This window comes from Protopterus annectens, chromosome 2.part0 (genome assembly GCF_019279795.1).
Source record: "Protopterus annectens isolate FY-2018-M chromosome 2.part0, PAN1.0, whole genome shotgun sequence".
Lineage (NCBI taxonomy): Eukaryota > Metazoa > Chordata > Ceratodontiformes > Protopteridae > Protopterus > Protopterus annectens.
In genome coordinates, this window is record NC_056728.1 from 499702585 (window position 1) to 499846763 (window position 144179).

The following is a 144179-nucleotide window of genomic DNA, read 5'->3' on the forward strand; positions in this document are numbered from 1 at the left end:
ACAGAATAATGATGACATTTGTACTAAGAGCTTTCTACTATTATTTGACAGGATATACATGACATTTTTAAAGCATACTTTAACTGAAGAAGGCATTAGTCTCCATGACAGCATTTATTTTCAAAACACTCTATTGTTACTGCTATTATATATGATATTCATTTGTTACATTTGAGTTTGAACTCTGATGAATGGTACCTTGTTGAATTAGTTAATTAATTACTTAAATTATTATAAGTAAAATTGATGAAAAATGAACAAGATAAGTATTCATTAAGTTCAAGTAGGGGAATAGAAACTTCTATGTTTGTATTATATGCTGCTTTGTTTGGCTTATATATAATGTAAATAGTAACCCATCTTGACCTATATTTGTTTGTGAAGAATTATTGGACTCTTTGATCATTCTGCATAAATCATTACTCTTTCTCAGTTGTTTAAGAATTCCTCCTTTTTTAATAAAAACAGATGACAAGTTATGTACCATATCAGTTGATACTTTGAGAGATGTAGCTGTAAGAGTTATTTTTTTGGGACAGCTGTCTTGGAATCAGTTTTTTGCTTCTTCTTTCTAGCATCAGTCCAAGGATTTGTTTCTTTTATTCTTTTAAGAGTAGAGGCCATCCATTCCATTTCTTCTGGGATATACACTATGTTGTTGTTTTTGATGAATATAGTAGCTTCTTCTAAGTCATTAAAGGTTCTCATCTCATTTGCAAAAAGTATTTTTATCTTGGCTGGAAAGGCCAGCTGTGCTTTAATGTTGTTTTGTTTCAACAGTTTTATTATTGGCCTGACTTTTTTTCTTTGTTCTAGTATTCTGGAAGAATAATCATTGTCAAACCTTATCAGGCTTTGATTGTATTTTAAGGGTGATATTCTCGAAGCAGACTTTAATATTTGTTCCTTGTCCAGAAACGAAATACATTTTATAACTATGGACCTAGGTGGAGTATTTGTTGAGTTAGAAGCAGGTTTCCTCAGTGCTTTACGCACCCTTTCAATTCCAAATTAAAGCCCCTCTTTCAAGTCTAAAAATTCAGGAATCCAGGTTGTTAAGAATGAAATAATGTCTTCTCCTTCAGTGTTTTCAGGCAGACCAAAGATCCTTATGTTGTTTCTCCTTTCCCTTTTTCTAAGTCATCTCTTTTGTTAAGCAGTCATGTATTCTGTTTAAGCAGAAATTCTTTTTAGAATTTTTCCACTTTCAGTCTCCCTTCAATGTCATTTAGAGAAGTCTCTATATTTGATATTTTTGTATGGTGTTGCTGTAATAGTTCCTTAAGAGTATCAGTATGTTTTTGAAAATTTAATTTGAGGTTTTCTAAGTCATTTTTAAAGCCATCCATCTTCAAAGATAGCTCCTGCAAGGTAGATGTCATCAATTGCAGTTCTTTTTTCAAAGCAGCATCTGGATGAGAATTCCTTGAGTTGTTCATATTCAGTGACTCAATATATCTCCAAGTTACTTAACAGGAAGATTTTTGTATATCTCCACCAAAATTGATATTTATGTAGTTTAGTAATTTATCTATAGATTTCTGATCTTTTAAACTTGAAAATAATAAAATGTTCCTATATTATTATACTAGTTTATGGAGCTCTCAAATTCACTGCTCTCAGTTGGCCATCTAGGCTCTGCCCCTCTGAAAAGTACACCATTTCTCATGCCAAGTGCACTGATATACCTTTGTGATTGTAAAAGACAAAACTAGTTGCAGAGATGTAATCAAAACACTCTTATACTGAACCTCACACCATATTTATATTAAGTGATTAACCTTAAATGTGAACCTAAGGTAACAACCTGCAATTGATATCTGCCTTTGTCAATTTGTTGCATAACCACAGCGACTCAGAGTCACAATCTATGATATTAACACAGAAGGGCCTCATCACCTCCAAAATTACTGCATATATATATATATATATATATATATATATATATATATATATATATATATATATATATACTGTAAATCATTAATGTAGCTCTGAGTCGCAGGGACATATACATATTTATCAGATATCTAATTCTTACACATATCCAAATTACTTCAACATTTTTGTAGCTTAGGTTGAAATCACTCTCAAGAAAACAAATGTTTACTTTATTTGGAATTGCAGGTCCCCCTCCCTGTCCCCATTGGAACATACTGAATAGCTAAACATGCTTTGCCAGCTGGAAATCAAACTAAATATGCGTGTTTAGGAAACTTTAATTACCAAATATCAGATGGTCCTCCTGCACTTCCAATAACAGTTAATGTCAATCTTTTCTTGATGCCGTTAACTCTAGATCTCTCGACCAAACAGTTATTTTCACTACTAGAGATCTAAACATTTCTGACTATGTCTTAATTAACTTCCTTCGGCTATGCTCATCCACACAAGTATTCCATAGTTAAATTAAACTGGTTTATCCATAACTGTTTGGCTCAAAACTAGCCTCCCTAGTTCCAACAATCCAGCTACATTCAATGACTCCAGCAAAAATACTGTATTAAACTTTTATTGATCTTTTTGAAAAACATAAATTGTCTAATCACCCATGATCCCTGAACACTGAGAGCACAGCCCTAGCCAAGGAGATTTATGACTATGAAACCACTGTATGGAGAAAACTGTCTCCTTCCGTCATAAGCAAAACAATAAATAAGTCTAATGTTCTGGCGGGATAATAGAATCAAGAAATTATGCAAAAGGAAAGGTAAGGTCCAAGCCTGACATAAATATTGCCTCCTCATAGTGCATAAAAGAAAAACTTAAACAAATCTGTAAGGAACTCAAGAACACCATCAAAAGTACCAAGACTACATATAAACATATGATAGTTGCCATAACCAAAGACAACCATAAGAATTTTTTTAGCTAGGTACATAAACTCTATAATGAAATCCTACCATTCTTTGAACTTGTTGTAAATGGTATTATATATACTGACTCAAAATCCATAGTTAACATCCCTGGCTAATAAATTCAGCTTTAATTTCACTCCTGTTACTTAACCTTTGGTCTTTCCAGTACTAGTTTAGGCCAGCCCTCTTCCCATCACCATCATCAATACTGATTGACTCTCAACCACTCTTTCTGAGACAAAAAAAATGATACCACCTTGAGGCCAGCTGGCATACCCATATACTTTCTGATAAGTTTAAAATCTCAACAGACTTATGTCTATAGCCATGGAATAAGTTACTGCAGAACTAATTGATAAGGCTCATAGGTAGCTACTAGGCATGCAATCCTAGAGGCCATTAATGAGCCCACCCCAGATTCCCAATTCTTTTGCAGTACTATCTGGTTAAGTGACTTGCTCCAGATAATACAGCAGGCAAATTATAGTGGAAAGATTCAAACCATGTATATTTGGAACAGGAAGCAGCTCATTAACAAGTTATCTGCACTTACTGCCAAACACTACAAACTGAGGATATACAAGATATGCAGAGTCTAGAGTCTTTGCAGCTCAGCTTTGTCAAGAGTAGGTAATGCCTTCTTAATTGTGTTAGCTTCTTCAAAAAAGTTTTCAAACTCCTAGATGAAAGACTTTCTATCTACACTACTTATCAGGGCTTAGCCAAAACAGCTAATACTATTCACCACACTGGCATATAAAATGAGCATGCCCACATAAACTGCAATCCTTTTGTAGCTTGCTGGATTGCCACCTTGCTATCAAGTAGAACATATTCAGAATATATAGTACCCTGTACAAAAAGCAAACTTTAACTGTCACCCTCAATGTTTTGTTATAATCCCTTCCATTTTTTAATCTATTTCTCTAAAGTGTAGGCAGATGCTATTAATCTTTGGCTAACTAAATTTGAAGATAACTGTAAGCTTGGAGTTATTCTAACATCACATTTAGGTTCAGTAATACTCCAACAAGGATTTAACTCCATCTAGTTATTCATGATCTAATAATAGTCTCACCCTAAATGCAAAGAGGTTTAGTAGAGCACCTCTGGTTAAACTAGTGTATCTGCATAGTATTTATAAATGGAATTCATCTTAAGGCTGACACCATTAGCTATGATTTAGGAGTTTATATAAGCAGTGGCCTCTTCTTAAATTAATGTATCAGCATTATTGTCAGAAAATCCTTCTACTTGTCTCAGCTCATTTATCATGGGATTCAACAAGATCCCAGTCCATCCTAATTCCACTTAACTCTGCTTATGTCCCATCATAGACTACTGTTTTCCATGTTGCATGTGTATGTCTATAAACTACAATTCCAGCTAGAAAGCTTCTAGTATTTTATAACCAAAAGTATCCAATGTTTAAAGAACTAGTCCTATTTGGACAGACTACAAAATGTGTCCTAATTTTCTGTGCACTACAGTCTCATGAGCCAATATATGTGCCATGCTTAACAAGTTAGGTCAAAAACTGTTTTCTGCAAACTTCTTTTCAGTGAAAGAAGACATACCCAGCAAACGTTTGTTCCCAAGACCTGATGTGAATATTAACTGGTTAGACACCATACATTATCACCCGACAAACAGTATCAACCTATTTAAGTACACCCAACTCATTACTACCATAACCAGACCCAACAAAAACAACATCTCAGTATTAGACTGGGTCCTTGTATTTGACCCTAGTAAAATCTCCTCCACTGGCACTCTACCTAACAGCATTAGTGATCAGCTACCGGCATGCATAATTCGCAAATCAACTCCAGTGCTTAATATACACTATAAGCATACCAGAGACCTATCCCACTTCTGACCAACTACCTTTAACAATACCCTATGAAATATCAACTGGCATCCACTTAAAGTCCTACCATTGAATGATGCTGTTGAATTATTTAACTCAACATTCCTCCTTGTACTAGACAATCTTGCTCCTCTCTGACATAGGAGAGTGAAAGCAAACCAGGCCAGTTGGCTTGCCAAATCCACCAAATAACTTATGAAAGCTAGGGATAAGGCCTGGAAATTATGGCATACAAGTAATAAACTTGCAGACTTCACTTAAAACAAGCAACTGTGTAATCAAGTAAAGTGACTTGTCATAAAAAAACAAACAAGACTACTACATTACTCTGAAAAATGACCATATGCAAAAGCATAAAACGTTCTGGAGGTCCATAAACTCTCTGTTATACCCAGGCAAAAGTGATAATCCCTCCCCTGATCCAGACATGGCCCCAGCTGAAACTGCCTCACTTTGTAATTTATTCTTTAAAAACAGTATAGTCAACCTCACTGCCAACTTCCCACTAATCAACCCACTATCCCCAGACCCATCTGCTACAATACCAAACTTCTCTCATACACATACCTACCTCCACCATAAAAAAACTCCTGCTTACACTTAAACCTGGATCAAATGCCTCAGATAATCTAACACCAGAATTCCTCCAAAAATCAGCAGATGCTATAGCCTATCCCATTAGTATACTACTAAACAGATCCATTCAATAGTCCTTCATTCCCACCATCTGGAAAGAGACATTTATCCTCCCTCTCCACAAAGGTGGAAACAATAATGATATATCGAACTTCTGTCCAATTGTCATCCTCTCTCCCATCTCCAAAATTCTGGAAAAATATATCTATAGCCAACTACTTAATTACCTACTACACCACAACCTCCTCTCCCCAACCCAACATGGGTTTAGGCCTAGTCATAGCACCACCACTGCTCTTATATCTTTCTTGGACACAGTCAACCATGCTTGAGACTTGGGATACCTTGTCTCCTCACTATTTATTGACCTTTCCAAGGCATTGGATACTGTCTACCACCAATTTCATCTGACCATACTCTCCAGTTTAGGCATATCTTCTTCTACCCTTGGTTGGTTTTCCAACTACCTTACAGATAGGTAAAAAGCAACAAGATGGCACCAACCCCTCTTTCCCTTTCTCAACATCAATACTGGAGTCCCACAAGGGTCCATACTAGGTCCACTGCTCTTCAGCATTTTCATTAATGATTTCCATACCAGCATACCCATGCTAATGTTATCCAATATGCAGATGACTCCATCATCATCTGCATGGCCAAGTCTACTTCAGAACTACTTACACTCACCCAGACTGCCTTCACCTCAACTGAAACCTGGATGTATAATAACCATTTAGCCCTAAAAGCTAATAAAACCAAACACATGTTATTCACCCCCCCAAAAAAAACAACACCCCTAACCAAAAATGAATTTACCATCAACTCACTCAACAACACTTGCCTCTACGTAGTCCCATATACCAAACTTCTAGGGGTCATCATAGATGAAAACCTAACTTTCAACCAGCATATTAACACAAACATAAAAGAAAAAAAATCAGAAAATAGGCATTCTGTACAGGCACAAACACTTCCTCACCTATGCAGCAAGACTATTCCTTGCCTCTTCCTTTCTACCTCCATCCTTGCTCTATGGTGCACCTCTCCTTACTAATATACAGCCACCTCTTAAATCCAAATGGGACTCATGCTACAATAAAATTGCAAACTTTGTAACCAGCTCAAAACACTCCTCCCACCACTGCATATCACTCCAACATCTAAACTGGCTAGAACTTCCCCAACATCTAACATACCTGCAACTAACCACAGCTCATAAGCTAATCTATAAGCCTTCTAGGTGTCCTGCTCTCTCCTGTCTGTTCACCATGTATCCCCAAATAGATCTCTGCGATCAGTCCATCAGATGCGACTTAATGTAACAAAACCTAACCTTTCTTCCAGTGAAATGCATTACCCACATGCTATAGCAAAACTATGGAATGTTCTCCCTGCTTCAATTAGGTCTACTAGCAACTCTGACTTCACTAAAGCAACACCTGTTCTCCCATTGGCTATGTACATGTGCCACCACTGACTAAAAAACAATATTCTTAGTCTTCCTACTTTTCCTCCCCATCTCACTTATGGCTCACACTCCTCATATATACATTCACTGCTTCCAACTTACTAAGTCCAACCTGTACCACCCAGCCGCCCACACATAATCTACTATATTAGCTACCTACCATATATTCTATTCATTCTTGATGCCTGTATCACAGTAGCTCTAAGGCTATACCTTACTTTCAGTATCTTTAATCTGCTGCTTCCCATCTTTCCCTCTCTACTGCAAATCTGCAATACTGTATTGTTCACACATTCGCTATTATCCATGTCCTCAACTGTATTCTTGTTTGGCTTGTATATTTATAATCTAGCATCTGTATATGTAGTATTATCTATTTTATTGTATCACCTATTCTGTAATGTAGTGTTCTATACCATCGCTGCTTGATTTCTATATTTTGATTCTGTAGCTTTATTATGTTGTTTGTTTTTGGAGCTTTTCTTTCTGGGCTTCTACTGAAAATGGGCTCACCCTGGCCCAGTACACCTCCCGGTAAACAAATGCAAATAAATAAATAAATAAATGGTTCTGCACTGGACTATTAACATGTTTTTATTTAGGGATAAATTCATTACCCAGCACCCACCTCACCTATGTAACAAGCTTCTCCTGTACATTCAAGGACTGCAACTGAGATCTGCTGAAACGGAAGAATTTAAGTGCAATTAGAATGAAGTGTGTACTAATGTTGAAATTGTTGTAATAAAGAGTATGCCCTTGTCTCCAAGGTTCAACACTCTTGGAGTTTGGTTATATCAATATTTTTATCTATAAATCTATTTATCTTAGTGAGTGTGTGTGTGTGTGTGTGTGTGTGTGTGTGTGTGTGTGTGTGTGTGTGTGTGTGTGCGCGTGCGTATTTGTGTATGTTTGAGGGATTCTTGCAAAGAAATATTTTAAATATGCAATAGCAGCTTTCAAAGATAAGGGTTATTTTTATTACATCAAAATTTTCATAGTTTTAAGACTAGTATTATCAAGTCATGAACGTCTGATAGGGAGCCTTCTCATATATTAGACAGTGCATTTCAATTGCAACATTCAAACTTCCATTAGATTAATTGATGATATAGTAAATTCATCCCAGGAATCCCTGGCTATAACCATATCCATGAGATTTTAACTATGAAAACTTAATCATAATATAGCCTCCATATTCCTGTCTTTTTATCAGCTTCTCCCTATATTCATTCCCTGCAGTACAACCCAAGATGAAAATATTTTGTCTATATCAAACTCCTACTATTATTATCTTGTGAAATTGTAGCTCACTTCAGGGATTCTTCTTTTATGGCATTGATGGCTAAGCCAGCAATGGCTGATATACTGCTAGACTAATATAAAATTATGATTATATCATTCAGAATTATAACAAACTGCACTGTATTCATTACTCATTCTTGCATATATGTTAATGCTCATTTTGTTTCATCTGAACTTCATGCTCTGTGAGTGACATCTCAGGGATATGAAGTCCTGTCAAGTTATGGGCCCAGGCTGGCCTGAACGTCTCAAAGTCCAGCCCATTTGTCCCATTCGGGATGGATATTATGTACAATGGCAGTTTTACACTGTAGACATGATGGGACATCTTTGCATATGTGTGCGTGTGTGTCTGATTGTGTTTTGGAAGTGTGGCTGGGGGTACTGCCATCATAGAGCCCTGGACTACCTCCTGATAGTAGGAATCAGCAATGCCTTTGTGACACCATTGATGTATGCAGCTCATGGTTTCTCACTTGCTGTAGTGGTCCTGTTTATATCTGGCAACTTTTTTGCATATTACTGTCCAAGCTGTGTACTGGGTACAGAGTTTAGTATATCTTCTACAGCACATTTGTCTCTGAATCAGAAGATGGCCTTTCTATGTGTTTATCTATAAAGCATCCAAACGCATGTGTGCTGTCTTTCAGAATGTCATCCTTAGTCTCAAAAATACAGCTGTCAGCACTGCTTTGGTAGTGGCATTTGACAGCAGCAACAGCACCTGTGTTTATACAGCTCGGTAAGTCTCTACTTTGAAAAGGCAGCTGGATGTGTGTCAAGATAAACACAACTTGCCAAGCTCCACTGTTTGCTCTTGCACTAACACAAACCTGACTTTGATGCTAAGACTGCATTTTCTTTAATGAGGAACACTATGTCTTCTGGCATATGAAAGATGTTAGTGTCAGTCTGGATTAATTACATGAATCAGGAAGCTTTGCCAGTCCTTGCACGAGATTCAACAATTTCCATATTGCTAATTCATCAAGGACAACAGGTTCTGAGGCGGCATCTTTTCCAGTGGTTCACTCAAATTTTTTAAAGTTTATGCAAAACATTTAGAAACAAACTACTACCTTAATAATATAATTAGAGTCATGTTCTGTCTACAATTGTGTTTTCTTTTCAGTTTTTGCTTCATAAAAGGGAATAAACAGAGTTTTTTTTCAGTTTCCACTCCAGTTAAGAAGTTGTTCTTTTAATCTGTTGCAGTTTCTGAGTCTATTTAAAAGATATTAGCTGTAAGAGTAAGACTGAATACATTCTTGCAATAATCCTTTGGATCACTGCTTGACAGAAATCATTCTTGACAGATGCATTTCTGAAAAGAAATGGGTAATTCTTCAACCGAGGATAACAAATGTGTGAAGACTGAAAACGTCAGACTACAATTAGTTTTACAAGCAAAAAATTGATTACTTCACTCTCCAGTACATAAAGAAAAACAAGCATTTACTTTGGTTGCAGAACTTTACTTGTGGCCTAGAGTACACCCACTTCTAATCTCTTGTTTTCTGTTTAATGCAGTTAATAATTTAAAAATAGACTGGTGTCTGATCTTTTTTCTTTGTCTCTAACATGAACAACACACATGTGAGTGCACATCAGCAAACATGCACACACACACACACACACACACACACACACACACACACACACACACACACACACACACACACACACGTGTGCACACACGCACACACGCACACACAGACACGCACACACACACACGCACACGCACACACGCACACACACAGAAACTAAATAAAATATTGCCAATACTGATCTTTGAATAGCACTGGAGTTTAATTAAAAATGAATTATGGGAGAAGTAGGGCAAGAAAGAAGTGTGGGGAAGCAAACTATTCATGTGAGCTGACCTTTCCTGTTACTGTTTTTTTCACACTTACTTCATTTTCTTTTGTGGTTTTGTCTTTGTCTTTCTGTTTCCATGCTTCCCTCTCTCTTTTCAAAGGGCCACAGATGTAATCAATTATTGCAATGTACATACTATAGATATATAATAGTTGATGTCTAGCATATTTATAAAATGAGTACATCACAGCAAACATAAAATAATAAGCATGCATGTGCACAAACATACACACACACACACACATACACACACACACACACACACACACACACACACGCAAACACACACATTAGGGGTAGAATTCATCATACTCCCTATGATGGCATTGTGTCTCCTCTCACCCATTAGCATAAATAGCAAACTCTAACATAGTTTATTTCAGAGAAAAGTGCTATTTCCCAGAAGTCAACCTTCGATATAAAATGCTGCTTTCCACTGTGAACAGCAATTTCTCCTCCACTCATGTAACACACTCACATTCAGTGAATAATCCTTTTTATTCCTTTATTAAAGTATAGCAAGAAAAATGCTTCACAAAGCAGATTAGTTTGATAACTAGAGGTACTACATCTATAATTGTAACTCTTGGATACACAGAAATCGTAAACTACATTTATTAGCAAAATGATGCTGATGCTCTGTCCATTATATACCAAACTCCTTATCCACAGAGCAGGATGAAGTACAAGCATTTCATTTAGTAAAGCCTTGGCAGGTGCTGTGGAAGCATTGCATTGTGGTAACTTTGGTTTTTCTAAGACACTGCTTTTGTTAATGCATGCATCCATCCCCTTATGAAAGGCTTTACATATTCATCCAATGCCTCTTTCTATACCATATCTAGAGTTATTGGACAAAACCCACACTTAGAAAATGTTAATTTTCAATATGATGAGGACTCACAGTTCTATTCCTAACAATTCTGAGGGTAGCCCTAGCCAGGTATACTCCAAGAAAACCATAACATGCACGTTTTTGTCATTATTGATTAACTTTACATCACAAACAGCACCAATAATGCACTTACAAAAAGGAGAAGGAGAGAGAGACAGAGAGCATGCCACTTAAGTAAACTGCAGAGAGGTATCACGTAACTAAACTGATTGGCTCAGTGGTTTGTAGTGAGGTTTTTAGTTGCTGACTTCTTGCATTTTCATTTCTGCACCATGACACATTACTGAAAAAGGTCACATGGTCACCTAACTCTGAAGTTCTGTGTTTTTAAACTTTGTAATATGCAGTCTGTCATCCTTACCCCTGGGCTTCACTCTCTGACGGTTGTACACTATTATGCTTATGCATTTGATTGAATCTTGAACATGTAACATTTTGCACTGCTGTCATGACAACAATGAAGGGGAACTGAACTTTAATTTGCAATGGCTGAAAATCCAACTATAAATGTAACAGCATGGACTTTCCATTATGTGTAAAGAATCTGATTTATAGTAATCTAAAAAAATGGAATAAATAAAAAAGGACGATACGTCATTATCCTCAAGCATCTTTAAAAAAGAAGCCTTATTTTTCTAAACAGAAGTATAATATTGCACAATTTATAAGCAGGCTTCAGTCACTAGAAACTTGTATACCTAATTATTATTTACATCTGTAAGCTTTCTATGCAAATGGCTGTGAATTTAACATTATCAGGTTATACAAAAATGAGTGATTTAAGAAACAATGTAAAGTAATATATTTTAATCTGGACCCAGAAGGACACAGCAGACTGGAGGGTACTGTCATGGTCACTTATTGCATCCTCAGTATTCTGTCATGTGGAAATTGGAGTGGACATCTTGGGAATGTGTGTACATTATGTTATGATATTCATTCCTTGGTAGTTATATAACAGATCTGTGCTTATCTGATAAGGAATAACTTATTACCAACTTGTCTCTCCGAGGAAACTTGAAAGCACAAGTATTATTGGAACAAATGTCATAGGGCAGACACACAGAATTAACAAAATTCCCATTTAATATTAAATTAGTGTTCATACTTGTAAAGTAGCTATGCTGTTTGAAGGGAAAGATATAACAAATATTGAGCTGACCCTACAGATAACTTGATAAGATGCAAAACCTGCAGAAATTAAAAGGATTGTTTTCATTTTAAATTGCCATGAGCCAGTATTTCAAGTCAGATGTCCAGGTGTTAATATTCAGTGACTTTACAGACACTTCGTTTTTTACTTTTTTGTTTGCAATACAGGTTAATAATTTTTATTAAAGGGAAAGGGTATGGGAGATAATGTCTGCCCCCCCCACACACACACACACACACACACACACACACACACACATGCTCTCCTGAAAGTATATTATTTGCTCCATAAGAATAAATCACTAAAGAAAGTATATTATTCAAAGACCCCCCCATTAATATTCCAAAACATGCACGCTGATTGGTCAGTGTGCACATTGTAAATCAGACTTCTACTAATGGAAAAAGGTCTGGTCACCTGGACTTTTTCCATTAGTATAAGTATTTTTTTACAGCAACGGAGAACACAAGATCTCTGTTGCTTTTTAGACACTGTCTCGCTATGTTAAAGGAGTTTAACATAGCGAGACAGCTTTAAAAAAAGTAACTGTGATCTTCTTTTCTCCGTTGCTTTTTTTAAAGCTGTCTCGCTATGTTAAACTCCTTTAACATAGCGAGACACTGTAAAAAGCAACGGAGATCTTGCTTTCTCCGTTGCTTCCATCCACAGCTCTGATGTTCTGCGTAAGCATACGCATGCGCAGTACATCAGAACTGCCGCAGAATACCAGACAGCTGTGGAAGGGCAGCAAGGAGGCATTATACAAGCCATTATTTAAGAAAAGTAAGTATTTTTTTCTTAAATAATGTAATTGTATAATAGCAATAACCTACTTCTGGGTGTGGGTAATGCTGGATTTACCCACGGTTGTTTTTGTTTGGCCACTCGGGCTTCATCCTCATGACCAAACCACACCAACCATGGGTAAATCTAGCATTGCCCACACCCAGGCATGGGTTATTGCTATAATAATGACTACTGATGTACTGATGAATTGTTTCAGTGATATGCTGCTGATGAAGATCTTCATGGATAAAATATGAAAACTAATCAGATGAATAACCATTTCAAACATTGCGAGGCCCATATCACATTACTTTAGTAACAGTAATGTCAGATTTTTGTCTAATTCAGATAGTTTTGAGAGGTTGTTACATTTACTGGGAAAACCATGTCTGTTTATTTTGTTAAAACTATAAAACAAGTTGCATTTATATATTATTATTATTGTATATAATGTTGAATGTATTTACTTATTCTTGATGTTATTGGTGTATTAATCTGTTAACTCTACTGGAACAGTGAACTTATTTTATTTATTTATTTATTTGCAGTTGTTTAACCAGGATAGTCCATTGGGCGTAAAGAACCCATTTTCAATGGAGTCCTGGGGAGAAAAGCTCCACATACAGATTATACAAAGATTAAATTCCACACATAGATTACATGAAGATTACAGAGATTAACATTGTACAATTTCTGGTTATAAGACAGATCAAACATATTTCAATCAAAAGTAATAAATGCAAAAATATTAAAAATAGAATGTGTTTTTTTTTTTTTTGTAACAACTTTAATTAGAAATCTGTGGTTTGCTATGAAATGACTGAAATGCATGTTATAAATGTAACGACTTGTTCTTTACAGTGCTTAAGGATGATCTGATTTGTTCTAACCTCTAAACAAAAGACATTGTGACTCACTGCAAGTGCCTTTTAACAGAGCTCTCAGTCTGATATATAGTACAGATAGAGTTCAAGATGATGGTGACTGTCTCACTGAGAATTCTACTCATTTTTCCCTAAATGTCTCCCTCCCTTGAAACAGATTTTAGTGCTAATGTGAATAATTCAATGTGCTTATAGAATAATTTAAATAACTTCTTCAGGTGGTTCTAGTGTTACAAATATTCTTTTTTAACAGCACGGGGTTGCACTTCTATAACACGATTGCTGATACTTTTGATACTGATATGTTTGAGTGTTAAACGAGCAGGAAAAAATACTGTGTGGTTGGCTGTACTGCAGTACAGAACTAACTTTGATTAACAGATAGCTTGTTACATTTATCTCTTTCAGCTTGATGTTTGTATTTATATCAGCTCCCAGGCTTTAAATGCTGTTGTACTAGTATCTAAGGCTAAATAGCTTAGGAACAGGGTATTGTTGCCTTTTGGGTGAGAACTAAGAACTTCATTTTATTTGTTCTCATTTCCACTGTCATCATCTGCTTGTAGACTGCATAGCACAAGAGTTTTTCTCTGGACTACATCATTCGTTGCTACCATTTCTGCTGTTGATATCAGCCTATAGACCACCTAGTACAATGTTATTTCAATACTGCTAGATAGTATATGCTTGTAGCACCTGTACTGTACTTTAATTAGAGACTGCCTTATTGTCTGCTTGCTGAAAAATCTATTACTTTATTCACTTTTTAGTACCTTATTTGATCTGAAGTAGAAAATGCAACTGCAGCTATAGCTATTTCTGTTGCAAACTACAACATTATGTGCTTTACCTTTGTAATGTAGTTATATTGTGTCACGTGTGCTGATTATGAGTGCACTCAAACTGGTAAAGCTATAGCATCTGGTTAAAAGCTGCTACCTGCACTTCTCCAGTATTTAGGCTGGTCACTTTGAGTTTTTAAATCTCTAAACTATTTTCAAGGTATTCTAATGTTTTTTTATTTACATTTGTTTACCGGGAAAGTCTGACTAGGTCATAAAACATTTTCAGCAGAAGCCTAGGGTGAAAAGCTCCAGCTTGATAAACAAAGCATTTACAACACAAATTGTCAAAGTATATAATAGTGAATATAACTTTTTATCAATAAAGACAAAATAAAATCATTCAGAACAGCACTAGGAAAATAAGGATGATATTACATTTACAATTTCAAGTCAGAAAACTGGAAAAAGTCAATTATTCCCTGTACATTCAGAAAAAAATTACAAATAATTGGAACATTCATGCCAGCAAAATTTCAATCCATTTTTAGAAGGCTGAAGCCAATTATTGAAAAACACATTTATTTAACATTAAAGCTGTTAAAATAAGAATTTGCTTCATGTTCACAGTTAGCAAACTTCTTAAATCTCATATAAACTCTGTGAAGGTTTCTTTGGTTTTACTGATGTCTTTAAGCTTTAAACTTATGTTGCTATCATAAACAGTTGGCTCACTGCTTGGTTATCTCTTTGATAATACCTTTTTGGTATAAGTGTCATCTCATTCATTTGTGCAGGATTTTGAGCTGACATCTGAGCATCCCTGGTATACTTTGTTTCTATAACTTTAGTGCTTTTTATCTAGTATATTTAAAATAATAAATTCTTATGTAAATCTTAAGACAAATCCTGGCCTCTTTAATTAACAACATGGGTTGAAATATAGACTATCATAAGGGTTCTCACTGTGGCTTGTAAATATTTTGCCACCCCTTCCCCCAAACTACATTATACTGTGTACATAATGTGATCTTTGAACACTTTAATAAGAGTTCAGGAGCAGAGAGTCATGATCATTATAGATTAATAGGTAATAAACTAGGACTTCCTGTACTTATGGTGATGGTAGTGGTAATTGATAAGTATGGTGGGCAAAATCCTCATATGAATGCATCATCTTCTGAAATTGTAAACAGTTTTCTGCAAAGCAAGACAATGTGGTATGAAATAGATTCAGAAGTGTTCAATAACTAAATCTGGCCTTTGAAGCCAACAAACTCCTTGAGGTTACTTCACACCTTTTTACAGCATACATTTTCAGAACAGCTTCTCATGCAAACCATGACAGACTTCAAGCCTGTTTAATAATTGCTTGGTACACAAGTCAAAACAGGAAAACAAAATGCTTTATTTGAATTTGTTCTGTTCTGCAAGCTGGGTAGAAAAATATTCCTCAAGTCCATACCTTCTTATTGTTTGCTAGTGAGCTAAATATCTAACAGCCAGCATTTTAGACAACTTGTATAGCAGGTGAAATTGAAACAAAAATAAATATAAGGAAACCTTTACTTCCTCTCTGAATCTTAAATTCTGAAAAACACATCTACTACAGGATAAAAAAATCCAAAAATGTCTTTTCAATGCATAGTCTTCTGAATGGTACCGAACTTTCTGCAAAGGAAGATGTTATGATATGAGATACAATCTCATAACATTGTTGTTAAATACTTTAACACCTGCAGACCCCAAAGAGTTAATTCACACCTTTTGTAGAACATTCAGTTTCAGCATAACTTGTCATGCAAACCCATAGTGAAATGCTGTACAGGTCATATACTAAACAAGAATGCCTTCCAACATATTAGCAAAGCAAAGGTGCAATGATAGGAAATAACTAATACAGTAACAATAACTAATACAGTGGAGCTGGTTCTTGAATGTAGTGTCCTCTGAAACTGAGGACAATTATTTGCAAAGGAAAATATTAATATTTGTTTATACTATTATCCTGTTAGTGTAGGATTTCACTGGATATTATTGACATATGTAGAACATAATTGTTGCTGTAACTACAGCATGCAATCATGCTATCAACATAGCCAAAATGGAAAAGTGTTCGCAGTATATTTAAGTGGGGACTGTTACACAATACTTCTTATTTAACATTTGTTTACCGGGAAAGTCTGACTTTAAACAAAGCCAATTTTCAGTGGAGGCCCGGGGAGAAACACTCCAGATGCATGTCTTTGTGATGTGGAAGGAAACCTGAGCACCTGGAAGAAACCCACACGAATGCAGGGACTACATGCAGACTCCACACAGAAGGCACTCCGGTCAGGAATTGAACTGGAGAACCTCTTGCTGTGAGGTGACAGTGCTACTGCTGCACCACTGCACCTTCCACATTCGTCTTCACATTAATTCTCAGCTGGGGTGTTCTGTGTAGAGTTTGCAAGTCATTCCTGTATCTCCATGGGTTTCCTACATAATCTAGCTCCATGTCAGATCTCATTGATGAATGAACCTGCAATCCTATAAAATACTGATAGGTGTGTGTGTGTGTGTGTGTGTGTGTGTGTGTGTGTGTGTGTGTGTGTGTGTGTGTGTGTGTGTGTGTGCGTGTGTGTGTGTGTGTGTGTGTGTGTGCACGTGTGCACATGTATATGTTCACATAGATGTGTGCATACTGTGTGTTTGGGTGTGCATGTGTCTGTGTTTCTGTTATGTGTGTGTGGTGTGTGTGTATAAGTGTACATGTGATTGTATACCTGCATGTGTACTTGTGCTCATGAATGTGTGTATGCATGTGTGTGCATCAGTGTGCATGTGATTATGTACCTGTGTTTGTGCTTGTGTTCATAGTTTTGTGTGTGTGTGTGTGTGTGTGTGTGTGTGTGTGTGTGTGTGTGTGTGTGTGTGTGTGTGTGTGTGGGCATGGATGCATGCATTGGTATGCACATTTTTTTTTGTTGTGTACCTGTGTGTGTACTTGTGTTCATAAATGTACCTGTGCATGTGTGTGTGCGCATCTGCGCTTGTGTTTATCAGTGTTCATATGATTGTATTTGTATACCTGCCTTTTTAATTTCTCCAAGTGTTTTGGGTTTCTCATACCATGATGGAAATGGACCCCATTCCTATATCAAAGTATGATTAAAGTACATGAAATTAGTATTGTTTCAATCTTTGATGTCAGCCAGTAGTGCTCTTCGCAGCACCCCCAATGTGCCCTGTAATGACTCCTTCTGGAGTTCATATGGAGTTACATGTATTGGTAACATATCCAAATATGATTGTAATTTTTTTATAAGACCCATTGCTCCTACTACTATTGGAACTGTCTGGGTACCTTTCTTCCACAGTGCTCTCATTTCTGCCTGCAGATCCTGATATTTTATGACATTGTGTCTCTCTGTACACTAGACACTGAGCAATGCTACTTTTGTCTTCTTTTCTTGGATCACTATATCCGGTTTTCTAGCATCTATCTTTTGGACTGTTAGTAATGGGTGATCCCATGTGATATAAACTTCCATCATTTTCTATGATGCTTTGTGGCTTCAATACTTTACTTCAATACCATAATGTTTGCACAATCTCCAGTGCAACAGTCTCGCCACATTATTATGCCTTTCAGTATATAGTCCTTCTGCCAAGAGTGTGTCACAACCAGCAACAAGGTGAGTGACTGTTACCAATTCGGGTTTACAAAACCCACATTTGTCAGTTTCTCCCACATGTTCAATGGACTTTGTAAACCAGCATGTATGTAGCCCACTACCTTGGGCTGCCAATATTAACCTTTCATTTCTTGGATTGAATTTGCATCTCCTTAACCATTCCTGCATTCTTTCCTGATCAACATGAGGTTCTTCTAGAAGTTTTCTATACTTGCAACTATATTTATGTTTTTTCCACGTTTCTTGCCTTCTTATCATTCACCTTATATTCTTTCTTTTATTTTTGGCACATTCATTTGCTGCCTGGTTTTTATCTGCTTCTGATTTGATTTCCATTCCTGCTTGATGTCGATATGCTTTTGCTAAATTAAGCAGAGAAGTCATCTTAGATTTATTCTCCTCATGTTTAAAAACTTTCACTACATTTGGATTTTGTGAGGTCAGTAGATATGTGCAGAGTCCCATGATTGCAGATCTATATGTGTAATCAATTCCATCCCTCCTTCAGAACGGGGAATATATAATCTTGGTATACACTGATTTTTATAAATCATTTGGTGAGCATGAAGCATCCTTGTTTTAATACCTAATCTATCCAACACTTTTTGGGGCCAGTCAATCACTCCAAAACTATAAGTTAGGACAGGAAGAACAAATTGATTTATAGCTTGGATCTTGTTCCTAGATGTCAATGCTGTTCTCAGGATTAATTTAAGTCTTCTAAGGTATTCCTTACTGAGTTTTATTCTAATCTGTTCATGTTTTATTGCTGATCCTTCATCAATTCCCAAGAATTTATACACTCCCACTTGCTCAAGTTCTTTTATATCACATTCTTGTCTCAAACTGATGTTTTCCTGATGCTGCAGTTGTCCTGCTTTAAAGGTTGTTTTTGCACATTTATCAAGACCAAATGACATTCTAACATCATCTGAAAAAGTTTTGATAACCTGCAGCTCTGCTTTCAGTTCCTCATCTGATGAGCTATACAGTTTTAAATCATCAACAAAGAGAAGATGAGGTCATTAGACTTTATTGTTTTCTAGGAGCCAAATTATAGCCATGACCTAAACTGTTAAGTAAACAGCTTAATGGATTAATAGCAAGGCAGAATAGCAACAGTGAGAGAGAGTCACCCTCGAATATCCCCCTTTGAATTTTTATCCCTGTAATAATCTGTCCTTTATCATGGCTTAATTGGAAAGTGGCCTGCCATTGTTTCATGGTTACTGTAATGTAGTCAATCAGTGTAGGGTGTATCATACATTTTTAAGTACTCTTTTATCTACAAATGTGGGATACTATCAAATGCTTTTTTGTAGTCAATCCATGCCATACTTAGATTCTTCCCGTTTTTACAGTTCTCCACTATAACTTTATTTAACAACAAATGATCCTTTGTTCCATAGCACTTTCTTTTATTGCCCTTTTGTTCTACTGCCATAATTGAGTTTTCTTCTAAATGACTATAAATTATGTTGGCGTCAATTCCCATGTATAGTTTATACGTCTTTGAAAGGCAAGTTATTGGTCTATAATTTTTAGGGTAGCTTGCAGGTTCACTCTTAAGTAAGAGCATTGTTTTGCCTGTTGTTAGCCAGTGTGGTGTCTGTTTGGAGTGTGCATATAAATAGTTCTTACTCATGGCTAAATCCTCGTGCAACGATGTTAATACTTTTAACCAGAAGTTAGGTACTGCATCTGGACGTGGGGTTTTCCAGTTAGAGGCTTTTCTTAACTATGTTTCAATCTCTCTGGCTGTTACTTCACCCCATTTCATATCCTGTACTTTAAACTTCTTATTCTTTCTTTTACTTCTTCTATCCATTTAGCATCTTTGTTATGTTCCACAGGATCTTCATAAATACTTCTCCAAAATGTATCTATTTCACCTTTATTTAGCTGTCTTTCAATTCCTTTTATCTTATTTCCCAATTCTCTGTAAAACTTTTTTGGGTCATCAATAAAGTTCTTATTTTGTACTTTTCCCCATATATTTATCTGTGTATCTTCCACGTTTTTCTGCCTGTGATGAAATTTTTAGTTTGTTATTTGTGATAGTGCATGACAGATCTTGTTCTGTTCTAATACTGTGCATTGCTTTAATCACATCTATCTTTCTTAGTATTTTTATTGATCTATTCCCTCTTCTATAATCTTCTAACAGTGACATTTCTTGTCTTAATTGCTTTATCGTTTTCTCTATTTGATACTTCCATGATGGTATTCGATTTCTCCCCATCCTTTCCCTTACTACCCTGTGTTCTTGTGGTAGAACTTTATTAGTTATTAATTTAGCAGCACAGTAGTATATCCTGTTTACTTCTGTTGTATCACAGGGATTTCTATGGACAGTCCTAATTACCGTATTCATTTGTTTTATCAGACTTCTTACTTTTTGGGTTTTATTGACCTTCTGCAGTCTATTTCTCTCATTGATATTAATATATCTATCCATGTCCATTAAATCAAGCAACTCTTCTCTTAGCTCATTTTCTTCCAAACTGAGGGCACATCCCTTACTTTTTGTTTCCTGTGGGCATTCTATAGAAAGTTCTATGGCATCTTCTTGTAGCACATTCTCTTCAATTTCATCCTGTGTCATCTGTTGCTCTGAAATTTGGGAACTCGCTGGGCTATTACTTCACAACATTGACTGCATCAGAGTTTCCACATTTTCCTGTTCCTTTCCTTGCTGTCTAGCTTCAAGTGAATGTTTATACTGGTTTCCTGTGGAAGGCTCCAAAATATCTTGAGATGGCACCTGAGAAATTGCTTCATGTTCCACTGGTTTCCCCTTAATTTGGATATCCATTGCTCTATCCTGTTGTGGTGCTTTCTGAATTTGATTTTCTGCACTGAATCCTTCTCTTTGCAGCTGCTCCATAACCTCAGTTTTTATTTCTTTGACTTCTCCATTACTAATCTCTTTTCCTACTTTTCCTCTTAGTCTTCTTATTTTTTGTATTGTAAAGTTTTCCATATATGGATTCCTTTGCCTGTATTTCTCTTCAAATATTTTTGGTGCTGCTCATTTTGTATTGGTTAGTTTTGCTTTCTCCTTTGCATAAATATTACACCATGTTAAATCTATTTTCCTTTCCCATGTCTATATTTCTTCTTCACATCTCCTGATCTTCTTGCTTTTCCTTATTCTGGGGACTCACTCCATCATGCTGTAATGTAGTCTATGTTAGACCTTTTGCATTAAATCCTTCACTTCGCTGGCTTTCCATAACTTTAACTTCTGTTTCTTTAACTTCTGCTTTACTAATCTTCTTTTCCACATTACATCTTTGTGATATTAATTTTTTATTGTAAAATTTTCCATATCTGAATGCTTTTGCCAATATTTCTCTTTGAATATCTTTTAGACTGCCTTCTCTATATTAGTTAACTTGGCTTTCTCCTTTGCATAAATATTGCACCATATCAAATCTTTCTTTCCCATGTCCATATTTCTTTTTTATATTTTTTCAAATATCTCTAGGTTTTGTTGTTTATATTTTCACACTTCCTCAGATGCTTCGTTTTCCAAACATATCAAAGTTTCTTGATCTATATACTGTTTTTCAAAAATCTGTTGTATTAATGAATGCAAATTTTTATTTGAACCTTCGGACAGTTTTTCTTGTGGAAGTATTTTTCTTTCCTCTAATTTCTCTCTTAATCATTTTGTATATCTTGTGTCTGGAAATTCTAGGCTTTTTACATAATAGTCGCAACACATAATTTCTTTCTTATCCTCAATAGTCCACTCTATTGTCTTTATGGCTCTTCTTTGGCCAATCAATTTTTGTGATTTTTGTGGACTGCTACTTCCTTCTACAACAGGAGGGCCATCTTCCCCCTGGGACTGGCATGGCCCCACTATAAGAATGCTTCCAAATTTTGAGGATTCTACACTGTCATTTTTTTCCAGTCCTGGCACCAGTGCACCTACCAGGATTGGGCACTTTTTTATCCTGGGTCTTGTGCACCCAGCTATCTTTTTTGTTTTTGAATAACTTCTGTCAATGATATATGCTATATAAATACAATCTACATATTAGTGTCGCCTTGGTGAGTTTTGTGAAAAACAGGGTCTACCTCACGAAAGTACTCACCAAGACTTGAGGATGAATTCAATTTCAGTCTTACTACTGTCTTTTGCTTGCTGACTTTTCATCTCTTCATTAGGACCCCAGTATACCTGCATGTGTGCTTGTGTTCATGGCTCTGTATGCGTGTGTAAATTAGAGTGCATCTAATTGTTTTTTCTGTACATGTGTGTGTGTGTGTGTGTGTGTGTGTGTGTGTGTGTGTGTGTGTGTGTGTGTTTATCCCCTGTAAGACTACCATACTTTCTTTTCCCTGTCCCACTGCACACTAAGGTAGTTTCCAGTGAATGTTCAACTTGTGTTCAATTCAATACATTCAAACTTTGTGCAAAGCAAAGAATTACACTTTGGTACATATAAATGTTAAGAAAGCAGTATAGGCATTTTGTTAACTGCTCAATGTAATTGTATCGAACTCTAAGCCATGTGGAGGCCTTCTAGGAGTCTGTAACAATTTATATTGGGCCATATGCCCTTTTCTCCTCCCAGTCATCCATCATTTTTTAAAGGATAAGAGATTATTAGCTCTTCTAATACTCAAAGGTAATACATTCCACAGTCTTCCAGCCCTACAGTGAAATGAACTGCTTCATAATGCTGTCCTAACAGCTCAGATGTCAAACTAAAAAATAATTATTCTTAGGGTCAAAGTTATAATCTATCATCTCAACACCCAATGCCACAGCCAAAGTAGCATTATTAAAACACTTATGGTTATGACTTATGGATAAGAATTAAGTCACCCCAGCCAATCTATAATTTATGGACATAGGGATAATAGTTAAACTGTTTCTTACATGCTGTACCCTACAGATTTGTCTTCTAAAATGCCATTCAATCCTTTCAAACCTTGTTATCAGTTTGCAGTTATACAAAGAGACTACAGCTGCTGCTAGCACTGTAAATACAAATATTCTCACTGCAGAAGTTTAGACAAAGTCTGTTACTGTACCATGACTATGAATGGTCAATGCAGGAAATACTATTACATTTTAGTGACAGTCATTGCTTGAAAAGCACAGACATTCTAAACTTCCAGAAGTACAAAAACAACTTACATAAAGGAGAAGTTATCTGTGTATTTCACTGTGCAAAGTGAATCATATTTAGGGATAACAACTTCAAATGTAGTTTATTTTTTTTTACTCATAAATACACTAACCCTGCTAATTGTCAGTTAGTTTATTTAAAACAAGCTAAATTCCATTAGAAACAAAAAAATCACAGATGAAATATTTTCTGCCTCTCTCACATCATGTGGTAGTATTGGGCATATACTGCCTACCCCCTATACTATACATAACCATTTCTGAGAAAATCTCACCTCAGAGAAAACAAATATTTAGAGTTATGGTGGTCTTGGGAAAAAGGCAGAACTCCTGAAAGCTAAAACTTACTTTGACAAAGTAATTTTGGACAAGTATATGCAATCTAAAAAAATGAGTGAGAAGGTCACAGAAAAAACAATCAGCAAAAAAAAAAATGAAAACTCCAGCAAAGCTATAACTTCCACTGAGTGACCTCCCAAACCTCTTGTATCACAGACACATGGGATATATACAAATGATCCTTATGAACATCAAGTGTTTCAGCTAACTGGCGATTTGGAATGCGCATGACATGTTTCAACATTTTAATGGACAATTTCAGGCCAATAAAGCCAAACACCACTAGCTGTGGATATGCATATTTTGGCCTTGTTATGACCTCATCAGCACAGCACAAGCAGAGTATTTGACTAAGCATAAGAAATACAGGGCTGTGATACCCAACTGATGTCCATTATCATTAGGGTCACTGCAAAAATATCCCAAACAACAAACTAAAACAATGAGTGAGAAGGTCACTGCAAAAAACAATCATTAAAACAAAATGAGAACTCTAACAAAGCTAGAACTTCTACTGAGTGACCTCCTAAACATTTTGTAACATGGGATATATGAAAATTATCCCTATGAACATCAAGTGTTTCAGCTAATTGGCAATTCTGAATGCCCATGACTTATTTCATTGCTTTAATGGACAATTTCAGGCCAACAAAGCCAAACACCACTAGCTGTTGATATAAATATGTCCGCCTTGTTATGACCTCATCAGCAGAACACAAGCAGAGTGTTTGACTAAGCATACGAAACACATGGCTGTTATACCCAACTGATGTCCATTATCATTAGAGTCACTGCAAAAATATCCCAAACAACAAACTAAAACAATGAGTGAGAAAGTCACTGAAAAACCAATCAGTAAAAACAAAATGAAAACTCCAGCAACTCTAGAACTTCCACTGAGTGACCTCCCAAACCTCTTGTATCAGAGGCACATGGGATAGAGGGTCTATAGTCGAACACCGAACTTTCAAAATTTCGAGTGTTCTAATATTGTCCCGTTTTCAGAGAATGCTGAAAATATCGAAGAAACAGAAAACCAAATTTTTTCCTAGGGAAAGAATTCAGTTGTCAGTTTCTGTTCCTTCGGTATTTTCAGCGCTATGGTGGAAAGTTATGGGTCAGGTTCAGGTAAGTGTGCGATTGTGTGGACGTGAGGGTTAGGGCAGGTTAGGTGAGTTAGGGTTAGGGCTTGGGTCAGGTAAGTGTAGGATTGTGTGGACGTGAGGGTTAGGGCGGTGTAGGTGAGTTAGGGTTAGGGCGCAGGTGAGGTGACTGTGCGATAGTGATGGACCTTAGGGTTAGGGTTTGGGTTAAGGTAAGTGGATAGTTAGTGGTGCAAGTATAGTTTTGTGTAGGGTTAGGTATAATAGTTTAGGTGTATGTGTGTGGTTTGCTGTTTGTTTGGTTTGCTTATGTTGTGTGTATGTGTTTTGGAACAGCAAATTTTTTCCCTAAGAAAAAAATTGCTGTTTTGTATGTTTGACGTTTTAAATTTTCGTTGAATAGGGTTTGATATTGGAACACTCAAAATTTTGAAAGTTCGATGTTCTAATATAGACCTGGTTAGATGCAAATGATCCTTATGAACATCAAGTGTTTCAGCTAATTGGCAATTCTGAATGCCCGTGACTTGTTTCATTATTTTAATGGACAATTTCAGGCCAATAAAGCCAAACCCCACTAGCTGTGGGTATAAATATTTCAGCCTTGTTATGATGTGATCAGCACAGCACAAGCAGAGTGTTTGATGTAGTATAAGAAACACAGGGCTGTTATACCCAAGTGATGTCCATTATCATTAGGGTTACTGCAAAAATATCCCAAACAACAAACTAAAACAACGAGTGAGAATGTCAATGAAAAACCAATCAGTAAAAACAAAATGAAAACTCCAGCACTGCTAGAACTTCCACTGAGTGACCTCCCAAACCTCTTCTATCAGAGGCACATGGGATATTTGCAAATGATCCTTATGAACATCAAGTGTTTCAGCTAATTGACGATTCTGAATGCCCATGACTTGTTTCATTGTTTTAATGGACAATTTCAGACCAATAAAGCCAAACCACAAAAGTTGTTGATATGCATATTTCAGCCTTGTTATGACCACTTCAGGACAAGCTGAGTGTTTCACTAAGCATAACAAACATAGGGCTGTTACACCCAACTAATGCCCATTATCATTAGGGTCACTGCAAAAATATCCCAAACAACAAACTAAAACAATGAGTGAGAAGATCACTGAAAAACCAACCAGTAAAAACAAAATGAAAACTCCAGCAATGCTAGAACTTCCACTGAGTGACTTTCCAACCCTCTTGTATTAGAGGCACATGGGATATATGCAAATGATCCTTACAGACATCAACTGTTTCAGCTAATTGGTGATAATGAATGCCCATGACTTGTTTTGTCATTTTAATAGACAATTTCAGGCAAATAAACCCAAAACCCACTAGCTGTGGATATAAATGTTTTGGCCTTGTTATGAGCACAGCACAAGCAGAGTGTTTGACTAAATATAAGAACACAGGCCTGTTATACCCAACTGATGTCCATTATCATTAGTGTCACTGCAAAAATATCCCAAATAACCAACTAAAATAATGAGTGAGAAGTTCCCTGAAAAAAACAATCATTAACATGAAATTAAAACTCCAGCAAAGCTAGGACGTCCCCTGAGTGACCTCCCAAACCTTTTGTATCAGAGCCACATGGGATATATGCAAATGATCCTTATGAACATCAAGGGTTTCAGCTAGTCGGAAATTCTAAATGCCCATGACTTGTTTTGTCGTTTTAATGGACAATTTCAGGCCAATAAAGCCAAACCCCACTAGCTGTGGATATGCATATTTTGGCCTTATTATGACCTCATCAGCATAGCACAAGCAGAGTGTTTGACTAAGCATAAGAAACACAGGACTGTTATACCCAACTGATGTCAATTATCATTAGGATCACTGCAAAAATATCCCAAGCAATAAACTAAAACAATAAGTGAGAAGGTCACTGAAAAACCAATCAGTAAAAACAAAATGAAAACTCCAGCAAAGCTTGTACTTCAACTGAGTGACCTCCCACACCTCTGGTATCAGACGCATGTGGGATATATGCAAATGATGCTCATGATCAACAAGTGTTTCAACTAACTGGCAATTCTGATTGCCCATGAATTGTTTTATCATTTTACTGGGCAATTTCAGGCCAATAATGCCAAACCCCACTAACGGTGACTATAAATATGTAGGCCCTTTTATGACCTCATCAGTACAAGCAGAGTGTTTGAATAAGCATGACAAACACAGGGCTGTTAAAACCAACTGATGTCCATTATAATTAGGGTCACTGCAAAAATATCCCAAACAACAAACTAAAACAATGATTGAGAAGGTCACTGAAAAACCAATCAGTAAAAAAAAAAAGAAATGAAAACTCCAGCAAAGCTAAAACTTCCACTGAGTGACCTCCCAAATCACTTGTGTCAGAGGCACATGGGATATATGCAAATTATCCTTATGAACATCAGTGTTTCAGCTAATTGGTGATTCTGAATGCCCATGACTTGTTTCATCATTTTAAGAGACAATTTCAGGCCAATAAAGCCAAACCCCACTAGCTGTGGATGTGCATATTTCGGCCTTGTTATGACCGCATTAGCACAGCACAAGCAGCTTGTGCTGTGCTGATGAGGTCATAACAAGGCTGAAATAATCATATCCACAGCTAGTGGGGTTGGGCTTTATTGGCCTGAAATTGTCTCTTAAAATGACGTAACAAGTCATGGGCATTCAGAATCGCCAATTAGCTAAAACGCTTGATGTTCATAAGGATCATTTGCATATATGCCATGTGCCTCTGATAAAGAGGTTTGGGAAGTCACTCAGTGGAAGTTCTAGCTTTACTGGAGTTTTTATTTTATTTTAACTGATTGGTTTTTCAGTGACCTTCTCACTCATTGTTTTGTTTTGTTGTTTGGGATATTTTTGCAGTGACCCTAATGATAATGGACATCAGTTGGGTATAACCACCCTGCGTTTTTATGCCTTGTTAAACATTCTGCTTTGCTGATGAGGTCAAAACAAGGCTGAAATATACATAACCATAGCTTGTGGGATTTGGCTCTTGCTGTATTCAACTGGACGTATAAGAGAATTTAAGTACCTTTATCTGCACTTTTTTTTCAAAAAAATACAGTATTTAAATTGATTTTAACTGTGTTGCAGGAATATTAACTGAACTGGAAGTTAGTCAGTGTTTGCTGAATTTTGTTATTTGCTAGTAATTACAGGTGTGGGGTAGCCACATTCTTTGATTTCCTGTCCTTGCCTATTTAAGTGGTACAGTGTGAAATATTTTCTGCTTAAAAACCTCAGCTTTGGCCGGCTAAGAACTTGTTGTATTCAACTGGACGTATAAGAGAATTTAAGTACCTTTATCTGCACTTTTTTTTCAAAAAATACAGTATTTAAATTGATTTTAACTGTGTTGCAGGAATATTAACTGAACTGGAAGTTAGTCAGTGTTTGCTGAATTTTGTTATTTGCTAGTAATTACAGGTGTGGGGGTAGCCACATTCTTTGATTTCCTGTCCTTGCCTATTTAAGTGGTACAGTGTGAAATATTTTCTGCTTAAAACCTCAGCTTTGGCCGGCTAAGAACTTGTTGTATTCAACTGGACGTATAAGAGAATTTAAGTACCTTTATCTGCACTTTTTTTTCAAAAAATACAGTATTTAAATTGATTTTAACTGTGTTGCAGGAATATTAACTGAACTGGAAGTTAGTCAGTGTTTGCTGAATTTTGTTATTTGCTAGTAATTACAGGTGTGGGGGTAGCCACATTCTTTGATTTCCTGTCCTTGCCTATTTAAGTGGTACAGTGTGAAATATTTTCTGCTTAAAACCTCAGCTTTGGCCGGCTAAGAACTTGTTGTATTCAACTGGACATATAAGAGAATTTAAGTACCTTTATCTGCACTTTTTTTCAAAAAATATAGTATTTAAATTGATTTTAACTGTGTTGCAGGAATATTAACTGAACTGGAAGTTAGTCAGTGTTTGCTGAATTTTGTTATTTGCTAGTAATTACAGGTGTGGAGGTAGCCACATTCTTTGATTTCCTGTCCTTGCCTATTTAAGTGGTACAGTGTGAAATATTTTCTGCTTAAAAACCTCAGCTTTGGCCGGCTAAGAACTTGTTGTATTCAACTGGACATATAAGAGAATTTAAGTACCTTTATCTGCACTTTTTTTAAAAAAAAATACAGTATTTAAATTGATTTTAACTGTGTTGCAGGAATATTAACTGAACTGGAAGTTAGTCAGTGTTTGCTGAATTTTGTTATTTGCTAGTAATTACAGGTGTGGGGGTAGCCACATTCTTTGATTTCCTGTCCTTGCCTATTTAAGTGGTACAGTGTGAAATATTTTCTGCTTAAAACCTCAGCTTTGGCCAGCTAAGAACTTGTTGTATTCAACTGGACGTATAAGAGAATTTAAGTACCTTTATCTGCACTTTTTTTCAAAAAATACAGTATTTAAATTGATTTTAACTGTGTTGCAGGAATATTAACTGAACTGGAAGTTAGTCAGTGTTTGCTGAATTTTGTTATTTGCTAGTAATTACAGGTGTAGGGGTAGCCACATTCTTTGATTTCCTGTCCTTGCCTATTTAAGTGGTACAGTGTGAAATATTTTCTGCTTAAAAACCTCAGCTTTGGCCAGCTAAGAACGTGCTGTATTCAACTGGACATATAAGAGAATTTAAGTACCTTTATCTGCACTTTTTTTTTCAAAAATACAGTATTTAAATTGATTTTAACTGTGTTGCAGGAATATTAACTGAACTGGAAGTTAGTCAGTGTTTGCTGAATTTTGTTATTTGCTAGTAATTACAGGTGTGGGGTAGCCACATTCTTTGATTTCCTGTCCTTGCCTATTTAAGTGGTACAGTGTGAAATATATTCTGCTTAAAAACCTCAGCTTTGGCCGGCTAAGAACTTGCTGTATTCAACTGGACATATAAGAGAATTTAAGTACCTTTATCTGCACTTTTTTTTCAAAAAATACAGTATTTAAATTGATTTTAACTGTGTTGCAGGAATATTAACTGAACTGGAAGTTAGTCAGTGTTTGCTGAATTTTGTTATTTGCTAGTAATTACAGGTGTGGGGGTAGCCACATTCTTTGATTTCCTGTCCTTGCCTATTTAAGTGGTACAGTGTGAAATATTTTCTGCTTAAAACCTCAGCTTTGGCCGGCTAAGAACTTGTTGTATTCAACTGGACGTATAAGAGAATTTAAGTACCTTTATCTGCACTTTTTTTTCAAAAAATACAGTATTTAAATTGATTTTAACTGTGTTGCAGGAATATTAACTGAACTGGAAGTTTTGACTCTGCTCTTCAGTTAGTCACACTCACCCTCCCTGTTTTTGTTTTGGTGTTAATCTTAGTGGCCTTGAAACTGCCCGCCCCTCTTGTAAATTTGTGTTTGGATACTCCTTCTGGGAACATCTCATTTGCTCACTCAACTGAGTGCAGTGAGATCATATTCTGATTTCAGGCACTCCTACTGTGTACAAAGAGAGCATCTGGGAAACAGAAAAAAAAATGTAAGCTTGTTTCCTGCCTTTCCTGTTAAGTGGTATAGACTATTTGTAGGCTTCTGAGCCCCCAAGCCCTTCTGTGTTGGAGGGAAGCCTTCTAGCTTAGTTTTTTTCTTATAACTAGCCAGTTTTCTAGTTTCAGCACTCAAATCTGTTTCTTTGATCTCAGCACTTGTTCAGAAAAAAAAAATAATCTGCTTTTACTGTACTTGTGTTTCTACCTACTTTATTTTACTTTTGCATCATCTTAAAAGTACTCAATTGTATTTATTACTGCTTGGTGTAACTCATTCTAAGCCTTTTGGTTTAAACACTTGGGCTTCGGACCAGTTGTTTTGCACTGAGAGGGTTTGTGGTCTGCACTGTAGTGACAGAACAGGTAGCTTACATCCTTCTAGGTTGGGAACTGCTGATTGAGGGCTCAGTGTCTGTTATTTTAAAAGTGTATTAATTCTGGTTTAAGCACTTGGGCTTTCAGGCCAGTTATTTTACATTAAGAGGGTTTGTGGTCTGCACTCTTGTGGGAGGAGAGGCTGGACTCTGCCCTTCTGAGCTGGGAATTTCTGGTTAAAGGCTTATAGTGCATGCATATCTGAACTGCTTCTTACTGAAGTTGGTGCGCCTTGTTTGCTGTGGCATAGACTGGATTCGGACCTGCTGGATCTAGCTTTGTTTGTGTAACTTGAGCACTAATCCAGGCATTCTCTAAAGTATTCAATTGTATTTATTACTGCTTGGTAGTAACTTGATTAAAGTGTAGCTATCATTCTAAGTCTTTTGGATTAAGCACTTGGGCTTCAGACCAGTTGTTTTACATTAGGAAGGTTTGTGGCATGCACTGTGGTGGTAGGACAGGTAGCTTTCATCCTTCTAAGTTGGGAACTGCTGATTGAGAGCCCAGTGTCTGTTATTCTTAAAGTGTATTAGTTCTGGTTTAAGCACTTGGGCTTCAGGCCAGTTATTTTACATTAAGAAGGTTCGTGGTCTGCACTCTTGTGGGAGAAGAGGCTGGACTCTGCCCTTCTGAGCTGGGAATTTCTGGTTAAAGGTTTATAGTGCCTGAATATTTGAACTGTATCTTATTGAAATTGGTACACCTTGTTTGCTGTAGCATAGACTAGATCCAGGCCTGCTGAATCTAGCTTTGTTTATATGCTTGTTGTTTGTTTGCTTGTTATTTCCCTGGAACGCTAATTCCAACTAATATGTGGCTTCTCAGTGCTTCTGTGGATCACTAGTGATATCTGCATTGCTTACTGTACTTATTTCCTTGTTTCACTTGATAGAAAATTACTGTTTGTCGTTTTTGCATTTAAGTTACCTGTAACACATTGCACTTAAGTTACCTGGCACTTGCTCACTAAAGCAATTATATAAGTCAGCACTAAAAATTAAAAGCACTACACCCTCACTCCCCACTGGCCCTTGTTTTCAATTATTAAGGAATTCCCAATATTATTCTAGCATGTCCAAAGGTCAGTTGTCAATCTCCTCTCCGGTCCAGCTGGTGAATCTGGGAATCTTGAGGCAATGTTACAACTGCCTCATGTACACAGACAACCCTCTCCTCCTCCCAACAAATTCCAACACATGTGAGAGATGCAACCATATAGCTAAACTGGAGGCTAAGCTTTCTCAACTCAGTACTGGCATAACCAGTCAGGAGGAGAAGGAAACCACACTCACTACAATTCCAGTCTCACATAGACCTACCACGACAGCAAACCAAACACATAATCACACAAGAACATACTCGGAGGATCTAAATAAAGATCTGCCTAAGCAGCAGAGACATCCAAAGCAGACACCCAAGCAACCGCTACCCGAAAACAAAACACATGCAACACATATCTCACAAAGCCAGTGTGCCGAACAGTCACAGCCCTTAAGACTAAACAACACACCTGATACACTTGTAATAGGTGACTCTATCGTCAGGCACACTGACGTCCCGCTCACCAGGCTGAACAAGGAGAGGGTCACGGTGAGCAGCCTGTCTGGCGCTAGGATCTGCCACATAACACAAGCACTCAGGTCACTCCAAGGCAAGTACAAATATGACTCAGTCATTGTCCATGCTGGTGTGAATGACCTGAGACGTACCTCCCTGGACTACATGAAAAGAGACATAAAGGAGCTCTCTGAGCATGTAGCCCAGGCGGGTATGACCCTGACCTTGAATAGCATCTTACCCTCACCAAGAATGATGCCACAATATGAAGACAAGATGATTAATTTCAACAATTGGCTTAAGTACTGGTGTCATTCAAAGGGGATCCAATGCCTGTCAGCTTGGGATGATATGCTCGACAAGCCACGATGCTTCGCTAGGGATGGCTTGCACCTGTCACCCCTGGGCTTTTCGGATATTGGCAAAGGCTCTTGCTACCCCCATAGTGCCTTTTTTAGGCAAGGCTCAAAAGACAAACCCACCTCCATAGGTATCACAAGGGATAAGAAACTAAGAGTAATGCTGGTTCAGGGCTCCCGAGAGCACCCCAGCACTACCAGGTTATACCTCATACCATGCTTTTCAGCCTCAAAACTTGGACCGAACCACAAAAGGAGGAGGAGTATCGATATTCATCAAAGATACCCACACCTCCAGGTTGGTGGCAAAGCACGAAGCATCAGAGACTATCCATGTGCAACTAACAGTGGGTAAAACTGCCTTCCAGTTTATAGCCTGCTACAGACCACCCTCCCAAACTCAGGAACCCCACTCGGCCTTCCTGAGAACACTGGAAAATATGAAGGTCTCTCCAAACACCATTATATTGGGCGACTTCAACCACCCAAACATAGACTGGGAGCATTACTCTAGCTCCAACACCATAGCCCAAAGGTTCCTAGAATTTATAAACTCAAATACTATGGAACAACTTGTTACCACTCCCACAAGAGGGGAAAACATATTGGACCTGATCATCACCAACATCGGGACTGTATGCTCCAGACCAGAAGTGTATCCCTCACTGGTAAGATCAGACCATAAACTAATTTCACTGGATATTCACATCCCGACCCCACCCCCTGCCCAGAAAACCACAGTGAAAAACTTCTCTAAAGCAAATTTCACACTCCTGAAAACCGAGGTGGAATCCTTCAAAGCCCCCGGGCCTGTGGAAAATACGGCCCAGACCGCAGAATCCTTTATAAACGCATTCTATGAACACCTTCAGGAATGCATGGATCATGCGATCCCAAATAAAACCAAGACCCAATCCTCCAAAGGCAGACGTCCTGTCTGGTGGACCCCAGCCATAAACAAACTATACAATAGAAGGAGGACGCTACTAAATGATAGAGCAAAATCCCAAAAAGGGAAGGCATCACTGATCAGTATTAGCAAAAAACTACGGGCACTCATAAAATTGTCTAAGCCAGCTTCGAGAGAAAAATTGCACAGGACACTAAGGATAATCACAAGGCTTTCTTTAGTTATGTTAGGAACCTGGGTGGTAATTCCCAGATATGCTCAGAATTAGTCCAAAATGACAAAAAATACACTGAACCCACAGACATTGTCAACATCCTAGCTGACAGGTTCACCGCAAACTCCCCCCCTCCCCACCAAAAGGGCAAATATCTATCCCAGCAGAGTGCTGCACCCCTGACATCTCAGATGCTCAGGTAAGAGCCACCCTCTCCAAAGCAAAAAACACAGCATCAATGGGACCAGACGGTGTCCCGGGCTGCGTCCTACATGAACTCCAAGAAGAGCTAAACCCAAACATAAAACTACTGTTCAATCTCAGCCTTACTACAGGATATGTGTCAAAGAGTGGCGTACAGCAACAGTGGTCCCTCTCCATAAAGGTGGTGCCTCAACGGATCCTGGAAACTATCGCCCCATAAGCCTGACTAGCTTGGTCTGCAAAGCTATAGAAGTATCATCATGGACCTCATAAATAAAGATATTGGGGACCTACAAACACTGGATCCTACCCAGTTCGGCTTTGTTAAGGGCAGATCCTGCCTCTTAAACCTAGTTGATTTCTTTGAAACAGTCACCAAGGCCATTGACGAGGGGAAGGTGGTCCACACAGCCTACCTGGACCTCGCAAAAGCCTTCGATACAATACCCCACTCGGACATTATAGATAAGCTCACCAGCTTAAATATAAACCCCTATGTCACTAGATGGAATGCAAACTGGCTCAAGGACAGAACCCACATGGTTAGAATTGCTGGAGCCATGTCAGACTCCAAACCAGTTACAAGTGGTGTCCCACAAGGCTCAGTCCTGGGACCTCTCTTGTTCGGTATATATTTCTCGGAGGTACAGGCCAACACGGAAGGACTGTGGCTGACCAAGTTCGCAGATGACTGCAAACTGGGCGCCATAATCGACTCTCCAGCCGACACAAGCATCCTCCAAAAGGGCCTCATAGAAACAGATAACTGGTGCCAGAGCCATGGCCTCAAGCTAAATGCCAAAAAGTGTATAGTCATCCCCTTTGGTAAAAACAAAGTGCCCACAAATTACCATATAGGTGGTAATCCATTAAGTACAGAAGAAGTAATTAGGGACCTGGGGACCCAAGTTGATAGCAATCTCTCATTTGACAACCATGTGGCCAAAGTGGTTAGAAAAACATTTTATATAGCCCACCTAATCATGAAGGGATTCACATCTAGATCAGGGGAGGTCATCGTGCCTCTTTACTCATCCCTCATCAGGCCCATAATTGAGTACAATGCCCCTTTTGGGATGTACCTTACCAGACACCTGCAGCAACTGGAAAGACCCCAAAAGTACCTCACCAAGAGGATCAAAGGGCTCAAACAGATGCCATATGCTGCCCGGTTAAAGAAACTCCAGCTCTACTCAGTGGCATACCGCCTGTTCAGAGGTGATCTGTGCCTGACGTATAAAGCCATGTCCACCCGGAATTAATGGACATGCTGCACCTCAGAAAATCCAAATCCCATCAAGCTACGTGCTCGAGAGACTTGAACCTCAGCACTGAAATAAATAGGACATGCTGGAGGGACAGATTCATAACCCAGAGGCTCCCTTCACTCTGGAATAAAATCCCAGTCCAGGTTAGGCAGAGTCCCTCATTGACTCTATTCAAGAGGAATCTTGATGAGTGGATGAGAGATTGTAGGTTTACCCCGGGTATCACTTCTGTGTCACTGTTAAACAGAGGCACAGTATACTAACCTCGAAAAAGGGCATAGCAAAATAAATTTAAAATGGGTGGCGAAAGCCAAACACATTTTGGCTAGGCTTATAAATGCCCTAGGGCAGATAGCCTAGTATGAACTCATGAACCTATGAACCTATTAAAATGACAAAACAAGTCATGGGCATTCCGAATCGCCAATTAGCTGAAACACTTGATGTTTATAAGGTTCATTTGCATATATGCCATGATTCTCTGATACAAGAGGTTTGGGAGGTCACTCAATGGAATTTCTAGCTTTGCTGGAGATTTCATTTTGTTTTTACTGATTAGTTTTTTAGTGACCTTCTCATTAATTTTTTTAGTTTGTTGTTTGGGATATTTTTGCATTTACCCTAATGATAATGGACATTAATAGAGTATAACAGCCCTATGCTTAGTCAAACACTCTGTTTGTGCTGTGCTGATGAGGTCATAACAAGGCCGAAATATGCATATCGACAGGAAGTGGGGTTTGGATTTATTGGCTTGAAATTGTCCCTTAAAATGACAAAACAAGTCATGGACATTCAGAATCGCCAATTAGCTGAAACACTTGATGTTCATAAGTATCATTTGCATATATTTCATGTGCCTCTGATACAAGAGGTTTGTGAGGTCACTTAGTCGAAGTTCTGGCTTTACTGGAGTTTTCATTTTATTTTAACTGATTGGTTTTTCAGTGACCTTCTTACTCATTGTTTTGGTTTGTTGTTTGGGATATTTTTGCAGTGACCCTAATGATAATGGACATCAGTTGGGTATAACAGCCCTGTGTTTCTTATGCTTCTTCAAACACTGTACTTGTGTTGTGCTGATGAAGTCATAACAAGTCTGAAATATGCATATCTACAGCTAGTGTGGTTTGGCTTTATTGGCCTGAAATTTTCCATTAAACCAATTTAAAAAGTCATGGACATTCAGAATCGCCAGTTAGCTGAAACACTTGATGTTCATAAGGATCATTTGCATATATCCCATGTGCCTCTGAAACAGTAGGTTTGAGAGGTCACTTACTGGAAGTTCTAGCTTTGCTGAAGTTTTCATTTTGGTTTTACTGGCAAGTATATGCAATGGAATTTTAGTCTGAATATCTGGTCTGAATGCTAATGGATCTCTGTTGCACTCGCAAAAAGGCAATCACTGTGGCCTTCATGTTCTAGAAAGTACAACTGTATAAGCTATGCTTGTCTGTAATAGTAAATGTTCAAATTCTTCACTCCTGCAATAGCTTTAGACTGTATGGATTATGTTCTGCAGATGACATAGAATCACATGCTCATAGGAAGTTACTAGGCTATTGACCCTGAGGCCCTTAGAAGCCTAGCCAAGAATTTAGCCCATGTTTCAACAAGTCAGCATCCTATGCCACTGTCCAGCAGGGATATAGATGGAATCTCAGGGGTGTATTTTCTGTTCCCCATCCAGTTATCCTGGATGAGCTTAAAAAGGTTTAATTAGGTGCTCTGCTTTACATGGAGAGGAAGTCTATTCCACAAAAGTGTGAGTCTCTGGGACACAAATCTGTCCTACCAACAAGTCCTATTGATGTCACAGACCAGGCTGAGGTCTCGCTTGTGGGGGCGGGGTCTGAGATTGCTTTGTATGCCAGACAGAGGTTACCTCTGAGGAGTCTTTAGGAGACTGAGTAGATGGACATGGCTTTTAGCCTATCTGTGTAGGGTAGATGTCTGAGGCCCTGGATTCTCCGGGTGAGGGATCTCTGTTTTCTCTCCAGCTGCTGCATGTGCTTTGTGAGGTACATGCTGAAAGGGGCATTGTATTCAATAATCGGTCTTATAAGGGAAGAATACAGGAATGTTATGATCACCTTGTCCCTGAATGAGATACACTTACTAATGAGGTGGACCATGTTAAAGCTTTCCATACAATGGAGGCAATATGGTGGTTAAAAGTCAGTTTGCTATCAACCTGGGTTCCCAAGTCCCTCATGACTGATTGTGTGTTTAGTGCCTCATTATTAATGTGATAATTTGTGGGGATGCCATTCTTCCCAAAAGGGATGATGATGCATTTTTTGGCATTCAGTTTGAGGCCATATTTCTGGCACCACTCATTTGTTTGGGTGAGACCCTCTTGAAGGATGTCCACATCACTAGGGGAATTGATGACAGAACCCAGCTTGCAGTCATCTGCAAACTTGGTCAGCCATAGCCCACTAGATTTGGCGTACACCTCTGTGAAGTATATCCCAAACAGCAGAGGCCCCAAGACCAATCTTTACCTTTGGGTACACCGCTTGTTATGAGTCTACTACTTGAGGTGGCTTCCCCTATTTTGGCTAGGTGGGTTCTATCAGTGAGCCAGTTTGCTACTCATCTGGTAACATATGGATTTATGCCTAGTTGACACAACAACTGGTCCACTTCATAAAGGTCTGTCTTCCCACACCTTCATTCTCACTGCTGACTGGTCAGACCTTTGGAGGGAAACAGCAGTTAGAGCAAAGATTTCTTATAGATTCATAGGTTCATAGGTGTGTACTAGGCCAATGGTCCTGGAGCCTTTACAAACCTAACCCACAGAAGTGCCTTGGCATCATGCCACTGTTAGATCCCAGTGTCACTATCAAGTAGAGCCACTGGAGTGATCCCCGGGGTGAACTTTCTATTTCCAAACCACTCATCAAGATTTCTCTTGAAAAGGGCCAGTGAGGTTCTTTGCTTGACATGTATGGGAAGTCTATTCCAGAGCACGGGCAATCTCTGGGTTATGAACCTGTCCCTCCAGCATGTTCTGCTGATTGTGGTAATGAGGTTAGGTCCCTAGAGCATGTAGTGTGTAGGGATTGTGATTTCTTTAGGTGTAACATTTCAAACAGGGCTGGGTCAGACATGACTTTGTAAGTCAAGCAAAGATCGCCTCTTAATAGATGATATGAGACAGAGAAAAGCTGGAGTATTTTGAGTCTGTCCATGTAGGACATGTGTTTAAAGCCTAGGATCCTCTTCATGAGGTACTTTTGTGGCCTTTCCAGCTGTTGTAGGTGTTTAGTGAGGTACATGCCAAATGGGGCATTATACTCGATGATTGGTCTAATGAGGGAAGAGTAAAGAGAGATGATGACCTGTTTCTTCCTGGATGCAAAACCCTTGGTAATGAGATGTGCCACTTAGAAGAACTTTTGGACCACAGTGGCAATGTGGTGGTCGAAGGAGAGGTTGCTGTTAACCTGTGTCCCCACATCTCTTATAATGCCTTCAGTGCTCAGTGGGCTACCATCAATGTGGTAATTAGTGGGAACTGAGTTTTTCCAAAGGGAATGACGGCGTATTTTTTGGCATTAAGCTTAAAGCCATGGTTTCAACACAAGTGGTTGGTCTCAGTGACGCCTTTCTGTAGGATGTCTACATTATCTGGAGAGTTAATAATGGCTCGCCGCTTGCAATTGTTGGTGAACTTGGTCAGCCAGAGTCCCTCCATGTTGGCCTGGACTTCTGAGAAGTAGATGCCAAAAAGGAGAGGACCCTAGACCGATCCCTGTGGGACTCCACTCATGACTGGTTGGCAGTCTGACTTGGAGTCTGCTACTTTCACACTGTGGGTTCTATCTGCGAGCCACCCCACCTAGTGATATAGGGGTTGATGCCAAGTTTGGTAAGCCTATCAATAATTCCTGAGTGGGGAATGGTATCAAAGGCCTTGGCCAGATCAAGGTAGTCTGTATGAACTGCCTTGCACTCACCCACAGCTCTGGTGACTGACTCAAGGATGCCAACCAGGTTGAGCAGGCATGATCTACCCTTCACAAAACCAAATTGCGTGGGATCCAGAGTTTGGAGATTCCCTATATCCTTGTTAATTAGGTCTATGATGATGCACTCCATAGCCATTTTCAAAAAAAGTCTTCAGGACTTTTTTGCCCATAAAGGGAGAAGGAACATGCTCATCCTGAAATTCAGAAAGATATAATACCACCATAATACCATCAAAATAGTTTATTTCTCAACCAGTAACTATACACCCAAGAAGGCAGATGGAGGGAGATCACGGCCACCACAGCACTGAGGAATTTAAACATCTACTGTTATGGATAAGTACTTAAGTACTAAATACTTACACAACTGTACTATGTTCATTATTCTCACTGCCACAGTAGCTTTTAGGCTATATTGTTTGATTACCAAATCCTATCCAGCCTAGTAGGAGGAGGAGGTAAAATATGGATCCACTAGCCCCAGGTTTAAACAAAGCTTGCTCTGGACCTGGAAAAAGAACCAAGTTTATAATCTTTTGTAAAGTATATACAGAATATAATGAGCTGCCTCTATGATAATTCTAAAACCCACCCCCATTCCAATATGCCATTGAAAAAGCCAGGGCTCAATTAGAATGTACTTTGAGTCTGCCTGGAACTGACTTAACATAGTGAACATACCACAAGGCAATAGCTGAAGGCATCCATCTCATAGTCTGTTTTGACATGGGTCCATACCTCTCAACTGTACAGATTTCCCCAGAATGTCCAGATTTTTGCCTCATATTTTTGGTCTGCTTTTCCTAAAATTGTGGTATTCTGGCAAAATAGCAGCGAATCTTTAAAGACTGAAGTTAGAAAATAATGACAGACATATGAGTTACAGATTTCATACCCTTCAGAAAATTCATGCTAATGCAAAACATATTCTGTCAACTTTCTAAGTTTGTAAGGGCAATATTTAAACATTGTCCATATTTTTGGGTCTTTGTCCCACTTTTATTGATGGCTTTGTCTAGATTTCTTAGTGTAAGAGGTTGACAGGTATACATGGGTCATCCTTTTTTTTATCCCATCATAGAAAGCAAATAGCTGATTTGCATTTCTAAATGACTTGGTTCTGTCAAGATAGTTCTTGCCTATACATTTCCAGAGTATGTAGAATCCTTTCATCCTGGTTCTTAACATCTTGATAAAAGACTGTGAGAGCGATGGCTTAATTCAAAGTAAACCATGAAACAACCTTGGGCATGAATGAGGGATTTGTTCTTAATTAAACGCTATACCTACAAAAAACAGATACAGCTCACCCACCATGTGAGCCTGCAGCTCAGATACTGTTTTTGCAGATGTCAGAACAATGAGAAGTACAGTTTTCTGTGTCATGAACCTTAAATTTTCCTGATGAGCAGGTTCAAATGCAAACAACGTTAACTTTTCCATCACAAAGTGAAGCTCCAAGAAGGATCAACCTGTTTATGAGGAGGTCTCAGGTGTAAAACTCCCATCAGAAACTGTTTACTAAAAACAAAGAAGAAAGAGGAGGATCCAGGTGTAGACATGCTGAAATGGCTGCAAAATGTACCTTAAAATAGGAATAAGAGAGGCCAGAGGATAGTAACTCACACAAATATTTAAGAACCAGTGGAAGATAATCCCTGATAGGCCCCTGGTTATTAGCTAGGCACCAACTAGAAAACATTTTCCACTTACCAGTATAAGATTTCCTAGTAACAGGTGTTCTTGTCTCCTTTAGTACCTGCTACACATCCTCATGAAGGAGGTGCTGAAAAGGTTTCAGAATTTAATCATCCAGGCAGTTAGTCAAAGTTGTTTGAGATTTGGTTATATTAAACTCACCTTGTCTTGTGTGAGTAGGTTGAATCTGTACGGAAGTTTGTGGTAACTGCCCATTGCCAATTCCCTAAGAAGGGAGAAACAATGTTGTGTGGGCCAAAAGGGAGTCACTACAATTATTTTCGAAGATTCCTTCTGAATTTTCAGAATTACTCTGGACTCATACCTCTCAACTGTACAGATTTTCCCAGAATGGCCACATTTTTGCCTGAGTTGTTTGGACTGTTTCTCATAAAATTGTGGTTTACTGGCAAATCACTGGGAAATCATTGAGGGTTGAAGTCAGAAAATAATGACAGACACTTGAGTTTTAGACTTCATACCCTTCAGAAAATTCATGCTAATGCAAAACCTGTTATTCTATCAACTTTCTAAGTTTGTAAGAGCAATATTTAAAATGTAGCCCTATTTTGGGGTCTTTTTCCCTCCAATATGTCTTTTTCCAGATTTCTTGCTCTAAGAGGTTGAGAGGTATGCTCTGGATATAAGTGGAAAGGGAAAGGTGATAGGAACATTCCTGACTTCTTCTTCTTCTTCTTCTTCTTTCGGCTTTTTTTCCTTAGGGGGGTCCACACGATCACCACCTTTGTCCGCGAATTGAATGGCAGTGTTTTTTTCGGTGTCGAAGCTGCCCAGCCCGGCCCAACCTTCCACAGAACCACACACACACCACACACCTAGGGCCAATTTAGATGTCCCATCCACCTGCAGCATGTCTTTGGGATGTGGGAGCGAACGGAGAGCCCCGGAGCCAGAAACCCACACACATGGAGACCACATGCAGACAGGCACCAGAGAAAGCCACAGCCGGAGGCCAACCGAACCTGTCTTTGCGGCAATGCTGCTACTGCACCCACCACCGCAGCACATAGGAACATTCCTGACTACAGGAATGAAAATACAACTGTTATCCAGGCTTGCTTGCAAAGAGGTTCTGGAACAGAATTTGTTTAGTTTTCTATTTTGAAAGGAGGCAAACAAATCTGTTTCAGGGGTTCTCCACAACTGGAACAATTCCTGGAAGACCCCCCCATTCAGTTTCCATTAGTGAGGGTCTGTCCTGGTCCGGTTCAGCTTGTCTGCCACTACATTTTGCTCTGACAATATGTAAGACATTTGGAGAGTTAACGAATGCTATAGAGTTAACTTCCAAGCCATCATAGCTGACCTGCCCAAGGGGTAAGACCTTCTTCCCCCAGGTTTGTTAATGTACCACATTAGAGTGGTGCTGTGTGGAATTACTTGTAGAGATTCCAGGGACCACAGGTGGTAGAGAAAAGTCAAAGCATGTATCACAACGAACATCTCTTTGATATTTATGTGCTTTGGTCTGTCTGAAGAATTATGCAGGTCTTGCACCTTTACCTCCATCATAACTGCCCCACAAGTAAAATCTGAGGCATCTGTTGTTACAGGTCTTGTAAGAAGAAAAGGAAAGACCTAAGTTTGCTTCTGTCTGATGTTTCCACCAGTGCAGTTCCATTTTAACAAATCCCAAAACTGGAATCTGAAAGTCCAGCAGATGCAAATGTTGCATCAATGTTTTTTAGACACCACTGAATTTTTTCATATGTAACCTTGTGGGAGGAATCATGAGAACCATAAAAGCCATGAACCCCAAGATCCTGATAAAGTCTTTTGCAGAAGTCTGAGATAGATTGGAGAATCTCTGGAAAATTTCCAGATAAAAATCCACCTTCTCCTATGTCAAAAAAGCTATTTGCTGAGAGGAGTGCAGAAGACAACTCAAAACAACAATCTGGAGTGATGGGGTCAAGGAAGATTTCTTAATATTTATCTGTAACACTAGGTAGGTCAGAAGAAATGAAACACATTCTAAGTACTCTTGACATATAGGAAAAGACTATGCAAAGGCAAGTAAGTAATCTAAATGAGGAAATATGTGACCCGCATGCAGTCTGCAAGGAGCAATGACTGGCACTAGACACTTTGTAAACATCCTTGGAGCTACAGATAACACAATGGGTAATGCAGAGAACTGATAATTTGACCCAGACACAGAAAATCTGAGAAATGTCCTGAAACCTGAAGCTATGGAAATGTGATGATAAGCATTATTTAGATCTAATATTAAGATAAAATGCCCATGAGGGATGAGAGGTGATAAAGGTCAACGTCTTGAATTTTGGCATTTTTACATAACGATTTAGAAAGGAAAGATGTAGAAATGGTCTTTGATACAGCTCTTTCTTTAGTACCAGAAACATTCTGGATTAGAAGCATTTGTCCCTTTGGTATAAAGGCAGTGGATCTTTGATTCTTAAGGTGAGGAAGTGATGAAGAAATGAGGGAAAAACCTCTGTTTGGTGGAGGGGATGGGGAGGGATTCCCATGAGATAAGGTATCTGAATCCAGTGCCACCTGTAACAGATTTGGTTTTAGTACCCAAGTCTGAAACAATATGTTGCCAAAGGGGAACATAAAATGCCAGTTTCTGGGATAGATTTAGAGAGATAGGGGCTGGAGTGGAGGGCATGGGGGATAGAATGCTGGCAAAGTCATTCTGAAGTAGAGATAATTTTGAAGATTTATAAAGGGGAAGGGGCATGTAAAATGATTCCCTGAATTAATTTCTCTCTTTCAACCAGTTGTTTGGGGAGCTGAGTAGCAGATAGGCCAAACAACCCAAGCGTATCTCCTCAACACTGTGGTGGTAGCAGTGGCCCAAGACACAGTACCTGTATTATAGACACTCTTCAAGGCATGTTTTAACACTTGAGACAGATTAGAAACAATGGGATTCAGATAGGAACTACCTTCCATTTCTCTTAACTTCATTCCACACAAAATCTGGACAGAGCCATGAATAATGGGGGGGGTACATATGTCCAAAAATAGGGACAATTTTTAAATACTGTTCTTATAAACTAGATGATAGAATAACATGTTTTGCATTAGCATGTATTTTCTGAAGAGTATGAAGTCTGAAACTCAAAATGTCTGTCATTATTTCTGACTTCATTCCTCAATGATTTGCTAGAAAACCAAAAATGTTATGAGGAAGACATTAAAATATGTAGCAAAGATCTAGACATTCTGTGAAAATCAGGACAGTTGAGAGTTGTATTACCTTCTGACGGGAGTACGACAGACAATTCCATCAATATGTCAACACAAAATAGAATAAACTTCCACATGTGTGCCTAATAATTAAGAATTCTGTACACCAAAGTAGAAAAAGAAAACATTCTCTTACCAAATATATGTAATACCTTGTCTTTTTTGATCACAGTTGAAGGGCTGGTAGAAATCTATTCCCAGCCAATAAAGATGTAGAAATAATCACTTGGTCTGACCTAAGGTGAGAGAACAAATATCTGTTAGTTTGAGAAGCTTTAAAAAGTCCACATGCCGTTTTTGGGAACTGACGGTTGAGAATCTAAGTCTAAGAAAATAAATATGACTCCAAGGGGGATGGTGTGGACCAAGTTTTCTCAGAATCAGAGAATTGGGACTGGGAATCTGCAGAGAAGAAGCCCTGTCTCTGTTTAAGTCAGAATCTTCTAACACATTTTCTTCAGGAATTTTGTTACTGACATTAACCTTATATAAGGATTTCTGAACACCAGGGTATGATGGTGGGTGAGCCTATAATAATTTCCTGACTAAAGTAGGAAAGTCATCTTTTCTAACAGACACCATTTCATATATTGCAAATGTCCATATTTTTGCCTCATATTTTTTTCTTTCTCATAAAATTTCTGTTTTTCTGGCAAATCACTAAGGATTGAAGTCACTAAATAATGACAGACATTTGAGTTTCAGACTTCATATCCTTCAGAAAATCAAATGGTAATGCAAAATCTGCTATTCTAACAACTTTTGAAGTTTATAAGAACAATATTTAAAATCTGTCCCTGTTTTGAGCTTTTGTCCCTCCAGTATTTTTGGCTTTGTCCAGATGTTTTGCACTAAAATGTTGAGAGGTATTCATCATATCATCATATTAACAGTGTTTTTCCTTTTGTTTTTTTTTTTTTTTTGCATGAAAGATTTTGTCTAAGGATTGATTTGGAGTAAGCACTTCTGCCTGTCTAGAGTTATCTTTCCCTTGCTAGCCTGAGAAGGATCTCCTGGAATATCTCCGTGACCTAAAGAAGGTGGTTCTGTCATGTCCAGATCAAACACTGGAACAGCTAAAGAGGACATGCCTGACCCCCTGGTTCTTGGTTCATAGTTATATACTACGCTAACTTGGGCCTTTATAAGCCTAGTTGTGCAATCCAACCCATTTATGTCCCTATGTATTATGGCCATTTATTAGGAGGAGGTATGTTAGGAAGTTTCTAGAGGTTATGTGTGTGACAGTATGTTTGTTTGGGCATTACAGTCTGCCTCTGCCTATCAAGGATATGGGTCCAGACCCATGATGAATTTCTCATTTCCCATCCATTGGTCAAGGTTATGCTTAAATAGGGTTATGGATGTCCTCTGCTTCACATGGATAGGGAGCCTGTCCAGAGCAAGGGGATCCTTTGATACACATATCTGTCTCAACAACATATCTGATTTATGTCACAAGCAAAACTTAGGTCCTTGGATATAGTAGTTCTGAAGGTGCAAAAGGTCCATTAGGGCTGCATCCAAAAATGCCTTGTATGCCAGGCATAGATCACCTGTCAATAACCTGTAGGAGTCAGAATATAGAGATAGAGCTTTAAGGTGCTCCATATAGGACAATGTTTTTATACCCTGGATTCTAATGATAAAGAAACTTTGTGGGCATTTCAACTGCTGCATATGTCTGGTCAGATGCATGCTGAAGGCAGCATTATACTCAATGATGGGTCTGATAAGGCCTGAATAAAGTAGCACTATGAATTTCTTGGACATGGATGCCATAACCTTACTTATAAGTTGGGTAACATAGGATTTTCTTACTACCTTGGCCACATGTTGCTCAAAAGCAAGATTACTTGCTACATTGTGGCTGAAAGGACTACCTCGAGGAAGATGGAGAGGTAAGTAAGTAATCTGAGGAACAACAAATGGCTACTATAGGTTCATCCACCATTGGCTGAGGCACTGAGTGAACTCATTGAGTTGGCAAGGGTTCTCTGGTCAGTCATGTTTTCTTTCTAGGTATAGTAGGAAAAGAAGCTGCAGGACTGGGGTAAATACCCATGCTATAACTGAAGAGGAGGTCTCAAAGATGGTGAATATTGCTGGAATCTGTTGGTCAGAAAGTAAGTTGATAAAAAGAGTCTACAAGCAGCACACTCACACTCACACTTATACTTACCTACATAGTCCCCCTTCAAAGTAATGCACAAGTAGCACACTAAAATCATCTCAGAAACCCTTGGAGAACAAAGGCACACTGGCAGAAAAAATAGCAGGTATGTTGTCATGAAGTGTACACAAGCACTGACACACAGTACTGTCTCCTGCCCAGTCAAAGCACTTCACCACACTTTATTTTCTCAAAAATAGTAAAGTATACATATGCAGTATATCTTTGCACCAGAATAGCCCCAATACATAAATAAGTTCAGTGTTAAAACAGCAGTGCCTGACAGGAAACTTCCAATATTCATAAAGAATACTGGGTTTCTTAAAGGGGAAGTACTAAGTCCAAAATAAAAAATACATTTTAAGGGCAACAATTCTATGTGGAAAGTGTCCCCACTAAGGACTTGGAAGCCAATTGCTACACCTGTGAAGTCTCTGATCTGTTTCTAATTGAGGTAGCAAGAAAGTACTAAAGAAATTTTCACTCTGACTCCTGTTTTCTCTCCACAGGACTGACCAGTCAGAGTGACAGCATGGGAGAGAGCCAGAACTTTGTAAAGTGGGTCAACTGTGTCCCTGGCAGAACACAATGCATGTAGCCTAAAGGCTACTGCAGCAGTGAGAAGCCTAAAGGCTACTTCAGCAGTGAGAATAATGATCATCAATAGTATGTAAGCAAAAGACTGCACAGTCTGGAGTTGTGGGTAAATAAATAAACCTATTGTTGTATGAGTAACACTATATATTAGATGTGTGCAGTGCAACCAAAAAAAAAAGTAAAATGGCTTCTGAAATGATCAGTCTAGGGATCTAATCAACTTCTGAAAAATTAACAGAATGGTTTGGAGGGATAGGTATATCTTGCAGAGGATATTACTGTTGTGGAACAGACTCTTCATCCACATAAATCAAAGTTAATCTCTGTCCATATTCAAGTACAATTTACATCTGTGGATGGGAAACAGAAAATTTACCCCAGGACTACCTCCCATACTACTAATGGACAGAGGCAGCTCCTAAATGCTTTATCCATGCATGGGTCCCCTCCAATTATCTATAGTATGATCCCAGTTATACTCATTAGGGTTAATGTATAATTATGAGCCGCAAGATGGTTAAGGCCAGTCTATAAATAAATGGGACTGGTTATTTTGAGAACAAAAAGGCAAACCGACTAGGCTTTAAAATGGCCCACAAAGCCTAGTACTTATCTATGAACCTACAAACCTGTAAAAAATAACAGTAGGGAAGTCAAAGGCAACATGTGACACAGAGCTGTACAGTATTAGTGGCAAGCGTGGTAAAGACATTATTTTATAGTAAAAATGTTCAAACAACCAAATATGTAGCAGGTACAAGACATCACACACAACACACACACACACACATACACACACACACACACACACACACACACACACACACACACACACACACACACACACACACACACAGATATATGTATGTCTACAGGTTAAAATAGTGAATGGTCATGTGGGCAAAGTACTTTTAGAACCTGTAAAGAAGAGTGAATGCTCATATGGTGAACACTCTTTTCAACGGAGTTTTTGCTGGCAGCTTTTTGTATGAGATCATGGTTCAACAGGGTCAGGGATTTGCCCTTACCCTGATGTTGTGCAATCTCAGAGTTGGTATGTATAGCTACAAGGGAGTGTGGGGGTTGCATGGGGGCTTGCCCCCTACAACTAAATATATATATTTTTTTTAGTTTAAAAATGATTGTTCTCTCTGTGTTTACTCTATTGAGCATTCATGGTTTGCTAAGCAGGTAAAGTCACTGTACAATATCAGACAGTCAGCAAAATGTGGATATATGGGCAATGTTGTATGTGGACATTTGCAACCTCTGTGATCCCATGCAAAGACCTCTACAGTATATATTTAGTTAATTATGTATGCAGAATTCACATTAAGTCACTCCTCCCCAAAAAACATAGCATCCTAAGCCAAGTCATAATTACAACACTGCACGCAAGAATGTTACTACTACTGCCTTTTCCTGGTTAGGGGTTGTCACAGTGGAACTCCGGTCCACTAATGATTAGCAATGAATTTTATAGTGTTAATTGTCAGCCTGGTGCCCAACCTTCAAAGAAGGCACACCCACACCTACCTACATGCATTTTTAAATTCCCTTGACCACAGGGAGGACATGCAGACTCCAGACAGAATGCACTACAGCTAAGAATTGAACTGGAGACCCTCTTGCTGTGAGGCAACAATGCTAACCGTTGCACCACCATGGCCCAGTTAGAATTCTGACAATTGGAAAAAGCCCAATACAATTGTACCATTACAAAGATGTAGATAAGAAATGCTACAAATGTATTAACTAAACAGCAGTTGACACACTCTGTGTGAGTTTAATAACATACAGGGAAATGGGCAAGCACTTAAAGTGTGCACATTGGTGTCCAGGAGTCACATAAATCATTAGTGGATGCAGGCATAGTGTCTAGCAAAGGACTCACCCTGCATTCCCACCCAAAGAGTAGACAGTGTCCACTATGAGTTGATGAAAGTGAATGCATCAACGTTCAGGATCCCTGAACTGCACTGACCAAAAAAATTATGTTGCTTGCCCTCTTGCCCCCCCTATGTGGGAGCAAGCCCCCCACACCTTACAAACTTATATGCACCAACTTCATGATCACGGAAGGTTGAAGAAGGGGGAAATTCCCCCAAAAGGGGAATCACTTCCAGCACAATTCACTGACAGTGATTTAATATAGAGGGACTCTGATCATCAGCAGGTTGAACTTCAAGCAAATGGATCTCAAGCTTTCAGTCTTTGTCCTGTAGTAGGTTACCCAGACGGGGGTGGGGGGGACTGTGCTGTGTGTGCAAACACCGAAAGTAGCAGACGGCATACAATGACTAGTAAAGTAAAGTTAGTACATGACAAGGTGCCTGGAGAGAATCTGTTGTATCACATGCATGAGAGAAGTCAGCAAAGGCAGGCCATTTAAGAAGCAAGCTGATCGATGAATACATATATATAGACTGTCAGAGTAACTGGAGGACAGCATCACTGATCCAAGACTGAGCATACTGGCAAATCATTCCAGCAGGGAGTCAGAAAGGAAAGGTGAACCAGTGGTCTAAAGACGTTGTGCATCTGTTTCCTATAAGATTAGTTTTTTTAATTAATTCATCAATTCATTAATTAATTGATTAATGAATGAATGAATGAATTAATTAATTAATTAGGTTACGATCATTTTACTTGTGTTTTCTAAATAAATTAATTATTCGTTGATTTACAGTTTAGATTTGGTATTTTGCAACCATTGCTTTACACTTTTAGTGTGCAGTTCTTATCTCAGCAGTCTTGGCTAGTAGTTGATAGTAGAGTAATTCAGATCCTTGGGGTCTGCAGAATTATTTCTGATATATACTGCATACGGTATTTTCCTCTTGCTTTTCATTCTATTGATTGCAGCACCTTGTCATTTAGTAGTTTACATTTTCTGAAATTTATCAGAGCACAGTTTATTTTTGTTTCATATCTCTGTGTTTTAGCCATATTTTCATTTTTACTTGCTTAGTTTTGTAATTCTTGCATAAGGTATAAAAACATTTTTTTATTTATAAGTTGATATATGCTATATTTTGTTTCACATTTTCTTATTTCAGTATTATTTTTGTTTTACTTCTTTGACTTCTAATGTTGAGGTTATGGTTAAAACAACCTTGTTTTCTCCATTTTTAGGTTAAGTAATAATTGTTTATACTGCCACGGTGGTGCAGCGGTAGCGTTGTTATCTCACAGCAAGAGGTTCTCCTGTTCAATTCTTGGCTGGAGAGCCTTCTGTGTGGAGTCTGCATGTCCTTCCTGCAGTCGAGTGGCATTCGATAGATGTGTGAATGGGTGTGCCTTCATTGAAGGTTGGGTGTTGAGCTGGAACCATAAAACTCTGCTGCCATTCATTAGCAGACCGGAGTTCTGCTGTGGTGAACCCTAACTGGGAAAAGACAAACAACAAGTGTACCTTTCACAGATTATAAGCCATGACTTTACTTAACAAAAAAATATTAAATTGTGTCCAAATGAAGCAAGTAACTATTTCTTTCTTACCTTGAAACTAGGATTTCAGTCTTGACATCTTCTTAAGGTGAAACAGAGGGCAACAGTTGGCAGGTTATATAGAAAAAAGTTACCCTGTCTATAATTTCCTAACTGTATATAAAACAAGAGACTTATCAGGAATTTTAGCAACTTATCTCTGTGATGGTAATACCACCTGAATTCACATGCTTTGCTGAACATCAGCAGTATTTTAACACATAACAACGACAGAAAATGAGCAAACAAGAAAGAAGGAATGAAGAAGAAACAACTGCACATTAGCAGGAATACCTCTATGCACATAAATAAGTACTTAATTCATTACTGACTCATTTTGCATGCCTCAGGTTTGTCAGGTTCTGGCTACCTGATTTAATATAAGAGAGCTGAAAGGTCAAAGTTCTAGTTTCAGTGCAACAAATAAACATTTGTTTCATTCAGGCAGGTTATTATTACTGTGAAGCTGGTTATTGTTACTTAAAGACCTATTTACCTAGGGAGAAGTGTACAAACGGGCACCTGGTTTAGTGTATGTGTGTGTGTGTGTGTGTGTGTGTGTGTGTGTGTGTGTGTGTGTGTGTGTGTATCAAGTGTTTGTTAGAGTAAACTTGAATTTAATTGCATGCTTGCTGCATAAGCAACTGTTAATGTATCTGATATTCCTTATATTTTTGAAGCAGATCAGTGAAAATACTAAGGGTAGATAGTCCTAGCAAGTACTAAAAATCCCATCTAACTGATTGTTAATAGCAAAATCTTTGGCTGAGTAGGAATATAGTAGATGTGAGATCATTTAGGGGTAGAATGTGCAGACTGCCCAATGATCAGGAAGCAAAACTAGCTGATGTGAGGGGCAAAATAGAATAGGAATGTTTATAGCTACATGGACACATAGGGAGGACAGCAATGTCTTCACGATCTGCTGTTTGATCATCAATAATATTTAATACAGAGGAAGTGACTACTGATTAAATGCCTTATAGTAAAGTCCATATAGATTCATAAGTTCATAGGTGTGTACTAGGCTTTTAAACACTGGGGCCTTTTTAAGCGTAGCCATACATGCCCAAATTTCTGATAACTTTTGGTTTCCTTGGTAGAGTAAGCAGTTGTTTACTAGCAGAGACCTGGAAATAGACCATGTACAGGCTTCCTCTGTCCAGAAGAGACACATGTACCAAACCAGGGGTCATCTTCCAGTTTCCCATACAGTTGTCCAAGTTACATTTGAATTGGGATAAGGAGGACTCTGCTTCACATGGTTGGGGAACCTGTTCCAGAGAATGTGGTTGTCTCTGGGATACATACCTCTCTTTCCAGCATGTCCTATTTGAATAACAGGCAATGTTTACATCTTTAGAATGATTAATTCTGGGGCTGTTTGTTTTGCAGATATACAGGAGGACCATCACAGTGGGGTCTGAAGATGCCTTGAATGCCAGGCTTAGATCTCCTCTAGACAGCCCGTAAGAGACAGAATACAAGGATAGGGTGGCAGAATACAAGGATAGGGAAAGAGAAGACAGAAATATCTGGGTTGCAGCTGCATAAGGCCAGTCTAGCAGTGAAGAAAATCAGTAAAAGAAAACATGCTCACATGTAGTTATACATGTGGGTACATATGACCTTTCTAAGGAGTTAGTTGAGGTAGCCCAGTATAGGGCTAAAGAGGGGGTAACAAAAAATTGCCCGAAGTTTGAATGTGAGGTCACATTCTCATACATGTTACAAGCACCAGCCATTACTGTGTCTAGCAGGAATAGAATTTCTGAATCTAGCTGCTTGATGGAGGAATGGACAGTGCAGAAGAATGTGGTGATAGAAGGAAATTTATTGACACCATAGAGTGCAGAGGAGGTCTGTATTACTAAAATACTCCATCTGTCACTATTCAGGTCAGTATTATTTATTTAAGTTTAACCTATAAAAGTATCTAAAACCTGCTATATCTTTGAACAAGACTGAAAAGAGACAACAGAAAAGAGTATCAGCAGTGATGAGAACCCAAAAAGAGAAGCATGTACAGCAGACGGAAACACAGGAAAGCAATTGTCCACAAAACCAGAATTCTAGGAAAGAAAATGGAGGAACTGGATGCTCGAATAAATGACAATGTGGTCAGCTTAACAGTAATATTTGAAATCATGAACATGTGATAAATGGGGAATAAATATGGAATTCTTGGGATACTATCTGCTCTATTTGACAGGAAGGCTAGAACTGCTAATGGAGCTTGAACTTATCTGAAACAGACTAAGCTGTGAAATGGTAGAGGAAATTGTTCACGTCTTAGCAGCAGGAGATCAGTTAACACAGTGGAAGATTAGTAGCCTGGCCATCAGACTAAATGGGAGGAAGGGGAAATGATGGTGGCTTGAGCTGCTGGACTCAGAGGAGGATTGCAAGCATAAAATCAAGAGAGGGGAACAGGGCTGGAATAGCAGGACAAATGTAATGCCTTTGGGAGAGCTCACCTCACTGGAGAAGGCTGGAGGTCTCTGGGGTACAAAGTAGCCAGAGAAACTGCACTCTAATCACATCATTGGACCCAGTTGGTACAAGAAGAAACGAGTGACCAGAGGAATCTGCACAATGCCCACTCCAAATGAGGACAGAAGCAGAGTTTTGTGATTTGAGCACTCAGAAATAGTAGTGACCCTTTCACTATATGATTTACTGAAGGGGAAGTTGTTACCAGAGAAAAAATCCAAATCAAGATCTGGAATTACAAGAATTAGTAATATGTAAGAATATTAGCTGGGAAGATGATGGGGTGGGAGAAAACTGAAAAAGGCAACTTATTGTGAGAGAAATCAAATTAATTGATTTGGTCAAGTCTAACTCAGACTACACACAATTAAAACAACTAAAAAAGCACACCTGTCTAATTACTAAATAATAACATAAATACTGGAAACAAACAGTAGCAGTTAGCAATAAATAGCACTTTTCCTTAATCTAGACATTATAATTTTTAATTTTAATAGAAATTTATCACCATCACATAAACAAATTCTGAATTGTTAAGAATAAGAGCTAAAATGGGCCTTGGAAAAAAGGCCTTATGAAATAGTAGGTTTTAAAGGGAACACCTCAAGTGTTCCATACTGGGTCCAAATCGTAGCATTAGATTTTGAATTCCCCAGGGAAGTAGCTTAATAAGGAAAGCTGTTTTTTATAGAATGTACTAATTGTTACATGGAAGTCACCAGCAGCGCTTTCCTGCTGAATGAAGATTTTGACAAGTCTGCCAGGTCACCAGCAGTTGTTTCATGTGGGACAGAACCATGACATGTAAGACATTATAGCTTAAAGCAAATACCTCATACTCACTCTTAATGGCACCAATAGTCAGTGCACATTTATGCAGTACAAGTATAATATCAGTATACAGGGAATTCATTATTACTAACTGTGCTGCAACATTCTGTACCACTTGGATACAGTCCACATCATCTGTATTAATCCCAGGGTAGAGATAATTGTGATCGTGGAAAAACTGAGTATGAACTAATAAGGAAATGTTCTCTGATGGATGCAAATGTTTTATTTGGCTGGCATCCCCAAGATGAATAAAGGAAAACCTCATAGTAGACATCATCTGCTACCAAAGTGACTGCTTATCATCAAGAATAACATGTTCTTTTCACAAATTAGACTTGATTTCCACTGTAAATAATAATAGGAAAAAAAGGCATGGAACTGTGTAGGGACGTAACCTGGAATTGCCATACACTTAGTCTAGCTAAGACTTTTTTTCCAGCTTTGTTAGCAGCAGTACAAATTCCTGAAGGAAGGAGAGATATAAATGAATATCACTAGCATAAATATGAAAACTCAAAGTCTTTCCTTGAATGAGTTATCCCAGAGGAAGTATATGTATCATGAGTAACAAAGTACCAAATACACAGCCATGGAAAGCCTCACACTGACTATAACCTCACCAATCTCCTCCTTTTACCCTGTCTACTCCATCTTCACCCACACCCATTTTGTGATATAAATCAGTAAATCAAGGAGGAGGCAAAATGTCTTCTTTTCATGGTCTTGGATCTGAATGTATCACATTAACACTTTAAGTGAAACAAAGCAGAGTTAGAGATTTAACACATTCTGGCATTCTGTCTGTTTTGATTTACAAAATCGTAAAGTTTAGATGGTGTTCTCTTCACTAGTGGACAATTGTTCTGATTTTTGAATAGTCCAGAAAAAAAATGGATAGGTGTCAGTCTTAAGTAACATTTATCTCTTTCTGTCATTAATAACATATGAGAGTTGCCCCATTACTTAGTCACTGCTTGAACCTAAGTTAAATGAATGATTGAGATAAGAGAGCTAAGATCAGAGTCAAGGTACAATGGAATCAGTCTTTTAATAACTTTAATAACAAAATCAAGGTTAGAGATAGGGAGGAAATTTTAAAGACTAGTAAGAAAGATTACATAGTGCAGAGGCATGAAGCCTAGTGTAATTCGATACAGGGAGCAAAATGGGTGACCATGTGGACCCACTCCTGGTCTCTCAAGAGAAGCCAATGTGCCAGTTAGTTTCATTCATTCACCGGTAATTACTAGGGAGCCAGTCTATAGGCCTAGCCTACAATCCATATTCCAAGTTCCCTCTAGCCTCAGTGAGGGAAACACCAGACTGGGGATGAATTTGAAGTTGCACATCCAATTATTTAGGTATATATTTAAAGAAGCAAGAGTGTCACTCAACTTGACATGCAGTGGATGTTTGTTCCAGAGGTGGATGGTAAGCTGGGATATGAATCTATCATGCTGACATTTCTTATTAGTATGTTAATGATGATTTATACCCTTTAATCAGGTATTTTTGGAATCATTTGAATTGCAAAGGAATAGGAGATCACAGAACATTAGACAATAAGGGAGTTACTGGGTTAATTAAGTGGATGAATTAAAGAACAATAATAAGGTGCAGAAAAAGTTTTATAAAAAGTGAAATTATAAAAGCCTGTTTTAGCGTCAAAATAATTACTCGCATCTTTTTAATATTTTTGGATAGCTGGTTCTAGGACTTTCAGGGAACTTAAATGGTTGGACCTGGTCAGTTCTGTAAGTTTACTGTTAATCATTCTTCATACAAACTGTAGTTGATTTCCCCTGCTCAAAAAGCAAACTCATAAATACTGAGTAATCATTGAAAGTAGTCCCAGATAAAACAAAAATCAAGCGGCTGTCATTAGGACTCCTGGAAAATGTGCTATTGCTCCCAACCTATAAAGAAAGCAAACTTGATATTTTGACTCCATTTTACATCCACTGAAGAGAACAGTATATATATTCTACTGCACTTAAAGTTGCTCAACTATTTCAAACAATTTTAAGTGGTTTCTCTCATTTTTTTTCCTGCATGTTAGCATATTTTCTCTGAATGTAAAGTTACAGCTAATATTCAAAGTTGTTTGCAGTTTGCACTGCTTTCTAAGTGCTTCATGTACTGTCAAGTGGATAAATCAGTACTGCTGCATTTATTTGTTATATTCTAATCATTTTTAACTCATTGCTTCCTACAAGATTATAGTTGCCAGAAAAGCAAGAGTTTATACTTCTGAAATGAGTACAGTCATCACTGATTTCAAACTCTAATTTCTGAAGACCGGGTAAAAGTACATACATAAAAGTAAGGCAATAAGGTGACATCTACAATCTGACATGATTTGCTAAGCATGACAGTGAGATGGTTAGCATACGATATGCAGAGTTGCAGTTATGGAATGTTTGCAAAATATATGAAAAAAATACCTTTTCATGTTTGCATTAATCAATCAAAAATTGAATGTGATACTGCCATGTTGGGGGTGGTGTATTCAGACAGTGGGTAGTAAAAAGTACATTAAAACAGAGGGTAATGTGAAGACATTCCCAGTTATAAATGCTCTTTTGATAAAGCAGTTATGACTATTACCTATATTTTCATAACTGCATTAATTTCATAAAAGCTGTATGACCTACAGATGAAAAAAATGTGCTACCTTATACAAAATATTAAGACACAGTACTGACACTGATATATCTAACGTAGATTGTTTTATAGATTAATATTGTTTTGAAATATTGTGAAATTATTATATACATACTTTGCATAGATCCGTCAATATCATAAAACATCAGTATACTTTGTCCTCTTGTCATACATCATTTGAAAGCTCTTAAACAGGTGAACATTTCCCCACTGATATCTTGGCTCTGTCTTGCACACTTACAGAGCTAAATTTGTGTTTAACCATAACACTAGTATTTTTTGGCAGACAAAATACATTTTTTTCTTTCATAAATCTGCAATATAAAATCAGCATCTACTGACACACCATCAGTACTAACACCCAAAGAGATATCATATTTCACATTTTTTGTAATTCACACCATTTATCAGATATTATAAATAGAATGAAATGTGTTTTCACTAGAGGATTTTGCAGAAAAGCACTCAGGAAGCAAGTGCTTTCCTGGTTCAGAATATCCCAGGAAGAAAAGTTGTTAGTTGACCACCTCTTACTCATATTAAATGAGTTAAAATTCCAGCAAAGAGACATTTTTGCCTGATATCTAGAGCTTGTAGTGGTCATTTTAGTAGTATGAGGGTAACTGCTGCAATTCTAAGAAGATAAATACTTTTGTTTACATCTTTAGCTTTTTTCTTCTTTAATATTTCTTGCTTATTTTATATCACACAGAGCTGTGCTTAAGTAACAGAGCTGAAATGTAAAGTACATAACTGCAAGCCCTTCCAGTTGTAATTTTACCAAATAAAACCTAACTTACCCAAATCTTATTAGTAAATAGGATCCTGCATTGCACAGATGGGTTCCCTTCATTTGATAAATGAACCAAATTGTCAAACCCCATATGGTCAGCCTCATATGGTTAACAATTTAGTTAATCAATCTGTTCTTACAGAGATCACAGTGCAGTGGGGATCTGTCCTTCCTACTGTAGAAGGATCTCAGAGTTGGTATATATAATTAGTAAAGAGGGGTGTGGGTGGTGCAGGGTGCTCGCATGCCCTGCAACAAACATTGTTTATGTTGTTTGTCTTCTTTTAGTTGATTGATGAACTAAATAGTTGACCATATTGTCTCAACCATATCAATTTTGACAATCTGGTTCATTAGTCAAATTAACTATTTCTGTACAGGTGCAGCTAGTTGCATGTAGCTGTATAACAAGCAGAGCTGTGCTCCTAGTGCCCAAAAGTAGGTCACAGCAGCCCAAATGTGTTACTGGATTGCTCAACTTAGCTCACAGCTGCTTTAAGTAGTTTGAATAGCTCAGCATTATTGCCACACAAGGCTCCCAAACTGGGCATGTCATATTTGCATATATACTTAAGTTATGTATATATTTATACATATCAACACACATAACTACACTATCCACACCTTAACCAATAACAATCTTAAAAGATTGCAAATCTCTCTCTCTCTCTTGCTTAAGCTCTTTGATTGTCTTTGACTCAAGCAGTACAATATGAAATGCCAGCCTACTTGTTTCCCTTCTGTTACATTGCGTATTCTAAAACAATGTAGCAATTACCTTAAAGCTCTCAACTAACTTTTACTAAACACAAATAACTCTGTTTGTGAGAGGTGCAAATATTTAAGAGACACGGAAACCTCACTCTCACAAAAAATATATATACTCTGAGCATCACACTAATATACCGCATGCTATGCACCAAACTCTGACATGTTATATCATATGCTGGTACTGTAAAGAAATCCTCACCTAAGCATTCTAGACCCACAAGGATTAAGTCTCATCAAGAATCAAAATCAAACATCTGATCATGCAATGTCTTGCCTTTAACAGATAGTTATCCAAATGCAATGGGTCTCACTTCCTATGTAACTGATCACTCCACAAACAAAAATGTTTTAATAAATGGTGACTGCATAGTGAGATACACAGATTCCCAACTTACTAGGCTGGGTAAAGATAGGGTAAGAGTGAGTTGTCTTTCAACTGGCAGGACCCCAGACATCTCAAGGGCCCTTAGGGCCCTTAAACCAATCAAATACAGCTATGACATGGTAGTTATCTATGTTTGTAACCATACATACGTTTGGGATGAACGACTTAGGGTGAAAAGTCCAAATGGAGATGCAGATACAGACATGTCTGAACTCTCTACATGTGTTACAAATGTAGGCAGGATTCTGAAATTGAACAAAATCTTCCTTCCTCACAAAATGGTACCTGAATACAAAGAAAAAATGATTGGCTTCATTAACTTGTACTTTTTTGTCATTCTGGTGATGGGGTGGGATCCAATATTTGTTTACACAGAATGGGAAATTTGACAGTCCCACTTGCTTTGCAAAGGGTGGTCTGCACCTCTCATTCAAAGGCATTTATATTCTGACTATTGCCTATGCTGCCCCCATAGTGCCTTTTTTGGCCAAAGTTCAGTGAATGAACTTTCCAACTTGTCAAATGTAGTCACATGAAAAAGTCAAATTAAGGAGGCTTTACTTAATGTCAGTCACCTAAACAACCAACCTCTTGACTTTGAGGCACTGCTACATTTGGAAGACATCCATATATGCATGCAATCACTGAAACCTGGTTTAAATGTCCAGAAAGTACTCCCTGCATACCTAGGCTTAGTGTTTACCATGCCTTCAGACACAGTGGTAATGCTGGTGGCATATTTATATTTGTTAGGAATCATATCACTTCTAGATAGATTCCCAGAGATGCATAAATTCAATTGCATGAACTCTAGATTACACTAAAGAAATCAGCTATAAGTTTACTGCCTGTTGTAGGACCACTTTCCATGACCCTGGAATCCACAGGCTTTTTCACCCTTTGAGTTGCTGTATGGGCATATGGGGGGACCTCTACATTTGCTTCATGATAAGTAGGAGGGTGAGTGTGAATCCCACAAGATGTCTGTCATGGTATATGTCCTAAACCTCAGGACTCTGCATCAAGCACAGTCAAGCACAATTTCCCTTAAGAGCACGTGGAGAGCACAGTCAGTCTGTTCCCTATTAAATCAGTGAACTCTTAATATAGCGGATGCTGTTTAATCGAACATTTTTAATCAAAAATGGCAAAATCCTGAATGCATGGAACAGCAATTTTTTCCCAGGGAAAAAAAAATCACAGGGCCATTTTTGGGACTTTGCCATTTCCTCCACTGTGGTGTGATCTCAGAGTTGGTATACTTAAGTAGGGGGGATGTGGGGGGAAAAGTCTCCCACTTTATTTTGTGTTTGGATTTTTTATTTGTTGTCTTTTTTTTTTTTTTACAAGCAGTGATTTTTTTCCCTGGGAAAAAAAAAATCGCTGTTCCATGTGCTTGGCATTTTGCCGATGCGATATTTAAGGGTCAATTATACAGCGTTCGGTATTTTAAGCATTTGCTGTTATAATATAGACCCCAGTCAGTCAGTGGATGGTTTCTCCCTCTTTCTTCAGATCCCCAGTATGACTCCCCAATGGCACAGCTATAGAGTTGAGATCTCAGCTGACTGTCCAAGCCAAGACCTCCAGCTTCCTCTCTGTCCAACCAGTGCTTTGTGTTCCTGCCCAAGTAGCTGACACATAGATTGTTGGAGATTTGATTTACACACACACACACACACACACACACACACACACACACACACACTTGGCAAAGGCTGACAAATGTTTACTAGCTATGCCCCCTTCTGCCTAGACTATAAGGTAGTTATGATTGACACCAGACACTCCTGCCAGCTACCTTAAGGCTCTTCCAAGGCTACCCTGTATACAGAATGAAATCAATATTAATATAAATGGTAGTTTGACCAAGAGCAATGCAGTTAGGAGTGGCCCACACAGTGTCACCAAATAAATATGCAAATACTCTCAAAACTTAAATATCTTTAGAAATATCAGCCACAATGAAAGGTTTAAATATATTTAATAATAAAAAATAAAATAACAAGACAAAACAAAATATATATTCACAGTGACACCATAGTTCAAATCACAGGAAATATTTAAAATATCATGAAAGAACAGGCTCAGACAAATAAAGAAAAAATAATATCTAAACTAAGCTTTACTATATTCCTGACTGAATGTAAGAGAATTATACTATTCCCTACTTACTTAATAGATTATGGCAGATGATGTGGTGAATGGTCCTTCTTGCTGTCAGGCCCAAGACAGAATAAGGAATGTTCAGTCTCAGTAAGAAGCTTCTCAAAATAATATCTAAACTATTACTTCTGAGATAGTTTGCTGAATGACATCACATCTGCTTATCTGAATTCTACTTCCCATGCAACCCCCATTTTTGGAAGCTGGCAGGATTTAGCACGTACCTGTAAAAGTGCACACACAATGTTTTTTGCTCAGATATGTGGCAGGTGCTGGAAGTCATAAAACATTTTCACACCCTCACACTTCTGGAGTAGTAATTCCTTCACCCCAAAGACAATACAGAAAGCTTCCTGGTACAGACTTTGTGTCTCTGGCTGCATTGAAACCTGTGAAATAGCATTTTATGACCTAGCCAGTAAAGTGATTTAATTTCAGATATATTTTAAAGTTTGCTGGACTGAGGTTAACCTTCCAGTTTCCTCTGTTAAAACATATATATTTAAACAGAATAGTGCATGTACATTTCTGTTCTCTCCAGTAGGGCACACTATGGATACATTTCAAACTCAAGCACTTTATAAATACCTTTTCAACACAAACGTCTGTACAAATCAGTTTGATATACACATGACATACAGTTCTAATACATTTGTAACACAAGTATCTTGTATAAATCAGCTTCATATTTACAAAACCAGCAGCTTTATTCCCTCCCCACTCTGTAACCAGTCTAATCCACTTTTTTCACCATTTAAAGACACTCGTAACCACTACTCCTTTTCTTGCATTAGGAACCTAAACTCCCTCCTTTTTACCCTGCTTACAATAAATTAATTTGGGCCACCAGGTGGCAGACTTATCCCTTCCAGGCCTTGATGCCTTCTCCTGACCTGTACTACACCTTTGTTATATACTGCTTATCCACAGGCTTGCTATTAAACTGTAGCCCATAACATCTATTTATTTTATGGCTAGCTTTCACACACCCTCCAAATAGCTCTATTATCTACTTTTTTAACTTTATTCCAGGATTTAGGATTACCTACCTACTGTAATCCCTGCTTCAACTGATTGTTCTTTTCAGCTCCTTACCTCTCTTGTCTCTACCCGCTCCGTTCACCCTGTGGGCTCACTCCGCTCCCCTACCCTACCCCCAATTCCCACCCACCCCTACTGCTCCTAAGCATATACATCCTCACCACACCTTCTTCCTCTCCAATACAATCACAATAGTCATTTTGTTAACATTCTACATACACCTCTTTCTAATCACCCCTAGTATAACTCCTCCCATTTAAAGAACACCAGTAAGCTTATTAGTCACTATGTAAATACGGCCTTTCCAAATCCAACTAATGCTGCTAATCATTGTCTTTCTCCTACTTTCTCTAACAGCAGCCTACCTGCTAACCTCATATGAACAGTCAAAATATTTACAGCTGAACTTCCCTAATGCACAAACAAGTACTATACCTCTAATTAACTCCCCAGAACACATAAATATAACATCTTTACCTAGCTATTTACCTGCTAAATATCACAGACTGACCCATATCAAATACAACTATCTAAAACCTAAAAAACCTCTTCACCATTACTTTAACCTCCACAATCCCTTAAACAAACTATTACACCTCTCCTTACTAGATGGGGACATTCATCCTAATCCAGGATCAGGGCATAAAACAAGCACAGAACCACAAATTCATGTTCCCTCTACCCCACATATCCCATCTAAATCTCCCAACTCACTCTATATAGCTCACTTCAATATTTGCAGCATAAATAATAAAATTGCCCACCTTCATGCTCTCCGGGATGTTCATTCCTTTGATATACTTTGTTTAACAGAAACATGGCTAAAACCCACTACACAAGATGTTGAAATTATTCAACCTGGGTAAAACATCTTGAGACAAGACCGCAAAGTAAAAAAAGGAGGGGGTGTTGCTATCATCTATAAAGAAGGGCTACAAATATCTATACTAGATCTTGGTTCCTCTTCTGAAAACAATGCAGAAATCATTAGCACCAGACTTCAACTTAATCTCAGCAAATCCCTAAAATAATATGTATCTACTTGCCCCCTGGTAACAAAATCACCACTCTGGAAGGTATCCTTGCTGAACTCTCCATAAAATTTCCCCAAGAGACAATAATTCTTGGAGACTTTAATATAGACTGGAAGGACTGCTCTACTGAATCACCAACCTCCCATATTAACCTTAATGGCTTCTCACAAACAATTAACTCCCCAACCAGAATTAATAAACCCGATAACAAAGAATCCATTCTAGACTGGATTCTAATAAATAATCACCAACAACTCTATAATGTACGGAACCTCCCTGATGATGTAAGTGATCATTCTCTCACTTACACAATCAGACAAAGGTTGAGCTCACACAACCCAACCATATATAAAACAATAAGAAGCAACAGAAACTTTAACCCCAATAACTTCCAAGCTGAACTAAAAGAATGTGATTGGTCACCTATAAAATACCTCCCACTTGACGAAGCAACAAACTACTTTAACTCAAAATTCTTAACAATCCTTAACCACCATGCACCAAAGTGTTCCATCAAAATTAAATCTAAACCCACCCCATGGCTTACAAAGAAAACCAGACAGAAAATTCAAAGGAGAAATAATGTTTGGGCACTATGGAGAACAACTAAAAACCCATAGACCACCAACAATTCAGGCAAAAAAGAAATGAGATGAAGAAAGCTATACTGGAAGATAAAAAAAAAACTTTTACTTCCACCTCCAACAGACCAACCAAAATAATCCACAAAATTTCTGGGCTAACATAAACAGACTACTTCAACCAGGCCAATCTGCAACACCACCCCCTATAGGATCAAATTCCGACAATCCAAAGCAAACTGCTAATGCTTTTAATACTGTCTTCTCTGAGACCATCCAAACACTTGCTAATCAACTAACAGCTGATAGCTCTGCCCTTCCAATCAATAATACTTACTCTTTCCCAACTCTAAACCTGCAACCTGTCCCAACTTCCCTCATCTGCAACCTCTTAAGTAAACTAAAACCTACTACTCCCCCAGCTGACCAGCTACCTGCTGAATACCTGCAAAAGGCAGCCAAAGTCATAGCTTATCCTGTATCATTGCTGATAAATAGAACCATACAAGAAAGCACTATTCCCACCATCTGGAAAATCTCCTACATTATCCCCCTACACAAGGGTGGAAACTCCAGAGAATATTCTAACTATCGTCCCATAGCACTACTTTCCCCATTAGCTAAAATAATGGAAAAGTGCATCCACAGACAGTTATTAGATCACCTACTCCAGAACAATTTACTGACCAAATCTCAACATGGCTTCAGGCCTTTCCACAGTACAACAACTGCACTCCTATCCTTCACTGACTGAATCAATAAAAACCATAATAGCGATCTTCTCTCTTCAGCACTTTTCATCGACCTTTCAAAAGCATTCAACATGGTCAACCACCACTTACTTCTCAATATTCTAAAATCCTTCTCTCTGGACACAAAGGCTATAAAATGGTTCCAGTCCTACCTTGATAATAGACAGCAGGCAGTGATATGGGACAACAACCTCTCATCCCATCTCCCAGTTACCCTAGGTGTTCCTCAGGGCTCTATATTGGGCCCCCTCCTTTTCTCAATATTTATCAATGACCTTAACCTAGCTATTCCTTTAACTAACTGTATACAATATGCAGATGATTCGACAATAATCTGCTCAGCTAAATCTCAATCCCAACTACAGACTCTCAGTCAATAGTCAATAAAACAGAAAATTGGTTTCTACAATGCTGCCTCCTCTTGAACCCCCCCCAAAAAACAAACTCCTCCTCTTTACTCCTACCCATAAATCTCTCCCAATGAACTTTTCAGTCTTATCCAATAATGGTACACTCATATCTCCCGATCCAACAACTAAACTTCTAGGGGTAAACCATTGATAACAACCTGAACTTTGAAACCCATATCAACAATACCATAAAAACTGTCAACAGGAAACTAGGCTCCCTCTATAGGATAAAACCCTTTCTCTCCCCACTAGCCAGAACCACTATTGCCTATTCCCACCTTATCTCCACACTTCTCTATGCTTCTTTCATATATACTAACTTGTCAAAAAATATCCTTAACAAGCTATCCAACGCTTACAATAGCATTGCCAGATTTGCTACTGCTTCCTCCTTTAAGACCCATCACTGCCATAACCTGAAACAATTAGGCTGGTTAGAGCTTCTGAATCAAATTCACTTTAAACAACCCACCATTGCGCACAAAACCCTTTTCCATCCTACCAATACCCCAATACTTGCTAGTCTCATTACCCAATATAAGAACCTTTCAACTTTATGCTCATCTAATAAACTACTAGTATCAACATGTAAATCTAATAACATGGCAGGAGATGCTCTGTTCTCAAATGCAGTTGGAAAGTATTGGAACCAACTCCCCTATGGACTTACATCACTGTCTTCATTTACACTTTTTAAACACAATCTGAAACTCTATTTTAAAACCCATTGGTTATGTCCCTTTACAAATCCAGACTAATCTCATACTATATCCCAAATACCCTCTCTTAAGACCTAATTCCTGCTCTATCTGTGTCTTTTTAGATCAAGGCCTATCATTGGCAAAAACATATCTTATCCTAATAGAGATAATTTAAAATACCTAGTTAAATTCTTCTGCATATAATTAGAAAGCATCCTACCTAATGGCAGGCAACAAGTATTGTTTAAACTGTGAGCATTGCTGAACTGTTAAAACTTGAAGTATGTATTTGTTTAACAATTACTAGTTACTAATGCAGTCTTGTAAATAAAGTCTAAAATATCTTATCTAATGCTTGTAACATGTTTTTTGTATAAACTGTGAAGATTCCTGAGCTGTTTAAAATTTGTAGTATTTAACTGTATAACAACTAGTACCTGCATGTTAGTAGTCTACTAATCTCATGGAGCTTATCTCCCTGGGACTTTACTGAAAATGGACATAAATCCAGTTAGACTATCCTGGTCAACAAATGTAAAATAAATAAAATGACATATTATTATTTACAAAATTCCAGCTAGCTGTGCTTGCAGCAGTACCTCCTAGCATCACATCTCTTCCCCCTTCTAATACTCAACCTAGTTTTTCAAGTTCCCCTTCAGAAATATTGCTTGAGAGGAGTGAGTCTATCTAGGAAAACATTACCCGATACCCTGTCTTGAGAGACCATATGCATTGGCATTGCTAACTACACTGCAGTGCTGCACTGTCATATCATATGCCTGCAACCCTAGGCTCCACCATAGTAACTTGGGATTTTGCTGGCTGGCTTTCTGTACCCATAGATCCTCCTCAGACTCCTCCTGCCTTCTACTGCAAATACTTAGAACCAGGTCCTCCTTGTCATGGTAAGGTTTCATGGTGTTAACATGGTACAATTTTTGCCCCTCACTCCTGCATAGCAGTTCTCCATATAGATAACAGCACTGACCTTCCTTACCACTTTGAAAGGTCCCTCCCAAGTTGCCTGCAACTTATTGTGTCTGGCAGGAATGAGAACCATAACCTGCTCCCCACAGCATACTCTCTGGCTCAGGCATTCATCTCATACCAAACTTTTTTTTGCTGTTGGGCTTCTGCCAGGTTCTCCTGGGGTAAGCCCATGAGTTTCCTGAGCCTTGTCCTGAGGTTTAGGACATATACCATGACAGACTTCTTGTGGGATTCACAGTCACCCTCCTACTTATCATGAATCAAATCTAGAGGTCCCCCATATGCCCATACAGCCTCTCAAAGGGTGAAAAACCTGTGGATTCCTGGGGTACCTCTCTGTACACAAGCAGCAGATGGGGAAATATTTGTCCCACTCTCAAACTGGTCTGAAAATGCCTGTAGCATGGTCTTTAGTGTAGAGAATAACCTCTTCACAAGACCATTTGTCTGGGGATGGTAGGGGTGGTTTTTAGGTGCTTCACCCCACAGTGCTTCCACAGACAAGCCAGCAGGTCTGACATGAAATTGGCACCTCTGCCAGTCAATATTTCTCTTTGGAAGTCTACCCTGCTGAGAATATCTCAGAAAGCATTTGCCACCTTTTCTGCCTCAATGGAGGACAGGGTCACTGCTTCAGGGTATCCAGTAACATAATCTACTACCCCTAGGATATACTTCTTCCCTGTAGAACTTAGGGTACTCAGAGGCCCCACAATATCTATAGCTACCCTCTGAAATGGCTCCTCAGTCACAGACAAAGACACCAAAGGAGCTTTGACCTTGTATCCTGCCTTGCCTACATTTTGACACTGCTCACCGGTCTTGCAGTACCCTGTTACATCCCTTGCAATCCCAGGCCAATAAAAGTTCTGACTAATATGTCTCTTAGTATGCTTTATGCCTATATGACCTGCAAAAGGAATGTCATGTGTATGGCTGGACGTGCCAGATGCTAAGCTCTGGGCAGTAACAACTGCTGTATTCTCTCATCCTCTGTCCCTCCCTTAGGGGTCCATTCTCTATACAGTAACCTTTTGTTTCAGTACACAGAATCCCCTTTTGGTTGAGAATCAGGTGCTTCCCTAGCTACCTCCCTCAAGCCTTGTAATGAACAGTCTGAGATCTGAGCCTTTCTCAACTCACTTTTTGTAACCCTTCCCAGTTCACCATCCACAAGAAATCCGGTATCCTCTGACAGAGATGCCTCACTGTCAGCCTGGGTACTACTACTCACATCTGCCCTTGCAGTCACTCTGTCCAAGGGAGCATCAGAACCTAGCAGCAACTGTGCCTCACCTTCAGACTCAAAAACAAATATCTAAATTAAACTTTACTATATTCTTGACTGAATCTGAAAGAATTATACTATTCCTACTTACTTAATAGAGCAAGTTAGATGATGTGGTGAATTTTCCTTTTTGTTGTCAATGGTCTTTTTTGTTGTCAGGCCCAAGACAGAATACAGAATGCTCAGTGTCACTAAGAGACTTCTCAAAATAATATCTAAAATATTACTTCTGGGATAGCTTGTAGAATTACATCACATCTGCCCATCTGACTTCTAGTTCCCATGCAAACCCCCATTGTTGGAAGCCGGCAGAATTTAGCACCTACTTGTAAAAATACACACACAAGGGCTTTTGCTCAGATCTGTGGCAGGTGCTGGAAGTCATAAAACAATTTCATACCTCCACGCTTCCAGAGTTGTAATTAGTTCACCCCAAAGGCAATACAGAAAGCTTCCTGGTAGAGACTTTGTGTCTCAGGCTGCATAGAAACCTGTGAGATAAGATCTTTATGGCCTAGCCCGTAAACTGATTTAATTTCAGATATATTTTAAAGTTTGCTGGAATGAGGTTAAACTTCCAGTTTCCTCTGCTAAAACAAATACATTTAAACAGTTATAATGCTGCATGTACATTTCTGTTCTTTCCAGTAGGGCACACTGTGGGTACATTTCAAACTCAAGCACTTTACAAATACATTTTCAACACAAATATCTGTACAAATCAGTTTGATATGCACATGATATACGATTCTAATATATTTGTAACACAAACATCTTGTATAAACCAGTTTGATATTCACAAATGATATATAATCATTTGCAAAATTTCAGCTAGCTCTGCTAGCAGTACCTCCTATCACCTTTGCTTGCCTGCTGATAGAGGCTCAGGGATTCTGACATTAACTCATGCAGTGGAACATTTGTGTTTACAACTGAAGATAAAATTAGTGTAAAGACAGCTATAGAAATACTTCACATATAAAAGCAGTAAACAGGGTCCAGCCATGCAGAAAATGCTAGCCTAAATATGTGTTGGAAACTGCTATCTCCAAAAAATTAAGCTGTAAAACTCGGAACATACATGTTTCAAAATGAACCGCCTGTGAGATGTTTTCTAGAACCTCCTGTCTTGATTCTTTAACTTATATTTATGGGATGGCATGTGGATAAAAGCAGTATTCAGTGATGTGCTTGATCTAAAAATTTTTTTTATTGATAGCATACAAGAATATTCAGGTCTTGCTAATTTATTTTCTACATCCCCCTGGAAGTGGGAGTGTTCCTCTTATAGCATCATTGCACAACCCAACATTAGGAGACAGGCAGATCTTAAGTAATAGCAACAGCAAAAATGACCACAGTATGATAATCCCAACTTCTTTGCTCATCTCTCCAGTCATGAGAGAAATCATAGATCACTCAGCTATAGAGGATCTTCTTATCCAGAGGGAGGTGACCCATACAGTGAAAGGGCACACTTGGTTGTTGCCCATTGTGGCAGCTCCAGGATGAAAGAAGCCATAAGTGAAATCCAGTGAACTGAAGTCAGAAATAAGTTGGCTCCCAAAAACTTCTCTTATCCAAACTGGAATATGCAGTAGCAGTAGCTGCCCTAAATTCAGACAGCAGTACTTCTTCTTTCAGATTTTCCCAGTTAGGGATCGCCACAGTGGATTACCTATCCACTCATGATTGGCATGTGGAGTTTTACAGTATTGAGTTGCCAGCCCAGCACCCAACCTTTCACAGAAGGCACATACACGCACTCATGCCTAGGGCCAATTTAGTGTGTCCAATCCACCAACAGCATGTCTTTGGGAGGAAACCGGAGCACCTGGAGGAAACCCACGTGACCACAGGGAGGACATGCAGACTCTGCACAGAAGACACCCCAGCCAAGGATCAAACTGGAGAACCTCTTGCTGTGAGGTGGCAACGCTAACCACTGCACCACCGTGGCCACCCAAATTCAGACAACAATACTGACTTTTTAAACAGCAGTAACTGAGATTTGCAAATTTATGTTCCAGGCAGAAAACAGAATCATTGTTGTCACCTCAGATGGAAAGCAGATTTGTTACTTGAGATAGAGAGTGCCCCTTCCTTGGATGCCTGGTACCCTCATTTACAAGCTCTCTAGCCTTAAATATTATCCTTCCCTAGTAACCTAAGTCACTTAGAACACTGAGCCACTCTATCAGGAACAGCACCAAAGGCTCCCTCATCCTGACATGGCTACCCTTTTTACCTATTCATAGGTTCATTGTCAGTGGAGAAGAGGCTTTTTCCATAGTAGCTCCTTCATGCTGGAGTAAACAACCAGAAGAAATTAGCCACTAGTAAACCCTTTCAAGTTTCTAAAAGGTTACTTATATACTATATATGAATGCAATTACTTCAGAGCCTCTGGATAATTTGTAAAGACATAACATTACCACAGAAACTAATGTCATTGATTCAGAAATATGAATTCTTACTTTATAGACATACATTGAAGTGCTGAGTTCATAGCACTGTCTAAAATAGTTTTTTTCCAAATTGTCATATTGTCATATTTTATACTCATTTGAAATGTAACTTATTGAACAGAATTAGCTTTTCAGTTGTATAAAGTGCACTGCAACTAACTGTCTAAATAAACATTGCCTGTTCTCCACTCTATAAATGTACATTTTCTCTATTTCTATAGGTTTAGGGTGTAGATGAAAATGGTCTTTGATTCATCTGACTTATCCAGTTATGAAACAAATATTGAAATAAATAAAATAATAAGGTGGTCTGATCCACTGTGTGCTGACATCTACTGGCAAGATGTGCCATAGTTGTGTGCTTGTCAATGCCAAGCTATGACCTCTGGTAGTCTGTATGTAAACACATGCAGGAATCAGTGGTGTAGCTGGATGGGGTTGATACAATCTGCAGATGCCAATCAGGTCATAGTGCATGCAGTGCCAGCCTTCAGAAATTTGAAGAGGTTATGGTATTGGTTGTTTTAATGAATATAAGGTTATGAGGGGATGAGCTGGTTAGTTCTGAAGAAGTTTCTATGTTATGAAATGAAAGTGGTTAACTGTTGCATTTATTAAAGGAATTTTGAATTTTCCATCTTGGTATTTTGACTTTTCCTTCCAGGCTGCTACAACAAGTATTTGTATTCATTCAAGTCAATGTAGAATATTATATTTCCTTTCATAATTCTTCAAACTGTTTACATGTAACAACAGAAAGCTCCAGTTTTTGTTCACCTCTTACTTCTAGAATTTATATTGTTTTTTTTTTCATTTGCCTTTCTCTTGTTGCAGCTCTGCTATACCATTTGAGCCACTTCCTGTCTCCACCTCAGTGTGTTCTATATCTTTCTCAAATATATCTCCTTCTGCAGTTAACACAGCATATTTATTTTTAAATGCATTCTTTCAAATGCAATCAATTTAGTGATTGCATTCCCCACACAATTACTTTTATTAGCCTTGTATACTTTTTAATTTCATCCATCTTTGAACATGATAGAATGTTTTCATTCTTTTTATTAATCATTGTGCAGTTCCTCATATTTTGCTCAGCATTTGATCTGTTGACAACAGGGACTTGAATGGAACTAACAGTATCATTTTTTATTTTTTTGCAATCGAGCCATAGATGTTGTTTTTCTAACATTTTGAATGTTCTGTAGAACATTTCTTACATGTATGGCAGAAAGGACTGTTACCTCTGCAAGCTTGTCATATCATAGGTCCCATATACACCTAGATGAATTCTAGGCTAACTGCCCTGAAGAGCCACTTTAAGCCTAGACAATAATCCAAGGTCAGAATCAAACCCTGTACCTTGTGTTTATGAGATGAAGACCTTGACCATTATGCCAAAGCCAACTATCTCCTTCCCTGACATTGTTTTATTAAGCAAATATGTAAGCTAGAAAAATTAATACGTATAAGATGGCTAGAGTAAAACATAGTGCTACTGCAACCATTTACTCTCAAAATATTTGGGATATGTATTACACTTCCCTCTTCCGTTTTCAAATCTAAACCTACAAGTTCATCTACTAGTCCAAAAGCCATCTGAGTCTTTGATTTTATTTATCAAATGCATTTTTTGGCAAAAAGTGTCTAAGGTTTCTCTAATCATAAGTTTATTGATTGCAATGGGAAAAAATGTGTATTAACCCTATTTTATGGACATCCCGTATATCTGCAATTTAAATGTGTCCCAATTTGTCATTTCTTTCAGTTTCTGGAATTTTTCATTTTTTGCCCTGTCAAAGGTTCATTTAGGAGATTCCATGTTGTACAAAATATATAAAGCTTACAAATATCACTACATCTAGCAGAACGTTCTATTTTGTGAAACCAAGTCTAATAGCTAAATGCCCAGAAGTCTAAACACTAGGAATCTAAACACAAAACTCCACTCATTGAAAGCATTCTTAATCCTGGAAAATGCTGCCATTTGTGCACTCAAAGAAACCTAGTTTAAAGCTGCGGACGGCACCCCAGCTACACTAGGTTACTCATCCTATCATACATTCAGACCCCAAACAGTGGGCAGTAAAGCAAAAGGAGGTGGAGTTGCAATATATATTAAAGACATGCACACCTCCAGGCTGGTCAGACAGTATGAAGCATAGGAGACACTCCAGGTGCAGTTAACCATTAGCAAGAACCATATTCAAGTCATAGCTAGCTACAGGCCCCGAACTTTGACTCAAGATGTCCACTCCACCTATCTGGACCTTTTCAAATCTATCAAGATTCAACTCTTTACCCTGATCTTGGGCAACTTTAACTATCCAACCATAGAGTGGAAGAACTATTCATGCCAAAACACAAATGCCCATTGAATCCTTGATTTTGTCAATGCAAATGCCTTGGACCAGCTGAATGACAGCCCCACAAGAGGTGAAAATATCTTAAACTTGATATTAACCAACAGGAATAACCACTGCAGCATCCCTGCAGTGTCATCCTCCATGGTAAGATCCAACCACAAACTGGTCACTTTCGAAATCACCATCTCCCCCAAACCCCCTCCCACCCATCTAGGGTCAAACAAAAAGACTTCTCCAGAGCTGATTACAACATCCTGAAGGAAGGTATGAACAGTTTTACAGCCCCCTCCCCCTCCATAGGAACTGGCATATATGTCCAAACCTACACCAAAGTGCTGTACGAACATTTATATAACTGCATGGAATCAGGAATACCCGACAGGAAAAAATCCTCTTCCTGAAGGAAGAATAAACCTGTCTGGTGGGCATCTGCAATACATAAACTCTATAATAAAAGGAAAAAAAATGCTATCAAGGACCAAGAAGGAGCAGGTGCCTAATTGGAAGCAATCTCTCCTTAACCTGAATAAGCAAATAAAAGCACTAGTGAAATCCTTCAAAGCAAACTTCAAGTCCAAACTGGCTACATCTACTGAAGACAATCATAAGGCCTTCTTCACATATGACTGCAATCTCAAAGGATGCACTTAGATCTGCTCAGGACTGGTGGTCAAGGACACCGCATACACAAACGCCGTAGATATAGTCAACCTGCCGCAGATAGGTTCAGTGAAAACTTCACCCGTCTCTCTCTCTCCATCAGTAAATCAGTATATCCCCAGCACCTGACCTCTCAAAGCCAAAAAATACAGTCTCCATGGGATCTGATAGCATCCCAGGTTGCATCCTACATGAACTCAGGCAGAAACATGCAGCACCATTAGGCACTCTATTCAACAAAACCTGAGTACTGGCTTCATCCCAGCAAAGTGGAGGACAGCCACTGTCATCCCTTTGCACAAAGGTGGAGTGTCCACCAATCCAGAAATTATAGACCCATCAGCGTAACTAGCCTGATCAGTAAAATTTCCAAAGAAAAAACTATCTCCAGTATCTGAATGTTTAAAACAGTCATTTTAACAAACATAACAACAGTATACACCAGATCCACTGCAGAATGTACCTTTTGTGTTAATAGGCTTAACTACAGCAGAGTCTGTATTATGTACCAAGATCTCACTTAAATGTATATTTTATGTATGGACCCAGGTTTTTCTGAGATCATATTTCACTGTTTAGTCTAGTAAATGGTATTTTATCACCTGCTGTATTTATTATAACCATTAAATATTGGCTTCTAGGATTTTAAAAGTAAGTCATGGTAGTATGATCTATTACTCACAGCTGCATGTTTGTGAAAATATTAATGCTTCCATCTATCCCTAAATTAATATCCCCAAACTGATTTAATCTTTAGAAATAAAAACATCTGTATTAAATGAAGAATATTTGTAATGAGATGCACTGAAAATGCCTTCTGTTTCTGCCATACCTCACAACCTGCAGGTAATAAAAATAGGAACAAAGGCCCATGAAAAATAGGAACATCTGGCTAAAAATCTGGTCATTTAATTAGCATAAAATCTAACTACCAACTTGCCACGAGTCTTCCCATTTTCAGTAGGAATCTGGGATACATACCTCTCAACTTTGTGCAAGAAATCTGGACAATGCCAAAAATAATGAGGGGACAAAGGCCCAACATCAGGGACAGAGTTTTATTTATTGTTTCTGTAAACTTACAGTTACTAGATCAACAGGATTTATTTTAGCAATATCTGAAGGATATGAAGTTTAAAGGTCTGTCATTATTTAATGACTTCAGTCCTCAATTATTTGTCAGAACACCACAGGTTTCATGAGGAACAGACTCAAAATATGGGACAAACATTTAGACTTTCTGTAAACATCTGGACCTTTCAGAGGTATGCTGAGATACTATTTATAAACACATGTTTAAAAAAAGAGAGAGAATGACAAAATAATATAAAAATATAAAAGAGAAGATGTAAAATTTGCAGACTTTAATGAACTCTATTGCAAAACTCTATCACACAAGGTCATTTATTTTAGTTCCACAAACGGGAGTTAGTTGTAAGATGTTTGTCCTCATTCTTAAATTATTGTTGCCACAAGTATGTTGGCCACATAGTATGGTTTTCTATGCCCTACATAGCTTCAAAAATTAACTGAGATCAGGGTGAATTAGAAAAACTGTGTGAAGGGGTAAAAATTGGAACATGCCTCTGAAAATAGGGACATCCTGTGCAGGAGTAAATAAGGCCTGAAAATAGGGATAGTTGAGCAGTCTGGTTTCTCTATCTCTAATGCTTTCTATAAATATGGGTGAAGCAAATCACATTCCTCTCTTCAGGTTTCAGATTACTGAAAAGCAATATGAAAATAAGTGTGGGGAGAAGGAGCTTCACAAGTGCTTTGTTATTATTGAAAAAAAAAAAAATAGATGGCAGAGTCAACTAAAAGTTAAAGTGATTTGTTTTTAAGTGAGGTATTTTCTCTGAAGCCGTACTTAAAAAGAAGGTGGTATTGGAAAATTTAATTAGTTCCTCATTCACTTGTTTGTTTTAAAAATGTTTCCCAATTGTATATGTTCTATATTTGCTTAGTAATATCAAATCATGCATTTAAAAAAAAGATTGCATATTGCATTTTATTTTATTCACTTCAATGAGGCCAGTAATTGGTCTGCACATCTGTCTGAATGTTAAATTTAGTTTCATATTCACATGTCCTCCATATGTTTGAAGCCACATAATTGCATATTTGCACAATTGGACCAGGTGTGCAATTATCTGCTATAGTATTTAAATTAAAATAATTAGGGAGTGAGTTTTGATGCTTGAGGGAGGACTCAATGCCTGCAAGCTAGCATTTTTGCTCACTTTACTTTATTTTATTTATTAATGCAGTTATGAGAGGCAGCTGGCTTCTTCGTGTGTTCTATGTCCTACTTTGTGACTGTTTCTGTCTGTTAAATGATGTAGGTGTGAATGCGACAAGGCAACCCATATATGCAATGCTGCAGGTATGAGACAGTAAATAGCATGATTAACACTGCATGTATGAATGTGTTAAAATAGTTATAGATGTTTACAACAGCTTTCAAATGTGCTTATAGTGGTCTTTTATTGTATTTTCATTGGTGAATGACAGGGAAGGTAGAAAGCTGTATCATACAGTAGGATTATGAAGGAGATGAAGGGTGGTTTAGGTGTTTAAAAGGGGTCTATATTAGAACATCGAAGTCTTGAAACTTCGAAAGCTCTAATATCGACCCCTATTCAACGAACGCTGAAAATAGCGAAGCTGCAGAACACTGAATTTTTCCTAGGCAAAGAATTCAGTTGGCTGTTTCTGTGGCTTTGCTGTTTTCAGCACTGTGGTGGAAAGTTACGGGTCGGGTTCAGGTAAGTGTGCGATTGTGTGGACATGAGGGTTAGGGCGCGGGTTAGGTGAGTTAGTGTTAGGGTGGGGGTCAGGTAAGTGTGCGATTGTGACAGACATTAGTGTTAGGGTGGGGTAGGTGAGTTAAGGTTAGGGCACAGGTGAGGTGAGTGTGCGATAGCGACGGACCTTAGGGTCAGGGTTTGGGTTAAGGTAAGTGGATAGATAGTTTATGTACAGTTTAGTGTAGGGTTAGAGGTAGGATTTTAAGTGTATGTGTGTGGATTGCTGTTTTTTTGGTGTGCTTGTGTTGTTTGTATGTGTTTCGGAACAGCACATTTTTTCCCTGGGAAAAAATTCACTGTTCTGCATGTTCAATATTTTAAGCGTTCGCTGAATAGGGGTCGATATTAGAACATTCGAAGTTTTAAAACTTTGGTGTTCTAATATATACCTGTTTAAAAGGACTTTCTGGGACAGTTTAATGAAATAATTTTGTTATGAAAGAAAACTTTGACCAGAGAGTGTTAATTCATTGATATGCTGGCTTTTGGAGACATAGAATTTTGGGAGTGATGTGGATGGAGTGTGCTTTATAAATGATTCACTTAAGAAATGGTACAAGGAGATAACCATTCAGATGTGAACAAAGGGGTCGAGAACATGAACATAAGGATGCCTAGTTTACTGAATAAAAAGACAGAGGATGTTGGCTATATGGGCTATTTGAAGACGGTGTTTGTGTTAAAATGCATGTAGCAGAGTATTAGTTTCAGAGCAGTGTATGTCCAAAGCATGGACAGTGCTATTACTGATCATTAGCTTCAGAGCACTGTGTGCCTAGGATGTGGACAGTGACAGTGCTGAACCACTCTTTTATTTTCAGTGGGCCAGTGTGGGCCAGATAATAAAGTAATTTGGGCTGCTATAAAAAGGGTACTGCATGCTAGGACTCAAGCTTTTTTACACAGCTTATACTTCAAGATTCATCAAGGCTAGAGCACGATCAAAGGCGAATCCTCTGTTAGGATTTGTTTTCATTCTAAAAGAAGAAGGGGTGCCAAGCTATAATATGGGGTTCATATTTCAGCAAATGGCTGGACTCTAAATTTGTACTTTACTACACAGGCATTTGCAGTTAGAAAGATACTGCAAGTGTGGAGCCAAATTGAATCAAAGTGTAGGGAAAAGTGTTTATTCACCCTAGCAATTTTGTGCATTTATGGGAAATAATAAAGGATATCTGTAAGTCTCAGTAAAATATGTGGTTATTTAATACAGCATATTTGTTGCCATTTTCCTGGTCCCACAGGCTATCACAGATAGTACAATGAACCAATAATAGGAATCCATCTTAGGCATTAGAGACCAGGGATGCTAGGAAGGACCCAAATGGCATTTTATACCACATCAGGCAAAATAAGACATGTGAAAATGGGAGAAGGTCTTGTGCAGATAAGGGCAGAGATGGCACTGAGTGTATTATAACAGGATGGGATGGCTCTTTTATATGAATAATGGTGAGACAAATGCCTCTATTTTTGTGCTCTCTTGCTTCTTTTTTCAGTTTATGGTGGTGTTGCATACAACTTTAGACAGCTTACATTTAAAGAAGGAGGTGCTGTTGATTTATTTGGGATCAAGGCAGCATTGTATGTGCATAAATAAAGAGACATCTGAATGAAAGATAATACAACTAGGCTGGTGAAAGTCATAGATGTAGAGAAGATATGTCAAATCTCATTTGTTCTAACCATTGTTTTCTTTAGCAGAAGTCAAATATATAACTAATAAGCTTTAAAGTTTTCCTTATCTCATACTACAAAAATTGCTTTTGTTCTATCATTGCTCTCACTGTCCTGGCTTATTTATCCTACCGGACTGTATTGCTAATCTCCACCAGCCTTTACAGCAAAACTTTCATATAATGACCATTACTTTTCTTTCTAATTTCTCAAATGCATGATTGACATTCCTGTCTTTACCTCTTCAGTCTATTCCTTCACAATAATGTTGCAAAACTACTGTTCCATGCAGATAATTTCCATGACTGTATATAATGACTGCTACCATGAATTTGGTTCATTTAAAATACTTCTACCATGAAATCATTCTTTAATGTTTTGTAGAGCATTTTATCAGTTTAGTATTTACCAAAGCAAATATTACCTTACTAAATATTTGTTTATGTGAACGCGTATGTACTTTGCATATTGATTCTTTTTGTGAGCTTTTCTTCTCAGGTTTCTGCTTGAAAGAGGTACTTTACCCAAATGGACTTTCACAGTCAACAAATTTAAACAAACAAACAAACAAATAAATAGGATGGAATGCCTGGGTGCTTAGACATTCCTAGATTTACCCTGAAAGATGAGAGCTGTAAGTGGCTGGGTAGAGCAATGTATTAGTGAAGCAAAAAGAGGTACATGTTCAGTGTTTGGACATAATAGTTGTATTACTTTGAAACAGACAACCCATTTTATTCTATTGTAATTTTAAAACGTGTTTTTGTTAACATGTTGTATCATGCAGCCATCTGTTTGGTTAACTGAATCATCAACATTATTTCAACTGATGTTCTCCCTGTCCTAGCTTAGTCTCATTCACTCTACTCCTTCTACCTCTGACTTGTCTCTAGACTAATAATACACAGCCAGATAACTCCCTTCTACTCTCTTCATCTCCTCCTCCTAATATCATTGTTACTTTAGATAAATCCACTTTTCTGACACTTCCTTTCACCTTCCAGCTGTATCTATGGCCTCTTATCACTGGTCTCGCCTCCTGTCTGTTTTATATCACCCCTACTACTCTCTACTATCTTGCTCTAACTTGAGTCTCTTCTCTATCTTTTTTACAGGTCCCTGACACCTAAAGCAAACAGGCTTGTATAACCCCAGCCAACTCCTGAAGATCGTCCCTATTAAAAGTGCTGCTCTGTTGGTGGAATCCCTCTACAGCAAAAGTATATAAACTTATGTTCAGTGATAATAATATGTAATCCTGACTGTATTGCCCTACTCTTGTGCCCCTTTGAGTACTGCTCCTGGACAGCTACATAACATTGCTACGCACCCCCACCCCACCATGTAGACTGTCTTTAGCCTTAGCCTATTCACCTACCTACCCTCACACTGACATTTCTCTCTGCTAGCTCTCTTCTTTTACCCTCCTATCTCCCACTGTATCACCCCCTCATACATCTACTTCCTTCTCTTACCTGTCCTCTCACTGAATTCCTCACTCAAACAGACTCTAACTTTACAACCTCAGACCTAGTGCACTCCTTGCCCTGCCAGAGTCCCCCCATCTACCTCTACAGTTTAGCTTCCAGATAGCCTTTTCTCAATCCCTCCCCATAGATTTAGGCAAAAGACATCTTTCTAAAGAAAGTAACTGCATAGACTTAAGTAAAAGGCAAATTTCTAAAGAAAGTAAACTGCTAAACAGTAAACTCTAAAGCATATCACTTTACTGTACTCCCTAAATTCTCACTGATTGTTTTCCATAACTGCTGCTCCTCTTGGATAGTGCTGCCCCACTCTGTTCACTTCGCTCACTCCGCTCCTCTACCCTACCCCATTCCCAACCACCCCTATTGCAATTAAGCTTATAGCTGCAAACCACTCCCACCTCAACTCTCACACCCAATCAACCAATCAAATCACACCATCAATCCCCCACTCAAACATACTATGCCACACCCTTGTCACTGATACCTTTATTTACTCCTCTCCCATTTAGTTCTATAGCTTCTACTCTCACTCAACCATCCACTCCTACTGTAAAAGGAAAAATAAAAGGAAAAGAAATAAAATAAATAAAATGCTTTACCCACACCTTACCCACCTAAAAGTAGCATTTTACACATTACCTATTTTTGTTCTTCTCCTGTTTTCCATCCTTATGTCCTACCACACACAAATTTATTACACCAACCCAGCCCAATGGCAAACACAAACCATAGCCACCCCCCTAAAACTAAAACATTTCCCTATATCTCCATGTGACCTTGCCCCACCCACCCATTTTCCTACTTAAATAATAAACCAACAAACAAAATTAACCCCTACTCATCCCAGAAGCAAAATAAAATAATACAAAAAACTAATTAAACTCTACCTATATCTAACTTAAAAACTCACTTGCTGTGGAGACATACACCCCAACCCAGGACCCAATCCATCACTCCACACAAACCTAAATGAACCAAACCCTCTTTATAAAAGGCCAACCTCCTCTCTCCTTCTCTTAAACATTAATGTAAGAAGTATACTTAACAAAGTTCAGGACCTCCATGCCCAAATAGCTTTATACAAACCAGATATAACCATACTAACTGAAACTTGGCTTAAACCAAAACATCACGATAATGAGATTACATCCCCTGGCTACAATATTATGCAGAAAGATAGCACAGGGAAAAAAAGGAGGAGGCATAGCCATACTGTTTCAAAATCATCTCACTGTGGAGCAGGTTAGCTGCAATTCCCAGGAAGTCAAAGATATAGAACTCATTCTTGCTAAATTAAAACTAAACTCTAGCAAACATATAGTTATAGCAGGTGCCTATATCCCACCAGGTAATAGCACCGCTACTATGGAGAACCTGCTACACTGCATGTCTACCTCCCTTCCACAAGAGATCATACTCTTAGGAGATTTTAATATTGACTGGTCTGACTATACCAGATACAACCCCTCTACCCATATTAATCTTCATGGGTTTACCCAAATCATAACCATCCCCACATGGGTTGACAAGAAATCCAAACTTCAATCCATCTTATATTGGATACTTCTGTCTCACCCCACCTTTGAACACCAATCAGGCTGCCTGCCAGATAATCTGTGTGATCACCCACCAACCTACCTTATTAGGAATAAATCCCACCATAGTAACCAACCCATCCTTAGAATAGTTCACAACAAAAAAACTTTAAAGCCAAGGACCTAAACAATGAACTAAAATACTGTAACTGGTCTCCCCTAAAACACCTACCCCTAGATGAAATGGTAGATTACTTTAACTCAACTTTCCTCAAAATCCTAAACCATCATGCACCAGCCCATACCATCAGAGTGAAAAGAAACTATGCCCCTTGGTTAACAAAAGACACTAAAACCATAATGAAGGATAGAGACAGAGCCTGGGTTCAGTATCATAAACTTAAAACCACTACCTCAAAACAAAACTACTTAACACTCCAGAACAAGGCCAAAAAACTAATAAAACTCGATAAAAAACAATTACTACAAAACCTTACAAGAAAAACATGCTCACAACCCTCAAAAATTTTGGGCCTCAATAAATAAATTACTGCACCCAGGTAAAGCCGCCACTCCCACAACCATAATACCAACCGACAAAGAGGACACCCCCACACAATTCAACAAATTATTTACCAAAAGAATCCTAGCTCTAACACCCTAAGTAGCACCACTGGCCCTACACCTTCTCCCACCCCTACTAACCCCAATACACAACAAAATCCCTCTAGCTTTTCCTTGTCTCCAGTGCCTACAAAACTTATTGCTAAACTCCTCAAAAAACTAAAACTAACCATGCTGTCAGCTGACAAACTTCCTGTTGATTTCCTTTGACTATCAGCAAAAACCATAACCTACCCAATGTCTTTCCTCATAAATAGATCCATATCTGAATGCAAAGTACCTGACCTGTGGAAAATATCACATATTATTCCACTCCACAAAGGTGGAAACTCCCTTGAGCTCAAAAACTACCACCCAATCGCATTTTATCACCTTTAGCAAAAATACTAGAGAGAGTAGTACATTCACCACTAATGCAATACCTCCTGAAAAACAACCTTATATCTACATCTCAACACAGCTTTTGACCCTCCCATAGTACCACAACAGCACTCCTCTCATATACCAACATAGTCAACAACCATAGAAACAACAGACTTTTCGCATCCTCTGTATTCTTAGACTTATCTAAAGCCTTTGATATAGTTAACCACAGTATGCTTCTCAAAACTGTATCTACCCTTAACATAATCTCCTTCACTATATCATGGTACAACAGCTATTTATCAGGCCGCCAGCAAGCAGTTCTTTGGCAGAACCAACTGTCCTCCCTTCCACCTGTATCCATAGGAGTCCCTCAAGGTTCCATACTTGGTTCTTTACTATTTTCCCTATTTATAAATCAGATAGCTGCATCCTTACCCTCTGCCTTTATAGTGCAATATGCAGATGACACTGCTATCATATGCGCTGCCCCAAACTTAAGCAAACTTCAAACAATAACACAACATAACTTTACTCTTGCTGAAGCATGGTTTTCTAACATTAAACTTATATACTCAATCCAGTCCTGATAGAGCTCCTCCTCTGAACAATTCACCACAAACTCCAAGGATAATACCATAATCACCCCAACAACATACACAAAACTCCTAGGAGTAGTAATCGATAAAAATCTTAAATTTAATGTACACATAGCCCAAACAATCAAAAAAGTAAAAAAAAGCTTGGTCTCTTGTACAGGAACAAGCAATTCATGACCAATTATACCAAAGCCACTATTGCAAGAACTCACCTATTATCCACTCTCTTGTATGCCTCCCCAATCCTGACTAATGTTCGCCACAGAGAACAAAACAAAATGGAATCTTGCTATAACAAGATTGCCAAGTTTGCTACAGGTGCCTCTAATAGATACCATCACTGTCTTTCCCTCAAACAGCTCAACTGGCTTGAGCTGCCCCAACTACTTCTTACTAATCAACTCTCTATAGCTCACAAACTCTCTGACAAAACTCCAGCACTACAAGATTTAACACAGTCCTACACCACCACCTGAGCCTTAAGATCCACCAACCAAAATCTCATAAATGTCATCAAATATAGAAATTAAGCTGGTAAAACTCTTTTTGCTTGTACGATAGCCAAAATCTGGAACTCACTCCCAAATCACATAACTTCTACAAGCTCTGCTTCACAATTTAAGAAACTTCGCAAAACCCACTATTCCAACAACTGGCTATGCCCATGTGACTCCCCAGGCTAATCCACTATATTGCAGTGTTGAAAGGATTCTGCTAAAGATCACCTAAGTCTCTCTAACTTTGAATACTTATTCTTACCTAATGTATAACCTGTCCTATTGAGTTAAAAAAAATTGATTTATATATCTATGAAGAAATGTAAAATATGTTCTTATATGTCTAATTGTATGTCTTATGGGTATGTTTATGTATTTGATGATATGTATTTGTATACACATTGAACACGTATGTATCATTGTGTTAAGGTGGAGCTTTTCTCCCTGGGCCTCTGCTGAAAATGGGCCTGCATCCAGTCAGACTTTCCCAGTCATCAAATGTAAAATAAAAATAAAAATAAAATAAAATCTGCCAGGAGTCCTAGCGAGTCATGGTGTGAAACTCCACATGGGGCCAAGGCCAAGGACCTGCTGAATGGTTTGAGTTTTATTGCATTCCATAAATCATTGGTATTGACTGTGTTGGCATTCAGCTTACTGCTTGCTTTTCATAAGTTGGTTAGTAGGGGGGGGGGGCTGACCTGACAGGTAGTCCTTCATGTCCCACCTTTTGCACTCATCTGGTTATTCTTTCAGTTCACATTGTTTTCTGATTGGCAATCAAACTGGTAATTTGGCTTAATTAGCACAGTCAATGAATGCATGGCTGTGACCACTTTAGCTCCAATACTAGTGTTTGGTGTTATTATTGGGCTCCTATGTGCATGTTTATTCCCTTTGTAAGACAGTGCTATATCAAACGAGAGCATCAGAAGAATAATCAGAATATGCAGAGTAAGACAGAGACTGGAAAACAGATGACCTCCCCTACACACACACACACACACACACACACACACACACACACACACACACACACCTAGCACAGATGAATGTTTGGCAGATAGCACAGAAGACTAGAGTAGCAATTAGTGTAGAGGACTAGTCTGGCAGTTAGTGCAGGAAATTAAAGCTCTGACTTGTTAATGAGATGCTGCTTTTCCAAAGATACAGAGTTTGAATCTTTCTACCTTCATTTGCCTATTGCATGACCTTGAGCAAGTCAATTGACAAAACAATGATTTGAGGCAATTGAGAATTTGGGCTATATTCCTTAATCATCTCCTGGACTGCATGCCTAGTAACTGCCCATGAACCTATGCACCTGTACCAATGAGTGGTATTTAAAGTATACTGAGTGAAATGCAGTGTGACAAAGGGAAATGTTGCCAGCCCAGCTAGGTGGAATTTTGTAAATAATTATATGTCATTTGTGAATATTACTACAATTTATATAGAAGTGTGACAGAAAGAGATACTGCCATCTCAGCTATCTGGAATTTTGTAAATAATCATATGTCATTTGTGAATATCAACATGATTCATATGCTTGTCTTACAAATGTATTAGAACTGTATGTTATGTGTATATTAAACTGCTGGTACAGAAGTGTGTGTTGAACAGGGTTTGTACAGTGCTGAGCTTGCATGTATGACCACAGCAGGCCCTGCTGGATTAGAACAGAAAAGTATATAAACTATTGTACATATATAAACTTATACGTTTTAACAATGGGAACTAGGACATTGGGTGTTAACTTGCAAAACGTCAAGAAAATAGTTGAAATTAAATTGTTTTATGATTGTGCTATAAAAGTTAGTTTCAATGCAGCAAGGAGACAGGATGTCTATAACTAGGGTGCCTTCTGCATTGTTTTGTTAGTGTTTTATAATTTTATGTCTTCCAGCAGTTGGAAAAATCTGAAAGAGATGCATTTTTCACAGAGAGATATACTACAATGTTGGTAGTTTCTGACAATGGGGGTTTAGCTTGGGAATTAAAGTCAGGTGACAAAAAAGTGATGTAATCCAACCTATCCTAGCAGTAATATTTGTTATTAGTTTAAGAACTCTGAGAAAGAGCGAGAGAGAGAGAGAGGGGGAGAGAGAGAGAGAGAATTTTGTATTTTGCCTTTGACCTAACAAGAAGATCCACTCATCACTTCTGCCTGCATGTTGTTCTGTAAGTATGTTTTAGGGCATAGTGACTCTTTTAGGTTCAAATAGGAATATAGTAAAGTATAGCTTAGATGTTTTCTTTATTTATTTGAGACTGTCCTGCAATGTTTTTTAAATATTGCCTGTGATTTAGAATTCTGAGGTAAATGATTACTTACTGACAATTGTCTTGTTCTTTTATGATTTATTATTAAATATATTTAAACCTTTCAATTGTGGCTGGTCAGTTTAGAGATATAGAGTACTTGCATATCTATATGGTGACACTATGCAGACCACTCCTAGTAGCCTGGCTCTTGGTCAAACTACCATTTGTATTAATAGTAACATTACACAGTAGGATTGGACACTCTTTGTTAAGGGCCTTAAAGTAGCTGATAAAGAATGGCTGGTGGCAGTCAGAACTACCTTATAATCTGTGCAGAAGGGGACATAGCTAGTGATCCTCTGCCAGCATTTCCCAGGAGTGTGTGTGTGTGTGTGTGTGTGTGTGTGTGTGTGTGTGTGTGTGTGTGTGTGTGTGTGTGTGTGTGTGTAAATCATATCTCAGAGTGTGTGTGTCAGGTACTTGGACAAGGACACGAAGCACTGGTTGGACAGCGAGGGTGCTGGAAATCAGCTGAGATCGCAAACCTATAGCTGTGCCTGTGGGGAGTATTATTGGGACTCTGGAGAAAGGGGGAGAAACCAACCCCAGATTGACTGTGATCTCTGTGTGCTCTTCAGGGAAATTGCACTTTACTGTGAGTGTACTTGTCATCCTCCCAGTGTGTACATTTCCTGCTTTTGCCAGTGGTGAGGAATGAGGCTCCTTGATTACTGGGACAGTGCTGGGGCATCATATATTAATTGGTGGCAGTGGTGGGATATTGAATTCCTGTAGCCTATAAACAGTGGTCACTAAGAGAGGTCTTTGTACTCTCAATCAGCCACAGAGTGAACATCAGGGTTTCATATCACAATTGTTTAATTTTTTTGTTAGCTTAGCTAGTTAGGGACAGCAGGCAAGGATGTCAGCAGAGGATTATGGCAAGCTGACAAGGAGCCAATGGGCTCAGATCTGCCAGGCTAAAGGACTGATGTATGCCAACCTGACTAAAGCAGAAATTATTGCAGCCTCGGGCACAGCTGCATCGTAGACAAGTAATCAGGAGGACAACCAGGCTGACATTGGAAATGTACAACTCTCAGAAAATGGACAGTTCATCCTTTCCACAGAGGACTTAAAAATCCATCTGAAGTTAAAGAGACTTGAACTGGAGGCCAAGCATTTGGAAATATAAGCAGCAGAAAGACTGAGATGTTTAGAGGCAGAGGAAAATGAGAAACTGCGATGTCTGGAAGCTGAGGAGAATGAGAGGAAATGGCAACATGGGAAGGAGATGCTGACTCTTCACCAGGGTCATGGAGGTAATGGGGAAGGGAGTAACTGTACCCCAGAAACAACAAAGGTCAGTAAATTTCTTTCACGATTTACAGAGGGGATAATTTTGATAGTTAATGCATATGTTTGAAAGGATATGTAAATAGTATAATGTTTAGCAAGGGCTCTGAGTATGGTTTCTGATCCCTTTACACCATGGTAAAGCTGTAACTGCTATTTCTAAATTGTCTGATACTGATTGCTTAAATTATAATACAGTTAAAAATTGTTTGTTGTAATGTTTTAAGTTAACACCTGAAGCTTATAGGAAAAAGTTTCATGAGGATATATGGACGGCAGATGAAAGTGTGTGTGAATATGTTGGTGAATTAAGCACTTATTTTCATAGGCAGGTGAGTGGATATCAGGTCACCACTTTTAAAGGGCTGTCAGACCTTTTGGTGAGGGAACAAGCCTATAGCACTTTGCTTGAGGACATTAGAATCTGATTAGCAGATAGAGAATGTAACACAGCAGATGAGTTGGGAAAAAGGGAGACCTATACCTATCAAGCAGGGTATCACTGCACAGGAGAGGGATACCCATTGCTGCTCATGGGTCTAAGGGAACCCATGGTGGCAAGCCTAAACTGCCCCAGCAGAGTCCGACAGTCTTTTTTATGTAGTAATATTAAGAACATTTCAGATTTATTCTTAAACATATATTAGTAGGATGTTTTATTGTTATGCAAGTGAAAGAAATGTATTTGACTGCTATCCTTTTAACATGATAATTATTGAATTAATTAAAGTATGACATCAGAATTGGGTAGGGTATTTAAAGGGGATAAAAATGAAAATTTGCAGATTCTGATGAAATCCCCAGGAGGGGATGAAAGCGCTCAATCTGTATTTATAACTTGTGGAATAAAAGATCGTAAAAAGCATTTCCTGGCATCGACAGTGTTCTTTTTGGTATTACTGGTGGACTTTGCACTGTTGGGTTTTGGATACTTGTGTTTTAACTGTTGATTTTTGAACCCAATTGCTATGGATTCGCTGGATGAGTTTACGCCAAATTTTTCCCCTATTCGGCGTCACGAGTTGAATCAGGTTCAAACGGAATTGGCGACAGTGAAGGGTGAGCTAACCAGGCTCATCGAGTTGCTCACCCAAATGGAAAATACTGCTTTAACTGTTAAAAGCAAAAGAAAGCGTCACTCGTCGCTTTTGAGTGACGTTGATAAAACAGAGACAACTATCTGGAGGTACAGAGACGAAGATGGGAGAGGCGAGGTGAACACCGGCTCTACAAATCGTTTAAAGCCCTTGGAACAAGGGGTAGAAGATGATAACAAGGGGTAGAAGGACAGCGATCGACTGGGCAGGGCAGTCAAGCGAGTAGGAATGTAGATAATGGTACTCGTCCAAAAGAGACTGTACACATAAGGGAAAGAAACTCCGCGAACAAAGGAAACAGTGACGCTAGAATTAAAGGGCACGGAAATGTAGCCAGGAGGTATAGTAACAGTTTTTCAAATGAAACTGATGTTTATAGACATACAAAAGACTTTGAATACCTTTTGGCAAAGCAGTATACTTTTTCTGTCGTCGACAAAGATATAATTAGTGACAAAGAGACTTTTAAACATAATGAAAAGATTGGTGGTACTCTGAAAGAATGGTTGCAATGTTTTGAAACTAAAATGCTTTTAGTTAAGAAAATACAAATTGAGAATGGATACTTAGCTGAATGTATTGTCAAAAAAGTGGTCCCAAAGGGACTTAGAATTTTTAAATTTCCGTTTGGACTAGATTATGATGACAACTTATTGAAGGAATTCAGGGAAATGTTTGATAGGTTTGGGTTTGAATTGATTCAGAAAATTATTAAATGTAATGATGCCAAACTGAGTGTGTTAATCAAACAAATGGAAGAGTTAGATAAAAAGATTAAAACAGATTTGTTATTTTCAGAATACAAAGCTACTTATTATAAAAAAATTGATAATGTGGATTTTAAATGTAACAGGCTTTTTGAAACCAAATGTAAGAAAATGCAGAGGGATTTAGCTGATTATAAACACAATAGAGTGTATGTTTACAAAACTGACACTTTTACTAAACACATGTTTAATAAAAATAATCAAAGTAAGAAGAATTTGGAACAAATGAATAGAGAACATAATGACATGGACAGATCACCTTTTTTATACCACCAAGAGTGGGATGTAAGAAGGATAGAAGAAAGAAGCCCGAATCCATATGTGTGGAGGAAGGGGGGCAAATACAACAGGTAGACATGACTGAGAGAATAATAACACATGGTTTGATACATTCATATAAAGGGTATCATATATACAATTTTGCTGGGATTGATATAAAGAAAGAACATTTCCAATTATGTATGAAAGGCTTGAAATTTGTACCAACAAAAAGTATGGACTATTTAGAAACTATTATTGAATTAAAATTATTTCTACGGAAAATTAATTTAGGGTACATATGTGAAGATTTATCAATAGGAAGTAAAAAAGTAATAAGTAACGAATTTAAAAGGAAAAGTATATACAATCCACCTTTAGATCCCACCCTGAGTTGTTTGGAAAAAGCAATTACTAATGAAATTTATGAACTTAAAGCTAAAGAAGGGAAACCACACTATAGTAATTTAACATTTAGTGAAAAAGAGATGTTAAAAAAATTTGAAAGAGGATGGGAGTATAAGAATAATGAAACCAGACAAAGGTGGTGGGATGGTGTTTTTTGACACCTTAGAATACTCACAAAGGATGTTTGATATGCTTTCAGACATACAAACATAACATCGATCCTCCCTTAATGAGTTAAACATTAGCTACAGAAAAATTGATTATTATTTAGAAGATTCTTTAATTGATGAGAGAATTTCTGTAGAGACATACAATTTTTTAAAAGTACTTAATCCCAGAGTTGCTAGCATATTTGGCATACCTAAAATCCACAAGGGTTTGGAGAATTTATCATTTAGACCAATAGTGGATGGGAGAGGGTCTAAGACATACCCTTTTGGTGTAGTGGTTGACGGATGGTTGAAAAATATGCTACACAACCACGAACACATATTAAAAGATTCATGGGATTTTTTAGGGCGTATGCATGACACCATTTGTACTAAAGACATTACTTTTCTTTCAATTGATGTTATAAATTTGTATACATCCATACCAAAACTAGAAGGTTTACAATTTTTTGAAGAGGCCATGATTAAGAATACCAAATTACCCCAAGATAAAATGAATTTGATATTAGAGTTCATGGAAATAGTGCTAGATAATAATTTTATACTATTTGAAGGTGAGTATTACAGACAGCATAAGGGGGTAGCAATGGGAGCCTCCTGTGCTCCCATTTTTGCTAACATGGTACTACTTAATTGTGAACAGCAACATATTTTTACGAGTATTTTTAAAAAATACATTAAAAAATACATGAGATTTTTGGATGATATACTTATTGTATGGGAAGGACCTGAAAATGAAATAGTAAGATTTATGGAATATTTAAATAATACTACAACCTTCCTTAAATTTACACATATGTATAATAGAAAAATGATTAATTTCTTGGACACTAATATAGAAATAAATAATTTGAAGTTTACATCAAAAATATACCGAAAGCCCACTTTCAGTAACTCATACTTGGAATACTCTAGTAATCACCCTGTGGCACAAAAAAACAGTATAGTGAAAGGGCAATTTATAAGAGTAGCAAGAATGACATCTAGGTATGAAGATTTGGATCAAGAACTGAATTTTGTAGCAAAAATGTTTTTAGAAAGAGGGTACCCTGAGAAAATGATAAATGATACATTGGAATATGTCAAAGGTGAGTGGGGGATGAAATACAAACCCCTATTGGGCAATAATGGTGGTATACAGGAGCATGAAAGTAAAGAAGTAAATTCTAACAGCAACAAGAAGTTTGAAAGGGCAATGGTAATTCCATATGGACAGAAAGCAAAAGAAGTCCAGAAAATAATACAGAAGAACTGGGCTATACTTAAGAATAACCCAAAATTATGGGACATAGGGGGAGAGGCCCCTAATTTTGTATACAAGGTAGGATTGAATTTAAAAAAGAACTTCGAGAATGAAAATATTCAAATTCATGATAGAATAGGGACTAATAGATGTGGGACATGTTCTCAATGTATTTTTATTTGTCAAGACAAATGTATAACATTAAAAAATATTTTAGAATCAGTTATTAGACCAGTAAAAGGGAATTGCCAAACAAGGGGCATTATATATTTAGCCATGTGTACATCCTGTCCAAGTTTTTATGTAGGGAAAACTGAAAGGAGACTTAGGGACAGGATGTACGAGCATGGTTATCAAATTAAAACTCAGAACATTAATAATGCCCTTTTTAGGCATATTCAAGTGTCAGTAAATTGTAAAGAATTCATGTTTTGTATTTTAGAGAAAGTGTTAAGAAACCCAAGGGGAGGGAATTATAAAAATTATGTTGAAGAAAGAGAGACCAGATGGCAGGTTAAATTACAAGCCAGTACCCCCCAGGATTGAATGAAATTATATCCATTAAGCCTGTGTTGAATAAAAAGGCAGAACAATACAAGTAAATTCTGCAGAAAGTCAATCATGATTGATTTTAATTATTTTATTAGACAATAAAATGTCTTTTTTATGTAGTAATATTAAGAACATTTCAGATTTATTCTTAAACATATATTAGTAGGATGTTTTATTGTTATGCAAGTGAAAGAAATGTATTTGACTGCTATCCTTTTAACATGATAATTGTTAAATTAATTAATTAAAGTATGACATCAGAATTGGGTAGGGTATTTAAAGGGGATAAAAATGAAAATTTGCAGATTCTGATGAAATCCTTAGGACGGGATTTAAGTGCTCAATCTGTATTTATAACTTGTGGAATAAAAGATCGTAAAAAGCATTTCCTGGCATCGACAGTGTTCTCTTTTTGGTATTACTGGTGGACTCTGCACTGTTGGGTTCTGGATATTTGTGTTTTAAAGAGGAGCACTACTTGCTTGGGCAGTCTACTCCAATCAGAGCTTTAGGAGGGACCCCATTTTAAATATCTTTGGCCAGGGTTCACCTTGACTGGGAGAGTGGAAAAGGAAGCCAGCAAGAAGGTGTATTTGCGGATATCCCTGCAGATGTCCTGATAGGGAATGATTTCGATAATGCAGTACCATGTGTGCATGCAGTTACACTCAGTCAGGCTTGGAGACAAGCACGTGGGTCTATTAACCTGGGGGGCATGCAGACAGACTGCACACTTGCAGCCAGGACTGGTGAGGTGGTTACTTCTGGGAGAGAGTTACCCTGTAGTAGTGAGACTGAAGGTGAACCACAGTTGCTTGTGGCTACTGATGTTCCCTTGGACAGAGTGACTGCAAGGCCTGAGGTGAGTAGTAGTACCCAGGCTGACAGTGAGGCACCACTGTCAGAGGATGCCAGATTTCCTGTGAAAGGAAAGCTGGGAAGAGTTACCAAGAGAGAGTTGACACAGGTTCAGCTCTCAGACACCACATTATAAGGCCTGAGGGAGGTAGCCAGTGAGGCACCTGATTCTCAAGGGAAGAGGGAATCTGTATACTGGGACAAAGGGCTACTGTACAGAGAGTGGACCCTAATGGAGGGCTAGAGAGTGAGAGAATACAGCAGTTGGTAGTGCCCAGAGCCTACCATCTAGCACTTCTAGCCATAGCCCATGATATTCCCTTTGCAGGTCATATGGACATAAAATATACAAAGAGAAGTATTTTGCAGAACTTTTATTTGCCTGGGATTTCCAAAAATATAACAGGGTACTGCAGGACCTGTGAGCAGTGCCAAAAGGTAGGCAAGACAGGAGACAAGGTGAAAGCTCCTTTGATGCCTTTGCCTGTGATTGAGGAGCCATTTTAGATGGCAGCTATGGATATTGTGGGGCCTCTGAGTACCCCATGTTCCACAGAGAAAAAGTATATCCTTGTAGCATAGATTATGCTACCAGATACCCTGAGGCAGTGGCTTTGTCCTATATTGAGGCAGAAAAGGTGGCAAGTTATTTGCTAGAGATTTTCAGCAGGTAGGTTTCCCAAAAGAAATACTGACTGACAGAGCTGCCAATTTCATGTCAGACCTGCTGGCTTGTCTGTGGAAGCACAGTGGGGTGAAGCACCTAAAGAACACCCCTTTACCATCCCCATACTAATGGTCTTGCTAAGAGGTTAAACTCTACACTTAAGTCCATGCTATGGGCATTTTCAGACCAGTTCAAGAGGGAGTGGGAAATATTTGCTCCATCCATTGTTTTCTTAAAGATAGGTGTCCCAGGAATCCACAGGTTTTTCACCCTTCAACTTGCTGTATGGGCGTAGGGTGAGGAGACCTCTAGATTTGATTTGAGATGAGTAGGAGGGTGAGTGTGAATCCCACAAGGAATCTGTTGTGACATATGTCCTAAGCTTCAGGACAAGGCTCAGGAAGCTCATGAGCTTGGCCCAGGAGAACTGGACAGAAGCCCAACAGCAGAAAAAGTTCTGGTATGACAGGAATGCTCAAGCTAGAGAGAAATGTATATAAACTATTGCACATGTGTAAACGTATATGTTTTAGCAGTGGGAACTAGAACATAGAGGGTTAACTTACAAAACTTCAAGAAAATAGTTGAAATTAAATTGTTTTATGATTGTGCTATAAAAGTTAGTTTCAATGCAGCAAGGAGACAGGATGTCTAGAACTAGGGTGCTTTCTGCGTTGTTTTGTAAGTCTTTTATTATTTTATGTCTTCCAGGAGTTCCAAAGATCTGAAAGATATGTATTTTTCATAGAGAGATGCTAAAATGTTGGTAGTCTCTGACAATGGGGGTTTAGCTTGGGAATTAAAGTCAAGTGACAAAAAGTGATGTCATCCAAACTATCCTAGCAGTAATATTTGATATTAGTTTAAGAACTCTCTGAGAGAGAGAGAGAGAGAGAGAGAGAGAGCATTTTGTAATTTATCTTTGACCTAACAAGAAAATCCACTCATCCCTTCTGCCTGCTTGTTGTTCTGTAAGTAAGTTTTAGGGCATAGTAACTCCTTTAGATTCAGATAGGAATATAGTAAAGTATAGCATAGATGTTTTCTTTATTTATTTGAGCCTGTCCTGCAATATTGTTTTAAATATTTCTTGTGATTTTGAACTCTGAGGTAAATTATTACTTACTGAGTATTGTCTTGTTCTGTTATTATTTATTATTAAATATATTTAAACCATTCAATTGTGGCTGGTCAGTTTAAGAGATATTTAAGCTCTTAGAGTACTTGCATATCTATTTGGTGACAGTGTACAGGCCACTCCTAATAGCGTTGCTCTTGGTCAAACTACCATTTGGATTAATATTAACATTACACAGTAGGATTGGACACCCTTTGTTAAGGGCCTTAAAGTAGCTGATAAAGAGAGGCTGGTGGCAGTTGGAACTACCTTATAGTCTGGGCAGAAGGGGGCATAGCCAGTAAACCTGTGCCAGCCTTTCCCAGGAGTGTGTGTGCATGTGTGTGTGTGTGTGTGTGTGTGTGTGTGTGTGTGTGTGTGTGTGTGTGTGTGTGTGTGTGTGTATGTGTTTGTATATCAATCAAATCTCAGAGTGTGAGAGGGTGTTGGAGGTTTTGGCTTGACCACTCAGCTGAGATCTTAACCCTGTAGCTGTGCCATTGGGGAGTCTTATTGAGGATCTGGAGAAAGAGGGAGAAACCAACCCAAGAATGACTGTGATCCTAGTGTGCTCTTAAGGGAAATTGCACTTTACTGTGTGTGAACTTGTCGTCTTCCCAGTGAGTACATTCCCCACTGTTTCCAGTGGTGAGGATTGAGGCTCCTTGATTACTGGTCTAGTGCTAGGGTGCCATACACAGAAAACGTGTGTCATATTTACTTGGTTTGAATGTCCAGCATGGCAGCAAGATGAGTACAGATAAGAAAGAAGAAAGGAAGTAGGAAGTGTAACACCAAAACTAGAAAGATATATGATAATCTGCAACATATATCAATGGCTGAATTGTAAAGAACAAAGAGAGCTGGGACTGGTTAAACAGATAAGGGAATCAGGAAACTCAGAAACAAGGAGGAAGAGTATGCTACAAAAGTTAAAGAATAGTTCACTACATCTAGAAAAGAAAGAAAGAACATATAGTGGAAAGAAGATCTGGAGAAACAGCTGTGCAAGAGGGAAGAATAGGAGGGATAGAAGTGAGAGATATCAGTAGGGAAAACAGAATAGCATGGAAAACAAGTGTGAAGCAATAATTATAAAGGAAAAATCAGGAGAAATCAAATCAAATCTGGTGCTGCATTTGGAAACAATGTGGAAAGACAGGTGGATTCACTGGATACAAAATGGGATTGAAGAAATGATGTCACTGGGGGAACAATAATAAACAAATAAAAACACATAAATACATACATACCCACATACAAGGAAAAAAGTGAAAACCAGACACCAGCTACCAAAAGTAAAGGTGCAAAAAGAAGGGTTGAGGTTGAGAATAAGAGAAAAAAGTAGGAAAATGTAGAGAAGATTGGAGAAGAAGGAAAGATAACCAGCAAAATGTAAAAAATGAGATGGATTAAAGAGGATCAAAAGTGCACAAAAGTGACTCCACCCAGTATAGGACAAACACCTCTGATGGTTCCACAACCTAAGGAGACTACAGAAAAAAGGGAGGATAACAAGAACTGGAGACATGAAACAGATATAGCTGTACTTCTTTGCATATTATGACAGTGCAACTAGGCAAAAAAACTGGGTGTACTTTAATTAAACGAAAGCGGAATCCGTTGAATACGAATCCATCGACACATAAACAGCGAAATGAGATAATGTCGAACATGCAAAACCGTGAAATTTAGACATCAAAACCGCAATAGTTGGCCAACCCCACCGCCTGTAACATACTACCTACGCAAACCCAACAACAAAAAAAAAAATACATACACTAACCAAAACCCTACTACTAACCCTAAATTAAAGCACCAAAACCCCACTTGTAACCCTGCACTAAACCCCACATACACAACTATCTATGCACTACCCTTAACCCTTCCCTAACCCTAAGCTCCATAACTACTGCACACTTACCCTACAGAACTATACCCACACAAAGTAAATATTCCACATACATACACTTAACAAAACCCTACACTAAACCTTACATACATTACCTATCTATGCACTTACCTTAACCCGCACCCTAACCCTAAGGTCTGTAACTATCGCACACTTACCTTACTGAGCTATACTGCAGACGGGCCAACTATGACAATTTGACATTTCCGATTTCGCTATTTAGTGCGTTCGATGTTTCCGCATTTCGCTGTTTACGTGTCAATGGATTCATATTCGATGAATTCCACTTTCGTTTAATTAAAGTAGACCCAAAAAAATTGTATAGTTGAAGAGTTTGGTTATATTTTAAAAATGAACTGCCTTAAAATGGAATCAAGAGAAGAATGGAAGAGGTGGTAGTATGCTGATTCAGCTTAGATGTTAAGGATTAAAGAGTAATATATTTCTTTCTCTTTTAAGCAACTGTGTATGTACCATATTAAAGATGGTTAGGAAGTTAATGTATTGGGGGAAACTACTTGTCTTATTAAGGTAATACACTGGGTATGTATCGTTGCTGAACTGGCAGATGCAATGTCTACGTGAGTGCAAAAAAAGACTTCAAGAAAAAAAAACTCCAAAAAAGGTGGACACGCAGAGTAAGATAAAATCTCCACAATTTATTCTAAATCCATAAAGCTTTCAAGCAACAGCTCTTCATCAGTGTGTATATAAAACAACTAATAAAACCAGGTTTAAATATAATCCCCTTCTCTGACACAGCCAATAAAATTATACATTTAATTAATATCAAAAAGCATCTTAAAGCAATATCTACTAGTTATTCATAGTAATTTCACATTCATTTGTTTTAATTTCAGAACAGGTTTTATAATAACAGATGTATTAAGTCCAGGACTTCGATCAGCATTAAGGCTTATAATCCACTCATATTCGTATAACTCAAAGGTGTTATTTATGTCACCCCCTCTCTTTTGTTTATGACAAACATCTATCACTCTATACTAAAATGTATGATCTAAGCCTCAGTCCATGATATGTTGTGCTAAGGCATTGGTAGCAATTTTCCTCCTAAAGTCTGAATTATGCTCTATAATTCTATCTTTTAGTTTTCTAGAGCTCTTGCCAACATAAAAAGCAGAGCATGTAACACAAGTAGCTAAATATACTATATTATTTGTATTACAGGTAGCATGACATTTAATTATTACAAGTTCACTAGTTACCGAAGTTTTAAATTCACAGCTTTTATTAATAATACTACAACAAATACAATTATAGCAGAGAACTGTACCCGATTTCATAACAGGCTTGCCATGTTTTATAGAAAGGTCTTTATACCATAATTTCTGCTTCAGATTTATACACCTTTTGTATGCAAAAGATGGCGTTTGACCTACAATATCAGCTATTTCTGGCATTGCTGTAAGAATTCCCCATTTCCTGGATAAAATATCCTCCAAGCCTTGGAATCTCCTGCCATACATAGTAACATAGCGAGTATATACAATGTATTATTTCTAGTATTAGCAACTACATTATTCACTTGATTTATAGCAAAATAAGGTCTTGCATCTGTAGTTCTTTTCATAACTACATCATTCTTTATTTTCTGTAAAAAGTCATTATTATACCCACTACATCTAAATGTGTCCTGCATAGCATCCAGTTATTTGTTACATTTTACATCATCTGATTTTTTAAAGTTTACAGGTACATTTTTCAAAGACAGTATCAGCTATCTGGATGTTACATTAATTAAAAATGAGAATAAGCAAATTGATACATACATCTATAGGAAAGACGTATATAAAAATAAGTATATTCATAAAAGCAGTATGCAGGCCTCTCATACATATAAAGGTGTTGTGAAGGGACAATTTTTAAGAAGTTGTAGATTAACAACAAATGTATAATTTTATTGGCTGTGTCAGAGAAGGGGATTATATTTTAATCTGGTTTTATTAGTTGTTTTATATACATATTGACAAAGAGCTGTCGCTTGAAAGGTTTGTGGATTTAGAATAAATTGTGGAGATTTTATCTTACTCGGCATGTCCACCTTTTTTGGAGTTTTTTTTGCTTGTGGTTTTATGGTTCTCTGAAGTGGTTTACCACAGTGCTGGTTTGGTGTGGATTGTGGCAAGAAAAGACTTCACAGTTATCATCTGTTTGGTAAGGAAGAACAGAAGTCTTTTTAAGAGCTTAGAGAAAATGTTTTTGATCTCTATAACTAGTTCTTCTGTGATCTGTAAGTCAAACTTCATATTTTGCTTAGCTCCTACAAAAAAAAAAAAAAAAAAAAATCAGTCTGTGCCATTGTTTTGAATGGTTTAGAGATATTTTTACCTCTCATGATTACTCCATTAATTTCTGAGCAATTACATTTCAAGTTATCAAAATGGAAAGTGCTTGGCACAATCCATTATAAATGAATTAGAGATAAGAAAGGTATTAAGGGAAAAGTCAAACAACAGAAAACAACAAAAATCTATGGTTATTTTCTGCATCCCCCACACCCACAGCACATTATAGATACCAACTCAGATATTGCACTACAGTGCGAAATAGGGTAAATTCCCTGATCCCCACTGTACTGCGAAATCCATTCAAAAGCTTCAACATTTCTGAAAGTCGATCATATGGTCTTGACCATATGCACAGAAATATATAAATTTAATATATATACAAGTATATTCTTAGACATTGATTTAAAAAAAATAACATTCACTAATTTGTTTTTTACAAGTTGAGACCCACTCTTATTGACCAAAACATTTGAGAAAATGGCACCAATCAGAAAAGGGAAACAAACTCACCCTTTGTGATATTTTATACTTTCTGTTGTTGCTTGTTGCCATGCCCATACTAAATTAAATAGTTTATACCACCTATTACTTCATTTAACAATCTCAGTATTTTGCTGATTTTATTTTTAGTTTTCTTCCAAGGTCTGTATTCTGTGGATATTGACTTTGAATTTCAAACCGTTTCAGGTTTTACCCTAAGATTTCCGCTTAGCATGTTGCTTCTTTTTTATTACTGAGGCATGTAGTTTAAGGTTTTGATGGCAGACCCCTCTTCACCTTTGAAACTAATATTTTCTTTAATTGCAAAAAAAAAGAGTATGGGATACGTAAAATAAAAAATGCTTCTTCAAGTAAAAAAAGGAAATGTTCAGTTTTATCTTCTTTAATGTTTTGTCTCAAGAATGAACTACTCATATTAATTCCCAGAGAAATGAAACTAAGTATTCTATGTATGAGAAAAAGGCAAACAGCTCATTATCATATGTAACCCTACCTTATGCTTGCTATCTCTCAAATACCTTCCTTTAATACCCTTCCTATCTCTGATTCATCTGTAATGGCTTGTGCTAAGTACATTCCATTTTGATAAGTTTAAATGTGATTGCTCAGAAATTGATGGAGCAATCATGAGAGGCAAAAGGATGCTGAGTCGTTAAAAATAATGGCACAGACTGATCTTTTTTTTGTAGGGGGCTAAATGCCTGCACCCCCCACATGGGGGCTACCCCCGAGAAGTTATATATGTCAGCTTTTTGTCTGTACAACATTGATGAAAAGAGAAACTGCCCAAAAATGTAGCATGACCATGATTAGTCTTTATTTTTTGCTTTAATGAGAGTGCATACGTAATTTCCAAAGCACTGCATTTAAAGGGCGTGCAGGAGATCCCACATAAAATACTGACGTGGACAAGTTTGCTTCCCAAACTTGCTCATTTCTTGCAGTTTCAATTCTAGTTTTTATTTCGCTCCTTCTGGAATTCTGTTTCATATATTTTGTCACTGCCAGTGTATTTTTGTGTGGCAAAGTGACTTGCAGAGAAACATCGTAATCAAGATACTCGATATTGGATATTATTACGGATCGCGCAGTTTGGTCTTAGACTAAATTATTTTTAATGTCTGGTTCAGAATTAAGCATAATTGCCAGATGAATGAATGTTTAATGTAATAAATAGTTGTTTACCATGTTGCCATTATTTAATGTTTCAGCTCAGATATTTAACATGCCTGTTATAGCACTGTATGGCATCAACTGGTATCTTTTTCACTATGTTCTAAAGGAGGTTCCAAACAGCAGGTAAAGGCTAATCCTTTTGGTAGAATTATAGAATAGCAGTGTTATCATTCAGGAGTAGAGTCATGTAGGCATTTAATATCAACCAAGCTTAAAAAAATCACAACTCTGTGATAAATTATTTACTTTACCTTCCCCAGTTTTCACTATGTTTTGTCTACTTTGGTAAGTTACGAAGTGAGCTAGTAGTTGTTTTTAATCTCTGCTTCCTTCACTTTCTTACACTATGCAAAATAAAGCTCCAGCCTCATTGTCCTATTCATTCATTCCCTACCTTAAGTAAGGACACCAAAAAGGGATATGAGAGGCAGGAGCTGTGGCTGTTATCCAACTTGGTTATGCATTTTGGCATTCTTTAACCTGCTCCTAACTTCCTCAACATTGTGGTCAGCAGGTGTGGTGCAAATGCTTAGTATGGTAAGACTGAGTTGGGTGCATTCTTCTCTATACTTGCTATGGTGTGCTGCAATGTCATGCACTCCTTGCCTGCATTTAATCCCCTAAGTTTTTTTTTCTTACATTGAGTCCACATCTGAGGCCATTTCCCAAGCAGCATTCCAGAAGAGGACCTGCATGAAACTCATCCACGATTTGAGTCAGAACTGATTGCCCACTTTCATCTCTTCTTGACTAGCTCATTAACCCAAACTCAGTCACCTAGGATGGATGCAAAATTCTGTGCCATGGTCAGACACTTTTGGTCACATTTTTAGCATACATTCATTTTATGGGGACACTCTTCAAAGATTACATTTACTCAACAAAATTACCTTTCCAGCAGGACTGTAATATTTTACTATTTTAATATGAGATATAGCATCATAAGATAACTGAAAATAAGATGCAAACATTAGGTTAAATGCCAATGTTACACTTAGTTTTTTTTTTTTTTTTTTTTGGTTTCAAAATATACTCACTGGAAGAAGAGATACTTCCGTTGTACTTAGGTTCAGATAGAATATCCATATAATTTCAGAATCCAATACTATCATATCTTTCAAAAATTCTCTTGATTGCAGCTCCTGATTACTTTTAGGACTTTTCAGCATTTTAGGCATGAAACAAAGAAAATATCCATTTGTATGACTATAACACAGCAATATCAGCTGTCATCGCTTAGATTTAGGACAGAGTGATTTATGTATGCTTGTGCATGTCTTTGCTATCTATATATTATTTAATCCAAAGGGGGTTTCACCTTCTGTGAGAATCAAGCTTAAAAATGCTTACATTAATTATCCACATGGTAGAGTCACAAAAACATAAACTATTTAAAATATTCAATAAAACATGCCACAATCCCACAAGCTTTTGAGTTTGCCTTTAATTGGCAGATAATTTGTCAATCACGTACGTTTTATAATGTTCAATATTTTTAATGCAGGTTTGACATAAACATATCACATCTCACCATACCATTGAAGTGGCAACTGTTAGTTTTTGATCAAAGCCAACATTTCTTGTGTTTTCTTAACATTGTTAACTTGCTTTTTCTACTGTCATTTATATTTGTTGGAGCTAAGACTGAAATAGGTCTATTTGGATCAGTGCTCTATCCCAGTTATAAAACTGAATAAATAAATAACTTCTTAAAACAGATATTGATTCTTTTTTTTTTTCAAAAATCAGTTTTTAAATAGAGCATATTATTTTGCAACTTTCGTTCATGTTCTATCAGTTGAAGAGCTAGCATGCTCTATGTCTATGACAGCCAGTATGCTGTATGTCTATGACAGCCAGTATGCTGTATGTCTATGACAGCATTATTAGCTTGGTATGCAAAGCTACTTACCTCCGGCAGGTTGCAGTGCATTCTCCTTAAGCTAATGCTAAAGACAGTTTTTTTAGACCACTGTGCCCTAACTGGCTCTGTTTATTTGTTTGAGGACCGTAAGTCTGATCCTCAGAACAACAAACATTTAACTGTGATTACAAGGAATATATACTAATACTGAAACAGCAGAAGCTTGGAGAATTCCTTCTTCTTTGAGACACAGAAATGCCAAAGTTTGTATCTATAAGTAGTGGGAGTATTGCTTTTTAGATTCAACAGCCATTATTCTCCAAGGATCACATGGCACTCTAAATTGGCATTAGATGTGAGTGTGTGTGTGAGTGAGTGGTATGGATAAACTACCAAGGCAGGGTGAGCCACCTGGCGGTGTAAACCTTGGCTTGACATGATTGTCACTGTTGAAGTGACACCCCAATCCCATGTGCAATATGTAAACAGGGGTTGAGGATGGATGGATGGATGGATGGATCACATTTACTTTTTGAGAGTCTAGCAACTTGCAATAAAGAGTTTCAGAATTCTATGAGGACACCCTGTAGCAAAGTGACTGCTCTCAGTATGACATGCCTTTGCAGTGTAGGATTTAGACAAATGCAGGGCTGTCATTTCCTCTATCACACTTGATGGTGTGGTGTCACAAGGTGAAGGTTTTGCTGTCATGCTCATGGAAGTATAAAACATTCTTTTCTTCAGTGTTTATTTTTCTAGTATGTATGTTTACAGTTAGTAAGATACAGCTTTTTGTGATCTGTGCTTCTAATGTTATCTAGTACTTCTGGAAATTCTTCTTTATGTTGTATTTAGCAGCAGACAAGTTTGTGTGTGTGTGTGTGTGTATGTGTGTGTGAGTGTGTGTGTGTGTGTGTGTGTGTGTGTGTGTGTGTGTGTGTGTGTGTGTGTGTGTGTGTGTGTGTGCGCGTGTGTGTGTGTTAATATGTTCTGTGTATTCATCTTTCTGTTATTTGTAGTGCATACACTTGCTGTTGCATTAGTCTGGCAGTTTAGTGCAAAATATTGAGTTTAAGAACTGTTAACAAGCTTCACTTTGTACTCTAGGGTTTAATTTCTTAAGTTTCCATTTGCCACTTCTATGATTCTGAGCAAGCCACATTGAAGTATGAAAGAAAAAATATAAGCAGAAGATTACTAATTGGAACTGTAGCCCTTTACTTTATAACCTTTAACTAAATCGCTCTCCATCTTTTATCTTTTTTTATATTTAATTCTGTACTTAGAAATTGCTTTCATAGTTTAGAAACTCTGCAAACTGAAATTACCCATTCAATATGTAGCAATGTTTAGTTTCTAATGCTATTCTAATAACTTGTCTGAGCAAGGTACAAACCACACAGATACGGATGTGGTTATGGTTATAATAAGGTTGTTGTGTCGCTTCCTCTGTGTCATTTTAGTTCATCTAGAAACATATCTCTCAACCTCTTAGAGCAAGAAATGTGGACAAAGTCTAAAATAATGAAGGGACAAAGCCCCAAAATGGGGACAGATTTTAAATATTGGTTTTATAATGCTAGAAAGTTGGTAGAATAACAAGTTTTGTATTTGCATGCTTTTCCAAAGGATGTGAAGTCTAAAGCTCAAATGTGTCATTATTTGGTGAGTTCATTCCTCTGTGATTTGCCATTAAAAAAAAAAATTATGAGGGACAGACCAAAAATATGAGACAAAAATCTGAACAGCTAAGAGCAATGCCCAGAAATAGATTTACATGCAATCAGCAAATAGTTCTGCAATTGATTCACTAAAGCAATAACTCACTAGCATATTTTATTTGTTCTCTCTCTGTGTTGATCAACATAGCTAAGGTAGACATTCTTATGTCTGCTAACTATGTCTTACTCTTGGCATGCATTCATCCATCTGTCAGTTCACACACTCAATGGATACCTAAGAAATATTTCTACCTGAATTCTCTGTCACAGTCTAGATTACCATTGCATATTCTGCCTGATATCAGGATTTAATCTAAAGCCATTTTGTCTCATACTGATATAGCGCACTAACTTTTTCTGTTAATGTTATTTGTGATGAAATGTTTGGTATTCATGGATCTGTGCATGTTTTGTTATGTTAAGCAATTCACAGGTGAAGGGAAACATGTCATGTCTATGGCTTAACGTTTTGTATTTTGCAATTCAGCATTGTCAGTTTTCAGTATTCTGAAATTCAGTCAAATGAGTTTTCAGTATGTTGAACATTCGGGGTTGTGGGCTCATATGAATTTCAGTATTTTGAGCTTTCATTCATGTGAAGTGGACCCATATAAAACATATGTCCAAAAATGACCAAACTCCACAAAAAGTTTCAGTAATCCAATTTATTGTAGAAAGGTATAGACCTCCTACATACACACACACACACACACACACACACACACACACACACACACACACACACACACACACACACATTTCCTTTGAGTGCTGCTGAACGTTGATCAACAGAAAATACATCAAACACTTTCTTCAACAATCAAAAACATCTAAAGAAACAAAACATTGAATTCAAGTGATCAGAAAAATAAATAAATGCATTACATTTGTGATCATTTAATGTAACTGCAAACTTTAACTACAAACTTTATTTTTTATGAGGGATGCTTTGCCACCCTCATACCCCCAGAAATTAAATATACTAACTCCATGGAAAAACCACTTTGGAGAAAGAGGAAAATTCCTTAAGTTCGACTGTAATATAATGCAACCAATTTCACCAGCAATGAAAATTCCCTAAAACAGTGGCACATAACAAATTCATGCTGTGACCAAACCAGTGGCCCTCAGTATAAACATAGGTAGATAGATAGACAGACAGATAGATAGATAGATAGATAGATAGATAGATAGATAGATAGATAGATAGACAGATAGATATGGATATCTACCACTTGACTGAATGACAGTTTTAGTGAATAGAAACTCAGTGGGTTAAAATCTTTAAAAGTTCATTTAGTTAAATGACTACTTGAAAGCCCATTTCAGAAAAAACAGAAGTGGAATATATAAAATGTATAAGATGCTCTGTCTGGTGACTGGAATTACCTATACATCACTGCTGCAGGTATAATTTCTATTGATGCATAGACAGTGATTCCCTGTGTTTTATTTTCACTTGTCTCCATCCATGGTTGTGCAGTGACAATTAGTATATTTAAATAAGGGAGGTGTGGATGGTGAAGCCCTCCACATGAGGGAAACAGGAAGCTTGACCCATGCAAAAACTTTTTTGAAGCAATCTTAATTGAAAGATTTTCATTGTATGATGTTCTGTTAGTTGGAATTCAAATAAAGGGTCTTTCAGTAAAATGGTCTTTTGAACATTTGAATACACACACACACACACACACACACACACACACACACACACACACACACACACACATACAAACACATTGAAAATGATGGATGAATTCAATTAAAATAAGGGAAATACACAAAAAAAGGAAATTGGTAGGGATACTTTAGTAAATCATATTATGACAAAAAGAGGGTAGACAAAATCAGTCAGCATTGTTACTAACTTGCATGCCATGACAATAATGAAACATAAATCAAAATAACCATTTATATATTTTCCACTTTGAATTGGTTATTCGACCATTTCTGCTATGGAAATGTAGGAGGAGGTGCAGGTTTCCATTCAGATAAAATGAGTTCTTTGTTGTCATACAGGCTATGTCTGTGTGTGTGAACACATTTGCATGTGATATAAGAATTGCATTATTGTTCAATAAGATGGCATATAAAGTACACACAACTCTCCCCAGGAGCAATCTTAGGTCAACTGGGGCCCTAGGCAAAAGGGCTCAACTGCACCCCCCATCACACCACCCAGTGACCCCATCCTGGTCTACCTACACCAAATAAATACTGGAAAAGCACCCCTGCTAGAGCAATGCCCTAGGCAGCCACCTAGCTGGCCTATGCCTAAGCCCAACTATGACTCTCCCTAATCCTTGGGCAGAAATACTTTGTTCATGGCTACTCTCAGCCTACAACCATCTTATAGAAATTACTACATTGGTGCTGATGACATTCTAATGCATGCCTTTGCACTCTGTGCTCTTCTCACTTCCACAGAGCTCAGCAGCACTTTACAAGTGTTTCTATTGCATCCAGAGTCATCCCAGCTAAGATGAGCATATTTCCTTTGTTTGCATTTGCATTTGTTTTATTCAGTAATAGCTACAGTTTGATTGCATTTTGAAAGTATGTATTTATTTTTTTGATAAAGAAATCATAACTTCTCTGTTCTGTTTAGTTTCTAGTTCTGTTTGATTATAAATCACCATGCAGAAGGCCAAATTAGCTAGGAACTTAGCTGTTTGGTGATAATTTACACACAAGAATTACTTTTGCTCTGTTTTTATATTAAGAAATTCCAGGATTATCTGTCTTGTGACAGGAGGTGTTTATCTGGTCTCTCTGAGTCAGGAAGCACTCCAAGGAGCTCAAAGTATAGTAATTTATAGGCTAGAAGGCACGGGAGTTACTTTTCAGCTTTTTTATCTTTCTGCTATAAATCAGGTGTGTTTCTGCATAGCTGCCCACTGTGCAGTGGTAATTAACAGTGCCCAGTACAGCAGCAAATGCTTAGACAGTAAAATTCACCTATAAAGATTGTAATTAGGACTTTAATTTTTAACACAGTGAGGCTTTGTGAAGCTAAGTTTAGAGAAACTAGTTAGCATGTTGAACAACACTAATACCAGATCATAGCACTATCTAACATTTACCCCCAGATTCTCTAAAGCTTGCACGGCATGCAAGATCGGTGCAGGAGCTCAAGCAGGCAATATGTCTGCTGTGCGATCCAGGAACAGCCTGCAGGGGTGTACATGAGCGCTCCTGCAAAAATCCTGCACGGACTAAACCCTTGTATGCAAATCACCCCATTTGCAGGAGAGATCTATACAAATGAGGTGATTTTGCAATCCAGGAAGCTTGCAACCATCCATGCAGGACTAGTGCTATCTGCAGAAATGTACTTGGTTAGTAACCGAGTACATTTCTGCAAAATCCAAAATGGAGCTGTGACAGCTTCAAATAAAGGCTGCATATCATGTAGGAAGCATGCCAATGGCCAAGTATAAGGCCACTGGCATTGCAAACAGTAAAAAAATACAAAAAGAAACTATTATTTTTTTTAGCAGATCTCGGCTGTTTAAGCGTAGGGCAGAGGCAGGCAAATGGGATCAGGGGGAAAATATCAAAATGAACCTAAATTAAGCATTCTAACTAAAATCACTATTCTGCCATGCAAGTCAATGGCAGGCAGAAGACAACCTGGCCAGTGAGTAGTGGTTGCTAAGGGGGGAGGCTCAGTGTGAGACATGCAAGTATGCATTAGCAGGCTATCCTATGCAAATGAGGGGAAGGATAGTGAATCCCAGTTTGCCCTAGCATGTGAGTCAGGTCCCAACAGTGTAAGAGTAGGAATAGCTTAGTGCAAGCCTAGAAGTTAGGTGAAATCATGGAGGGGGGTGTCAGGCATACTGTAAGCAAATTGAAGCCCTGTGGCTCGGGTTTGCTCCTAGCTTAGCACAGCTAAGCTAGGGGGTATGTCTAAACCTGCCTAGCACTCTTTACAATGCCTAAGCAGGTGTGCGAGCCGTGCACTGGGTTTTAAAGGCAGAAAATAAAAGTTAAACCAGGAAATAGCAGCAGTGTGCACAGTTGTGCACTCTATTTGCACGGCGCGCCCCTGTGCTTAAACAGGGAGGCAATAGGAAGGGAAAACAGCAGTAGGAAGGTAACCAAGGAGAACTAGCATAGCTGGCAGGTGAAATGTATCAGATTCCACCAATTACACAGGCAGCAAACCAGCCCACCTGAGGACACCACTATAAACTATGCAAACACCTTCCCCACTGTTTTTTCCCACACTGTACTCCACCTGTGTATACAAGTGGGGAAAGTTTAACAAACAAATCTACAAAATGAGAAGGGCTGCAGCAGGCAACATAGAACAACATGTGCAAGAGGCTGAGGGTGGTGAGGATATAAATGTTGCCAATCAACCCACAGTGAGGAGAGAGAGAAGAGTGTACAGACCCAGGGTAACCTACCAGGGGCTGCATGAGCTGGAGATAGTGGACCGCTATAGGGTGGACAGAGACTTTCTACAGCAAATTGTTGAGCTGTGCCGGCCACACCTGACACACCAACCGGACTGAGGGGAACCCACCCCAGTGGATACCAAGGTATGTGTAGGCCTAGGAATACTAGCCACAGGTACCTCCCAAAGCTCAACTGGGGACATCATGGGAATCTCACAGGCATCAGCATCCAGAGTATTTCACCAGTTCCTGGATACCATGTCAGCAGATGCCAGTGAGCATGAATATTTCCTCAACACCCATGAGGTGTAGGGCAGCAATATGCGTCTCTTCCACCAAATAGCAGAATACCCAGAGGTAGTGGGTGCTATAGACTCCATGCACATACACATGAAAGTACCACCTGGTTATCAGGGTAGGGCCTACATCAACCACAGGGACATCCCCTCCATCAACTGCCAGGTCATCTGTGATGCAAAGGGCATTATAATTAATGTGTGAGCTGGCTGCCCTGGAAGCTATGATGATTCCCACATATGGCATCTGATGCAGCTGTACCAGAGATTTGCCAGTGGGGGCATCCCCTATGGTCACCTAGTGGGGGATACTGGTTACACACTGGAACCATGGCAGATGACACCCATCAGAAATGCACACACACCTGAACAAGAGGCACACACACAGACCAGACTTATAACAGAGCATGTGTTTGGGATGCTCAGGTCATGGTTCTGGTGTCTGGACACATCCGGTGGAGTATTGCAGTACTCACCAGCTACATGTACCCAAATTATTATGGTATGTGTCATGCTACACAATATGATCCTGCAGATACAGAAGGAACAGCATGGGTCAGGGCCACACAGCTCCCCACCAATGCCAAGACCTGAACAGGCACAGAGTGGCTCGGAGGAGGAACAACCTGAGCCTGCCCCAGTAGGCAGATGGAAGCGTGCCTAGTATGCCAAAGGCTGTGTCAAAGAGACAATGCATAGCACATACATTGACACAGTAGGGACCCAGGGAATGACACCTCTCTCTCTGACTCAGACATACAGTAAAATGGATGCCAGGCATGACACTATCTGTGCTCAACCATGTATAGGGAGTGTATTATGTGCATCCAACATAGGCAGCCCTCCAGCACCATCCTCAAGTCTGGCGCACCCTCAAGGTAAGTCAATCAAGCTACCAATTGCCAAATGGAGTAGAATGTGTCATTACCTGTATTTGTGGTATGGATGTGAGCATGCAAGGGAATTGGGTGGCTGAATGTTATGGCAGCAGACAGTAGACACTCATAGTGGCACCTTGACATCTGTAACACATACCGGAGTCACTATAGTAGCCAGTACTACACAGGGTGACAATACCCACTGCAGGAAATGTGCTGAGCAACATGTGTGTCCATATGACTCACACATGCCAGTCAGGGCGGTTCACATACCCAACAACAGTCTCAGTGAGCAGGACAGGTGTAGACAAACCCAAACAGAGCCTGTGCTATGGCCCCTGAATGATGACTATGGTTAACCTCCCCCCTAGGCCTACACAGACAGATTACAGCAGGTCAGGCAGTGGGATGTTAGTTCTGAAGGGTAGGAAGTCAGACACTAATATGTAGGGCAACCAAAGCTATGATCTGTAGTACACTGCTACACCTCTAGTCGTCATGATAGGTAAGAATACAGACTAAAATGGAGTACCTGACATACGAGTACAGCCATAGCAAATGTGCACAAGTGTCAGGTGTGCCCCCCTATCCTATGCAGAAATGTAATAACAGCCAGGTGTGCTCCCCCCAATCCTGTGTAGAAATGGAGAAATAGACAGGTGTGCCCCCATCCTATGTAGTAGTGTAATGACAGTCAGGTATGCCCCCCAGTCCTGTGTAGAAATGTAGAAATAGACATGTGTGCCCCCCCACCCTACATAGTAATGTAATAACAGTCAGGTGTGCCCCTTCAATCCTCTGTAGAAATGTAGAAATAGTCAGGTGAGCCCCCCCCACCCTACATACTAACGTAATAACAGTCAGGTGTGCCCCCCAATCCTATGTAGAAATGTAGAAAAAGGCAGGTGTGCCCCACCCTTCCTATGTAGAAATGTAGTAACAGTCAGGTGTCCCCCCCCAATCCTGTGTATTAATGTAGAAATAGTCAGGTGAACCCCCCATCCAATGCAGAAATGTAGTAACAGTCAATGCCAAATGCTCGATGGATACCCTGCAGAAACAGCATGCTACCTGTCGGTGTACAACATAAAGGTCAGCACTGCAGTACAAACTACCTGGACTCAATTCACACATTAAATACAGATGGGCATACTGGGCATGCTCACACACTTAGAGAAATGAAGGCAATATCAGTCAACAACATACTGAAAGGTCATACTGGGCATGCTCACACACTTAAACACATAAAAGCCATGTCTGCAAACACCAGTGGACCAGAAATATCTGGCAGTCACAGTTGTTAGTGCAGTCACTTGTCAGAATGCACTACTCATGCCTTGCACACACAGTGGATAGGAATACAGACATACATGTAAGGACAACACACTATAATAAGCCAAAGGTAGACGTAGATAGATGTGTGGAAGAGGGTGACTGTGACAAGGAGCCATCCAGTCCTGTCTCACCCAGCACACAGCCAAAGGGCCCCAACCACATGAGGTTCAGATGTCACTCATTGCAGATACTAGCCGCCAGCATCTGTCAGCATTACAGACTATGTGGTGCACGTGCTAGCTGTGCAACATGACTGTACAAGGACGTAGTCATCTAGCAGCTGTATACACGTACCTGTGAAATATGACCCTGTGTGTGCCCGCATCTGGCGTGTCAACTTCTAGATGAATGGGTTATGACCCATGCATACACACTGCCCTCCCCATAGCCCTACTATGACAAGCCTGCTGAGGTCATCCACTGTGAAATACACCTTTGGGAGAGTTGTAGCCTAGTAATATCTGTGGCACATCTCATATCTTCGTACTGCTGTAGTGTGATAAAATAGTTAGGTAGGAGTTTAAATCCTAGACATGGCAACTGTGAGTGTGTGTGCGTGTGTGTGTGTGTGTGTGTGTGTGTGTGTGTGTGTGTGTGCGTGTGTGTGTGTGTGTGTGTCTGTCTGTCAGTCTGTCCCTATCTGTGTAGAGAGCAATGCTTTTTAGGGTAGTCACACTCCCTACAATTGAAATGCTCTACTTTGGAAAGGTTGCTGATGTCATCCACCTAGAAATACATCTCTGGGAAGGTTGTACCCCAGTAATCCCTGTAGCGTGTGCCATGACTTCATACTGCTGTAGTATGATAAAATAATTAGAGAGGAGTTCTAATCCCAACCTTGACAACTGTGTGTTTGTCTGTCTCTCTCTGTCTGTGTAGAGAGCATTGCTTTTTAGGGTAGTCACACTACCTGCAATTGAAATGCTCTACTTTGGTAAAGCTGCTGATGTCATCCACCTAGACATACAACTCTGGGAAGGCTGTATCCCAATAATCGCTGTAGCGCATGTGGTAACTGCGTACTGCTGTAGTGTGATAAAATAGTTAGGGAGACATTCTAATCCCAGCCTTGACAAGTGTGTGTGTGTGTGTGTGTGTGTGTGTGTGTGTGTGTGTGTGTGTGTGTGTGTGTGTGTGTGTGTGTGTGTGTGTGTGTGTGTGCTGATGTCATCCACCTAGAAATACATCTCTTGGAAAGGTGCAGCCCAGTAACCTCCGAAGCTCATGCTATAACTGCGTACTGCTGTAGTATGATAAAATAGTTAGGAAGGAGTTTTAATCTCAGCCTTGGCAACTGTGTGTGTGTCTGTGTAGAGAGCAATGCTTTTTATGGTAGTCACACTCCCTACAATTGAAATGCTCTACTTTAGTAAGGCTGCTGATGTCATCCATCTAGAAATACATCTCTGGGAAAGTTGCAGCCCAGTAATCTCTGTAGCGTATCCTATAACGGTGTGCTCCTGTAGTATGATAAATTAGCTAGGTAGGTGTTCTAATCCCAGACATGACAAGTGTGTGTGTCTGTCTGTGTAGAGAACAATGCTTTTTAGGGTAGTCACTCTACATACAATTCTAATGCTATACTTTGGTAAGGCTGCTGATGTCATCCATCTAGAAATACACCTCTGGGTAGAATGTAGCCCAGTAATCTCTGTAGTGTGTGCCATAACTGCATACTGCTGTAGTGTGATACAGAACTTTGGTAGAGTTCTATTCCCACCCATGGCAGTTCTGGATGTTATGTGTGTGTTTCAATGCCTGTGTAGGGAGCAATGCATTTTAGGCTAGTCACACTCACTACAATTCAAACGCCCTACTTTGGCAATCCTGCTGATGTCAGTCACTGTGAAACACACCTTTGGGGAAGGAGTTCTCCAGTAATCCCCATGGTGCATCCTCTAACAGCTTCATGCTGTATTGTGATGTAGACAGTTTTGTGTGTGTTTCAATGTCTGTGTAGGGAGCAGTGCATTTTTGCCTAGCCACAATCACTATAATTAGAATGCCCTACTTTGGCAATCCTGCTGATGTCATCCAATGTGAAATACACCTTTGGGGAAGGAGTACTTCAGTAATCTCTGTGGCACATATTATGACTGCATATGGCTGTAGTATAATAAAATAGTTAGGTAGGAGTTCTAATCCCAGACATGACATATGTCTGTGTTTGTAACTCATATCCTGTGTGGAGGTGGTTGTGAGTGTGTAACAACTGGGTCCAATGTGGAGTGGGTTTTCCAAATGTCTTATATGGTGGCCCTACTATATATCACAATGTCCAATGTACAGGGATAACAGCTGTGAAATAGCCGAGAGGCTGGGGTGCAGATCCATACCCATGCATGTGACAAGGTCAGGCAAACAAAGCTAGCAACCCTAGTATTAGCCAGACAACACTCTCAACCCATGCCTCATGCATACACCCACTTGCCTAGGCAACAGCCACTATGTTGGTAGTACACTGCATATTGCCCACTGATAGTAACTATGGAGTGATTTCAGTGGCCTACAGAGGGCATGGCACCCTGTCCATCTGTCCAATAGGCATGTACATGCAGACAGTGCACCTTCCCATGTTCCCCACTGGACACCTGCAACACCTGTGGTGCCATCAGATGTGACCCACAAAGGACATACCATGCCTGAAAACATGTCCTGTATATACAGATGCCACTGACCCCAGGAAATGCTGTTAGCATGCTATCAATGTAGGTGCAGGGTAAACCTGCTGTCCATTACTAGTTCTTGCAACATGAGGCCAGGGCCGGCACATCTGATGATAATCTGTGTACACAACAAGGGCCAGACACCCCAGGTACAGTTCTACATGTCACTGTACATGTATGTGGGAGGTGTGCACATCACAGACACCGTCCATTTCAGGGACCAAGGAAAACATACATGGCAAGCAATGCACAGCATTGCCCACACGCATTATCACCCGGGTGACTGGATGGTGAATACAATACACACCTGTGTGGACAATTCCAGAATCTACACCCCTGAGCCACAATGCAGACCATTGTCATCTGGCCTGATGCCAAGGTGTACCCATTACCTAGCCTTGTATAGCCATCTGGCACAGTTCACCACTGCACACCCGTGAATCAATGCACCCATGCATGTCAGTACTGGCACCCTGTGTGTATGTGTGTGTGTGTTGTATGATGCGTATGTTCACATTCACACTCACTACAACCCCCATTAGCATACTACAGCATGATGTCTGATGTCAGACAGCTCCCCATACCCTTTGCCCATAAAACCTTGGTATGACCCCTGCGGTGCATGTGATACCTGCATGGTAATGTGTAGAGGAAATCTCACTAGTGATGGGTTATATTCCTGGCCCTGCCAAGTGTGGCAATGTGTGTGCATCCCTGGGAGAATGTGCCTGCGTTGACACTGGCACCTGTTCATGCTGACAGGCATGTGTACTACACCTACCGTATAGCTACCATATCCCTGTTGCAGATGTCACTCACCATCACATATACGTTCTGAGGGCTCCATAACATGTAACCTATGTGGCGCATCCAATAACTGCATAGAAATGTGATAGCACTACATAGTCATCAGGGTTTGATACCCTGTGCTGGTAGGTGTGTGACACAAACATGCTTAAGTTTTACTCTCCCACCCCTCCCTGACTAGTCTTTGCCTCTCTGCCTCTCTCACTCCCTCTCTGGTGGATGTGGAGACCTACACCTGCTTTGCTTAGGCAGCAGCATGCATATTTTAAGTGATGCTCATGATCAGCTGATGGCCTCTGCATGAATTGCATCCCTCCCCTAGCTGATTGCATGTGGAACAGCTGTGGTAACATTCCCATAGCCAACTGCATGGAAACACAATCCAGTATCTATGAACATCATGTTGGTGTTGGCCCTTTTCATTCACTGTGAACAGGAACTAGATGTGTTGTTTGGCAAACAGCATCTCAGATGGATTGGGGATTTACCTCTAGCAGCATACACTGTGGAAACAGGGCAACACACAGGAGGGGGATGTGCTTGACCTGATTACAGGCTGTAAGTGCTGCTATACTGCATTTGGAGTAATGTTGCTTTAACAGTGTGTGTGTGGATATGGCTGTCCTACATGTTTAATACCTGCCATGCCAGTTCTATGTTTATGAGAAATCCCAATCTGTAGGGTCACCTGCTGACTGGGCAGTGTGTTGTGCCTTTGGTGTCATGTGCTACCCACAGAACATCTATCTGTGAACAGCAGAAGGTAGAGTGAGGATTGCAGTCTGTAGATGGTCAAAGCCGTGACAGTTACTGACTTCATAGCACCCTCATAGGACATATGTTGCAACAAACCCTGTTACAACAGTAAATGTATGAGGTTATCACAACAACATGTCAATATTTGCTCTGTGTATGTGCTTCCAGCCACAACTCTGTCAACCTTTGTACATATGTCATGCATTAAGAGGTGCATATGTGCTGTACACCATAATTAGTGTCATCATATCTGATAACAAGCCAGTGAGATATCAGACTGCTACACATGTTATGTACAGTAGGGGGTATATTTGATGACATAACCTGGACTTTCTGTGGTTGTTTGTACAGTACAGAGGTCTGTGTACTTATTCTGAATGTTGACAGTGTGTATATTGTTAATATGTACTTTGGCCTGTGTACAGACTGTGGTAGATGTCATTGCTCTAGGTCCCATCCTATCTGATGTTACATGCTGCTCCACTGTATTTTACCATATTAGCTTACATGTTTGTAGGGCCATACACACACATATGTGCCAAGCCACAGACAGGCATCAGACCAAACTGTGTAGCAGCCCAGTATATGTAGGGTTAGTCTGGGAGTGGCACATATGAGGATGTTGTTGAACAGATAGTCCATATACTGTAATATTATGCTAACTTACCATATGTGGCTGTGTTCACACTGGTTGTGGTTATGCACTTTCACACAGATGTAGCTTACCCTGTTCTGTGACATGCCTGTAGAGCCTGCTATATATACAGGTACGTGTGCATTTCCCCCATAGGAGATGTAGGTCAGTGTTGAACCAGCCTGCCTGTAGCCTGCACAGTGCATTATTGCATGCCTAGCAGCTTAGTGAACTTACCCAGAGAGATTTCATGTCCAGATACTTGCCAGATGTACTGCTGCTAGGCCTCCCTTAACAGTCATAGGTTCATAGGTTCATAGGTAAGTACTAGGCTATCTACCCAAGGGCATTTATATGCCTAGCCAGAATGTGTTGGCTTTCGTCACCCTCTTAGATTAGTTCCCTGTGCCACTGTCCAGCAGAGCCACTGCAGTGATCCCCAGGGTAAATTTTCTGTTTCCCATCCACCCATCAAGGTTTCTCTTGAAGAGTGTTAGTGAGGGGCTCTGCCTGATGTATATTGGAATCCTGTTCCAAAGCATGGGGAGTCTCTGGGATAGGAATCTATCCCTCCAGCATGTCCTATTTATCATTGTGGTGAGGTTTATATCTCTAGAGCGTGTAGCTCTCCGGGATTTGTTTTTTTTAGGTGGAGCATGTCCATCAATTCTGGGTTGGACATGGCCTTGTATGTCAGGCAGAGATCACCTCTGAGTAAGTGGTATGCAACCGAGTACAGCTGGAGTTTCTTGAGACAGGGCATTTGTTTGAGGCCAGTAATCCTCTTGGTGAGGTACTTTTGTAGCCTTTCCAGCTGTTGCAGGTGTCTTGTAAGGTACATCCCAAATGGGGCGTTGTATTCTATGATGGGTCTAATGAGTGATGAGTAGAGAGGCACAATAACCTCTTTTGTTCTAGATGCGAACCCTTTTGTGATTAGGTGGGCCACATAGAAGGATTTTCTAACCACCTTGACAATATGATTATCAAAGGAGAGATTACTATCTACTTGAGTCCCCAGATCCCTTATTACATTTTCTGCATTTAGGGGACTACCACCTATGTGGTAGTTCACGGTACTGTTTTTCAAAGGGATGACTATGCACTTTTTGGCATTTAGCTTGAGGCCATGATTTTGACACCAGGTATCCATCTCAGTGAGACCCATCTGGAGGGTGTCTGTATCAGCTGAGAATCAATTATGGCCCCTAGTTTGCAGTCATCTGCGAACTTGGTCAGCCATAGTCCTCCTATGCTTGCCTGTACCTCTAAGAAGTATATACCGAACAGGAGGGGTCCTAGGACTGAGCCCTGAGGGATGCCACTTGTAACTGGTTTAGAGACAGACATAGAGCCTGCAACTCTCACCATGTGGGTTCTATCCATGAGCCAGTTGGCAACCCATCTCGTGACGTAGGGGTTTATGTTCAAGCTGGTGAGCTTGTCTATAATACTAGAATGGGGAATGGTGTTGAATGCCTTTGCGAGGTCTAGGTAGGCTGTGTGGACCTCCTTTCCCTCTTCTAATGCCTTGGTAACCATCTCAAAGAAGTCCACCAGGTTTAGGAGGCATGATCTGCCCTTAACAAAGCCAAACTGGGTAGGGTCCAAGGTTTGGATATTCGCAATGTCTCTGTTAATGAGTTCCATGATGATGCATTCTATAGCCTTGCAGACCGGGCTAGGCAGGCTTATAGGGCGATAGTTCCCGGGGTCCATTGTGGCTCCACCTTTGTGGAGTGGAATAACTATTGCTGTGCATCACTCTGAGGATACATAGCCTGTAGAGAGGCTGAGTTTGAACAATGTGTTTAGGTGAGGGGTTAGTTCATTTTGGAGCTCTTGTAAGACACAGCCTGGGACACCGTCCGGTCCCATTGAAGCTGTGTTTTTGGCTTTGGATAGGGCTGTTTTAACCTGTGTGTCAGTGATTGACAGGGCCATACATTCTTCTGGTATGGTTATGGGCCCTGTAGGGGGTGAGAGGGGGGTGAAGTTTGCACTAAACCTGTCTGCCAGAATGTTTGCAATATCAGTCAGTTCAGTGTATTTTGTGCCATTTTGAACTAACTCAGAGCAGATCTGAGAGTTTCCACTTAGGTTTTTGACATAGATAAAGAACACTTTGTGGCTATCTTTGGAGTCATTGGCAATTTTTCTTTTGAAACTAGCCTTGGATGATTTAATGAGGGATCGTATTTTCTTGCTGATACTGATCATGGATGTCTTTCCTTCTTGGGACTTTACTCTTTTCTGTACTAGTTTCCTCCTTCTGTTGTATAGCTTGTTTATGGCAGGGGTCCACCAGACTGGTTTCCTTTTCTTGGAGGAGTGAGTCTTAGTTTTACTTGGGATAGCACGATCCATGCATTCCTGCAGATGCTCATAGAGTGCCTTTGTAAAGGTTTCAGCAGCTTGGACAGCATTGTCTTTTAGCATGGGGGCTGTGAACTTTTCCACCTTGATCTTAAGTAACGTGAAGTTTGCTTTTGAAAAGTTTTTCATGGTGGCTTCCTTGATTGGGAGTGGGGGCGGAATGTGGATATCCAGAGTGATTAGTCTATGGTCTGATCTAACCAGCGAGGGGTTGACCTCCAGTGTGGAACACCGGTCGCCCATGTTAGTGATGACCAGGTCCAATATGTTGTTCCCTCTGGTGGGGGTGTTGATCAGTTGATCCAGGGCATTCGAGTTTATAAATTCTAGGAAGCATTGGGCAAGGGAGTTAGTACTTGAGTAGTTCTCCCAGTTTATGTTTGGGTAATTGAAATCACCCAGTATTAAGGTGTTTGGCAGGATCTTCATATTTCCCAGTGTCTCCAGAAATGCGGAATGGGGGTCCTGGGCCATGGTGGGTGATATGTAGCAAGCTACAATTTGGATTGCAGTCTTGCCCATTGTTAGTTGCACATGGATGATCTCTGATGCATTGTGCTGCACCACTAACCTGGAGATGTGGGTATCCTTTATGAATATGGATACACCCCCACCTTTTGTGTTTCGGTCCTAGTTCTGTGGCCAAAAGGTATGGTATGAGTTATAACCTAGTAGTGCTGGGGTGCTCTCAGGAGCCTTAAACCAGGTTTCTGTTACTGTACAGATGTCGATGTTCTCCATACTGAGAAGTGCCTCGAGTGTGTGCATTTTGAGGTTTAGACTTCTGGCGTTGAGTAGCATTACCCTCAGTTTTTGGTTACTTGTGCTATTTATGGTGGTGGGTTTGTCTTTTGAAACTTCCATTAAAAAGGGCACTATGGGGCTGGCAAGAGCCGTGGCCAGTATTTGAAAGCTTAAGGGTGACAGGTGCAAGCCCATGTATGTCAGACAGAGCAGTGGGATGCTGTACAGATGTACATCAATATCTAGTGGGTAGTATGTGGCCATGGCACTCCTGTTCCAGCAGTTATTATGTGTCAGGACAGACAGGGGTGTGTGAATGCATAACCTATGGTGGCAAATGTATACCGGTCATTATGTGTTATACCCATCTACATGGCTGTTAATATCCATATTGTCAGGCATAGTCCACATGTATTGCACTAAGGAGTTCTGTGTATACTTCTGGACTGTACAGAGTGTGTCAGAATGTCCACATATATTGGACAATATCTCTGCTGCAGTCCACAGGGGCATTAAATGTTAGCAGCGGTACTGCACTATGATGTCCTTAGGATGTCTGTCATTAGCCAATGGCACACATGTGAAAAGCAGATGTGACCTCCCACACACACCATGTCTGTGAAGACAATCCCAATTACAGTAGGAATAGTCTACTAATATACCTACTCTACATACCTGACATCCCCTTGCACTGCGAAGTTGGGACTATAGGGGCTGGGATAGGGCTACACTCCATGTTCAGGACATATGGTAAAAATATATGTACATATAATTATCCAGATATCTATATATAAAATTACACATATACATATTGACATATATAGATGGATATGTATATGCACATAGATATACATATAGACACCCAGATATATACATATACAGAGCAATATATGTCTACACATGTACAGATAGTGATACATATGCACATATATGTATGGATATCTACAGATATATTGACAGTAGTAGTTATATCAGAATAGATATGTATGCACATATAGTAATATATATATATATATATATATATATATATATATATATATATATATATATATATATATATATATATATATATATATATATATATATATATACCAAAATAACTAGGCATATCTGTACACATAGGATGTGCATACATATATAGCTATATACACATATATCTATATATACATAAACCAATATATATATATATATATATATATATATATATATATATATATATATATATATATATATATATATATACATAAGTACATAAGAAGAGATATACACATGGCCATATACATGTAGCACTATACAGATGTGTATACAGACATATGTATGAGTATACATGTGTATGCACATATAGACATATATACACCTATGATATGTCTACAACCATATTCCTGTCATGAGTAAACATCACGGTTGTGTATACCCTCCCACATGTATCTCACTGTATGTATCTGCTTTGTGCACATAATGATTAAACAACATATGTGATGCAACAGTAATAACAAGGACTACACAAATTAGGAAGTGAAGGCAATTGTGCAATTCTACTCAATATGTATATTGACAGCCATATTGGTAAAACAACAGCTGTCTCCACAGTGGTCATTGGTTAAGTGATGTGACTTCAGTGTAATGGGTCCTGGGTTCAAGACCGGCAAGGGCTGTTCATTTTGTTGCTGGGCAGAACAAGGACTGTCAGATACAGAGTGGTTAAAGCAGTTTTGAGCAGCTTTAAGCGGGTTTGTGTGAAGCTAAGCGGTGCTATGCTATGGGTAAACATACAGGCCTTTACACAGTGTAGGCAGTGCTTACCAGTGTGCAAATCAGCTTAGCTGTTATATTGCAGCAATGTTGATACTTGCTAAGCATAGCTTAGCCCTGGTAACCAGGACACACAACCCAGCTTGATAACCTGTAATAAGTGTATGTAATGTCATGTGCAATACATGCACCTATGTGCTGTCATTACAGTAGCAAGAGGTGTGAGTGTCATGTGTGGGAAACAGACATATATGAGGCCTGTACAGCATGGTTATCCATGTGAATGTGTGACATACAGGTGTAGTAGCCCAGGGTACGTGCTGTCACACTGGCATGTAGTGTATCATGGCAGTACTACTGTTCTACTGTTGACAGTGCTAACCCAGGCAAGACCAGAGTACTTAATGTAGTACTGACAACAGGCACACCTGTGAGCATGGCAGGACACCGTGCCTCCCTGTTGTATCCCTGGAGTGTGAGTTGTGTCACAGTATATAGCCATTACTGGTCTATCAACACACTTATGCTACTGCATAGCTACCTGCCAAGCTGATGACTGTCAGTCCCTGCACAGATGTGCAGATGGCAGATATCCAGCTGGGATATGTACAGGCAACCTACTCTTGATTGACGCCATACTACGCATGTGGCAAATGCATGAGATGCATATCCCTGTAGTACCAGTGTTGGGGTATACTATGGGTTGTATCTGAGTCGTGGCCAATGTGTGATGGTGTGTATGGCAGAGTGTCATCATGGGTTTCAGGGAGTACAATATCCAGTGGCGGATGTGGATGCTGTGTACACTGTTATTACACCAAGGTATACCAGGTATATGTCCCATGTACCACATTATGGTTACCACTGTCACCGTCAATCATACCGTAACTGTTACCACAATCCAAGCCAGTTATGCATGTGATGTCTGCAGCCTACCTGTAACACATAGGTGACACGGTCAAGGTAGTTAGCAGTGATAGGCCCTGGTATCTCAGATGTGTGTCTGGCTGTTATGTGTCTGTAAATGTGTATATGACAGTATGTCACACTACGTATTGTCCAAATACAAACATTACATCCCCCATTAGCATACTGTACATGCCGGGGGATGTTCTGCATGTACCATGTAACCTGGGACACACCTCACCCTAAACGCTGTGCGGTGTGTGCACTGTAAGCCACACACGTCAGTATCACGACATAGCTAGGTAGGGGTCTAGTCCCAGTGTTAGTAAATAACAGTGTGAATGTATGTGGATGGGTCTACATCAGGTTGCAGGGTATACATGGCTCAACGGGTCACCTGTCCATGTGGCACAGGCAATAACCGGTATAGTAACCTGTGATATGTGTTTGACTGTGCCCCAGATATGTCACAGCCATGATGTCAGCACAGTGACATACACCGTTGTGCAATATGACTGCAGACTGACCTCGTGCTGACACATGTACACCTACAACACACATGGATAACATTATAGGGACCGCGATCAATCAGTGTTACTAACAGCTATAATGCATCATTGCTGGATGGCTACACTACCTGCAAAATATGCCTCACACTACTCCCCACAACATGTTACACCGCAGGACTGTGGTACACTGTTGTACAGTCACCATATGCATCAGAACCACATCAGCCTGTCCCTGCACTGATGGTATGGATGACAGGGATGGGGCACAGGTATCATTATATGCACTATGTAGATATAGGGTTGCCCTAGGTGTGTTTGCATAGTGTGAGTATGCATGCACACAGTTCTGCCATGTGGCTGTCCTATACAGGTGTTTATGGACAGCTGTAGACCATACCTGGCAGGGTGTGCAGTTCACTGCCTCTCGCCACGGACACGTGGACTGTGCCTGGCACGGGTTCCACAGGCACATCCAGGTACAGGTCCTAATGTGCTACTCTCACCTGCTGATGACATTTGTCTGCTGGTAACAGGTCCCTCCTAGGATTGGCCAGGACCACGTGCATGTGACCTGCTGTGGTGTGGTGTGGACAGCATACTCCCTGCACTGCTGGGGCTTCTACTGCCACTACAGGAGCCCCTTGGTGTCCTAGCATGTCCACATTGACTGCCAGCTGTTGGTGTTGGTGGCCCACATCCACGCAGGCATCACCACATCCCCACCACATGTTGAAGCATGGACACACCATGGCCAATGAGGGCCATCATCTCATCATGCCATCTATCCTTGTGCTCGGTATAAGCACGAATGGCACCCGACAGTTCATGGAGTTTGTCACTTACAGATGCAAGAGCAGCCCTCTGCAGCCTAAGGCCCTGTCTGATGTAATGCTCAATACGTGCCTGCACCACCATTACAGCCTGAAACATGCTTTGGCTGGTAGCAGCTATGTCACCTATGCCAGGGGCATGATGTCCAGTGGCCCTACCAAGAGCACCCTGGGACATCTGCCTATGTGGCAGTCTGCTAGACACAGGACACAGTAGGCATGGTTACCACACTTTCCTATGCAGTGCCACTGAACGCCAGCTGTCCATCTGCTATGGCCACTGGTGATGGGGTGGGTATAGGCACTGAAACTGTGTGTGGGGGTGAGGTGGCTAAAAGGGGGATGTCAAATGTTGGTGCAGTGTCAGCCCCTGACAACCCCACCTGTGCCTCAACATTATTCATTATCATCATCATCATCGGTGTCTGTATGGACACCTACATCAGATTGCATGCAGGAGGGACCCTGTCCCACCTCGCCACGTGTGGGGGAAAACAATAAACAAACATTAAAACCTGTACAGCATTGCCTAACAGTATACACGCACACACACACAGACACAGACACACACGCACACACACACGCACACACATGCACAGAGCACACACGCACGCACGCACACACACACACACACACACACACACACACACACACACACACACACACACACCTCCGTAATGCCTACCTGTCCATGGCTTTACAGGCAGTCCCACATATATGTCCATGTGTTACCCCATCCTGCATCACAGTTGTTAACATACACACATAGATAACACTCATTAACATCACAGTCCTCTAAATGCCCACACAAGTGGCCACAACACAAGGCCTGTTGCTACTTTACCTGCCTGAACTGTGTGTAGTGGATTTACATGGCCTCACTGCTGTCATTTGGTATGCACCCACTGTATAGCCAGAAATGATGTGCATGGCTCCTATATGTGTGGGCTAGTATGTTGTATCCATAATACTTCCCATTGGTGTGTCATGCACATGTAATGCTCAGTACATGCCAGATATGCTGCTCCGTCAGCCCATCCTGTGACACTTGCAATATTTGGATACACTCCCTGGTGTTGACTATTACTTCTCCAATGCATTTGTAGAGCTGCATACATGGGTTGTAGGTGACCTCTCTGCTGACTGCAATATTAAGTGTGTGCCTGGAGTGTACCTTCCCTCTGGATACCTGTTCCATGCTACATTTCATATTATACTATTTGCTCTCCTGTGATTACACACATAACAGGTATTCCTGTTGTGTAATGTGGCAGTCCATGTCCATGTACTGCACAGTCCCAAAGGGGGGGTACAGCTGTATGAACACCCCACAATCACACATGTGCATACATGGCCACACACACACACACACACACACACACACACACACACACACACACACACACACACACACACACATGCACACACGCATCATATATGCATCTACCTCCCTCCACTTCACCAGACTGACCCTGCAGGCAAACTACCTAACCACCAGGATGTGTGCACACACACACACACACACACACACACACACACACACACACACACACACACACACACACACACACACATACAGATGAGGTTGCACAGTCATAGTACACACAGTCCTCCTATTACCCATCTGCCAACATGCAGAACATATGGTGCAGAACAGCATGCAGTTCAGCTATAGTCAACCCATGCTAGTGACAGTATACATGTGTGTGATGCATGTGCTGTGTCACTAGTTTATGCCCTTTCCCCTGGATACCACTGCACCCATGTACACAGTATTGCTGTGCACCTATTCTGCACCCTGCCATGTACTGTGCACCACAACTCACAGGTGTACAACCCATTGTGGAATGCATAGTACTATGACAGTTATGTCAGCTTTACTTCTCAAAGCCCCTATGTTTTTCAGCAACACATACCTGGGATGATATGTGGACTGTTGTCATTGGTGAATGCCTGATGCCTGATTTACAGCTGTCAACATCAACAAACCATGTATGACCAATGCAATACTCTTAAACTGACAATCAGAGCATACCGTGGCTATGGGGGGTGTACACACCTTTATTGATTTTACACACACATCCTTGATCTGCCATGGGACCACATCACTACATATCTTAGCAGCACACAAGCCCAGTATGTGACATATGTCCTGCACTGTCACATGCAGTGTCTACAGATTGTGTTAGGTGTGTGGCTGCTGACCATAATACATACACACCATGTGGGCATATGTGTGCACACCCTTATCATGATGGTTTATCACACCTCTTGTGTGTACTACAACAGTCACTGCTCATGGCAGGAGTATACCAGTGTGGGCCATCTGCATTTGCCAGTGTATGTTCAGTCTGCCCTACACATGTCCCCCTATTCTGCATGATTACAAGGTCTACTCATGTGCACATCCCATGGTGTTCACACAATGCATCACTATTGCTGTGTGGGTAGGGTTATGGCTGCCACAGGTCCTGAACCTGACTATGTGTAGATAGAGCCATTCCTACCATCCATAGGATCCCTGCTGCAGTGCACTGGTGTGTCATGCTGAGACCCCCCTCCCTCAGCTTTTATGCAGATGCATGACAGGTAAGCCTTACATGTTTGTGTCACTTTGCAGTGTCCCATAAACTGAATACCACATGTTGCAGCCTAGACCCAGCTGATAACATGGACTACTGTATTGCCTTATGCCATAGTGTATCTCTGAAGCAGTCGGCATTGTCCTACAGGTATATACACTGGTGTTGCACTGTATATGGGTGTTGTTCAGAACATGTCACTACTGTAGCCATGTCTACCAACCGTATGTTACTCCCTGTGAACACATTCAGCAATGTCAAGATGTTAGTTATCATGCAGGTGTGTGACATACCCTTCCAATACCCCATCATGGGCCCTCCTGTGAGACCATGCATTTCACAGCAACAATACATGCACATGTACTGCATGCATTCAGGGTAGGTGTGTTAGAAGTGTGCATGGAATATACCATCACCATTACATGCCTGGTGTGTTGGCATGTATCTACATAAAACATACTCATCAGCTACAGGCTGCTGCCTTGTTGTTATCCCAGAGGGACCTAGATAAGATGGTGAGAGATGCAATGTCAGTGACCACACCTGTGGCACTGCTACAGGCTGGGTGCAGTGCTACCATACATCAATGGTAAATTCCCACAATACTACCACATCTGGACAGCTGTTTATCACTACAATGCAGCAACACAATATATCTATGACATGTCAGATATGCATGAGCTACCTGTACCAATGGGTATGTTTGCATAACAATGGTCTACTGATGTGCCCTGTATCCTTACCTGCATGCTCCTCAGCTGGTGTGTGGGTGACACCCACTTCCATGAAGGGGTCCAGTGGTTGCTGGTGGTCCAGACAGGTAGGTGCCACGAGGATGGCCAGGAGCTCCAACACACGTGTCCTGGGGATGGCTGGCATGCCCCCCCCATAGTGAGGTGATCCCCCCTGGACTGCAGCAGAACACCGACAGGCATTGCAAAGCAGATCAGTACAATGATGCCGGATCTGCTCATAACTGCGGTTGTGCAGTCCAACATCATTGACCCTGTGGACGAGGTCATTCCACAGGGTGGTCCACTACTGCTGCTCATGTGCATACCTGCCAAACTGCAGTAGATAGTGCTGGATTATGTGTGCTATCACCACGTCATTTTCAGCATTGAAAAAGGTGGGTAACCGTGCATGTGCCATCTTGGTTGAAAGATGGTCTGAGCAACTCATATGGCAAGGTTACCACAGTTCGTAGTACACATCTCTGCCCCCCCACCATATCAGCTTCAACAGACTGTACACACAACTCATTAGGTATGGCTACAGCTTAACTACCGTTTGGACAGATTTTGTATTGTACCACACCTTTTGCTATGTGATTGTAGCCATGTCCCCTGTGTGGATACTATAATTGCTGGCCTGTTACAGACTATTCACCTGCATGCCATTGTCAGCACCACTATGGTGACATATATGCCAGTGGCATGGCTGCTCTGAGATTGCTGCACATCTGACAGTCTGTGTTATTGGGGATATCTATGCATGCTGTTGGACATGTACCTGGATTGTGTAGACTATTACTACCAAGAAATGTTCTATAACAGTGACACAATAACATGTATATGTTCTACTGGCCAGCAGATCCACCTCTCCACACCCATCTGCCCATGATACCTGGCCCCATCACATGTGTGTGTCATCCTGGGGCCTCCTCGTGTACTGTTACAGCAATACCATCAGGTGGAGCCACCCAGGGGATGTTGCCCCCCTCCCACCCTCAGAGCACACACAGACATGTTCCAATCCCCTGAGCTCAGGTCTAGGGGCCATTCCATACCGGGCTTCACATACACATAAGGGATGTGTTACATCAGTCTGAGGCACCCAGTACACATTTACACGGCCAACATGCTCCTCATGCTCAGCCTCCAGACCAGGCACCTTCAGGACGTGGACTGCTGTTGTGAGTGGCAGTGGGTGGGAGGCTTGTTCACATTGTGCCCATATTGGGGACCATGGGGTGTCCACATCACAGACCACACATACCATCCACGGTGTTTACGCACCACATGTGTCACATACCACCCCTGTAGTCTTTCCTCTATATCTACCAATCCTGACCACCTCCACACATGTACCTGCCATACTTCCCCATAATCCCATTGCATACTTCACAGATGGGGGCAATGTGGTGCCAACAAGGGACAAACATGTGACATACCCATCCATGGTGCATACACTGCCAGCTGTAGATGTTTGTGTGTATTGCTATGTGTGCTGCTGCCTCGCACATAGCACACATCACTGTGGTCATGATATAGGGGACATGTCTTTACATACATATATGTTTGTGTGTGTGTGTGTTTGTACATATGTAGACATGTGCATATAGGTATATATCTATATATGTGTAGATATATGTACACATATATATGTCTACACATGGGTATATGTATATTTCTGGACATACATGCTGATATACATGATATATGTGACATATGTACACATATGCATACCTATATGTGGGGTACATTCAGAAATCAGCTCCACAATCTCACAACACCGTCCTGCACAGCTGCACTGTTCTGCCTTGCTACAACACAGACAGATGCCACATATGGACATGGCCTGACATTAGTTGGGTATATGTGGGACCTGATTGCAGCTAACCCTATTACATACCTATGGCATTCCTGCATGCTACATTACAGATTCACCTGAGTATCCTGCCAGTGGTGGACCATGGCTCCTACATGTCCATTATAATGGCATTACTTCCACCACCAGCTATTGGCCACATACTATACATACTTCCCATTACATAACACACACTATGATGGCTTACATCTTGTCTGTCCGTGCTGACCTGCACAGTTAACAGCTATGGCTCACTACCCACAGGTACAGACACTATTGTCCATAGCAGTTGTTCAGCTGAACATCTTCCCAACAACACCTGATGGCACATATAACTCATTCCACATCATGTATCCCATTATGATGGACCAGGTACTACATTCCAATACATGCACATATACTTCACATTCCTGTTGTGGGAATGATGTCTTTATGAATGGCAGCTGGCTAAATGCCTGTGTCTTCAGCTGTTAGTTTGATGAGTTTTAGTTTTTTTTTTTCTGCTTTCGCTTTTGCTCTCTCTCTCTCACTCTCTCTCTCACTCTCTTTCCAGTGAATGGATTGAGCTGCTTTGAGTAGATTGCAGCCTGGCTTTTGTAGATGATACACTTCACATTTTACATTTCCTATGGGAGGCAGACTGTACTGCATGGCCTCTGCACCAATCAGTATCCTCCACTTGTTAACTGCATGCAGCTTACTGTGTAGTACTTCCAATAACCACTGTCATGGCAACCACCTACTATAAATCCCTACATCATGTGGGGATGGTGCCTTTACCTTTCCATTGTGATGGACATCCTTCCTGTGTGTGGGCATCAGTGTTACAAACAGCAGGTAGCAATACCTCTTACAGGAGAACTGGCACACTCAGGCCAGCTACATATTTGTAGGAGGTTCCAGAACTACAGACAGAGTGTGAGTAGAGTTGTGTTATGCTTTGTATAGTACTGGTGATATAGGGTGTGTGTGTACATACTAGTTTACCTTGGAATGCAGTCTGTCTGCATAGCTCTCAAATGAGAGCCTATCCTCTTGGTTGCCAGAGGTGTGCCTATCATGTTATGTCTGTCCACCACACAGGTCCTGTATCAGATATTTCACTGGCAGTGTGTGTGTTGAGAGCTATCAGTACATGGCTACATCCATTTATGTTTCTAACCTCAATTCCCTGACTAAGGGTATGTTGCAGACTATCCTGCAACACCAGTGACTTACTTAGTGTATGGCAACAGTTTTCCACATATGGGCCTGTGTTCCAGCCTCTGTCCTCCACCTACATACCAAGCTTTGCACATATTACATGCTGTCAGGGGTTGTTCTGTAGTTGGTTATGAGTATATCACACTGCCATTGTTGCCATCAGTCCACTGCTGTTGTATCCCCCACACATACGGTGGGGCTGGGACCATATATGTGTGGTCTTCACCTACACAATACATGTGTGCCCTTATGCACTCCAGAGGCCAGTGTATGCAACAGTGGTATATGGCCATGTATTATTGAGTCTGGGGGGATGCACCATAAATGATCTAGGCTGTTACAAAATGTGGGGGTATCAGGGGTGAGCTGCCTTAAGGTATCTGAATGTGCAGTATCATATACTTCATCTATATTTACATTACTTACATAAATTGGGTTAATGCAGGCCTACTGCCCCCTGCCATACAGACTGTTTTGTTTGTCAGTGTGCTTGTGATGGTGTCAGTTATGCCTTGTTATGTAACAGTTATATCCCATTTGGTCAACTGAAGTCTTTGCCACCTAGTGCTTTTTACAGAGTGTAGATAGGGCTGCTGAACTATGCACCTGCATTACTTACTGTTGATTGTTTGGTATCTTGTGGCCCAGTCTGTTTTAACTATTGTACAATTTGAAAGGCATGGCCTCGATAGCAACAGTTGTGAACCTTTCCACACTACTGTATTAGTATAACTGTTTCAGTGCTGCATTACTCTGTTTATATGGATGTCAATGTCTGAACAGCTATATGACATGGTATATAGAACTGTAATAGTACACAAATAAAGGTTGGCAATTTCTGCAAACCTGTGTGTGGTGTTTTTTTTCCTATGACCTCACTGTGGATATATGTTGCAGGCAAAGATTGTCATTTTATATGGTTGGCCCACACAGTGTCCAGTTGTTCAGGTGTTAGTTGTAGGCATAGTGGATGTTCCATATTGTGTGCACCTTTTACACATGTATCTTACTGTACACATATCTGTGTGTGTATGTGTAGTCACATGTATATCTATATATATGTGTATATATATATGTAAATATATATATATATGTATATATATATATATATATATATATATATATATATATATATATATATATATATATATATATATATATGTGTGTGTATATATCTGTATCTGCATATATGTGTCTGTGCATATGTATCCTGGGGATGTTGATAGCTTCCACATTTTACATTTTCTATGGTAGGCAGACTGTACTGCATGACGTTACCAATACCAGCCTGGCATCATATAGGTGGGATGTAGTACTGTTAACATCTTGTGCCTATGTCATGTCAGGTCCTGGTTATGGGTTTTGGAATGCTTGGTTGTTTATTGCAGGGCAGATGTGTTTGACTGTGGGAGGGCAGGGGTTATGCCTATTCGTACAAGACGTATATTGTTTGGGGCTTCTCAACCCCATTAACGGTGCATGTGGACATATATGTTTTTGTTAATCTACCATTGCTATCTACAGATGTATGGCCATATATACCTATATATATATATATATATATATATATATATATATATATATATATATATATATATATATATCTGCTTACATATATATATAAAACAATGTCAGTATATACCTACCTGGATATATATCTGCGTACATATATGTAACTTGCTGTGTATATGTAGACATATAGGTGTAGACATATATATGTGTCGATACAGGCATTTGCATGTATAAATGTTCATACAAACATATATATATATATATATATATATATATATATATATATATATATATATATATATATATATATATATATATATATATATATATATCTACATATATAGATATTTTGTATCTGTTTAGATATTAACATATTTACACAAACACATACATCTAAATGTTGGTATACATTCTCTGTACTGTTGCATGACTGGGCTGGATGATATATTTCTGAAAACTTCAGATTTATGTATATCTGGCATGGCTTAGTGGTAAATCACTTTGCCTATGGTGTGCAGGGTCCTGAGTTTCAGCCTTGCAGAGGCTGTTTATTTTGTTGCTGGGCAGAACACGGGCCGTTGGATACAGCATGATTAAGGCACTTTAAAGCAGTTGTAAGTGGGTTTGCGTAGGTTTGCGTGGAGGTAAGCACTGCTAACTTCCAGTTACAGTTTCTTATACTCAGTTAGCTTCTAATTTCCTTAATCTGTGTAGGCAGTGCTTACCCCCATGCAAATGGGCTTAGACCCACTTACTGCTGCTTAAAGGTGCTTATTCTGATTACCCTTGTGCGAATTTCTTTAAAGGAAAAGAAAAAAGGGTTGATAGGAAAGTGGTGAAAAAGGGCCGCAAAGAGGGAAAGACAGTAGGGAAAATAACTAGGAATGTGCAGGAAGGGTGTAGGGAAGGTCCCTAGATGCCCATTTCTTCTACAGTAACAGCTGAACATATACACTGAATTTGGAGGTAGATTTGGACACTCAAACCACTGAAAGAGGGGTAGGACAACAATAATAAGTTGTAATGCCAATTATACTGGATTACATGTGTCCAGTGGACACATGCAAAATGGACAGCTATGTATGGGGTGATTTATTTTTTGTGGGAACAGATTGCCCCTTTTTTCTTAGGTGAGAGTGGGATGTTGTAGAGGGGTAGTAGGTATATTTGGGGAGGTAGGTTGAGTAGGTTAACAGACAAGACACACAAGACGCTTACAGCGGAGGTATATGACATGTGTGGAGGGTAAACACCTTAATGGGGAGAGGTGTTGGGATATCAGAAGCCCACAAACCCCCTAGTGGTAACAGTGGTGCTGAGGTCCCCACCCATGGGCAGTCACCACTGCACCTTCACAGCCCCAAAGGTGGCTGTGCTGGGGGCTGAGCCGCAGAGCCAGGCTGACTCTCTAATCATGATATGCATCCCTCTAGCTGGTGTAGAAGATCACCAAATTGGTCATTGTTTGCTCTACGCACCATGACCCCGACCTGGCGATGGGTGACAGGTGCCTGTCCGTGCCCACTCCCGGCGGGGTGAGCCCCATCCCCTGAGGTTGTTCCACCCAAAGGTGGTGCAGGACCAATGGACCGGGAGGTCTGGGGTTGGGCCCTAGACATGCTGGTGCCCGGTGTCACAGCCAGCTGAGGTGGGGCAGGTGGGTCCGCTGGGACCGGCCTTCCCAAGCATGCTATAATGTTTAGATTTCATCATCGTATATGGGTTAGTAATAGTCAACATATTCCAGGGTTAGGTATAACAGCATGCGTAGATATTCCCATTAACCCAGACACCCGATATGGAACAGTTGCATAGCAAACAAAACACATGCATACATGGAACCACAGTGGTAATAAGAACAGCATGCAGGTACATTGATGGCACCATGCCAACAATGTTGGAATAATTAGGTATGGTACATACACGGGAACCATTAAAATATTTATCAAACAATTGGACATTATCAGAGTCAGTACATACCAGTTGGGATGGGTATGTTGATTATTGCTGGAGATAAGGTTGGGGGGAGAGAAAGATGTCAATTAACAAGTAGTATATTCTTATAGTCCACATTACTTTCCTAGTCAGTGCTGTTATCTGTACCTTACAAGTCTGACTACACTACCCTATAGACTTATTGTGGACAGTGATATGGCTGTCATCATTACACATGAACCAGTTTTACCTGCAGTATACACCTATTACCTGGTATACCTATGGAGGGAATGTTTGTTAACACTGACTAACTGTTTGTACACATACACCCGGATTCCGGGTTGATGTTTTGCACTATGTTATCAAACTCTTTCTGCACAGACTCTGGTCATGTGTTGACCACATGCTGGTGTGACTGGACATATCTAGAATATTGCGCTCTTCTACCTTTAGTGACCTACACAGTTATATTATGTAGCACAGTGTGGGTGACAGTGACCACTGATACTTTATTATTCAGAGAAACTGCAAAACTCACAATCCCAGACAATACCAGGGTGAACAGTACCAGTACAGGTTATATTGGTTTGTATTTCTCAGCACAGTGTTCATATCCAACGTATCTGTGGGAGCAATGTTTGTTAGTACTACCTGACTGTTATCACACAAAGTTCCAGATTGCACATTAGTATTATGCACATACATCTCACTCTGCTACTGTACACACTCCGGTCGCAGCTTGACAACATGGGAGTGTAGATAGGACATACTTGAAATATTACTCTCATAATTTCGGGGGTTGCTACAGTGACATGTGTGTTCACATGATGGCTGACAATCATTTGTATTCCCTGTTTGCTGGCTACACATCTGGGATCATCCCACAGACTTACCAGGGGGACAGGGGGACAGGCAGCAGATATGGGCACATATACTGGACATTTTAGCCTCATGTGTACAGTTGTGGGGTATGAATCTGTATGCAGTCTAATTCCACTCCCAGGATTCAGATCATGGCTGTGTCTTCTACAACTTAAACACTGTCCATTACAGTTGCGTCTGCTATATTGATATTGCTGTATATCTCCAATCTGCTTTCTGTCTTATTAATCCCCTGTGCTTATGCATTCTGACCTTGTATAACAACACTCTTATACAGATTACCTAGACAGTTATATGTTGTAGGACAGTGTGGGTGACAGTGATGTGTAATACCTTATTATTCAAAGCACCTGCATATCATTCTTGTATTTCTGGGCACAGTGCCAGTATCTGACAGACCTGTGGAAGGAATGTTTATTAGCACTACCTGAATCTTCCCACACACAGTACCAGGTTCCACATTTCTATTATGCACATACATCTCACTCAGTTACTGCACAGACTCTGACCACAGCTTAACAAGTTAGGGAGTAAATAGGACATACGTGGCTTCTTAGTCACCTAAGGTATTGGGGAGTTGCTAGTGTGCCAGGTTTGTTGTCATATATTTGTGTCAATCAGTTGTATTTTCTGTTTGCTGCCTATACGTCTGGGATTATCTCACTGATTTCTCAGGGGGACAGGTTGATAGGCAATAGATATGGGTCACTTTAATATATATTCTGGACATATCTGTACAGTTGTGGGGTATGATTCTGTATGCAGACTACTACCACTGGCAGGATTCGAACTGTGGCTGTGTGTGCTAAATAAACAACAGTTCACATCTCAGTTGCATGTGCGATTCATTTTTTTTGTCTGCATTTTCCCTGTTTACTGTCTGTGTATCTCTCAGTTGTACTAAATGGCCTCTGGGGATTACACCTGTCATATACAGGCATTCCTACACATTCAATTTATGGTGCATGGTGTGGGTAACAGTGCTTCATACAACAGTACTATTACATGATTGCAAATCTACATTACCATATGACACCAGAATATATACATGCAGTCTGGCAGTTAGACCTGTTTTGTCAGGATATTACACTTTTATTGATATACAAACAATATGAGACTCTTCCTGCCATATTCTCTAGTTTATGCAGTACTTGCCTTGAACAATACAGGTTTATACTAGCAATTAATTTACTACTACTTTTATTTTTATTTCCTATGACAGTAAAAGCATGAGTATTACTGACCTGCCTCGCATCGCAACCTTGTCAGGTGGCTGATGTGGGCCTCCTGGTTCGCAGCCCACTCTGTTGCAGCTGTGGGAGACATAAGAGGAATATTTAGCCAGACCTATCCATGATATACCTGAGCTGGCAATTATTACACACATCCTGGGATGATACTTACACACGTCTGGCACATCCCCTGATGCTCTAGACTCTTGGAGTCACTCCTCCAAGAGGTCCCCCTTCTGCCGCTTCAGGTCAGCATAGTGGTGCCTGACCTGCTCACCAGTTCGGGGTATGCCAGTGGCACTGGTGAGGTCGCGTGCGAGACAGTCTCAGGCCTCCTCCTTATATTGGGAGCCCTGGTACTGGTCCTGCAGCAGTTTCTGTGCATGGTCTTTAACTAGGAGTCCTGCCATGACCTTGGACTCCTGGATGCACCAGCTCTGCGCCCGGAAGCGCACTCCTTCTCCCCTTACTGCCATAGTGCCTGCAAGGGGAAACTACAACTGGTTATGAGATGTATTCCTGCCTCTTGGGTTTAAATACAGCTGATTTTACTGCACTTTTCCATGATTGGCCGGTTTTGCAAAGGCTAAGCAAGCTATGAGCTAATCTGCTTACCTAAGGTTGGCATTGTTTAAAGGAGTATACCACTGGGCACAATGAGTTAGCTGGTCTACACATTGCTCAGACCTCCTAAGCTGGCCTGTGCAATGCTTAGCATTGCTTACATTAGACTTTCATTATAATACCTTTTTGGCATTGTATTATTATCCATTACACCTTATATGTATGCCTGGTATCCCTGATTTATATGTACGCACACTCTGTGGGGTCCTTGTGTTTCATTGGGGACTTCAACACTCTATTACAATTACACCTCACTTCTGGGCTTACTGCTGTAGTCCAGTTCGCATATTTATGTTATGTAGTGGGTTATGGCACATATGACTGTATTCTGATGCCTTTCACAGGTTCAGTTTGATTATACTTTGGTGAGGACTTATTTGCTACTACTTCATTCTTCTGCACTTCTATGATGGCTTGGTGGATGATTATTGGGACTATGGTGTATAGGGTCCTGGGTTTGAGACCTGCATAGCTGTTTATTTTGTTGATGGGCAGAACAAGGGCCATTGGATACAGAGTGATTAAGGCACTTTTGGGCAGCTGTAAGCAGGTTTGCACGATGGTAAGCACTGCTAACCTGCCGTTGCATCTGCTTACAGAGAGTTAGCTTGAGAATTACTTAGCCAGTGTAGGTATTGCTTACCGCCACACAAATGGGGTTACACTCGCTTACTAATGCTTAAATATGCTTACTACTGCTTATCGGTGCTTAGACCTGCTTACTAGTGCCTTATTCATTATGACACTGACACCTCACGTGCATTTACTGCAGAACTCCAGTTCATCACTATATGTTATTTAGTGGGTTATGCAACAAAAATATTGGTGATAACATGTTTTGCCATGTAAAATTGGATGTGCTGCAGTGGGACTCAAACCAGGAATGCCTGCTCATAAGGCGAACGCTCTGCCCATTACATTATTGCTCTGCTGCTGCATTCGCATATATCTTACTTGTTATCCTCTTCAGCCTTTTAAGCTGCTTTAACCGTAGCTAAGCGATGGGCACACCCGTGCACCTACGGTTAGCTGTAATCGGATGTTTAAAAAAAAAAAAAGGTTTCTTCATTTTATTTCTATATTCTGTTGCTATTATACACAAGGGGGACTGTTGGTGGGGATATGCAGTCACCTGTGAGTGGTATCATTCATTGCATTCCCCTTTCTGCTGTTCTACATTGCGGAGGTATGTTTATTCTGAGAACTCTGCTCTCAGACATGCCCCCTGCACTCTTACATGCTCTGTGTAAGCCTAGGAGCTCGGGCAGCACACATTGTTAATATGCATGGTGCGCTGCCGTCCTGCTCATAAACGGTCACCTCCGTGTAGGACTAAGCTAGTCCTGCACAGAAGATTAGTAAATCTGGGGGTTAACCTTAAGCCTAGACACCACTATGGTGACCCTGTAAAACCAAGTCCGTAAACCATAATAGCCCAACCCTAATATAGATCCGGACAACGTGGATATGCAATGTCCTAATGTCTCTGTGGCCAGCGTGGTAGATATTAGGATCTTGAAGCAATGGCAATGTAACAGTTGTCTCATATACTCACGCAATCATTTAATCCTTAAAGAGACTAACACAGTATCATATATTCAACTTTCGTGGAGGCAAAAAAATCTCACATACAAATAAGATTGTAAAGAACATGCACTATATCCTTCACACAAAGCACTTACCACACACATAGACCTTCTTATGCTAAGGCAGTTAAAATAAACCTTCCCAAACCCTAAGCCATCAAATGGCAAGACCTGTATTCAGCAATCACTAAATCACCCACCAGAAGCAACACAAACACCATACATAAGCCAAAACCCAATGGTTCCCCAACAACAAAGTACATAAGGCAAGCAAGCACTCTACCTAGAGTTTTTGTCATAGGGGATTCCATTGAAGGACACACAGATGTCTCTCTCACCAGGCTGGACAAGGAGAAGCTAATGGTTAGTTGATTATCTAGTGCAAGTATGAAAAGAAAATGCACAGTATGAACAGAAATGATGGATTTTAATAACTGGCTTAGTTTCTGGTATCCAGGGAGATCCAATATCTATCAGCACGCTTTGTCCAAAAGGGTCTGCACCTGTCCCAACTAGGCATTCAGATATTGGCTAAAAGTGTATCCATCCCCTTAGAACCTTTTTAGGCAATGCCAAAATGATAAAACTATCAACACAGCAAAAAATAAATAAATAAATCAAAAATAACTAAAATAAACTCAAAACAACCTTAAGCTGTTACTGCTCATTGCTAGGAGCCTAAACCAGAAACTCAACACCTTACAAGCTCTCCTCACTCTGCTGTTACAAAAACATGGTTTTAAGCAACAGAAAGTACTCAAGCAATGCAATGCTACAGGGCCTTCCATGCATTTAGATCAACAGCAGCACGGAAAGGGAATAAAGGTGGCGGTGTCTCAATCTACATTAGCAACAAGTACACCTCCAGCTTGGTTCAACAGGATGATGCCCTGGAGTTCATCCACATCCAAGTCTCCATAGACAAGGTCCCTTATCATAACCTAGCTAGCTATAGATCACCTTCTATGAAATAGGAATCCCATGACTCATACCAAGACCTACTAGAGGCACTCACCATAGAACCAAATACCCTATTCATGTGCTACTTTAACTACCCCTGTATAGAATGGGAAACTTACAATGCCTCCAAAATCAGAGACACAATGTTTTCTGGACTTTAACAATACATACACCCAGGACCAGATACTATACATTCCAAACAGAGGATCTAACATACTAGACCAAGTACTCACCGACATGGGAGAGTGTTGACCCCCCCCCCATGTCATGTCCTCACCGATGAGGGCAGATCACAAAGCTGTCTGCTTTGAAATAAACATCAGCTCAGAAAACAAGACAACCCATAACAGTTAGGAACTATTCTAAAGCAAACTACATTCTGTTGAGCGACAGTTTGTCAAATTTCATGGTGCAAGCAAACCCCAAGAAGACTGCTACATATGCAAAATTATTCAAAGAAACCCTGTACAAAAATGTAAATGGCTGCAATGAGGCTGCTGTATCTGCCAGAAGTTAGCCTAAAACTAACACAAAAAACACATTTCACTGATGAACTCACTACCTCAGCAGAATTTGTAAGAAAAGAAAAAAGTCATGGCTAAAATCATAAAGAGTAACTCTCATAAAAACAAGAGCTCTCTGATTCAACTAACCTTCAACCTTAAGAGGTTAGTCAAATTAAATCCAACAAAGCCAATTACGAGATCAGCATAGCCTTTCAGGTTAAGGACAGTCACAAGGCCTTCTTCAGCCATTTCAGGAACCTCAAAGGTAACATGCAACAGTGTGCTGAGCATCGTGGTAAATGGCACCACCTTTACAGACCACAGCAACATAGCAAATCTACTGGTTGATAATTTAAGCTCTAACTTCACCATCACTCCTCCCACTACCGCCTGTAAAATGCCATATAGCATATTCCTCCCAACTTTCCACAAGGAGTATTTACTGGCGGTGCTCACCAAGGCCAAAAACACTGCTTCAATGGGCCCTGACAATATCCCTAGTTGCCTCCTAAATACACTGGACCCATCCCAGTTTGAATTTAAGTGAAGGTCTTGCCTACTCAAACTGGAAGACTTCTTCAAGAGGGTCACCAAGATGAGGGGAAAATGAGGCTTACTGCCTACATTGAGCACTCATGTATTATTGACAAACACTCAGAACTAGACATAAATTCTTATATAACTCTCTGAATTGCCAGCTGGCTCACAGACAGGACCCAAGAAATCAGGATTGGTGAGACAACCTCCAGGAGACCAGTCACCAGTGGAGTACCGCAGAGCTCTGTGTTGGGCTTGCTCCAGTTTGTCATCTACTTCTCAAAAGTCAAGGCTAATGTCAAAGGCCCTCACCAAGATTAGGATGACTGTAATTTGGGAGCTATCATAGATTCCCCCTCCGTCCATGGCACTAAAATTCTGCAAGATGGTGTAAAACAGACAAATGACTGATTGTAAAACCAGAGATTAAAACTAAAAACTAAGAAATGCATTATAGTGTCCTTTGGGAAATTGTCCACCCAAGTTAATTACTCCATTGATAAAACATCCCTAAGAGTTGATCCACTAAGTCGGGATCTGGGAATATATGTAGGCAGTAATTTGGTGATTGGCCAACACAAAGCCAAGATATTAAGAAAAAAAACATTCTATGTTGTCCAACTTATATGAAAGAGTTCAAAACATTTGCCATTCGCAATAATGAAAATAAACACCGAAACCCAACTCTCCACTTCTACACAATGTCGACCCAAATGATTGACACTTTTGAGTCGACATTGTCACCAAAAACATCACATGATAGCCGTATAGGAGCTGCAACCCCCCCACCCCGCTACTAATATATTCCAACTCTGATATCGCACTACAGTGGGGATATGGATGAATTTCCACTCCTGACTGTACCACAATCTCCGTACATATAGCTGAACCACTTATGCGAATGCACTACTGCATTCGCATAAGTGTCTTCGACTATCCCATTCACTTTTCATTTTGTGCCGACATTCTGATTTTCAGCAGCATACTTGTTGACAGAATGTCGTTCGCACAAATGATAGTAAACCATACACACACACACACACACACACACACACACATATATATATATATATATATATATATATATATATATATATATATATATATATATATATATATATATGGGCATATAGATAGATAAAAGGAAATGATCTATGACAGATATCACCTTTTCACTGAAATAAATTAGATAGACTTGTTCTATCTGGGGGTCAAGCAGGTAGATAATTCACCATTTTGGGATGGCCAGAACAAGGATTTTGAAAGATATTTCCCAGTAATATGTAAAAGCCTTCATTTTAGTACCTACTGTTAGAAGGAGGAACTAAACATGATCACTAATTCCAGACTTACTACTGCTAGGAGGAGCTATGAATGACCACTGACTCCAAGCCTACCGCTAACAGGAGGAGCTAAGTATGGTCACTGATTTCCAACTTCATTTTGTAGGCCGGGGCAGTGGGTAAACTAAGTTAAAGTACTGGAATCAAAGGATGGAAGGAGATAATATAACCTCCTATTAAAAGTCTGAGGAGCAGTATCTGGTTTCTTATGTGATGGCTCAAGATATATTGCTGTAACCAGGAAGAGAGAAGCTCTAGCTGATGTATCCAACCCTCCAGGGGCTCAGTTTGATCTAATAAAATAAGTTATGGAAATTACAGATGGGACTACATTTTGAATGGCTTCATAACTTAATCATATAGGGCACTCTTTTATAAAAAAAAAAAAAAACAGTGGTCAAGAAATAAAAGCCAGTCCATGAAGGATTATGTAATACTGAACTTTCAGTACAAAGATGATCACAAGTCTACCTTATGTCTAGGATAATTACAAAAATAACACATGTCCAGAATGACTGATTGGTGATGGCTGCATAAATATGTTTTTTTTACTTTCGATAGGTTAAATAAAATTTTTCCAGCAGCAAGGATATCCATGTACTACCACTTGCAATAAAAAGTATAGGGGTGAGGAGCACTTTACCAGCTTTTAAAAACTTTGAAAACCTGTAAAGGACTTAGCACTGTGTGATATAACATTGCTAGGCAGTTAGCAGGCAGATTGCCCTAATTGCTTATTACATATTCATTCTGCTGCATTTCTTGTTTTATAAGTACGGTAAAGGAAAACATCTAACAGTTTGTAAAAGCTGAAACTGTTATTTGCAAGCCACCACTGTCTGCTGCTAACCCAGCATGAGACCTGAACTGACAAGAGCTTAGGTGTCCTTACAATTTTAATTAAGCTCTCTTCAGTGTATTTAAGATTGGGTCTCACTCTAGGGACATTCTTAACAAGTTTATCGTACTTCCTGAATTTGGAGTGTAATCATAATGCTCCGTGCATTACAAATTGGTTATGACTGATGACTTGAACTTTATCTTCTGCATTAGAGACTTTGTAACTTTTAACCATAATATGCTGTTTGATACTAAGAGGATAATGTGTTAAACAGCAAAGCAAGCTAAGCAAATTACTGGCATATAGCCTGATCTACCTATGGAAGTGTCAATACTCACAATGCTAAGTCTAAAAAAAATGAAAATTCAAAAATAAAGTGAATATTGAGCATCACTTTTCCCATTTAACCTTTTTTTCATAGGAAGTAAGCCCCCTTACACCTACCCGAATGTGTGCCTGATGGGGGGGGGGGGGTATACTATACACCTGTACTTATATAGTGCCAACTCCAAGATCGACATACCAATTATGCCATACATATTATGCCAAGAAATAGCAATTTTGGACTTAGTATATACAACTCCATATTTTCAGTCATTCAGCCTCCACATTTTTTGGGACTCACCATTTCTAATGGTTACTTGTAGCCTGAATTAGTGCAAATATGGTTAGTTTTACAGATACATAATATAAACTTATATGAGCAGTACTGACTGTAAAATCTGCTATATTATATCAGAACTTAAAAGTAAAGGAAAATGCAGATATGAACACAATGCAGTTGGCAAACATTTATAAAGTACGTCCTTCATTTTCACTTTTGCAGATAGTAAATTTCAAGTTTCCCACAACTTACAATAAAATGTAAAAAATGTGAAATCAAAGAGAACTTAACATTACAAAGTACTGTTTTTAGCCCCGGCCCATTTAGACCTGATGTGGAGGTCATTCCTTCATTAAATATCCCAGCTTTAACCTTATGCTACTTTGATGTAAAGGTGATTCTTGGTTTAGCAGAAAAGCAAAATTCCTTCTGCTTGTAAAGTAATGTGAACTCAGAGGTAATATATTTAGCAAACACTAGTTTGGATGCTGTAGGTATGCAGCACCTCTCTAAATACATATCTACTATAACTCTATAGATTATTATTTATTAACATTTGCAATATTTAAAAGTTTAAAGAGCATGAGCACAGTCATGCACTCTCCACACAACCTGTGTGAGGTTCATCACAGTATTCATTTGAGACATATCAACAGACCTTCAGTCACATCCACACGGGTCATGCTAGCAGCAGCTCAATATATATAGTGGCAGCCAATCACAAGAGAGACATGACTGTAGTATGGCTTAGTTCTGTACTGATGGTGCTGACACATCTTATGCCACCACAAACCTTACACCCCTGGATCACATGTAGCCACCTATGGTAACCTCAATAGGCATTCCACTATGCAGACAGATTGCTTCACAGCTTTGTATGTGCTGGCCTTGTCTAAGAATGCTATTTATAGAGATTGTATATCATGGATGAGGCTTTTATCTCTCAGAGTGCTGTATCAAAGCCTGTTGCAATTTATAGAAATAGTGATACAATGGTATAAGACATTGTATACTGTCTCATTATTGTCTATGGATTACCCTGAATGTATGGAATACATATGCAAAAGAACTTCATCCTTATTGCACACAATTCAGAAAACTAAATGCATGAACTGCCACATCACATTACAGCTACATATGGGCAGCCAACTGCATACCAACTGATGTCTCTACTCTTGGTACCAATTAATTCCCCTCACGGACTACTGTGCTGCACTACAGACATTACTGAAGATCATAGGACAGTGTGAAGAAAAAAAAACATCTTCAGGGATTCAGAGAAAATCATACTGTACAACTTTGATGGAGGACACATTACTGTAAATGACTTTGCACACATTTATTTAGATAGAAATAAAACCCTACTGCAACAGACCCCCTTTTATAGTAGGCAAAGCTACTATCACAATTGAATGCATTCTGCCCTGTCCTAGTGTTGTTAGTAAGCTTCCACCAAAGAGAGCTCACACAGCCAAGATTCTCCTCATTATTATGGTAGAGACCCCTGATCCAGTACCACATGAAAATTATTGAAATGTCTTTATTAATCACTGCTTACCATGATGGAGGAGCACATCTCACCAGAGAACTGCAAGCTAGCATAGTATACTGCATTGTACTGACTAGATGTGTGTAGCCACTTAGTACAGTATTCTCCACTAACCTGCAGTTTTCTGCTGTGGACAGTAGTGCTGTAATGCTACACTACATCCCAGGAAGTGCAAACAACATAGTGGTGTACTAGGCACTCTTGTGAAATATCCTAGAAATGGGGATATTCTCAGTACACCACTGTGCACCACTCTGATTCATTGCTGAACTGGAGTGGTGTGTGACAGACTACAAGAGTACAAGACACAGAGTACAAGGTGGATTTACATTCATGCACTATCTCACTGAATAACAACACATGCCTTTTGCAAGCAAGCATTCAGCAGTGCTGTCTTCCCCTCTGAACACATCACTACAGACTTTACATGTGTCTGGTGACCCCAGCAGCAAATGTCTGTCACACTTTCTACGGTACCCTTCTTTTTATCTGGTGTTTGCAGAAAACACTTTTTTTACCCACTATCTGTGAATCATTAGGTTCTTCCTGTCTATTCATTCTCTATGTTTAATTTCTCCAAGACTTTTGGGTTTCTAATACCATGATGGGAAATATATCCTGTTCCTAAGTTTGGGGTATGATTAAAGTTCATGAAATTAGTAATCTTTCAGTCTTTGATATTAGCCAAAAGTGCTCTTCACAGCCCTCACAATATGCCCATGAATCCTTCTGTAATTCATATTGAGTTATATATATTGGTAGCATATTTAAATATGACTGTAGATTTTTTTTTTATTAGACCTGTTGTTCCTACTACTGTTAGAACTGTTCGGGTATCCTTTTGTTATATCGTTCTTATTTCTACCTGCAACTCCTGCTATTCTATGACTTTGTATCTCTCTGTGCATAAGACACTGTAATCACGGAGTGTAACAATTTCAATGATTAACGTTGCTTTTGACTTTTTTTCCTAGACTACTATATCTGTTTTTCTCGCATCTATTTTTTTGAACTGTTAGCAAAAAGTGATCCTAGGTGATATAAACTTTATCATTCTCTACAATGCTTTGCTGAAAATGCATCCATTGCTTCATGTTTCCAGTGCTTCTCAACTACATCAGTATTACACTGTTTGCACAATGCCCAGTGCAACAGTCATGCCACATTAGTGTGCCTTTCAGCATACAGGCCTTCTGCCATGAGTGTATCACACACAGCAACAAGATGTGTAATTGTTTCCAGTTCTTTTTTACAGAACCTGCAATTGTCTGTTTTACCCACATGTCCAATGGTCTTTGTAAACCAACATGCTTGTAGTCCACTATCATGGGCCACCATTAATGACATTTCATCTTTTGGTTTCAGTTTGTCTCTCCTTAACCATTCCTGCATCAAATCCTGATTGACATGAGGTTGTTCCAAGACATCTCTGTATGTGCCACAATATTTATGACTTTTTAAAATCCCTTTCCTTCTCATCTGATCTTTCTCATAATATTCTTTATTTTGTTTTTTAGCACATTAGCACATTCAGTTGTCTGATTTTTCTACTTCTGGTTTGATTTCCATTCCCACTTGATACCAATATGCTTCTGCTAAACTGAGCAGAAATGTAGAGGTGAGCACTGACCAGGAAAGGCCATCATTCAGACAACCATCAGGAATGATTTGAGGTTTTCTAATATGTCTTCTCTGTGGCCCTTTCCCCCCAACGTGTACTCACTGGAGTGTCAGGAATGTGAATTGGGATGACCATAAAGACCAACCCCTCACTTCCACAAGGGGTGTTCTGTCCAAGCAGCCTTACCACTCCCCTCAAAGCATGAGCATTCATTTCTCCAGTCTCCTCTGAGGAGACTGCACTACCCAGTGTGCCCAAGTGACATCATCACTCTCTAATACTCCAGTAGAGGCAAGTGGGTCATGCCCTTTCACTCCTTCCTCCTCTCCCTGCTTTGCTTGTCCAGGGCCACTAATACAACCCTAGTTACCAGGATCACATTCAGGGCTCTATCCTTCTCCTCAGTTTAACTAGAATATTTGCATCTAAAGACTTGATGAACCATGATGTTCATGATAGAGGTAGTGGCTGACAGAGAACAGGTGCAGATTAGTTTTCATCTTATTCCTGCTGATATTTTTTATGAATTGTAGTATATTTATAATTTATGTCTATTGTTTAAT